At 42.5% G+C, this 144,179-nt stretch overlaps 1 protein-coding gene across 1 annotated transcript; it reads right to left on the bottom strand.

Moving 5' to 3' along the window:
- Nucleotides 1-55,309: 55,309 nt before the first annotated feature.
- On the bottom strand, nt 55,310-59,479 carry LOC119932859 (insulin-induced gene 1 protein-like). Its single transcript, XM_038751981.1, has 4 exons — nt 58,674-59,479; nt 58,445-58,454; nt 56,636-56,766; nt 55,310-55,415 (listed from the first exon to the last, which is right to left on the bottom strand). The coding sequence occupies exons 1-4, from the start codon at nt 59,477-59,479 to the stop codon at nt 55,310-55,312; spliced, it is 1,053 nt and encodes a 350-aa protein (XP_038607909.1).
- Nucleotides 59,480-144,179: the final 84,700 nt, after the last annotated feature.

The following is a 144,179-nucleotide window of genomic DNA, read 5'->3' as shown; positions in this document are numbered from 1 at the left end:
TAAGTTTGTCAATGGGCAGGGAACATAACTACCAACTCTGTTATATTTCACTTTCTCAAGCTCTTAGTACAGTGCTCTGCACTCAGTAAGTGTTCAATAAATACAATTGTTTGATTAATTGATTTTTGAGATGCTGTTGCTCCCTATCTTCAAACCAAAGGAGATTGTGAACAATCTATTCATTTCAGAAAGTAGTGACTAACCCAGTCACTATCAATAAAACTTAGGATACCTGTGTGGGCTATAAATCAAATACAGTGTTTTTATTCCCCATTAGACCATAAGTTTTTTATGGGCAGGGAACGTATCTATCAACTCTGTTGTACTGTACTCTCCCAAGAGATTAATTCAGTGATCTGCATAAGTCAGTGCTTAATAAATACCACTGACTGATCCACTGATTATTTTAGCATAAGGCACTGATCCCTAAATATTTCCTAGTTTAATTTCATCCTTGACAATTCCATACTAGTTAGGGAGGAGGCCCAGTTCATAGATGTGGAATCTAAACATCAAAGAGGTATAAGTAATTTACACAAGGTCAGTGACTGAAAAAGGACTAAGACCCAGATCTCTGAATCCAGATCCAATACTCTCTGTGTCTCCTTTGTTTTGGATATCGGTCCAGAGTATTCCCCTTAGAGAATCTGAAAGTAGAAAATGAATGTGGGTGGTAAAAGATGAACAAACACTCCAGAAATTGCAGATGGCATAATCCCAACCTGCCAACTCCAGTCACTTTGAGGATCCAAATACTCAACATTCTAATTGACAGACCTGTCACTGAATTGCCAAGAAGTGTGCATAAATCCCTACCATTATTTTCTGATTTATATTGGCTGTGCGAAAAATACCACCCGCATACAAATAGCCACAGCCAGTTTACAGCCCAAATTTACAAAACACTTGCTGCCAGAATTGGTTGATGAATTGGTTTATTATTGTGATTCCTGTCACAAAGTATTAAACTGAACAACCTTTCTCTCAACTCCGTCTAATTTCAAAGAGGCTAGGTATAGACACTGTGAGGCAAAAGGAGAAGGTTGAGGAGGAGGATGAAGATGAAGAGGATGAGAGGGGGAGGAGAAGAAGTAGGAGGAGAAAGAAGGAAAGGAAGAGAATAATTTCCCTTTTTCCCACTCTAGTAGGTGCTGCCCTAATTTGCTCTCTTAATTCACCACCTCCTCAGCCCTTATGAGCCCTCCTCAGCACTTATGTACATATCCGTAATTTATTTATTTATATTAATGCTTTCCTTCCCCTCTAGACTGTAGGTTCATTGTGGGCTGGTGATGTGTCTGTTATGTTGTTATGTTGTGCTGTCCTAAGCACTTAGTATAGTGCTCTGCACAGAGTAAGTGCTCAATAAATTCATTCATTCATTCAATCATATTTATTGAGCGCTTACTGTGTGCAGAGCACTGTACTAAGCGCTTGGGAAGTACAAGTTGGCAACATATAGAGACGGTCCATACCCAAAAGTGGGCTCACAGTCTAGAAGGGGGAGACAGAGAACAAAACAAAACATATTAACAGAATAAAATAAATAGAATAAATACATACAAGTAAAATAAATAAATTGAATAATAAATATGTATAAACATATGTACATATATACAGGTGCTGTGGGGAAGGGAAGGAGGTAAGGCGGGGAGATAGAGAGGGGCAGGAGGGGAAGAGGAAGGAGAGGGCTCAGTCTGGGAAGGCCTCCTGGAGGAGGTGAGCTCTCAGTAGGGCCTTGAAGGGAGGAAGAGAGCTAGCTTGGCGGATGTGCAGAGGGAGGGCATTCCAGGCCAGGGGGATGACATGGGCTGGGGGACGATGGCAGGACAGGTGAGAATGAGGCACGGTGAGGAGATTAGTGGCAGAGGAGCAGAGGCTGCGGGCTGGGCTTGTAGAAGGACAGAAGGGAGGTGAGGTAGGAGGGGGCGAGGTGATGGAGAGCCTTGAAGCCGAGGGTGAGGAGTTTCTGCCTGATGTGTAGGTTGATTGGTAGCCACTGGAGATTTTTGAGGAGGAGAATAACATGCCCAGAGTGTTTCTGGACAAAGACAATCCAGGCAGTGGCATGAAGTATGGATTGAAGTGGGGAGAGACAGGCGGATGGGAGATCAGAGAGGAGGCTGATACAGTAATCCAGACGGGATAGGATGAGAGTTTGAACGAGCAGGGTAGCAGTTTGGATGGAGAGGAAAGGGTGGATCTTGGCAAAGCTGTGGAGCTGAGACCGGCAGGTTTTGGTGATGGCTTGGGTGTGAGGGATGAACGAGAGAGCAGAGTTGAGGATGACAACAAGTTTGCAGGCTTGTGAGACGGGAAGGATGGTAGTGCCATCAACAGTGATAGGAAAGTCAGGGAGAGGGCAGGGTTTGGGAGGGAAGACAAGGAGTTCAGTCTTGGACATGTTGAGTTTTAGGTGGTGGGCGGAAATCCAGATGGAGATGTCCTGAAGGCAGGAGGAGATGCGAGCCTGGAGGGAGGGAGAGAGAGCAGGGGCAGAGATGTAGATTTGGGTGTCATCGGCATAGAGATGATAGTTGAAGCCGTGAGAGTGAATGAGGTCACCAAGGGAGTGAGTGTAGATCAAGAACAGAAGGGGACCAAGAACTGAACCTTGAGGAACCCCTACAGTAAGGGGATGGGAGGGGGAGGAGGAGCCTGCAAAAGAGACTGAGAATGAACAACCTGAGATATAAGAGGAGAACCAGGAGAGAACAGAGTCTGTGAAGCCAAGGTTGAATAGTGTGTTGAGGAGAAGGGGGTGGTCCACTTTGTCGAAGGCAGCTGAGAGGTCGAGGAGGATTAGAATAGAGTATGAGCTGTTGGATTTGGCAAGCAGGAGTTCATTGGTGACCTTTGAGAGGGCAGTTTCCATGGAATGTAGGGGACAGAAGCCAGATTGGAGGGGGTCGAGGAGAGAGTTGGTGTTGAGGAATTCAAGGCAGCGTGTGTAGATGACTCATTCAAGGAGTTTGGAAAGGAATGGTAGGGAGGAGCTGGGGCGATAACTAGAAGGTGAGGTGGGGTCAAGAGAGGGTTTTTTTAGGATGGGAGAGACTTGGGCATGTTTGAAGGCAGAGGGGAAGGAACCAGTGGAGAGTGAGAGGTTGAAGATGGAAGTTAAGGAGGGGAGAAGGGACGGAGCGAGAGATTTCATGAGATGAGAGGGAATGGGGTCAGAAGTACAAGTGGCCAGAGTAGCACTTGAGAGGAGGGAGGAGAGCTCCTCAGAGGATACTGCTGGGAAGGATGGGAGAGTAGCGGAGAGTGTTGAGAGCCGGGGGGTTGGAGAAGAGGGAGGAGTGACTTTGGGGAGGTCAGACCTGATGGATTTAATTTTATTAATGAAGTAGGAGGCCAGATCATTGTGGGTGAGGGAAGGAGGAGGGGGAGGAACCGGGGTCCTGAGAAGAGAGTTGAATGTAGGAAGAGCTGACAGGGATGATGGGCATGGGTGTCAATAAGGGAGGAGAAATAGTTTTGTCTGGCAGAGAAGAGGGCTGAGTTAAGGCAGGAAAGGATAAATGTGAAGTGAACGAGGTTGGCATGGTGTTTAGACTTTCACATAAATATGATATATAAATATATATATATATAAATCAATAAATATGATTGATTGATAGGAGGAGGAGAAGAAGGAGAAAGAGGAGGATAAGGTGGAGGAAACATGCTGACACATCAAGTGTTGGGTTTCTGAGACTTTGTGGCATCAAAAAGCAAACAATCTCCTAAGCAGGAATTATCACTGTTGAAGGCACCACAATCCTTTCTGTCTCACATGCCCGTATCCTTGGTATTATCCTTGACTCCTCTATCGTTCCACCCACATATTCAAATCATCACTAAATCCCATCAATTCTACCTTCACAACATCACCAAAATCTGTCTCTTCCTCTCCATTCAAACTGCTACCACACTAATGCAAGCACTTATCTTATCCCAACTTGATTATAGTATCAGCCTTCTTGCTGACCTCCCAGTCTCTTTCCACTCCAGTCCATACTCCATTCTGCTACCCAAATCATTTTCCTTCAAAAACATTCAGACCATGTTTCCCCACTCCTCAAGAAACTCCAGTGGTTGCCCATCCACTTTCACATCAAGCCAAAACCCCTCAAACTTGGCTTTAAAGCACTTAACAACCTTGCCCCCTCCTACCTCACCTCACTGCTCTCCTACTACAACCCAGCCCACACACTTCGTTCCTCTGGTGCTAACCTTCTCACTGTACCTCCATCTTGTCCCTCTTGCCACTGACCTCTCACCCACATCCTACCTCTGGCCTGGAGCACCCGCCCTCTTCATATCAAGCAGATAATTGCTCTCCCCCACTTAAAAGTCTTATTGAAGGCATATATCCTCCAGGAAGACTTTCCTGACTGAGCTCTCCTCTCCTCTTCTCCCACTCCCTTATACACTGCTCAAATTTGCTCTTTCATACATCCTCTCTCCCTTCCCCATGGCATATACATATATATAAATAAAGATATATATGTTTATATACCTGTAATGTATTTATTTGTCTATGTATTCATTTATATTAATGTCTGTTTACCTCTCTAGACTGTGAGTTCATTGTGGCCAGGCAGGGAATGTGTTTGATGTTAAACTGTACTCTCCTAAGGACTTAGTACAGTGCTTTGCACACAATTAATGCTCAAAAAACATGATTAATAATAATAATACCTTTGTGGCATCAAAAAGCAAAGAACCTCTTAAGCAGCTATTATCATTTGTGGCTTTACATAATAATACAGTTTGGAACCTGCTTCTATTTTCTAAAATCACCTAGAGATTACAAATTGCTCTTGCAATTATATGATTTTCTATCTAACTAGGACAATGTTTCTCAATCTATGAGGCTGCCACCCCCTGGAGAGACTTCAAACTTTTCACATGGAGGAGAAAGCTAACTGAGAGAGAAAAATTTTTTCCCCCTTCTGACTGAGGTGTTTCACTAAGAAATGCCCAAAAGTGTAAGTTTCCATCTATTTTATATGGAATATTCTGTGATAGTTTTATTTCTATTGATCAAGCCAGAAAATCAATTAGATTTGGTTCAGTATTTTTTACTCAGTAGGAGCCAAAGCACAATGCTGTTAGCTGGGGTAGATACAAGATAGTCAGATCAGACATAGTCTCTGCCCCAGACTGGCTCCACTTAACTCTTAAATTTTCTGACTTTCATCAATATCAGTCTTTAACTGAAAAAAAAATGGAGTTGACATTACTGTCTTTTAATAAAATTTTATTTAAGGATTCCTAGAAAATTAGATATCCTCCATTCAATAGGTGTCTTCAAGAATACTACTAAATGAATATAATACCTAATAATAATAGCATTATTTATTAAACACTTACTATGTGCCAAGCACTGTGTAGAGACAGTTCTCGTAAATATCATTTAATTTTTGATTGATTAGACACAAATGCAATCAAATCATACATGTCCCTGTCCTATATGGGACCTCATAGTCTAAGGGGGAGGGAGAACAGGTATTTAAGACAAATTTTACTGATGGGGATATTGAGGCACAAAGAAGTCAAATGACTTGCCCAAAGTCACACACAGCAGGCAAGTGGTGGAACCAGGATTAGAACCCAGTTCTTCTAATTACCAGTGTTTTTTCCTAAAGTCCACAATGCTTGTTCCCAAAAATATTTTCACCTCAGGAATGTCTATCATTTCTGGAGTGGTAATATGACTTTTTGCACTCCACAAAATGGATTAGTAAACCAACATAGCCTTCTTTTGGGATGTCCTATTTTCCTCAATAATAAGCAAGCTTTCTTTTATTTATAAAAGGCACCATATTGAGAAAGGAGCAAGGGATTAGTCATCCACAATCAGCACCGGTCTATCAATAAAGCTGTGTCTACACCCGTCAATGGATTAGAAACAGAAGGTAGCTGAAAACAATTCTATGACTTTCCTCCATGTGGAGACCAGCAAAAACTAGCTAGTAAATCCATGGGAGAAATGGACATAGGTTCATACAATCCACCAGTGACATTTATTGGGTTCTTACTGTGTGCACAGCACTGTACTAAGTGCTTGGGAGATCTATCAGAGTTGATAGATGTGATCCCTCCCCACAAGGAGCTTACTGTCTGCAGGTGTGCATTTGATGGTTTCTCAGAGCAAATGTATGAGATGTCAATGCCTCCTTTATCAGTGAGACTTAGAGTAGACATCATCAGCTTCCTGTGCCATGAGTAAGGGGCCCACAAATACCACAAATAATAATAATGTGGTATTTGTTAAGCACTTACTAGGTGCCAAGCATTGTACTAAGTACTGGAGTAGGTGCAAAATAATAGCTTCAGAAATAGTCCCTAGTAACATGCCTAAGGATGCACAGCAAAGAAGCTAGAATTAGAACCCAGGTCTTCTATCACCTCAGGCCATTCTCATTCCACTAGGTCATGCTCAATCCCCCTCTGAAGGTTCTCTGGAAGCAGCATTGCCTAGTGGACAGAGCCCAGGCTGGAAGTAATAAAAATTGTGGTATTTGTTAAGCACTTACTGTGTGCCAGTCACTGTACTAAGTGCTGGGGTGGATACAAGCAAATTGGGTTAGGCACAGTCCCTGTCTCACATGGGGTTAATAGTCTCAGTCCCCATTTTGCAAATGAGGGAACTGAGGCACAGAGAAGTGAAGTGACTTGCCTAAGATCACAGAGCAGACAAGCAGCAGCCCCGCGATAAGAACCCATGACCTTTTGACTTCCAGGTCTGTGCTCTATCCACTGAGCCATGCTAGTTCTCTGTCAGAAAGACTTGAATTTTAATCCTGCTCCTCCACTTGTCCACTGTGTGAGCTTGGGCAAATCATTTAACTTCTCTGTTCCTCAGTTACCTCATCTGTAAAATAGGAATGTAGTCTGTGAGCACCATGTAGGGCATATACTGTGTCCAATCAGAGTAACTTGTATCTACCCCATTGCTTAGTACGGTCCCTGGCACATAGTAAGAATTTAACAAATACCATTGAAAAAAAATTCCCTGCAGCTTGTCTGAACCAACTGAATACTAGTTTTCACCACTGATTTCTTTGCAATATCAGCCACAAACTACAATTAGTTACTTCAGCCTTAGATTTTCCTAAATCCTCTTTTTAGCTTTGTTTTTCTCCACCAGCATTCAATGGGATGAATTTTTATGAGGGAGAAACAGAAGAGACTAGAGCTGAAATAATGAAATAGATGCTGAGTCCTTCTCTTCTGCCAGAGGAGCCAACTCTTACCAATCTAATCTCCTGGCCATTTTCAAAGACTAAAGCCTATAGGATAATGGCCTTTGAATTTCATATAGACATTATCAAGTTCCCACCATTTACCAGCTCTTGCTCAAAACAATTCCCTCCCTTTTGTTATGCCTGAGTGTCCAGATACTGGAGGCATTGATTTCCTTCCCAGGGTTGGGATGAGCTGCTAAATTAGTTGGAATAATTTTCTTGGGATGATACCATGAATATCTTAAATTTGCATAGTGTTCATTTTTCCCAAAGCATTTCCATATTACTTTATCTCATTTGTTTCCTCTCAGTCCCAGATTTGTGCTCTTTCTACCAGGCACCACTTCTACCCTTCCTTCAGTGTCATTTCTAAACCTTATTTTTCTAATTTTGCCTGACCAGTAAATAGCTAAACATCCTTGTAAAAGATATTTGAAGGCCCTTATTTTAGGAAAACTCAGTCACAGACATGACAAAGCATTGGGCCCTAAAGTCAATCAATCAATCATATAATCCCAGGCTGAGCACCCCCTTTTTCCTCTCCTCCTCCTCCCCTCCCCATTGACCCCCTCTGCCCTACCCCCTTCCCCTCCTCACAGCACTTTTATATACTTGTACATATTTATTACTCTATTTATATTATTTGTACATATTTACTATTCTATTTATTTTTACATATTTATTACTCTATTTTATTAATGATGTATATATAGCTATCATTCTATTTATTCTGATGGTATTTGACACCTGTATACTTGTTTTGCTTTGTTGTCTGTCTCCCCCTTCTAGACTGTGAGCCCGTTGTTGGGTAAGGACCCTCTCTATATGTTGCCGATTTTTACTTCCCAAGCACTTAGTATAGTGCTCTGCACACAGTAAGCACTCAATAAATACTATTGAATGAATGAATGATATTTATTGAGCATTTATTTGGTGCAGAGAATTTTGTTAAGTGCTTGGGAGAGTACAGTACAATAGAGAAGGTAAACATGATCCCTGTCCTTAAAGACCTGATAATCTAATAATCAACTGATATTCACCCCACTCTCTAAGCCCTTGATATTTGCCCACTCTCAGGCCCATAGCATTTATGTACATATCTTTACACTATCAATTGATCAGTCAATCATATTTAGGAAAGAAGCATGGCTTGGTGGAAAGAACATGCACTTGGGAGTCAGAGGATGTGAGTTCAAATCCTGACTCTGCCACTTGTCTGCTGTGTGCTTACAGAGTGGGGTGAATATCAAGTGCTTACTACAGATAGGGGAAGCAGCAGAGTATAAGGATAAATATAAATCCAGGAGCATGGACTCTGATAGGCTAAAAAGAGAAGTCTCCTTTGCTGACAAGTGCCGCAGCAACGACTTCCTGGCATTTAAATTTGAACCCCAGTGGTGTGGGATCAGATGCTCAGATTTTCACAAAAAGACTCAGAAAGAAGGATGTGGAGGTAGGCCTCATCATTTTCTTGCAAATAAATAGAATACTGAGTAGCTAAAGTGTAACATATTGTATTTACCAAACAACTTAAAGCAAGGTAAGTGCTGCAGCCTGAGCTGAGTTGAAGAAGTGAATCTATCTGCAACCAAATTAACCACAGCTCAGTGCTGATGCTATGCTGTAATGCCATAAGCCCAAGGTTGCTTCCTAAGTCTAGGTAGCTGCTGCAGTCTGGGTCGTCCAAATTAAACAGCAATTTTGAGGATTCCTGTCCACCACACAAGATGCCCCAGGAGGTTCTGCAATCAGAAACCTTCACCACTGATGGCATAGCCCCAGTAATCATTCCCCAACATCTCTTTCTTGGTTCCCTGCCCACTGCAGTGAGGTGCAGTTTTAATTTTGAGCAGGTGGGGATCCCAATAAATAAGACACTGGAACTCTTCCCTTCACCAGTACTTATTCATCGCTTGTTCCTGTCCATTCATACCTCTCCTCAGAACCCACGAGCAAAGACTATGGAGAATGCATAGAAACAGAGACCAATAACTCAGTCAGTGGTATTTGCTGAGCTCTTACTGTGTGCACAGAACTGTACCAAGCACTTGGGAGAGTACAACAGAGTTAGTAGACATGTTTCCTGCCCATGGTGAGCTTACATTTTAGAGGATAGCAGCAAAGTACTACTAAACCCGCATCCCCTAAACACTTTGCTATTCACCCCCAAACTCAACCCCAAGCCAATTCTGTTATATTGCACTCACCCAAGCACTTAGTTTAGTGCTCTGCACACAATAAATACTCAATAAATATGACTGATTAATTGATATCCTTCTACTGTTGCTTCCTCTACCTGTAATTTTTTTTTTAATGTTTATCTCTCCTTCTAGTTTGTAAGCTCCTGGAGTGCAGGGGTCATGTCTACTGACTCAATTTTATTGCCCATTCCCAAACACTTAGCTCAGTGTTATGTAACCAATAAGAGTTCAACGAACATCATTTATTGATTTTAACCCAAATCTAACTTTTGCTTTTTTTGTGTCACTAAAGTGTGTAACTATGAAGTCCACGAGAAAGAAGGAAATGTTCACAAAATTGTTCAAATCCTTGATTCTCAGCATTGAGTGACTGAGAAAAATATTTTGGAATTTGTTGTGGTAAATAATGACCTACCAGCCATGATAAAGGAAATAAAAAATGTTTGATACCTCTTCTATCTCTAAATTACAGGGTCTTAAATCTAAGGCCTGCCATCAGCAGTGAGGAGATAGGAATAAATGTAGCTGCTCCTTCTTTGATTAGTTTTCATAATAGTCTGTCTTTTGGAGACATGTGAATTCTTTCTATTTCATTCTTACCATTATATGTGGATTAGTGAAATGGGTATAAAGCATTCAGATTGAGCTTGATCATCTCATGAAAAAAATTGAATGGAATAATCTTATTCATTTCTCCTCTTAGCAACACCCCTCAGGGCACAGGAGGGAAGCATTTCTGCTCATTTTATGGGCAAGAATTGAAGTCACTAGGCAAGTTACAAAAGCAGTCCCTCAAGTTATCAGCCAGAGCTGAATCCAAACAGGACCGATGGTTCGGGGATGATGGATTCTGACAAATTATGCCTCAGTCCTTTCATCACAAACTACTAAAGTGTCTAAGGCAGCCAGATACGTAGGGCTATACCTACTCCTCTGGAATAAGTTCAGTAGCAACTAGTAATAGTAGTAGTAGCAGTAATAGTAGTAATTGTATTTATTAAGCTATTACCTTTTTCAGGGCATTGTACTAGGTGCTGGGAAAGAAAACACAGGTGTGAATTAGACACAGTCCCTGGACCATAGAGGAGAGAGGGGACTGGTGACAGACCCACAACAAATGATGAAAAAAAACCCACTAGGACAACGCAAAAGACATGGATGAATACACAAAATAAAACCAAACTCATTAGGGCACTGTAGTTACAGAAGCAAACTTTCAAGCTCCTTGCAGGTTAGTCTGACTGTCAAAACTGCAGCACAGTGATTGCTACAGCAGCAATCACAGTCTTCCTGAGGTTTTATGGAAGAGATACCCAGCTGTGGCTCCTTTATTCTGTCCTGCCTTAGTGGTAGAAGGCAGGTCAGGACGGAGGTTGTTCAGTGACAATCAATCAATCGTATTTATTGAGCGCTTACTATGTGCAGAGCACTGTACTAAGCGCTTGGGAAGTACAAATTGGCATCACATAGAGACAGTCCCTACCCAACAGTGGGCTCACAGTCTAAAAGGGGGAGACAGAGAACAGAACCAAACATACCAACAAAATAAAATAAGTAGGATAGAAATGTACAGGTAAAATAAATAAATAAATAAATAAATAAATAAATAAATAAATAAATAAATAAATAAATAGAGTAATAAATATGTACAACCATATATACATATATACAGGTGCTGTGGGGAAGGGAAGGAGGTAAGACGGGGGGATGGAGAGGGGGACGAGGGGGAGAGGAAAGAAGGGGCTCAGTCTGGGAAGGCCTCCTGGAGGAGGTGAGCTCTCAGCAGGGCCTTGAAGGGAGGAAGAGAGCTAGCTTGGCGGATGGGCAGAGGGAGGGCATTCCAGGCCCGGGGGATGACGTGGGCCGGGGGTCGACGGCGGGACAGGCGAGAGCGAGGTACAGTGAGGAGATTAGCGGTGGAGGAGCGGAGGGTGCGGGCTGGGCAGTAGAAGGAGAGAAGGGAGGTGAGGTAGGAGGGGGCGAGGTGATGGAGAGCCTTGAAGCCCAGGGTGAGGAGTTTCTGCCTGATGCGCAGATTGATCGGTAGCCATTGGAGGTTTTTGAGGAGGGGAGTAATATGTCCAGAGCGTTTCTGGACAAAGATAATCCGGGCAGCAGCATGAAGTATGGATTGAAGTGGAGAGAGACACGAGGATGGGAGATCAGAGAGAAGGCTAGTGCAGTAGTCCAGACGGGATAGGATGAGAGCTTGAATGAGCAGGGTAGCGGTTTGGATGGAGAGGAAAGGGCGGATCTTGGCAATGTTGCGGAGCTGAGACCGGCAGGTTTTGGTGATGGCTTGAATGTGAGGGGTGACTGAGAGAGCGGAGTCAAGGATGACACCAAGGTTGCGGGCTTGTGAGACGGGAAGGATGGTAGTGCCGTCAACAGAGATGGGAAAGTCAGGGAGAGGACAAGGTTTGGGAGGGAAGACAAGGAGCTCAGTCTTCGACATGTTGAGCTTTAGGTGGCGGGCGGACATCCAGATGGAGATGTCCTGAAGGCAGGAGGAGATGCGAGCCTGGAGGGAGGGGGAGAGAGCAGGGGCAGAGATGTAGATCTGGGTGTCATCAGCGTAGAGATGATAGTTGAAGCCGTGGGAGCGAATGAGGTCGCCAAGGGAGTGAGTGTATATTGAGAACAGAAGGGGACCAAGCACTGAACCTTGGGGAACCCTCACAGTAAGAGGATGGGAAGGGGAGGAGGAGCCTGCAAAAGAGACTGAGAAAGAACGACCGGAGAGATAAGAGGAGAACCAGGAGAGGACGGAGTCTGTGAAGCCAAGGTCAGATAACATGTTGAGGAGAAGGGGGTGGTCCACAGTGTCAAAGGCAGCTGAGAGGTCGAGGAGGATTAGGACAGAGGAAAGCAGCTGGTGAGAACAATATCCTGGGGAGAAGGCATTGCTGTCCTGTAGGGGGGAAGCTTAGGACCCTGGATGCCTTGAAGGGAAGGCAACAGCTTCCCAATGTATTTGCTAGGCTTTGGTGAAGAGAGAGTCTGTGGGGAGGGATGCTGCAGCTTAAATCTCCACAGTCTCACAGCACAGGGGGAGTGTTGGGAGCAGGACCTCTGGGAGTCCTGTTGAGGGGGAGGCAACAGGGTTCCCTGTGGTTCTGCTCATCTGTGATGAGGAAGAGAAAGCATCTTTCACCTGCTCCCTCAGTTTTACCAAATTACATGCCTACTGTCATTCAAAGCCCTTCTAAAAAAGCCCTCCCAGATCCAGGAAATGTACCCAAAGCCTGAGTTATTTTAAGGCCTTTCCTGAGTCCTTAGGCTAAAAAATAATTTTACTGGTTGCTGTGCAACAGAAGCGCATATAGGATGGGCAGCTATTGGTGGTCAAATGGAACATTAGGCATTTTTGTAGGCTTTGTATTTCTGGCTTTTACTTTGTTGAGTGGCTTTTAGGTTTTAAACTTTATGAGGATGAGAATTCTACAGTACAGCTGCAATGCCTATAATGTGTGCCAGATGAAGCTCCAAAAATTAGAGGAATTTTCCTTTGGATGCTATCTCTTTCTACTTTGTGCAAATAGAAAATGTGGAGGGCTCTAATCAGCACATATTTACAGTTTTCAAATATTGCTTTTAATTATAGACTTCTGTTCAAACAATAGAGAGGGGTTTGAATGTACTTAGTTAGAAGCATTTGTGATAATGGGTTACTGCTATACAGACTAGCCAAACCTTTAAAGTGATGAGCACTAATGTTTCTGAATCAGGATGCTGGTGGTCTATCAGTTTAGCCTTAGGAGTTCAGAGACATATTTTAATTGCAAAACCTAAATTTTTAATCAGAATGCCCACTTTATTCATTAGTTTCCATGAATCATAACAGTGATCCATGAATATACATGGTCATCCTTTGTACGCCAAATAGATGGCACTTTAAGTGAAATTTCCCATAATCTTGACAACACTGGATGCACACAAAGACTGTCTCTCCATACACTATCCATGGATAAGGTGACCAGGAACAACTAAAATTTAGCTGGAACTTGAATCCTTCCTTTTCCTTTGTCCTTATGTTCACGTTAAACTTCATTTGGAAATAGGCTAGAGACCTTAAAATGGTCTATATATTGAGGTTTGTGAGCTTAGAAGGAAGGGCGTTCTAACGAGCAGTACCTCTCAGAAGAGGACACATAGATGGTGAATGAGTATCGTGTGTGTGTGTGTGTGTGTGTGTGTGTGTGTGTGTGTGTGTGTTTCTGCATGTGTGCATCTATGGGGAGGGCTGTTAATTGCACAGGTATGGACTGGTAAAGAATATCTTCTGGGGTCTTTTTTCAACAGCAAAGAACTCCAATGCCTTCCCACACTTCATTCTCCATGGTGAAATGAGACATATATCCTTCACACAACTTATGAGAAGCAGCATGGCCCAATGTAGGGCATGGGCCTGCCAGTCAGAAGGATCTGGATTCTTATCCCAGCTCTGCCATTTGTCTGCTGAGTGACCTCGGGCAAATCATTTAACTTCCCTTTGCCTCAGTTACCTCATCTGTAAAACGGGGATTAAGACTATGAGTCCCATGTGAGACATGGACTATGTTCAGCCTGATTAGCTTTTATCTACCCCATGATTGGTACAGTGCCTGACACATAATAAGTGCTTAACAAATACAAAAAAAAATTGAAAAAACAAATTATTGAGGTCTTTACAACTAATCCAGTAGTTTAGAAGCCAAATCTATTGACTTGAAAATGGGAGTGGAGGTAGAGTAAGATTTCTGAAGGAGGTTGTGAGGTCACAAATGCTACACATATATCTAACTGTCCTTCCAATTTCAAAATGACACCACTAAAGGTGAAATCCTACCCACGCATGCCAGTCTGGGTAAAAGCAATCCACCTCACTCATTAGGCTTGTAAAAACTGTTTTTTTCTAAATTGCTATTTTTAAATCTATCTCTTGGTCTTGTGTTGTTCCCAATTCATCTGTCCAAGAAGAGAAAACCCTCTTCATATTGTCAGACACCAGGCTGATCTGTCTGCTAGTGTAATTGTTCCCTAAGAGTTTATATCACATGGCATGAGACTGTGTTTCACTGTGTCTTGAAAATGTTTGCTCTGCCCACTTTTATTGAGTGTGTCCAACTTCAGCTCATTATTCAGCAGCCAGTTGGTTAGTAGCAGCAAGTAGTAGTAGCAGCAGCAGCAGTAGTAGGCTCAGCAATAATAGCAGTAGAAGTAGAAATGTTATTATTATTATTATGGTATTTGTTAAATGCTTACTATGTGCCAACCACTGTTCTAAGTGCATGGGTAGATATAAGCTAGTCATGTTGTGCCACCTGGGGCTCACAGCCTTAATCCCAATTTTACAGATGAGGTAACTGAGGCACAGAGAAGTTAAGTGACTTGCCAAAGGTCATACAGCAAAGTGGCAGAGCTGGGATTAGAATCCATGTCCTCTGACTGCCAAACCCATGCTCTTTCCACTAATCCAGGAATAGTATGAGTATTTAATAAGCACACATTTGATATAGTCTATTGCACTAGGCACTTGGCAAGTGTAGAATATAGGAGTAACACATTCCCTGCCCACAAGGAATATTCTTTTATCATCCATTATCCTCACAGGTCCCATCAAGTAAAGCTGTATTATGATGTGATGTGAGAAGCAGAATGGCTCAGTGGAAAGAGCCTGGGCTTTGGAGTCAGAGGCCATGGGTTCAAATCCCAGCTCTGCCAACTGTCAGCTGTGTGACTTCGGGCAAGTCACTTAACTTCTCTGGGCCTCAGTTACCTCATCTGCAAAATGGAGATTAAAACTGTGAGCCCCCCATCGGACAACCTGATCACCTTGTAACCTCCCCAGCACTTAGAACAGTGCTTTGCACATAGTAAGCACTTAACAAATACCATCATCATCATCATATTATTATTATTACTATTATTTGCATTTTCTCAGACCTGGTTGGCTGACTGCATCCTAAAACCTCACTGGCAATCCTGTCTTGCCATCTGACATTGAGAATGCCACTGAGGTACTGCCAATGAAAACTCTCAAGGAGCCAAATGTGCCTTCTGCTTTAGGGCCTGGTGACTACAGAAAGTGTGTCCTAAAGGAAAAAGCACAGATGGGGAGTCAGGAGGCTGTGTGACCCTAATCTGTGAAGATACCTGCTCTCCCTTCAGTTTAGAATATGAGTTCCAGATGGGGGCAGGAACTGGGTTCAATCAGACTATCTTGTATCTACCCCAGAGTTTACCACAATACTTGTCTAATTATAATTATAATAATAATTGTGGTATTTGTTAAGCGCTTACCATGATCCAGGCACTATATTAAGCACTGGGTTGAATACAAGCAATCGAGTTGGAAGCCGCTCATGTTCCACATGGGGCTCACAGTCTGAATCCCCATTTTACAGATGAGGTAATTAAGGCACAGAGAGATGAAGTGACATGCCCAAGGTCACCCAGCAGACAAGTGTCATGGCTGGGACTAGGATGCAAGCCTTCTGACTCCCAAGCCCATGCTCTATACACTAGACAATGCTGCTTCTCTGGGGCTTGATAAATACCATCATTATTATTACATAAATTTTCTCACAATATTGTTCTATTGTACTCTCCCAAGCACTTAGTATAGTGCTCCCTACACAGTAAGCACTTAATAAATACAATTGACTGTCTGATTGACTCAACAAAGTTGTATGTACTTTTAGTAATATCAATGACTGCTCAAATATTATTGTGTTAAAGAACATCCGTTTATGAGAGTAATGTTAAGAACTGATGTCAGTGCTTGCTAATTCTTTCTTCATTAAGCTGGGGATGTGGGTAAGTTTTCACTCGTACATTCAAAGGCAAAAATACATTGATATGCAGACATTTCTAACAAAACACAACTGAAGGACAGAGACATTATGACTTCCCTGACATCATGACTTGACTGACGTCACACAGCAATCAAGTGGTAAATCTGGGATTAAAGCCCAGGTCATCTGACTCCCAGGCCTGTGCTTTTTCCACTAGACCTTGCTGCTATCTTTTCTTCTGCCTACCTAGGCTGTGAACCCAGTGTGGGATATGGTCTGACCTGAATAGGTTTTATCTACCCCAGCACTTAGTGCAATGCTTAGCATAGACATAAACACTTAACAAATACCACATTTATAATTAATATTCTCCAGGTGGCATTCCTGATTAATATCTACCTTTCTGAGTCAGGTCACCACATTACCAGCCACTCTTTACCCTTAAGCCTGCCTGTGTTCCTCTTTCTACCAAACCACAGTGGAGAAGACTTATTTTAAAAAGGTTTTGGAGAGGAAGAGGGATGTGATTTCCCATTAAGATTTTGCCAATCCAGGAGAAGGGTGAGATGCCATGATAACTCTGTAGACAGCTGACTAGCTTTTCTTTTTTGAAGATAATGATACACTGGGGCCTTTGAAATCCTGTGTAATTCCCTCAGCACCCCTTGTGAATATAAGTCAATCAATTGTATTTAACAAGTTCTTATTGTGGGCAGAGCACTGTTGTAAGCACTTAGGAGAGTACAATATAACAGGTTTGGTAGACCTGTTGCCTGGTCAAACTAGTTCACAATCTAGAGGGGGAGACAGACATTAATATAAATAAATTATTAAATTATGAATATGTATGCAAATGCTATGGAGATAAGGGAGGGGTGTATAAAGCTGTGAATCCTAGGGCAAGGGTGAATGAAACATTTACTCAAGCTACAAGATGAAGAAAAGGAAAATCAAAAGATCAGTTTACCTCATTGACTCAATCTAGATAACTGAACACAGAGCAAGGAAAGTTCATTTTTTCCATGTCAAGTCTGCTGCTTTACACATCAATCAATCAATCAATCAATTGTATTTATTGAGCACTTACTGTGTGCAGAGCACTGTACTAAGCGCTTGGGAAGTACAAGTTGGCAACATATAGATACAGTCCCTACCCAACAGTGGGCTCACAGTCTAAAACGGGGAGACAGAGAACAAAACCAAACATATTAACAAAATAAAATAAATAGAATAGATATGTACAAGTAAAATAAATAAATAAATAAATAGAGTAATAAATATGTACAAACATATATACATATATACAGGTGGTATATACACATATATATACACATACATACACATGGTCACGGTTAGCAGTCTTCCCTCTAAATTATAAAAGTAAGATCTATTTGAAATATTCTCGGACAAGTAATGAAGCTATTAGCAAGCTGCTTAAATATATGGGAAAAAAATGAGATGTCTTTTTCATGGAAGAGCCATCTATTTTAAAGCAGAACATATTCGGTTGTAGAAAAAAGCCATAATTTTCTAAATTGGTATTATACAAATTATTTGAAATCGTCCTAGGGATCTAAGAGATAAAAGTTATGTATTTCTTTCCCATAATGTATTTTGTCATCTTTCTGGATTGCCTTAGAAAACAAACATATTTATGTTTTTTTTCTGAAAACACTAATATAAAGATATAAATATAAATTGACTTTAAAAAACCTTCATATTCTATTTTTGTTAGAAGTACTGGGCTGGGAAGGCCATCAAAACAACTACATTCCTTTTAGCAGACTCATATTTGGAGATATGAAACTGATGGTTATTTTTCCTGCTACTGAAGGATTGCTAGTAATTAACTGTGGCATTTGTTTAGCACTTAATGTGTGACAAGCAATGAACTAAGCACTGGGGAGGAAACAAGAGAATCAGTTGGGACACAGTTCCTGATCCAGACAGGGCTCATTGCCTAATGGGGAGGGAGAACAAGTAGAAAGATCCTTAGCTACCCCTATGTTTTAGTGGATTAACACATCTGAAATCCCCAAAGCACTTCCTTTTGTTTAGCTCAGGCCTCACTTGTGGCAGTATAAGCCAGTTTTCCTTCCCCAAGTGGAAGAATAATATAGCTATTTAGCTTCCCCTTCCAGAAACCATTCCCTAGCATGCTACTCTTCTGCCTTAAACTGGAAAACTCTTTGTAGGGCAGGTCCTGCCTCTCATCATAGCACCTAGGATAGGGCTGTGTCCCCAGAGGGTTCCTAGATATTGGTTGGTGAGTGAACCTTAGGTCAGGTGGACCATAAAGTTGATAACTGGCACATCGGGAAATATCAGGATGCAATAAACAGCCAATTGTTTGGGAAAATCAATACATTATTTATGATTGAAGCCATCCTTTCTCAAACTTGAAGAAAGATAATAAACTCAACAAATCTAAACTGTGAGTTATAAACTTTCACTGGGAAGAGCTCTATCCATGTATATAGAGAATTGCTACAACTGTGTTATATCATTTCATCATGATTTGCTTTCTACAGGGACAGCCTTAGACTGGCAATCTGATATTGATGAACTCTGTCATGGATCAGGCCCATATGTCTGGGGCGAATGAGTGAAAGTGGACTGTTTGCCTAGATTGCAGCTCTTGGTTTCCATCTCTTGTTGAGAATGTGAAACTACGAAGTGATTTGTCTGGGTGAGTCTCTTCTGGCAGTCCCCAACAGGAAGGTGTCCCTTACAGTCTTCTTCTAGACTGTTAGTTCATCGTCTAGACTGTAAGCTCATTGTGGGCAGGGAATGTGTCTGTTTATTGTTATATTGTACTGTCCCAGGCACTTAGTCCCCTCTCGAGGGGGACAGTCAAGCAGAGGCATACCCATTCCATTCCTAGCTTGGACAGTGGCTAGCAAGTAGAAGGCAAACTGCTACAAGTCAAAACTCACCCATGCTGGGCAGCAGTGGCATGGAAGAGTCAAGGGTGGAGACTCAAGTTTCCTGCATGTAAGGAGGCAAGGGTGAACCACTTCCATATTTGTACCAAGAAAACTCTAAGGATACACTACCAGAATGATTGCAGATGGAGAGTAGGACATTCTGGGAGAGATGTGTCTGTGGTGTCGCTATGGGTCAGAAACGACTCGACGGCATAAGACAAGATAAGACAAGCACTTAGTGCAGTGCTCTGCACACACTAAGAGCTCAATAAATACGATTGAAATTAATTGAATTTCCTCCCACTCATCTGGAGACCATCCTCCTGGTGTTTCTCTGCCTTCCTTTGAACATTTGAAATGACTGAAGGCTTCATGTTGCTTCCACTGAATTCATGGCAACTTAAGGTTGTTTTTCAGGTGGCAATATGGCAGTGCCATGGCCTGTGACCTTGGCGACACCTTCTGAAGGTGAGATGGAGGGGACCAGAACATTGTTTCTTCTATCCACTTGTTGAACAGTGCCATGCACCCCTCTTAATAATAATAATAATTAATAATAACAATTATGGTATTTGTTAAGTGCTTACTATGTGCCAGGCACTGTACTATGTGCTGGGGTGAATACAAGCAAATCAGGTTGGACGCAGTCTGTGTCCTGCGTGGGGCTCACAGTCTCCGATCCTATTTTACAGATGAGGTAACTGAGGCACAGAGAAGGGAAGTGACTTGCCTAAGGTCACACAGATGACAAGTGGCATAGTTGGGATTAGAACCCATGACCTTCTGATTCCCAGGCCCATGTTCTGTCCACTATGCCATGCTGCTTCCCCTCTTCAACTTTCACCACTCCAAGACTTGGAAACTGAAGTGAACAAGATCAACAATGAGTAATTCCTGTCAGGGAATGGCACTGGAGTAGATGGTAGAGTGAAATGGTAAAACATAGGAAATTTCAAAAAAAATGAAAAGACCAAAGGATTTCAAGGAGATGTCATTAACTGGCAGTTTGATGTCTTAGATCTCACATACCACTCTAAAACATCATTCTTACAGCCAAACTTGAGGCTTTTACACTGAAATATTAAAAATCATGAAAGCAAAATGAAGGGATAGAAAATGACTGTAAAAACCGATCAGGTCCCAGGTCTCAGTTCATTAGTAATAGTTTCCACAACGGCTTCTTATTTCGACTGAGATATATTATGGCTGCTTTATAGAACTTTAAAGAGACTGAACTTTTTAATGAAATGAGAGAATTTGGGTTCATTAGGTAAAAGCAGAAACTACCTGTTTATTCACTTCAAAATCATGTTTTTCTTGGCTTTGCGATTTAATTTAATGAAGTGCAATCCCACTGACTTGTCAATGAAATAGGGATATTTGGACCATAGGAGATTTGTCCTGCTGCTATAGCCAACATGTCAAAATCGTATGATGATATAAGGGAGCAAGCATTTTCTGCAATGTAATGGACATTTTATATCCTAAGAGAAATAGATTGGTGATTTCAGTTCAGTTTCAAGTAATATGTTTCTTCAGCACTATTTTAGTTAATTCTGGTCTGGGGATTTGGACCAATACAAGAAGTCCAAGATGGATGATTCCCCTAAATATCTATCCTTTTGGGCTGTATCAGCAGTCATTTTTCAATTAAATAAGTTAGTGAGTCCTAGACTCCTTTTGGGTTAGATGAGGAAGAGGGCAACTTAAAACCAAAGACTCTAAATCTAACCTTGATGGATTTAAACTGCAATGGGCTTCATAAGGAATGATTCAATCCTCCCACTTAGCCACATCCAGGAATGCATAAATGAAAATAATATTAATAATAATAATAATAATAATATCTGTTAAGTGCTTACTATGTTCCAAGTACTGTTCCAAATGCTGGGGTAAATACAAGTTAATCAGGACAGACACAGTCCTGTTCCACATAGGTCTCACAGTCTAATTTGGAAGGAGAACAGGTATTGAATCCCCATTTTGAAGATGAGGAACTGAGCACAGAGAAGTTAAGTGTCTTTCCCAAGGTCACACTCATACATACACATACATCACCCCTGCCAATATAAATTATAATAATGATAGGATTTATAAGCACCTACTCAGGGCTAAGTATTGGGACAGGTATAAGATCAGTAGTAGTAGTAGTAGTAGTAGTAGTAGTAGTAGTAGTAGTAGTAGTAGTAGTAGTAGTACTGTTGTTGTTTCTGTATCTACTATATGCCAAACACTGCACTAGATACTGGAGTGGATATAAGGTAATCAGATTGACCACAGTCCCTGTCTCACATGGGGTTTATAGTATAAATAAGAGGGAGTAGGATTTAATCCCCATTTTACAGATGAGGAAATGGAGGCACTGAGAAGTTAAGTGACTTGTCCAAGGTCACACAGCAGACAAATGGCAGACCTGGAATTAGAACTCTTAGTGCTCTTTTCACTAGGCCATACTGCTTAATAATAATTGTAGTATTTGTTAAGTGCTTGCTATGTGCCAGGCACTGTACTGAACACTGGGCTAGATACAAGATAATCAGGTTGGACACAGTTCCAATCCCATATGGGGCTCACAATCTTAATCCCCATTTTACAGATAAGGATAACTAAGGCACAGAGAAGTGAAGTGACTTGCCCAAGGTCACACAACAGGCAAGTGGCAGAGCTAGGATTATAACCCAGCTCCTTCTGACTCCCAGGCCCATGCTCTATCCACCAGGCCACACCCATATTACAGTTTGCCCAGCAGGTGATTCTGCATATAAAAAATTGGGTTCTTTGTCTGGGAGAAACTCATTTCAGAACACAATGGCCTTCCAAGCCCAAGCGGAGCTCTTCTCTAGCCAAGGGTGAGGTGATATCCATGGGATAGCAGGCACTCTTGCGAATTCCTGCCGGTCAGACGTTCTGCTAATAATAATAATAATAATTGTGGATTTGTTAAGCGCTTACTATGTGCCAGGCACTGTTCTGAGCCCTGGGATAGTTACAAGATAATCAGATCGGACACAGTCCCTATCCCACATAGGTCTCACAGTCTTAATCCCCATTTTACAGTTGAGGTAACTGAAGCAAAGATAAATTAAATGACTTGCCCAAGGTCACACAGCAGACAAATGGTGGAGGTGGGATTAGAACCCAGCACCTTCTGACTTCCAGGCCCATGCTCTATCCACTAGACCACACTGTGGAAGTCTGCTGAGATTGCCCCAAACTACAGCATCTCACCCGAGGGACCACCTGCCTCAACCCACTCCACCTTTGCCTCAGCATCACTATGTTCTCCTCAGAAATCCCTCTGCCGGCAGGCTCCAAGTCTGGGCCATGCAACTTGGCAGAAGGATCAGCGGTGGAGGGAGAGTAGGAGCTGAAAAGAAGAGTGGGTCCTGATATTATGAGGTGGCATATGGGGGCAGTGCCTCCCCAATCATTTGCGCTTAGTACAGTGCTCTGCATACAGTAAGCACTCAATAAATATGATTGATTGATTGATTGATTGATAGGAAGCCTATGAGCCTCTTCTCAAGAGTGGCTGTCACCACGAGACAGCCTTGAAACTGGCCTCACCCATCCGCCCCCAACGTCTATGGATCCCAAAAGAAATAACACATTTGCATCATCTCTCTGCAGGTGCAGAGAGCAATGAGCCAATGGCCCATTTCCCAGCTCTTCTCTGTGAGCGCTGATATTAGCCAAGCAGCCCGCAAATGTGGAAATCAGACTGCAGCCGTAACTACCAATGAGTTTCCTCTAAAGGAGATTCAGTGCTTCTAGGTGCTAGCTAATGCACTAAAAACAGTGAGAATTTATTTGGTTCATCTAAGCTCTGATTATGCCACAGTTCACAATGCTTTGCTTTGACTTTCTTCCCAGCCATTATTTCATTAGCAGCACCATGCCAGTGTTTATTTTAACCCCAAATAAATGTCTTAGCTGAACCAGAAGTTTCCCCGTGGATTAGAAAAAACATCTGGGGCTCAGGTTATTCATGGAGATGGATTGTCTATGAATAGTAATAATAATAATAATGGCATTTATTAAGTGCTTACTATGTGCAAAGCACTGTTCTAAGCGCTGGGGAGGTTACAAGGTGATCAGGTTGTCCCACGTGGGGCTCACAGTCTTAATCCCCATTTTACAGATGAGGTAACTGAGGCCCAGAGAAGTGAAGTGACTTGCCCAAAGTCACACAGCTGACAATTGGCAGAGCCGGGATTCGAACCCCTGACCTCTGACTCTAAAGCCCAGGCTCTTTCCACTGAGCCATGCTGCTTCTTAGTAGAGCCTTAAAGTAGAGTTCAGGATATCAGAGAGGCAGAAATCCAAAACAGGCTCCTCATTCATCCAATTGTATTTATTGAGAGTTTACTGTGTGCAGAGCACTGTACTAAGCGCTTGGAAAGTACAATTTGGCAAAAGATAGAGACAATCCCTACCAAGCAACAGGCTCACAATCTAGAAGGGGGACACAGACAACAAAACAAAACAAGTAGACAGGGTTGTGGAGGTTTGACGTTTGAATTTGTATTCTATATTTCATCCTAGGAAATGAATTTGGAGATTTATTTTGCCCCTATGGTGAAAGCAACAATTTACAGGACACACTTTCATGATTCCTGGGAGACAGCAGTGGTCAAGGTTTAAGGCACCAGTAGGAGGATGAAGAGAAAAAGGAGACTTATCCAAGTCCCAAGGGAAGGAGACTTTATGCTCCCCCTGACACGATTCCGGAAGTGAAATTTTAGTCCCGATTTTCTGCCAAGAAATGAAGTAAAGGACCATTTGTCTTTGAAATGAGAGCAGATTAATAAAACAATCCAGTTTAGATTTGCATTTAAAGTGCCTGTGATGCCTGCCTTAATCTTATATTCTTCAATTACCTTTGGAAGCAATGTTCTAAACAATACAATTCTGGAGCCTCTCCCACACAAAACATGCTGTAGAAGGGATTTTGTCTTAGCCTTCATTTGTTTTTCCTTTTAAGAGTATCTGCTTCATTGAGGAACACACACACAACTACACTCACATGCATTCTTACTCTATCTTGCTTAGTCTCTGTCTCTTCGTTGTGCGTGGCTCTCTGTGTCTCTGAATCTGTCATTCTGTGTCAAGTTTTCTGTGTGTCCAACTCTCTCTCTTACTCTATGTCTCTGCCACTCTGTTTCTGTCTCTCTATCTCTCTGTGCCTGTTTCAGGCTCTCTTTTACTCTCTCATTTATCCCTCTATTTCTTCATTTCTGTCTCTTTCTGTGTCTCTGTCTCTGTGTCTCTCTTTCCCTCTCTAGCTTTTCCTACATCGTCTTTGTCCTGTCTTCTTTCCTTAATTGAAATGGTTGATGGAAAAGGATTGAGGAGTCAGTGCTCTGCCTGGACTTCATGAACTTTGTCCTTGCCTAAATGTCTATCCCTGGCCAGAATACTGGGGAAATGTGTTCTCTCTCTCTCTCTCTCTCTCACTTTACCTCTCTCTTTCTGTGTCACTGTCTCTCTCCCTCTCCCACCTTCCAACTAGTTTTTCTCCCAAAGGGGGCTTCCCTAGGCTCGAGGTGCAGAACAAGTCTGCAGGAAGGCAGGAGTCAATTTTCTTCACTTCAGGTCCAAGCTCTAGGTGCTAAATTTGATCTGCTTCTAATGGGAAAAGGAGGGAAAGAAATCAGAAGAAACAGCAAATAAACAAGCTAATAAAAACAAATTTCTGTGACAGGAGTGCCCATTGCCAATGTGCAAACTGCCTTCTCATTACTCCCGGCAAAATAATAGTGTTAGGTGTGAATGTTAATAAATTCTTAATTATTGACTAAAGCTAAACAAAGACAAGCAAATCTTCCTGGACAAAATGAGCTCAAACTCCTCAAAATGTTGCGTCTTAAAATATTTTAGTGAATAATGTTTTCCTTATTGTTTTGGATGTCTAGTCTTTAAACAGCTAAAACCAATCAATGGGCTTAATTGATAATATGCATTCAAAGAGTAAAATCAATCACATACAAGTTACTAAATGCAACCTAGTTGATAATAAAGGCCAACTGAGTAATTTACAAATGAAAACGAAAAGCTATCCAGTAATTACAGACAAGCTTTAGTCCTGGCATGCAAACATAACATTAATTGCATTTCTAATCCAGGCTCTGCCACTTGTTTGGCAAGTCACTTGGGCAAGCCACTTATTTCTCTGTGAAGCAGCATTGCCTAGAGGATAAAGCATAGGCCTGGGAGTCAGAAAGACCTGGATTCTAATCACGGCTCTGTATCTTGTCTGCTATGCGACCTTGGGCAAATTGTTTCACTTCTCTGTGCCTCAGTTACTTCTTCTGTAAAATGGAAATTAAGACTGTGAGCCCAGTATGGGATAGAAACTGTGTCCAACAAAATCACTTGGTATCCACCCCAGTGCTTAGTACAGTGCCCGGCAAAAAAGTAAGCGCTTAACAAATACCACAATTATTATTATTATTATTATTATTATTATTATTATTATTATTATTATTATTACTATTATTACCACCTCTATTATTTTTACCTCATCTATAAAATGGAGATTGTGAACCCCATATGGGAGATGGACTGTGTCCAACCTGATTAGCCTGTATCTACCCCAGTGCTTATCACATTACCTGGTACATAGTAAGTACTCAACAAATACCACACAAAAATGTGTATCTTGAACATAAAATGCATACAGATATGCATACATGAAGACTTTAACATTCTTGCCAAACCCATAGATCTCTGCAAACTTATTTCTAATCATGGCCAGAAGAATGCTATCAAAGGGTAAAGACCACTGTCCACTCCATGCTTTCAAGAGTGGTTTACCATACCCTTTTAGTCCGTACGTGAGTCTGACAAGCTGTTTTCTCTATCTTAATTAGTGACTAAATCTGAACAAGGACAAGCAAATCTTCCTGGACACAATGAGCTCAAACTCCTCAAAATGTTGCGTCTTAAAATATTTTAGTGAATAATGTTTTCCTTATTGTTTTGGATGTCTGAGTCTTTAAACAGCTAAAACCAATCAATGGGCTTAATTGCAGAAGTATATAGAGCTGATCCCAAAGTGCCACTCTGCTGATAATAACCTCACTTGCTTAGCCAGAAAGTATCTCAGCTGTCTTAGACAACTAGAATGTCACCCATTAGAATTTTCTTCTTTTTTTGTGTGTTTTTTTTATTGGTGTTTTTTAAGCATTGGTTATGTACAAGGAACAGAACAGATGGAAGCTAATCAGGTTGGACACAGTCCATGTCCCAAATGGGGCCCACATTCTTAATCCCCATTTTACAGATGAGGTAACAGACACAGAGAAATTAAGTTTCTGTCCCAAGGTCCCACAGCAGACAAGGGCCAGAATGAGGATTAGAACCCAGGTCCTTTTGACTTCTAGGTCCATGTGCTATCCATTAGGCCACACCACTTCTCATGTTCAAATGTTAATAGGTTATAATAATGATAATTGTAAATGAAGCAATTGTTAAGACTTACTCTGTGCCAAACACTATGCTAAGCTCTGCAGAAGATACAAGATAATCTGGTGGGGCTTTGTCCTTGTTTTGTGCAGGGTCCATTCCAATCTTTCCCAGCAGGTCCATTCCAAATCTAGCACTGAGTTTCTGCAGGCCTCTCCCAGAGTCCAATGGAGTGACTTCCCAAAGCAGGAGGGACATTTGACCTTGGCAAGGCAATAGCATCACATATGCTGGCAGAATCTAAATGGAACCTGGACAGGGCACAAACTCTGGGCAACTCAAATTTCAGGAAATTTGAAATATGCCATTTCAATTTCAATCTTTTGCAGTATGAATTACTGATGCCTTCTTACTACAGAGATCTCCTTTGTTTGATTGTCTTTGTGAATATTCAGCAGAGCTAAGGGCCTCTCCCAGAATTCCAGGGAGTCCTCTGGTAGCAATGACAATGGCAACACTATAGAGTGGAATTTTCTCAGAGCCTTAGTTTACTCCCCAATATAAATTGGATTTCCCAGAAGGAACCATAAATCTCAAACTGCTAAGGGAAGATACTATTAGGTTCATGCTGCTGAGCCTCACGTGGGACAACCTGATTACCTTGTATCTACCCTGGTGCTTAGAACAGTGCTTGACATATTGTAAGCACTTAACAAATGCCATAATTATTATTTTTATTATTATTGTTATTATTATTATTCATTCACTGCTTCGATGCTATAAATGGCCCCTACACTGGGGTAGATACAAATTCATCAAGTTCGATACAGTCCCTGTTCCAGATGGGGCTCACAGTCTAAATAGGAGAGAGAACAGGTATTAAATCCCTGTTTTGCAGATAAAAATACTCTAATGCAAATACACTTAGTGTCCCACTCTTCTCTTTCCCCCAGCTTTGTGTGAGGGGTGTCCGAATGATTGGGGGGATGGACTGCTCTGGGTCCGAACCTCAACCCTGTCAAATTCTTGTCAAAGGAGAAGCAGGGTGGCCAGGAAAGAGCATGGAACTGGGAGTCCAGAGACCCAAGTTCTAAACCCAGAACTGTCAGAAGACCTCTATATGACCTTGGTGCTTAGTACAGTATTTTGCACACAGTAAGTGCTCAATAAATATGATTGAATGAATGAACAAATAACTAATTTCCTCATCTGTAAAGTAGGGATAAACTAGATTGTGAGCCCAGTGTGAGACAGGGCCTGTGTCCAGTCTACTAATTTTCTTTCTATTTTGGTAAAAGCATTTTATTATTTTCATTTGCAAATCTATGTATAGGAAACAGAGGGCCACCCAAAGGAAAGGATACAATGGTTTCACAATTTACCCCTGAGAATTCATTCTAGTCTGTTTCATCTAGGAAAACATCCCAACTTTGCAGCTCATTACTGCTACCTCCCTGGAAACAGAACCAAAAAGACTCCATCCTAAATTTTTACCATTTAATATTTTCTTAGGAAATGGGAGGGGAAAATCTTATTTGTCCCCTGTCTCTGGTAAAGAGAAGCTAAGCTTTGGCAAATGCAAAGATTAAAGTCAATCTCTAAGTATGAATGAAACATCATCCCTTATACAGAACGTAATTGCTAGTTGTAATGAAATTGGACATTGTCCTCATCAATCTAAACTTTCATATCATGTTTGCATAAAAGACAAAGTAAGTCATTTCACATTTAAATACACCACTGAAGTCACGGGCAAAAGTGGGGATTTACTTAGACTGGGAACCCCAAGTAGAGGCAGAGGATGTGTCTCTAACCTGATTATCTTGTCTCTACCCCAGGGCTTAACTCATTGCTTGTCACCTAGTAAGCACTTAACAAATACAACTATTATTAGAACACAGCCGCATTGACATACAGTTATGCTTTTCTCTGTCTGTGCTTTCAAGCACTGTAAGAGAAAACATTTTTGCTCTGAAACACCCTGGAAGGCAGGCTGGCAAATGAGCTAACCACACAGGGCTCATTAGCAACCTTGTGCCGTGGCCTGTGAAACTGATCTGAGTGTGGAGCTTCCAGGCAAGTGGATCTGGTTCAGGGCGTTTGGCACTAGAGAAGATATGAGCCCCAGGATCCAGGACAAGAACCCAGAACTGGAACATACTCCCACTCCCACATGGCTGGTGGAAGTGGCACCCGCTTAATTGGCCGAATCTGAGCTGGGTTTCCTAAATAGTCATTACTCAGCTGAATAATAAATAATAATAATCATAGTATTTGTTAACGATTGCTGTGTGCCAGGCACTGTATTAAGCTCTGAGGTGGATAGTAGCTAATCAGGTTGGACACAGTCCCTGTCCCACATGGGACTCACAGTCTCAATCCTCTTTTTACATGAGGTAGGTGAGGCACAGCAGACAAGTGGCAGAGCCAGAATTAGAACTCATGACCTTCTGACTCCCAGATCTTTGCTCTATCCACTATGGGTTGTTAGTTGGGCATTCTGGACATCTGTACCCTGGCGAGCACTAGACTCTTCATTAATTTAGGAAGAGAGAAAGAAAGAGAAAGCAGAAGATCAGATGAGGAGGGGCTATCTTTCATGTGTGAAGATGATGCTACTCTCGTGAGATTTCATTCATGTGTGACAATATGGCACAAGAGCCTGTTACACAGGGAAACAGCATGCGCAAGTGGAAAGAGCACCAGCCTGGGCGTCAGAGGACCTGGGTTTTAATCCTGGCCTTGCAACTTGCTTGCTCTGTGACCTTAGTCAAGTCACTGAACTTCTCTGTGCCACATTTTCCTCATTTGTAAAGCAAGGATTAAATATCCTACTTAGACTGTGAGGTCAATTAGGGAAAGGAACTGTGTCCCTGATTAACTTGAATCTGCCCCATAGTCAGTGCTTTACAAATACCATAAAAATTAACCAGTATCATTTTTAAGCACAACTATCAAACTCTTCTGTGCTATGCAGACATAAATGTTAGGCACAAGTCACAATGTTCTGAATTGATTGGATGAAGCAGGGAAACAGGTTTGCTTAGAGAAAAGGGAACAGGTACGGGAGTCAGAGGACCTGGATTCTAATCCCAGCTCCACCACTTTGCTGTGACCATGGCCAAGTCACTTAACTTCTTTGTGCCTCAGTTACCTCATCTGTAAAATGGGGATTAAGACTGTGAGCCCCATCTGGGACATAGACTGTGTCCAACCTGATTATCTTTTATCTACCCCAACTGCTTAGTACAGTGCTTTGAACAAAATAATACTTATCAAATCCAATAAATTGGGTGGGGCTCGGAGAAAAGGTCGTTTGGTTGGTATGTCAATCCCTCACTTGGTCACATCAGTGGAAGAACAACCCATTACGAAAAAAGAATTTGGCAAAGAGGGGAGGGCTAGGTATGTGGAAGCAAACCCCAGAAATATGAGCCAAATGTTGTTTTTGGCAACTGAAGGAAATAAACATGAGATGGAATTATTCTCCAGCAAGGCTGAGGATCAGCGGGGTGACCTACAAGGGAAGGATCTGTGGATAGTAAGTCCACAGAAGAGCTGCCAGAGGAAGTATAGCCATATTTTCAGGGGGATGGTTACCCCTCAGGGGAAATTAGGAATGAGTTGCACAACAGGGTGAGGTTCCTAGTTCTAGTTTAAAATTCTCTTGCAAAACTACTGTCGCTGTTGAAACCTTTAACAAAGTAAATCCCGGGGTCCCATTTGTAACCCACATGGGCCACAGCAAGCTGCATCTGTGATCTACCAACAGGGAGACCCATTAACACCAGAGGAGTGGGGAATTAGGCATTCTTCCCAACCTCTACAGCCAGCCCTCAGGGGACAGAACTCTTTAGTCCAACCCCAAATTCTTCATGTCCCTCACAGGGGTTCAAAATCTCAGAGTCACATGATCATGCCAGCAAACTACTGGGGCAATTTGGGGGCACACTAACATAGAACCCCTAGAGAATCCCTGATGTGATCACTGGAATAAATGTTTGGCTTCATTTGTGATTATTATCATTCCAAACTCTAAATGAAACACTGGTTAAATAGACAGTGGAGCAGTGTTTAAAAAGGACTTCAGATGTGGTAGAGGACGAAATACTTATCAGAAGGTGAAAACTAAATATAGTGTCATTGTTTGACTTCGCAGTCACAGGTCAAAATGGTTTGATTATTGTGTGACTGATCATAATGAAGACAGAGAGCTACTAAGCAACAGTATGGCAGGAAACTGTAGATGGGTCAGGTCTATCATTTTTAATTTGGGCTGAACGTTTTTGCCTTGTCAATGCTAGTCTGCCAGCATACCAAAAGTTGCACTGACTTTCATGATTAGGCTGTCTGGTTTGTTACCTAGCCACACATCATTAGACCCATGTGCTGCTGAAGAAGCAGAAATAAGCTTTATTTTTATCTTTATCATCTTTATTTTTGACCTTGAAGAAGGATTTACCTCTGGTGTATTGATATGTTAACCATAGTTTATGGATCTTTCCACCAACTAACCTGAAACTGTTCTCTTGGATGTATATTTTCAGGATTCTCAGACTATGAGCCCCATGTGGAACAGGGACTGCATCTGATCTGATGATATTATATCTATTAATCAATCACTCAAAGGTATTTACTGAGTGCTTACTTTATGCAGAACTCTGTACTAAGCTTTTAAGAGGCTACAATACAACACAGTTGGTAGACATGTGCTTTTCCCACAGTGAGCTAGAGTTATCTATCTACCCCAGAAACTTAGCCCACTGTTGACCCACCATAAGCACTTAATGAATGCCATCATTATTAAACTGACACTGACAAATATTGGTGAGTGAATGACTGTCCCTTGGACTTGAGAGAGAGTACCCTTTGAGAATTTGGTATTTTGGTATGTCCCATTAGGTCAGTATCCCATCCAAGAAGATCACTGAAGGTATTGTGTGGTGGTTTTCCTCCTGGACACCCATCCCCTTGCTAGGGATGGACCATCTAACATCTGTAATCTCTTTTCACTCCATCCCCAACTTTCCCTCTAGTCACCCATTATAAACCACTCATGCATTAATTTATCTAAACTCTTCTTGCTCCTACTGAGTGTGAGCTTGTAAAACCAGGGATACACAACTCTTCAGAACACACATGCACACACATGCAGGCAAGTACATATGCCTTCCATCCCATCAATCTCCTTTTGAGAGACATACCTTACTTTTGCGACCCACTCTCGAATCTGAGACAGTCTTGAAGCCACTTCTTTGGGAATACATTTCCCATCCTGGGTCATGCTTCCTTACAACCTCCCCATCTTGACGTACATCTCCCCTACTCAATACAGCTTCCATTACCCATTGTCCACCATGCACCCCACATTTCCAGAATAGAATCCGCTGAGACACCTGTTTTGATCTCCTCTATGCCTTGGAAAATAATAAACTCATTGGAAATAACCCTTCTAAGATCAGGCATAACCCACTTCTCTGAGGAATCTGCCACATGGAATGTCAAAGACCAAGAAAAGTCTTTCCTGGTACGGCTCTCTCTGTGCTCCTCTCAACTTCCCAACAAGAATCATTCATGAACACTCAGTAACAGCCTTACCTCTTTTTCTCAAGATCCTCATTTTTCTTTGCCTTGTGGCGATTGCCTCCAATGACACCAACTTTGAAAATCACCAGGTTATAATGTCAGCTCCCATTTTCAGAACAAAATGTGTTTCTGCTGAACAAACTAAAATGGGGATGATGAACAGAACAAGGTATTATCAGAAAGTACTTTTTGCACCAACAATTCAAAGCACTTGGCCTGTAGGTTAATATACCTGTATAAAATTCTATTAAAAGAACTATAAAACTCCACTCTTTGAAGATGACATTTTTTATAACTTCATTTATTACACTTATATACTTGTGAGTTTTTAAACATTAATACAAAATACCTAATATCCCACCATTTCTTACTATTACAGCATGCCTTTAATAATTTTAGCACTTTAAAAATGCTAGGCACAAAATTACACTAATATTTTCTGTTCTTAGATTTTTTGTTTTGTTTCTGAATGGAATAAACACCTAAGTATCATTTATTTATCTATTCAACTGCTTTAGATTTTGTCTTTTATATCTATGTTCTTATTTTCTTTGGCATTTAAAACTCATTTGTCTCCTCCATCGGACTGTGAACTCTTTCCTTCTCTACTACCCAAGTGTCTAGCCCAGTGCTCTGCAGACAGTAGGTGCTCAATAAATGCTGTTAATTTTGCACTTGATAGCTTAGAAATGTACATTCAACTCATATGTCCCAAAAATTCAGCATTGTTGATGAACTTGTGATTTCTGTTTTCAAAGAAACTATCATGCCTGGTACTTTCCTTAGTTCATTAGTTCAATAATATTTATTGAGTGCTTACTGTGTGTAGAGCACTGTACTAAGTGCTTAGTGTAACTAAAAAGGTGAAACCAAGCAATGACGTCATTATACCAGTCTTCAACTGTTATTCAGAAGAGGTTTGGCTCCAAGCCTCCTGGACCAACTGTGAACAAGTAATTGGTCTTGAAATGGAGGCAAGGGGTTGTTCCCATGTCCTCCAGGAGACATTTTCTAACTTATTTTTCTTCTCCTCACAGTATGTAGTCCCAACTATCACCTAAGCCCTTACAGGCACTCACAGAACTTGAGTACATATTTATTTGCATACTCCCCTATTTAAGCACTTATTTATTCACCTATCTATTTTTCCATTCTCCTCTTTCTCCCACCTATAAAGTATTTTACATTCTTGTGTCTTGTTAGATTTTTTGCTGCGTGACTCCTCACTGTTGGCTTTAAGCTACTCAAACACCTTGCTCACTTTTCTTTCACCTCACTACTCCCTTACTACAACCCAGCCTACACACTTCACTCAACTAATGCTAACCTTCTCACTGTACCTCTTTCTAATATATCTCGCCACCAGCCTCTAGCCCACATCCCGCCTCTGGCCTGTAACACCTCTCCTCAAAACCAAAAGACAGTTACTCTCCCCCACTTCAAAGCCTTATTGAAAGCACATAGCCTCCAAGAGAACTTACCTGAGTACTCCATCTTTTCCTTTTCTTCAACTCCCTTCTATGCCCTCCTGACTTGCTCCCTTTGTTCTCGCCTCCTCACATCCCTATAGCACTTACATACATATCTGTAATGTAATTATATTTCTGTCTGTCTCCCCCTCTAGATTGTAATCCTACTGCAGGCAGGGAATGTGTCTGTTCTATTGTTACAGGTACTCTCCCAAGCTCTTAGTACAGTGCTCTGCACACAGTAAGCACTCAATAAATTTGATTGACTGACTGACAAGGATTGTTACTTTCATCAGAATCATTCTCTCCCAAGTGCTCAGAATGGTAAACAGCATATGGAATGAGTTCAATTAGACTAAAAATGGTCTTCAACTTATCCAAGCTGAGACCCAGCCTGGCTTTGCACTAGCACCGTGCCCATAGAGTCCCTGGGCTATGTCATTTGGAAAGGGCATGGGCTCATGTTGCTGCCAGCTTTTCATCAGGGTAATAGATACATTGCTTAGAGCTGAGGTGGGGCAGGTGTTATCCATGCCCTAGAATTCTCTCAGGGTATTGATCTAGCAGGAGGGAAGACAGCAGGTGGAGCTTGGGCTGAGAACTAAGGATCAATCATCTTATTCATTCATTCATTCATTCATTCAATCATATTTATTGAGCGCTTACTGTGTGCAGAGCACTGTACTAAGCGCTTGGGAAGTACAAGTTGGCAACATATAGAGACGGTCCCTACCCAACAGCGGACTCACAGTCTAGAAGTGACCTCAGAGGAAAGAAAAGAGCCCCTGTACACTATTGGGAGAGAAGACGCTGGAATGATCTAAGCCCTAAAATCATTACTCAAAAACCTCCAATGATTGCCTATACATCTCTGCATCAAACAGAAACTCTTTACCCTACAACCAGTCTGCCTACTTCACTCCTCCAACACCAACCTACTCAGCGTGGCTTAGTGGAAGGAGCATGGGCTTTGGAGTCACAGTTCTTGGGTTCAAATCCCAGCTCCGCCAACTGTCAGCTGTGTGACTTTGGGCAAGTCAATTCACTTCTCTGTGCCTCAGTTACCTCACCTGTAAAATGGGGATTAAGACCGTGGGACTACCTGATCACCTTGTAACCTCCCCAGTGCTTAGAACAGTGCTTTGCACATAGTAAGCACTTAATAAATTCCATTATTATTATTATTATTGTTATTATTATTATCATTACTCTTCAATATAGGATAGACCCTGGGGTTGCTTAAAGTTGTGGCATTTTAAGGTGATATAACTTATTTCATCTATCTCACCACTGGCCTCTCTCCCACATCCTGCCTCTGGCCTGGAATGCCCTTCCTCTTCATATCTGACAGACAATCACTCTCCCCACTTCAGAGTCTTATTAAAAGCACGTCTCCTCCAAGAGACCTGGACTGACTCCCTTATTCCCTGACTGATCCCTTATTTTCTCTTCTCCCACTCCCTACTGTGTTGCCCTTGCACTTGGATTTGTACCCTTTATTCACCCCTCCATTAGCCCCACAGCACTTATGTACATAGCCATAATTTATTTCTTTATATTAATGTCTGTTTCCCCCTCTAGACTGTAAGCTCACTGTGGGCAGGCAATGTGCTACTAACTCTGTTTTGTTGTACTCTTCCAAGGGCTTAGTATAGTATTCTCCACACAGTAAGTGCTCAGTTAATAAGACTGATTGATTGATTAATTGATTGACTGCCCATAATAGCTCATGGGATTGTTTACCAGGCAACAATCAAGTACTATTATTCTTTGAGGACATAGCTATTCCATTTATTTGTTTATTCATTCATTCTTTACATCTTTCCAACTCATTAGATTAGTGAGGCAACATGGCCTAGTGGAAAGAATGTAGGACTGAAAGTCAGAAGATTTGGGTTAAAACCCAGTTTCTGCCACTGAAATGCTATGTGACCTCAGGGAAGTCTTTAAATCTCTCCAAGTACTGGTTTCCTTATCTGTGAAATGGAAATCTTCTTTTTCAACCTCTTAGATTGTGAACCTGTATGGGGTAGAGGTTCTTCTGATTATCTACCTCTATCCCAGGGCTTACTACATAGCAAAAACTTTACCAAGTTCATAACTAATAAACTAAGTGTGTCTAAACTTTACTTCTACTCTTACCATCCATAACATTTAATGATAAGATCCATGGAGACGCATCAACTGTAATACCTTGTCTTTTGGGTAGTGCTTTTATTTTTTCAAATCACTTTCATATTAATAATCTCATTTTAACATTCCTGTGAGGTTGGGATAGATGGATATTATCTTCATTTTATAGGTGATAAAACTGAGGACCAGAGTATTTAAATAATTTACCTGACACAGATGGCCATGGGCAGACTTCAGACCTCCTGACTCCCAAAAGAAAGAAAGGAAGAAAAAAAAGAAGGGAAGGAAGGAAGGAAAGGAAAGAAAGGAAGGAAAGGAAAGAAAGGAAGAAAAGGAAAGGAAAGAAAGGAAAGAAGGAAAGGAAAGGAAAGAAGGAAAGGAAAGGAAAGGAAAGGAAAGGAACTGAAAGGAAAGGAAAGGAAAGGAAAGGAAAGGAAAGGAAAGGAAAGGAAAGGAAGGAAGGAAGGAAGGAAGGAAGGAAGGAAGGAAGGAAGGAAGGAAGGAAAGAAGGAAGGAAGGAAGGAAAGGGAGGAAAGGAAGGAAAAGAGGAAGGGTACTGAATAAATAAATTTAGATCATCATAGCTATCAAATGTTTGTTTTTCCAGTCCAAAGGCAAGTATCTTAAGACATCTTTGACAATTGGTTTAATCACATAAATTCATTGCTGAGAGCCCTGAAGATTAATATTTCTAATCATTTTTCCAGAGGAATGAAAAAGACAGGAAACCTGTCCATCTGAAAACCATTTAAAAAATGCATTGTCAGAATCTAACCTTTGATCAAGGAGATAGGAAGATTTTTGAAAGTTCTTGAGGACCAGCACAATCCAATTAGGATGGAAGAAAGTTTTATACCAAGATGTGTGATCCATGGTGATTTTGTTCAACTATGAAAATCCATGAGAAATCATCTATCTCTTCTGAGATATTCTCTAGAGGACCTGAAATGACTGTGGTACAGTCCCTTTGTTTGGTCTTTCTAGCACATTTCACTCACCATAAAGCTCAGAGACCTTTGCTGACTGCAGTATAATTTTCTGATAAATCTCCAATCCTAACAATGCAGAAAACAATAGTCAATAGCTTGGTGACTACAATTAGACATATTATGACTACTGTAATACTTGCATTGATAACTTTTAGGTATGTTCTACTGGGATTGCAAGCTTTCAAAGAGTTCTACCACACGTTAAAATTTGATCAGAAACTATTTGAAACAGATTTATTCTAAAATTGGTTTATGGCTTTTAATTTATGATTGGCTCCCCAAAAATTGTTTGGTTTGTCCCAAAGGCCAGTCTGCACTATTACAACTTAAAAATGGCATTAATTCTTAAGATAAGATTTTACAGGCTATTAGTCCATAATGTGGATGTGGAGCTTTAGGGACTTGAGAAGATTAAAATGGTTGAGTTATTAATGTTTAAAAATTGGTTGGAATGTACGTGCAGTCATTTTTTCATAACATTTTTAATAGATACATAACATCATGACAGGTTCATTTTATTCATTTCATCTGTGAGTCATCTCCCTGTTAGTCATATCTCATCTCGTGATAATTATGAATTTTGGAAATTGCTTAAATATATTTTCATGATTAACTAACTACAGCATTTCACTTCCAATCTACTTAAACCAAAAAATCTACCCCAAAGGAATAGGTGCTTGTATGAATCTTTTTCCCAACCCCCAACTTCAGGATTTGGTGGTTTATTTTTCAAATAAATCAAATCAAGAAGATTTAAAGAGTGGTGTATAAAAGCACAGATAGGCCCATCCCTCTTGACTCCTGCATGTCAAGATAAGGCTCTGTTTAGTGTGTTTGATGTTCTTGAAACCATAGCTATCTTTGGACTTTAATATAGATGGGATATCATATTTTCCCAATATTGGTAGCTATCACAGTCTTGAGGCTTCTAGGTTTGGAAATAAATTTGAACTCTAGTGAACTTTAGTCCTCTATTCAACTAGGAGATCAAACATGACCATGGGCTTGGAGTTTGTTTCAGGATTGAAATGTCTTCCTAAAACTATATAAAATGTTTTGGCTATCACATAGTTCATGCTGGCTAGCATCTGGAACATACTGTTCTTAACGGCAACACTCTGAGCAGCAGTATTCATTAAGTGCAGAAGTGGGGGAATGGCTTGCTAGTACACACTCCTAAAGTGGTGAAATAGTGGAGTTGGGGGGAAGTGGAAAAGTGATGGATGGAGTGATAGGTACTCTTTTTAGCCATCATTTAGAATCTACTCTAACATTTCCCATAATAATAATAATAATAATAATAATAATAATAATAATGGCATTTGTTAAGCTCTTACTATGTGCCAAGCACTGTTCTAAGAACTGGGGTAGATACAAGGTTAACAGGCTGTACCAGGTGGAGCTCTCAGTCTTGGTCCCCATTTTACAGATGAGGTAACTGAGGCACAGAGAAGCTAAGTGACTTACCCTAAGTCACACAGCTGACAAGTGGCAGAGTCTGGATTCAAACCCATGACCTCTGTCTCCCAAACCTTTGCTCTTTCCACTAAGCCACGCTGCTTCTCATCTGTCAAGGGTAGGCTTCAAAGTCAGACAAAAGACAGGGGACGATTCTCTAATGGATAGTGCCCAGGCCCAGAAAGGGTAATCAGAAGACCAGTCTTCTAATCTCAGCTCTGCCATTTGCCTGCTGTGTGGCCTTGGACAAGTCACTTAACTTTTCTGTGCTCCAGAAAAGTTTCCTTTTCTGAGAAATGGAGATTAAAACACCTGCCCTTCCTCTCTCATAGACTGTGAGCCCCATGTGGACCAGGAACTCTGCCTGATCTGATTGCCTTGTTTCTACCCCAGTGCTCAGTGTAGTTCTTGACAATAATCAGCACTTAAGTATTATCATTAGGGGAAGGAGTGGGGTATGCTGATATGAGAAAAAAAGGTCTAATTTCCTGTGAAGTGATATATCTATTTTAGGGAAGAACTGAATATTCCCATAACTACACTAAATATGTAAACATTCTAATGCACTGCAGGAGCTAAATACATTGAAATCAAAAGAACAGTAATTAATATGGTTCTATGATTCCCATGTTTCTCCTATAAGCTCTGTTGTAGGATGTTGAGAACAATGTGTTTAAGTTTTGATTGCCGCATAATGGTGGTGAAGAATCAATGAGCTGTTAGTTCAAATCTCAGTGGTTGATTGTGGCCAGACTATCCATTTCAAGAGGTACATTGACTTAACTATTTAATAATAAAAGAATTGTGGTATTTGTTAAGCATTTAACTAGCTCCAGGATAACAGCGTGACTCAATGGAAAAAGCAGGGGCTGTGGAGTCAGAGGTCATGGGTTCAAATCCTGGCTCCGCCAATTGTCAACTGTGTGACTTTGGGCAAGTCACTTAACTTCTCTGTGCCTCAGTTACCTCATCTGTAAAATGGAGATTAAGACTGTGAGCCCCCTGGGGGGCCACCTCATCACCTTGTAACCGCCCCAGGGTTTAGAACAGGGCTTTGCACATAGTAAGCACTTAATAAATGCCATCATTATTATCATTATTATTATTATTATTATTAATCAGATTGGACACAATCGCTGGTGCACATAGGTCCCACAGTCTAACGGGGAGGAACAACAGGTATTTAATCACCCCTTTCCAGAAGAGGAAACAGGTTCCTCAGCAGGTAACTGACAGAGGTGGGATTAGAAACTAAATCCCTTGATTTATCCCATGCCCTTTCCACTAGGTGACACTGTTTTTACAATAGTAACCGTGGTATTAGCTAAGTACTATCTAGCTGTCAAACAGTGCTAAGCACTAAGGTAAATATAATCAGATCAGCCACAGTCCCTGTCCCACATGGGACTCACAATCTAAAGGTGGGGAGGGAGAACGAGTATTCAATCCCCATTTACAGATGAAGAAACTAAAACACAGAGATGACACGGCAGGGAAGTGACTGAACCAGGATTAGAACCTTGGTCTCCTGACTCCCAGTCCCAAGCTTACACCCCATTAACCTTCTAATCCATTAAGCAGCTCCCCTCAACTTTCGACTTTGTCTTCCACAACACTTGACTATAGTAGGTTGCCTTAATGCCAATCTTTGCTGCATATCTGCCATATCTGGTGGTCTCATCTTCTCCCTTAGGTCCAATTATTCTGTGCGTGAATGATGCCCCACTACACATTTCCACCCACAACCTCTCCCCTGCACTCCCATCTCAAATCTACTACTATCTATGAGACATTTTCAATTGGATGGCTCACTGTCTTCTCAAGTAGAAAATGATTAAGGTGAAATTTCTCATCTTTCCCCAGATGACCCTCCAAACTTCAGGAAGCATACTTCAGATTAATTTTTGTCTCTCTGCCTTGTCTTTTCTCCCTACAACCACCATACCATCAATTTTTTTATGCTCCTTTCTTTTGATGCATTTGAAGTTATTGTGCAGTCACCTATCAACTAACATCTATAATAATTAGAATAAGAAGAATTATCATATTTGTTAACCCTTACTATTTGCCAAGCAGAAAGGAGAACAAGTATTTTATTCCCATTTTACAGATGAGGAAACTGTGGCACAGAAAAGTTAAGTGAGTTGCCCATGATTATACAACAGGCAAATATCAGAGCCAGGGTTAGAACCCTGGTATCCAGACTCCTAGACTTGTGCCCTTTCCACCAATCCATACATAAAGTCTCATTCTTCAGGTCCTTAAGCTCAGGTCTATTTTATTTGTGGACAGAAAGGTGTTGAAAACTCAAATGTAGAAGGAATTTATGTTCCACAGATCTTTGCCCCAGACCAGGAGAGCTTACCTTATAAGTCCTCCAAATTTGGTAGAAAATAGATTTTTTATGATAGCCCCAGATGAAGTATTGCTTTTCTTAGGTAAACACAAGGTGATATGGGACAGGACCAAACACTTTGAAATCATATTTAAAATCTTATATAGGCACCACCCACATTGGCTTTAAAAATCTTCTGAGGCTGTACATAGCAGGTACCTTTTGGAAAAACATACAGGGACTCAGTATATTGATTTGTCTCATTTGCACACCAAGAAGCAGCATTAATAATTGAATTGATCAATAGTTGAAAGCAATGGAAATTGCCCCGTGCCCCATTCAGCTTGATTATTTGGATCACAGGGACACTTAGGAAGAAGAGTTCTTGGCAGGTTGAAATCCGGGGTTGTTTGAATTTCATTATGCTATCCATCTAAGGTTTTCAGGAAAATCTAAGAACTGAGATTTTATTATTACTTTATACTGGGAGAGATAGAAGAGACATAGAGTCAGGTTGTGACAAAGTGGATGTTCTAGATATATTCTGAAAATTGTAGTGATAGAAACTCAATAACTTCTTTTAACAAAGCTAGTTTTGAATGGCCTAAAAACTCTGGGAAAAGCGGGGAGATTGAAGTTTACTGGAGTATATGATCAGTCAAAGAGATTTGCCTGCAAAGAAGATCTGAGCTCAGACTAGTTTCTTGGGACATAAATACCACTGCTATATGAATTCACAGAACTCTTCAGTGCCCATGGAAAGCTGTTTTATGGAAGTGCTGCCAGAGAAGGAAGGCAACACTTAAATGTTAAACCCTTAAACCCTTATAACTCTTAAGGGTTATAATTGCTTCTACAGCCCCAAATGTCCAAGATGTCCCTGTCAAGATAGGGAAAGGAGAAAGATCAGGACAGAAGAAATAGGGCAGAACAGGAATGTAGACTGAATCATTTATTTAGAAAGGTGAAGGATGAGGAAACCTAGGACCTTCAAAGAAGGAAGGAAATCCCTGGTTAATAATAATTGTGGTAATTCTTATGTGCTTACTACCTGTGAAGTACTGTACTAAGCACTGGGGTAGTTACAAGATAATCAGGTCTGACACAGTCTCTGTCCCTCAAGGGGATCTCAGTCTAAGGGGGCTAGAAAACAGGTACTGAAACCCATTTTAAAAAGGGGAAGCTGAAGCACAAAGAAGTTAAGTGAGTTGCCCAAGGCCATAAAAAAGGCAAGTGGTAGAGCCTGGATTAGAACTCAGGTCCTCTGGCTATATTAACAAGATTATATGAACAATACAATAGGGAAGGGGGCAAGGAAGTACTGGAGAAGTCAAGGGGCAGAAAGGAGGTGAGCAGAGAGGGAGGGTAAGATAGCCCCCAGGGAAACTGTTTAAATCTGTTAAATCTGTTAAAACTGTTTAAATCTGTTGGGGCCCTCTTGGGTGGGAGCAAAATAAAGAATACATACCTCCAAGTGAGGCTGAGCAGAGAAGATTCATTCAAGGAATGGTTTTCTTAAGCAGAGACTTCAGGGAGATCAGAAGCCAAGAGATAGATTTAAAAACAGCAACACAAATTGCCAGTGATAAAGGGACCAGGGTGACAAAAGACAATCCTTACATCCTTCTAGATTGTAAGCTCGTTGTGCACAGGGATCATTTCTGCCAACTCTGTTGCATTATACTCACCCAAGCACTTAGCACAGTGCTCTGCACTTAGTAAGTGCTCAATAAATACCTCTGCATTTGGTTTGGTATCAGTCACACCCAGTGACACACTTAGGATTTTACTACCAGTAGCATCTTTCTTTAAAATATGTAGAACTAATCTTATGCATAGTATGTATTTATTTGTACATAAACATATAAACACATTTCCACAGATACATTTTGTTTAGAAGAAAATCCATATGAAGAAAAGTAAATAATAATCTACCTTGAAAAAGTATCTGACAAATTTGATTCAATTCTCTAAAAATATTCATCATAGTTATTTATTACAATTTATTCAATTTGCCAATTTTCCTTATCTTTTAGAGAGGCAGAAATCACAATTAAGACCTGACTCAGGTAGTTATTGCAAGTAGTTTTACATTCTTAGTCTGGGCCCAGAGGGAAATTTGTCCACAAAACAAAACCATTGTGTCAGTCAGCATGTTTAGCAGGGGCATAGGACTAGAATATGAATGAAGTTGCAAATCAGAGTTGCGGTATCTTAGGAAAACCTGAATCCCACTTCCTGCACAATCCTGTCTCCAGACAGCATTATCTGTCTTCTTTAGCAAGTAACTTCTCTCCCTCTTTGCTATTTACAGTAATAAGCATTAAATTCTCATTGCTCTTATTGGGTTTTCAAAGTTAGGTTGACTAACACAGTGTCAAAGTATTGTCTGTTGTGACTGAAATGAACAGAAAGGAAAATTGGAAATACGATGGAATTATAATTGTCTAACATTTCTTCTATATCACCCCACCATCTGACCACTGAGAGACATTGAATCTCATCTTCCTGCCATCTGAAGGGTGTCCCCCTACCCTGAAGAGCAGAGCAGAACAGAGGTTCAGAGACATAAAGCATGATGGGGAAGCAGTAGATGGCCCTGTCTGAGCAGTGAGGAGCCTGAAAATCCGTTCATTCAGTCACAGTGTTCTATTACTCTTCCTATACTTATTGTTCTTGCCTTTTTATGTTGTTCTTCTTCTTTCAGTATTTCTATTTTTCCTTATATGGCCATCACCAAACTTTCCCCAACTTCATTCTTTAATTTTGTGATCCACTGTGGCTCACCTAGAGCAAAGACTTCATGATAACCAGGACACAGGGAAAAAAATTGAAAACAGAGTCCTGCTGGTGTGGGGCAAACCCACCATGACTATAAGAATTTACAGTCTTATACTTGAAAATTGTACTTGAACTGTACTTAAAAACAATTCAGGCAGGTGCTTCCTTCTTGCATCAGAATTGTTAGCCATATTAACCCCTATAAACCAATCAATTTACTGAGTGCTTACTATGTGCCAGGCACTGTACTAAGTGGTTGGGAGAGTATATAACAGACGCATCCCTACCAACAACAAGTTGTAGTACCACCCTCTCAGTAGCATTCTGAAATAAAGGATGGGTAGACACACACAAGTCTCTTATATATATATATATATATATATATATATATATATATATATATATATATATACACATACATATACATATGCTTATATACATATATATATATTTAGACTTGAATTCAGTTATGCAGAGAGAGGCATTTCTACCTTTTCCTTTCACATTTAATTGACGTTAAAAGAGATGGGCAAATATTCCCAGTTGAAAGCCCAAAGACCCAGCAGCTGAGTCTGTGACCCACATCATTAACAGAATGATCTAGGTAACTTCTTAGCTTAGGGATGGGATGCTTTAGTCATTCATAGTTATCCCCTTACTAATTAGAGAATTAAGCAGCTTCTTCAGGCTCTTGCTGTGAACCAGAGTTCACTGGAATTGTTTACATGAAGGAAAACAATAAAAGAAGGGTCAGTAGGAGTTTGAGAGTTGCCAGCTTCTTGTTTCATTGAAATAGTTCTCTGACTTGACTTCAGATAAAAATAGTTTCACAGTGATGGATATTTTCTTAATTTCCTTTCATCATCAGTTGATCTAGACTGGGAGTTTTGAAGTGTTATTTAAGCGCTTCAGAACTTCCTAACTGACTTTAACATCCTGTTTCTCAATAAGGGCATTGGTATGTTCCTGGGCTATTTTTTGCATTAAATAATAATGATGGTATTTGTTAAGTGTTTACTATGTGCAAAGCACTGTTCTAAGCGATGGGAAGGTTACAAGGTGATCAGGTTGTCCCACGGGGGGCTCACAGTTTTAATCCCCATTTTACAGATGAGGTCACTGAGGCACAGAGAAGTGAAGTGACTTGCCCAAAGCCACGCAGCTGACAGTTGGCGGAGCTGGAATTTGAACCCATGACGTTTAAATCCAAAGCCCAGGCTCTTTCCACTGAGCCATGCTGCTTCTCTCATTACAATTTTATTCTACAATTTGAAAAATTGAAGTTATGATGCTGCCTTCCAAAGAATGCATTTAAGCCTTCTTTCTGAGTAATAGTGTCAACTAAAGCATAGGAAGAAGTTGCAAATTATTGAGGAAACTTTTATTTGAAATCCTCTTATTCTAGTTGGGTTCCCAATAATGGTACACAAACCTAACCAACTTCTTCTCCATCGTGGACACCCTTGACATTTGTGTTGGTAACTGTGTGAGATATTATTAATGATCTAATAACTGTCCTTGTTTTATATTATCTAGTTGGCTAAAGGCTGAAACTGCTTCTTGCATTGATCCTCACTTAATGTCTTGCTTGATGGTATAATTCTGACTGTATATTTAGGCTAACCATATGCCTCAGATGTTCATTGACTGGCCCAGGCAACTTAATGAAAAAAATCTGAATAAGAATAGGGGCTCGCCTATCTAGATTGATTTGAGAGGAAAATTTTTATTTATTTTTTCATATTAATGTCTGTCTCCCCCTCTAGACTGTAAGTTTGTTGTGGGTGGGGAATGCATCTGTTTATTGTTATAGTGTATTCTCCCAAGTGCTTAGTACAGTGCTGTGCACACAGTAAGCACTCAAATGCAATTGAATGAATAAATAAATGAAATATAGGTTTGTTCCATGTCTCATATATGAGTGACCTGAGGCCAGATTTTTCACAGACCTGCAGCCACTATACACATGGTGCACTCTGATCCAGTTCCTAATTCCTGGGGTTAGCCTGGCACCGATATGCTTTCACCATCTGGGAGTGGGGCACTGGCCATGCTGAATAACAATAATAATAATAATAATAATACAAATAATAAAAATGGTATTTATCAAGCTCTTAATATGTGTCAAACACTATGACAGATACAATATAATCAGCAGAGACACTGATGAATCCTTGTCTCATACAGAGTTCACCATCTAATGGGGAGGGATTACAGGTATTTAATCCTCATTTTATAGGTGAAGAAACTAAGCCACAGATAAATCAAGTGACTTGTTCTAGGTCACAGAAAAAACAAGTGGCAGAGCTAGTTTGAACCCCATGTCTCCTGACTCCTAGTTCTATGCTTTTTCCATGAGGCTGCAGTACTTCTCTGCATTCCTCCTCCCTGACAAGACTCCCATTCCCATCATTTTGGAATGCTATCTAGGATCCATTTCCAAACTCAACATCTGTAGTAACAATAAACAAGCAGCAAAGGATTACAATCTTCAGGACCAGAATCTACAGGAACTAAATGGATTGGAAAAGGCTAGTGAGATTTGGGAAAAAAGGAAAGAGACATTGGACTGAGTGTGTTTTTAAAACTCCTGCTTGGATTTGAAACCCTGCGTGGATGCACGTGGGATAAAAGTGATACTTCATTAAGTGAGCATTTATTAGTGTGTGCTTCTGTTTCACCCTCCTTCCAAGGCAATTTGAGAGTAATTTCTCTTCTATTTGGGATGATGTTCTTTGAATAGGCTATTTTATGATAGTGCAGGAGAAATACATTTTTGGATTAGAAATGGGCATTGTTGGTGCATGATGATTGGTAGATAACCACAGCTTTGACTTTGGTGTCCCTTCTGAATCTATATTGGGCATCATTCTAAGAGGCCACATGCAGTGCTTTGATTTGCCTTATTCTCAATATGCTGCTTGTAATTGTTAGAGAGTTCTGTCAAAATTCACTCTGCTCACTAAATCAGGCCTCACTGATGTTATTATTTGCAAAAATAATGTTATGCTATGGTTATTCCTCCATAAAACACAATGGTATATCATTCTAGAAGCCAAGAACAAATTAATTAGAGTGCTAACAGCTCACAAATATCAGAGCAGAGTCAGGGCCTGAATTTTGGGTAAGCGTAACAAGGAGGCTATTGAAAATTGTTAGCTATAATAGAGATTAAACCGTGTCTATATTCTTGGATAAAACAAAAGTAAAATGTTGGCACGTAGAGGATAAGTCTATGCATATTAATTTACTAATTTAAGCTATGTTGGCTAAAGTGTAAACAATTTGTTTTTTAACAGTGTTTCAGAAAGTTGGTTCCTTGATGACACTTACATTTTGCCTACCTGGCAGAAAATGATCTGTCACTTTCTACAACCAACTGAACATCCAGATATTTAATTTATTAAGCCCCTACCAATTTGGACTAAATATAAGAATAATTTTCGGGACACAGTAGGTGCTCAATAGATACTGCTTAATGAGTATTAGTTGATGAGAAATCTCTGATGCAGTGAAATCACATAAATTATGGAATATATTTTAAGAGTACATTCTTTCACGGGGGGGGGTGTATGTGTGTGTGTGTGTGTGTGTGTGTTTTCTGACTTTATTTAACTCCTTAAGCTCTTTGCAGGCAGGGAACATATCTACCAAATCTGTTGTATTGTACTTCCCCAAGAGATAAGTACAGCACTCCAGGCACAATAAGTGCTCAATAAATACAATTGATTGATCAGTTAATTGATTAACTCAAGGTTATGTCTACTGTTTTGAGAATTTCTGATTCTTTAAATCTGTCTGAGGGCAGCTGAGTTACCAGCTACTATGAATTCACTCCTGCTACCTACCTGAGCTATCATGAACTGAAAGAACAATTATTATTAAAAATAATGGTATTTATTAAGCAGTTGTTTGGCATTTGCCAAGCTCTGAACTAAACACTGGGGTAGATAGATACAAGTTAAACTGGTTAAACACCATCTGTGTTCCTCATGGGGCTCACATTCTATGAGGGAAGGAGAACAGACATTTATTCCCATTTTACAAATGAGGGAGGTGAGGTACTGAGAAGTTGAGTGACTTGCTCCAGGTCACACAACAGGCAAGTGTTAGAACCAGGATTAGAACCCATGTCCTCTGACTCCCAGGCCCACCCATGCTTTTTCCACTAGGCAATACTGTTTCTCAACCACATTATAGAGCAAACATTTATTTTACAAGACCAAAATTGGATTTAATTTGGCAGCAGTAGAGAGCATGTCCAAATTATTACAAACTCTGGATTAGTGGAATCTGATTTTATGAATTTTTATACTGAAAATGGAACTAAAAAGCATCTTATTTAACTTACAGCTGAATCAACAATAGCCGGAGCTGTATGTTAATCAGCCAGTCAGTAATGTTAATTGAGCACCTACTGTGGGCAGAGACCCTGCCCTGGGGGAATTCAATAGAAGAGCAATTCCAAACCCTGGGTTTAACGAATTTAAAGGGAGAGGAGAGGAGGCAGCACAAATACACAAAAACTCATGATAGAAGCACAGAAAGACACAGAAGAGCCCACCAAAAGAAATATCTGTACTGATAAAGAATTTAAACAAGTCTAAGTTTTGTTGCCAGGCATCAGTGTGGGATTTCTATCGAGATCAACTGTATTACAGGAATCATGATGGTGATGATGATGATGATTGTGGCATTTGTTAAGTGCTTACTATGTGCCAGGCACTGTTCTAAGCACTGGTGTGGATTTAATAATAATAATAATAATAATAATAATAATAATAGTATTTTTTAAGCACTTACTAGGTGCCAGGCACTGTACTAAACGCTGGGATGGTTACAAGAAAAATGAGTTGGAAACAGTCCCTGTCTCATGTTGGGCTCACAGTCTCAATCCCCATTTTACAGATGTGGGAACTGAGGCACAGAGAAGTAAAGTGACTTACCCAAGGTCATACAGCAGACAAGTACCACAATTATTATTATTATCATTAATATGAGCCCCAAGCAAACCAATTTGCTTGGGTCCTGGGTTCTAATCCTGCTCTTCCACTTGAGTGCAGAGCCATGTACTAAGCACTTGGGAGAGTGCAATATAACAATAAACTAACACATTCCCTGCCCACAATGAGCTTACAGTCCAGGGGGGGAAGCAGACATTAACATAAATAAATAAATAAATTACAGATTTGTATATAAGTTTTGTGGGGCTGTGCAGTTGGGTGAATAAAGGGAGCAAGTCAGGGTAATGTAAAAGGGAGTGGAAGAGGAAAGGAGTTAATAAAATGTTAAAGACTTTTCATTCCCTGCATATATCAGGAGGCCGAACAGATTGGGAATTCAGCCCTGGGATTGCTCAATTCTCCAAAACGCTGGGTGTACGGTCCTGATGAATCCCACAACTAGGGAAACTTTTCTTATAGAACTCACACCTTAACTGGTGCCTTGCACATGTACACAAGCATTTCTTCTATTATCACAATTACCATCTATCCAAACAGGTATGCAATGTCAACAGAACATTCCCTAATTCCCAATATCAATCAATCAATCAATCAATTGTATTTATTGAGTGCTTACTGTGTGCAGAGCACTGTACTAAGCGCTTGGGAAGTACAAGCTGGCAACATATAGGGACAGTCCCTACCCAACAGTGGGCTCACAGTCTAGAAGGGTCTATATGACAACTGTAAACACTTTGAGGGCCAGCATTGTGTCTGTTCACTCTCTTGAACTCTTCCAAGAGTTTAGTACAGTTCCCTGAACAAAGTAAGCACTTAATAAGGTCCACTGATTGATATCCAAAAGGTCCTCTCCAAATTGTGTAGTGAAAACATGGATTACAGAAAAAGTGAATATTCTCTATTAGCCAATAAAGACACTGCCTCAGAACACTGACTTCTGAACCCATCAGCAACGATGAGTCCATGGGAAGCTCTGTTAGGCCTCAAAGCTGAGTTCCATTTGATCCTTCATTCATTCATTCATTCAATCCTATTTATAGAGAGCTTACTGTGTGCAGAGCACTGTACTAAGTGTTTGGGAAGTACAAGTTGGCAGCATACAGAGACGGTCCATACCCAACAGTGGACTCACAGTCTAGAAGGGGGAGACAGACAACAAAACAAAACATATTAACAAAATAAAATAAATAGAACAGTAAATATGTACAAGTAAAATAAATAGAGTAATAGATATGTACAAACATATATACAGGTGCTGTGGGGAGTGGAAGGAGGTAGGGCAGGGGGGATGGGAAGGGGGAGGAGGGGGAGAGGAAGGAGGGGGCTCAGTCTGGGAAAGCCTCCTGGAGGAGGTGAGCTCTCAGTAGGGCTCTGAAGGGAGAAAGAGAGCTTGCTTGGTGGATGTGCAGAGGGAGGGCATTCCAGGCCAGGGGGAGGACGTGGGCCAGGAGTCAACAGTGGGACAAGCGAGAATGAGGCACAGTGAGGAGTTCAGCGGCAGAGGAGCGGAGGGTGCGGACTGCGCTGTAGAAGGAAAGAAGGGAGGTGAGGTAGGAGGGGGCCAGGTGATGGAGAGCCTTGAAGCTGAGAGTGAGAAGTTTTTGCCTGATGCATAAGTTGATTGGTAGCCACTGGAGATTTTTGAGGAGGGGAGTAACATGCCCAGAGCGTTTCTGCACAAAGATGATCCGAGCAGCAGCATGGAGTATAGATTGAAGTGGGGAGAAACAGGAGGATGGGAGATCAGAAAGGAGGCTGATGCAGTACTCTAGTTGGGATAGGATGAGAGATTGAACCATCAAGGTAGCAGTTTGGATGGAGAGGAAAGAGCGGAACTTGGCGATGTTGCGGAGGTGAGACCAGCAGGTTCCTTGTCAAGTGGTCTGGACAAATCAGAAAGCATGGCATCTGGCGGGAACCAAACTACAATATGTTTCTTACAAATGGGGTAGTGGTGAGCAAATTTCATTGGCTCCAAAACAAACTAGAAAAGACTGGAGACGACCCTAACAGAGGGAAACTAATTTTGAAGGCTCATTTGGTAAAAATTAATTTGTGCACATTTAGTTCTGCCACTCTTGTTCTCTCTGTGTGAACCTATGAATTTTACATGTGACTCTCTCTTCTTTACTGTGACTTTTGTTCTATAATAGTGCTTGACTTGGGCTTCTTTCAGGCCATCAGTGGGCCTCTCTTTCATTTCCTGCTAGAACACATCTAAAACTGGGATTTTCTTCCTCTTCTGGACCCCTAGTCATCTTGATCCCTCTGTAACAAATGTCTCTCTCAACAAATGTCAACTTCTGTTCCCCTTCAAAGTTAGGCAGTCTTCAGTTCCTCCCTGCCCATCTGCCTTTTCGGAACAAACCTTCCCTTCCAGACATTTCCCTCAGCTCAACCCCTAACTCCAATCTCTTCATCCATCAACCGCTTACAAATTAAACCAATTCCCACGATGACACTGGGCTTCAAACAGCCTCACCATCTGGCTATGTCAAGCTGCCTCCTCCCTCCTTCCAGATGAGAAAAATATTTGAAACTAATCTTACTCCAGAAAGGTTTTCAGCTCTGAGGCCTCAGTCTGCCTACTCTAGTTTGGGCTCACTGTTTCCTGGGCTTCCATGTTTCCCCACAGCACTTATGTACATATCCATAATTTAATTTATTTATATCAATGTCTGTCTCTCCCTCTAGACTGTAAGCTCATTGTGAGTAGGGAACATGACTACCAACTCATTATATTGTACTCTTCCAAGTGCTTATTACAGTGCTCTGCACACAGTAAGCGCTAAATAAATATGACATTGATTGATTGATAGTGTCTTGTAGGTGGTAGGGGCCATCAGGTACCAGGAGAGTTGGTCTTGTAGGAATGTCTCTGTATAATTACTTGAGATGAGAATGATTTAGCCCTCTCTCATACCCATGCATGGATTTTGCCAATCCAACTTCCAGATGAAGCCCTTTGAAGACAATGCCAGGAAAAGGTCAGCTGTTGTCAGCCTAAATGACCTCCTGGACATGCCCGTATACATCTGCACCAACCTTCCTCGAGATGAATGCATGCATGACTACACAGGTCTGGGCATAAGGTGGTTTGAGACATCCTATGACAATCTATGCTGAGAGACAATTTGGGAAACCCTGCTTACAGAAATGGTCAGATTCCCCTCCTCTCCCCACTAGAGAGTGAAGCAATTCTGGAAAACTGTATTATCTCTGTTGTAGACTCCCAAAGTAAGACCAGTCAAGAGATGCCTGGGATACTCCAAAACACAAGTCAAGGCTCCATGCTCTACTATGACTCAGTGGAAGGCCTGCTACAGTCACTGAGTTGGGGAGTGGGGAGAAGGAGGCTGTTCTCTAATTAGGTGAATGTGGCAGGAATAGTGCTGCTCTCTTGTAACAGTACAGGAAAGCTCCAAACCAAGAGCATCTCCTCCTGCCCTCATCCACATTTAATGCTCTGTTTTAGAAGGCCAAAATGCAGTAGGGCCTCTAAGCAAATCAGACTTGTAAAGTGTGTATGCATGTGGGAGAATCCCCCAGATCTTCCCTCCTAAGGGCTCTCCACAGCAGAACTCCAAAGGAGGCTTCAGAGTGAAACCAGTCCCTCCTCATTTCATACTTGGGCTAGCTCCAGCCTATACTTTTGAATAGATGCAGAAACCCTGGGAGACATTTTTTAATGGTATTTGTCAGGGGCTTATTATGTACCAGGCAATATAGTAAGCACTAGAGTAGGTGCAAGCTAATCTTAGACACAGTTCCTGTCCCACATGGAGCTCGCAGTCTTAATACCCATTTTACAGATGAGGTGACTTGAGGCACAAAGAAGTGAAGTGACTTGCTCAAGGTCACATAAGAGATATGTGGTGGTGACGGTTTTAGAACCCAGGTCCTGCTGATTTCTAAGCCCACGCTCTATGCACTAGGCAAACCTGCTTCTCCAGAATTTAGTCATGCAGACTGACCAGTGATAATATGGCAGTTGGTTATACCCAAGGACATCCCGTAGCCCCCAGGAGTGCAATATGGGTCAGATTAAAAAGAACACTGATACATTGGATTGGTTCCCCATGATGTTTTAGGCAAATCTGAGGACCCTCATTGGAAATATAAGGAGCAAAAACAAATGAGTTTCATGGGTGATTAGTTACCAAGGAAATCTCCTGTGAATAAGCCAGGAAAGCAGTGGAATAATTTCATTCCTCAGTGATTCCATCCAGTCCTTCCAGAGATTTTGTCGTCAGTCAGTCAGTTGATTGTATTTGTGGATCACTTACTATGTACAGAGCACTGTACTAAATACTTGGGAAAGTACAATATAACAGACACTTTCCCTGCCTACGGTAAGCGTACAGTCTAGAGGGGGAGACCATCATTAATATAAATAAATAAATTACAGATATGTACATCAATGCTTAAAACAGTGCTTGGCACATAGTAAGTGCTTAACAAATACCATCATTATTATAAGTGCTGTGGAACTGGGATGGGGGATGAATAAAGGGAGCAAGTCAAGGTGACACGGTGCTGTCCAGCTCTCTCTATGCACAGAAGGGTCAGGAGAAGGATGTGTGTTGATAACATTTACTATCACCACACCGACAAAAGTCAACAAATGTAAATCCAATTGAAAAATCAGAATTCACAATATCCCTTAGGTAGGTAAATCCCTTACAAAATGAAATCCATTGTCTTTCTTTTGCTTAGCTGATAATCGAAAACAATTTCAGGTTGAAGGATTGTATCAACTAAATGAGATTAAGCCATTCTGTTTTATTAAAATATCCACTTATGAGCTGAGAGAATTCCTTAGCTGGAGTTCACCAGGCAGATGAGTGAAAATTGAACAAATTCCCTAATCACAGGAATGGAAGATTACACACTCAACAGTGAAGGTTTCATGCTGAAGGCCCACTAGGTTACTGTTAAGATTGCCACTCCCCCACACCACATCTCTGTTTCTGCATCACTGAAAGAAGACCATCTTCCAAAAGATCTCTTTGTGCCTTCTGCCTACAGGAGAGGCTAATCCAGAGATGGAAGGTGTGGGTCCCTTCTCTGTTCAAAAGTCACATTTATCAGAGAGAGACAAATTGCTCTCTCAGTCAAGCCACAATTCCAGTGATGGAGGACTTCAACCATGAACACCTTTCATCTCCACAAGAATCACACACTCTCCCTCCAAAGTCAGGGGAAAAATGGTTTTCCAATTACATGAAAGGTCAGAGGCACCTAAGAGCTTGTAGTTTACAGGAGCATGGAACGTGGAAAAAAAAATTTCCACATAACATCAGAGTTTTGATAAATTGGCTGCTTGGATGACTCTAATAAAGAGAGTGAGCTTCATAGAAGTGATCTATGAGTGACTGCAGCTTTCCTTTCTTCAGGAGAAGTTTAGGGTTTCTAAATGCCAATGGTAACGCAGGCAAAAGGCTAGCAAAAAGAGTAACTTTCTCCAGCAGCAAATTCCATCAAAATTCATCAACCTGGAAATCGATTCATACCAAGTAATCTCCTCAAGGCAGAGCTTTCTCATTCAGGGTACAACCTGAGGCTTCCAATTGCTGGTTTGCTTAGTCACGTCTGAGAATCTGGTTTCTTATGTGGGTTTGTCTGGGTATATATCAGACAGTTTCCTGTTAAATGAATACTTTCTTCTGTTTGTAATTTGCTATCATGTTCAGTTCACTGTGAAATTGAAAAGTCAAAACAAAAAGAAGAAAGCTTTTAATACTTAATTTCATATTGCTGGTAAGGAATTTTGTATATCAGGTACTCTATTGACATTTTTGAGAACACTAGGCAAATAGTTTGCAAAATTCAATCGACCTGTAAAAACTCTAACTCAGCTGACAAAATATACCATCCTTCCCCTAAATTACTCACTGCCTATGTCTCTCCTTCTGGCCATCTTCACTGACTTCTGTTTACTACACCTACTGCCCTATGCTAAAAGAACATAAGCAGAAGAACATAAGAGAAAATATACATGGAGTTTTCCTCAAACACAGATTTTCATGAAAGGTTTTAAAACAGAGGAACTAGGAAGGAAGGGCCCTAAGCTTGATTTTCAATAGGCCCATCCTAGTTTGTTATTTTTTTTTTATCTTGGTTAACTGATCCAGTTAACTACAAGGCTTAATTATTTGTAATTTTAGGTCATTTAGACCAACTCCCAGAAAAAAATATCAGGTAGTGCTTACATAATAATTATGGTGTTTATTAAATGCTTACTATTTTGCAAAGCATTGTACTAAGCCCTGGGGTAGATATAGGATATTCAGCTCAGACACAGATCTAACACACATGGAGCTCTTGCAGGCTGAAAGGGAGGGAGATGATGTATCTTATCTCCACTTTATAGATGAGGAAACTAGACTCAGAGAGTGTAAGTGACTTGCCTAAGGTCACACAGAAGGTTGGCGGCAAAACTGGGAATAAAACGCAGGTTTTCTCATTCTGGTATTTCCCACCACTGACCTCTTGCTCTCCCTTCTGCCTGGAACTCTGCCAGACTACTGCCCTCCCCATCTTCAAGGCCCTTAAAAAATCACATCTCTTCCAGGAATCTTTCCTGATTAATCTCTCATACCCAGTGAATTTGTGATGTTGATTCTGTGTCATGGACAGAGATCTTCCTGTTTGGCAAATTCCCCAAGAGTGATCATTAAGCGTCATGGCCTAATAGAAAGAGTATAAGCCTGGGAGTCAGAGAACCTGGGTTATAATTCCAGTTCTGCCACTTGCCTGCTGTTGTGTGACCTTGGACAAGTCACTTAAATTATGTGTGCCTCAGTTTCCTCTTGTGTAAAGAGGGAATTCAAAGCCTGATCTCCCTCCTACTTAGACTATGAGCCCAACCTAGGACAGAGACTGTGCCCAACCTGGTTAATTTTTATCTTCCCCAGTGCTTAGAACAATGCTTGACACATAGTCAGTGCTTAACAAATGCCATTATTGTTATTATTATTATTATCAACTAATAAATTAATACTGACTCACATTCCTATGCTCTTTCTACTAGGCCACAATGCCTTCAGTATTTACTGTCACCTTTCTGCTGTAACAAGAGGCCCAGAAAGAACATTACATATGCCAAAATGTGTTCAAAAGCGAAATGGATGCAGTGTGCATTCTCATGTCTAAAGAGGTAAGAATGTGGTATAATGTTTGAACAACTTAAAATGAAACCTCAAACTCCATCCAACAGTACTTCATTATAAGAAAGCAGAACAATTCTTAATTTTACCTCTCCACAGAGGACAGAAAGAGTTCAGAATGATTCATTAATCATTGAAACCGGGACATAAAAACGTTATTTATTCTGTGACTGTAAAACTGCCTCAGTTTCTGTAGAAATTTTGGAGTGTGCCAATATTGCTTTTCTTAATGAATTATCCGAAGCTCATCTGGACTGTTTCTGTCCAGTAATATTTTAATTCTCAACCGTATTATCAAAAGTCCTTTGTAAAGGTCATCAAACAAACAAAGCCAATTGTCAGAAAAGGAGATTTCCAACACATGGACAAGAAGGAATAGTGACAGCTGTTGGGAAAGCCACACATGCACATTCATCTAAACATATTATGGATTGGAGCAATCATATCATTCTTTAAAAAAAAAGAGGTACACCAAAGTTTGTTTTCTGAGGAGAAAAAGGACTGAAAAAAATGACAAAAGGATTAAGAGCTACTTTTGATAGGAAAAAAAAATCAAGTTCTGATTTGTTTTTTATTCCTTCCTTATCCTTTTTGTGCAAATACCACTTAGAGGAAACTTGACTTAGAAAGAGCTGCTCAAATGACAGACAATACAATTACACAATGTTACATACAATAGAGCCAATTAGGGACAAAGAGGTTCGTGACTCAGCTTTACCGATGGAATAAACCTCGATATTCAGCATCACAGTAAGGAAACATTCAGTAGCATACAGAAAAAACATTAATAGTAAATGGCCTTGCTTCTGCTAAGTCCTCAACCCAGGGGCGTCGAGATCTCTGACACTGTTTAAGTCCCCAACCCAGGGACATTGAGAATTTCCTACCGCGGGATGATAAATTCTGTTCAGTATTCAAGGCTTTAATGGACTGGACAAGCACGGGGTTCTCTCTGCCAAGGGGTCTATCTGCCCTGGCTGTCTCGGTTGTCCTTTCTGGAAACAGCCAGCAGCAGCGGATGGGTGTTTCCCCACAGCCTTTATACTATGTTTGTTGACCACTACACTGAGCTGCTTCCACATTAATGGCTCTAATCTACCAATTATAGTCTCATTATCTTCTTCTCTTAGAAGAGATCTCCAGGCCCCCTGTGGGTGTGTCAACATTTAGGTCTTAGCTTGGAACCTCTCAGTCTGGCTCACCTGTGATCACAGGAAGCCATATACTTAAAGGCATTAAGTGATCGCCAGTGATTTCTGTCATCAGAGAAAGGTGGAATGATTCTTGCAAGGAGAAATCTTAGTTCGGTGAAAATTTTCCAATGTGGTTTGCACTGACAGACAAAAGACAAGGGATGTCTGAATACAGAACTCCCCCGGAAGGGTGAACCCTGTAACAATGAACAATTCATGACTGAAAGCCCAAATTCGATAGCTTAAGCCCCAACCAGCAGATAATAATAATGTTGGTATTTGTTAAGCGCTTACTGTGCACCAAGCACTGTTATAAGCATGCATTTAATTCTTGAGGATGATTCATAAACAGAAACACAAACAAGTATAATTTTGGAAAAACCCAATTCTTAGAGTTGGAAAAATAATAATAATAGCATTTATTAAGCGCTTACTATGTGCAAAGCACTGTTCTAAGCGCTGGGGAGGTTACAAGGTGATCAGGTTGTCCCACGGGGGGCTCACAGTCTTCATCCCCATTTTACAGATGAGGTAACTGAGACACAGAGAAGTTAAGTAACTTGCCCAAAGTCACATAGCTGACAAGTGGTGGAGCCAGGATTTGAACCCATGACCTCTGACTCCAAAGCCCATGTTCTTTCCAATGAGCCACGCTACTTCTTATCAATAGTATTTAGTGAGCACCTACTCCATGCAGAGCACTATACTAAACACTTGGGACAGTACAGTACAAAACAGTTGATAGACATGTTTTCTGCCCACAGGAAGTTTACAGTCTGGATGATATGGGGCCCACATTATTTTTGTTGAAAGTTGCATACCATTTCTCGCTTGTGCCTGTTCCCCTTTTTTTCTGGCAGTTGTGTGAGTGGCAAGAATAGGGCAGTTGTAGGGTTAAACTACCCTGGAATTCTGAGACATCCCAACTGCAAATTCCCAAATGCTCAGGGATTTCAACTGAGCAAGCTCCTTCCCTACAGTAGGAGTTCAAGCTTTCAAAATGAGCAAGAGCAGCTGGAGACTAGTGAAACGGAGCAGTCACAATTCTGGACATTACTTGTTGTTTTTTATATTAAGTGACCAAAATCAACCTGTAAAAATACAGGATTTAGGATTGGTCTGGTTACAAACAATGAAACAAACTACAGACTCATTCAGGTAAAGGATTTGAGTTGATGGTTGGTGTCAATTTACCCATCAAAAACACGTCCCCTCCCTCACAGAGCCATCAACCTGGCTGGGGGCTGAAGTAATGGAGAGTTAGTAAGAGACTGGACTTCCTATCCCACCTGATCCTGCATGCGCTGTCTGGAAAATTTCTGGGAAGCTGCTCAATGGCATATTCATTCATTCATTCAATCATATTTATTGAGCGATAACTGTGTGCAGAGCACTGTACTAAGCGCTTAGGAAGTATAAGTTGGCAACATATAGAGACGGTCCCTACCCAACAAGGGGCTCACAGTCTAGAAGGGGGAGACAGATAAAAAAACAAAACATATTAACAAAATAAAATAAATAGAATAGTAAATATGTACGAGTAAAATAAAGTTATAAATCTGTACAAACATATATGCAGGTGCTGTGGAGAGGGAAAGGAGGTAGGGCAGGGGGATGGGGAGGGGGAGAGGAAGGAGGGGGCTCAGTGTGGGAAGGCCTCCTGGAGGAGGTGAGCTCTCAGTAGGGCTTTGAAGGGAGGAAGAGAGCTAGCTTGGCGGATGTGCGGAGGGAGGGCATTCCGGCCAGGGGGAGGAATCCCAAATAAAGGTTTACAAGATTCAGAATTCTTTATATACAAAGGTCATGGGTCAGTTATACATTTTCTCTCCTAAGAGAAAATGCATTAGAGTTCAGACTTTCTTTGCATTATGGAATTTCACCAATCACAAGTTTGTTTCTATAAAAGTTATACAAGATCTGGAGTGCTTGGAATTAACCACTGTCAACTGTCAACCCCATCTGATGGAAGAGTTTTGCCTGCAATCACCACGATGTAGAGAACTAGTTAATGAAAAGATAATGCAGATTCCTTTTTTTATATATTTACCATAGCCAGTTGTCATCTATGTTTCCTACAGTCACACCTCCTGAGAAAAATATACAAGGTAACCAAGAACGGATATAGAGGATGTCTGGGGAGGTATACTGATAAACACCATCATATATGAGAAACTGAGTGATCAGAGTGGCTAGAAATGCTATTGTAATTCCAAGGCCAAGGCCACTTCTTGAGCGATCAAATGTCCACCAGAGGCCCAAAGATAGGGCTGCTAGAGTCAAAGAGAGCTGAATGTTATTAGCAAAGTCCAGTTTAGCTCTTGCGTGGTTAATACCAACAAAAACTGCAATACAGCGCATCACACTGGCCCATTCTCGTTTGAATTTGTGGGGTTCTCCAAGATGACTGTCAATGCAAAGATAGAGCAGGCCTACGACCGCTTCTGCTGTCCCGCAGCAAGGAGGAACCCACCAGGCGGAGGAAAAGATTGTGGCAATGACTTCTTCGGGGAACAGGGTGACATTCCTCTGTATCTGCAGCAGATTGAGGACCAGGGCTAGGAAAGCCCCTACAGCAAAAAGCACAACACTCCGCTGCACCAAGTGGTGGTGCCAACTGTTGGTTGTGATTCTGCTGCTACCAGTGCTCCCGCTGCTATTACTGATGGTCCTGTTTGACATGTCAGTGTTCAGAGCACCGTGACCCACCAGGACCAGCGAGGAACTGGTAACAGAGGAATTCAGCATTTTCCCCACTTTTGCAGCCAGCCCGGTGCCTCTGGATCCCAAGTGGCTCTTGTGTCTCTCTCTTGTGGTGCAAGAACAATTCCTAAAGTGTCTGTCTAATCTGGGCATCAGTCACCCCTGGGACACAGACAACCTGGCGGAGGGTGGGGGGCTGCCGTCCGTTTCCTGCCAAGGTGATGGAGGAGGAGGAAGAGGAGGAGCCGCCACCCCTGCTGCCTTCTCAAAAGAGATATGAATATATCTCTTCTCATCCTCATACTCCAGCAACCCAGCATCTGCCTACTTCATTCACCCATAGGCTGGCACCATGCTCAGTCCCATGCTTACCCAGAAGTAGCACCCTCTGAACAAGCAGAAGCAACTGTGATTGTGAAGGACAATAAGAAATATACTACGTTCATTGGGAGCTTTCAAATCAATTAACCAATCAATCAGTGGATATGGAGCACTGTGTGCAGAGCACTGCACTCAGCGCTTGGGAGAGTACAATACAACAGAATTTGCAGAAACATTTCCTGTCCATAACAAGCCTACAGTCTATCAATCAATAAATCCATAAATAATATTTATTGAGCACTAACTGTTTGCAAAGCATTGTACTAAGAGCTTGGAAGACTATAACAGAGTTGGTAATAACAATGTTGGTATTTGTTAAGCGCTTACTATGTGCCAAGCACTGTTCTAAGCACTGGGGTAGATACAAGGTAATCAGGTTGTCCCACGTGGGACTCACAGTCTTCATCCTCATTTTACAGATGAGGGAACTGAGGCCCAGAGAAGTTAAAAGACTTGCCCAAAGTCACACAGCTGAAAAGTGGCAGAGCTGGGATTTGAACCCATGACCTCTGACTCCAAAGCCCGTGCTCTTTCCACTGAGCCACGCTGCTTCCCCTAGGTAGGCACATTCCCTGCCCATAGTGAACTTACAGTCTAGAGGGAGTTTACAGTCTAGAAGGGGAGATAGACATTAATATAAATAAGTAATTTATAACATACAATTTAAAACTATGTACATAAATGTGGTGAGGTTTAGGGTGGGGTGAATATCAACTGCCTAAAGGCCACATATCCAAGTGAAGAGATGATGCAGAAAGGACAGCTAGCTGGGAAAAGAGGGATTAATTGGGGAGAGCAGGAGACTTGTCTCTTGATCCAGCCTGTCTGACGTTCAACAACTTCTGATTTTTCTCAGCCTTTGTTTTGTCACTGTAAAGAGGAGATAAAGATGCTTGTCAGCAGTGTTTGTAGAGTCTTGTGATCCACAGATTAAAGATTCTATGCAAATTTAAAGTGTCAATCATCCATAGGCCTCAGAGGACAGGCTCCACCTGGAAGAATTATCACCCAGATCAATGAAATGGGGGTGTGAATAAGCACTATAGAATTCAGCCCACTGTGATAAAGAAGTGGCTGAATGTGGGCCTATTTACACCCCTGATTCTCCATCTGAATCAAAAGAGATACTAGTTTTTGCAGTTGACCTTGTTGGGTGTGGTGAGCAGGGAAGAGTGAACACTGAAAAGCAGTGTTTCCTCCTCTGAGAGAGACAACATTAGACAAAAGTGAAGACTAGTCCCAAACAATGAGATAGCAAGCAATCTTCTTAAGTTGGTTTTTTTTTTCAACTCCTGAAATAGGCCATGCTGCCTGTTGTGAATCCAGGAATTCCTGGATTGGCTCACGTTTATCTGCAAGGTGAAATGTGACACTAAAGACCATAAGCAAAGTTAGTTTTCTGTAGTTCAGTGAGGCATATTGTGGGATTATAGCACCCTCCATCTTGCCCCTCTGCCAACTTGCAGTAGTCCCGCATGCCTAATTTTATTGTAAAGTTAAAGTGAAATTTGACTGCACTTTCTGCTCTGCTCTTTAAGTCCTTTTTTCGTAGCCGAGTAATCTAAATATAGCTTATAAAACATTAAAAGTTTATTATGTGGATTTTTCTGCTTGTTGTTTCCTTTCATATAGGCTTCTTTTGAGTAAATGGTATTTACTGAGCACTTAGTGTGTGGAGAGCACTCTACTTAGAATGCTTGGAAGTGTGCAATGCAACAGTTAGTAGATGTTCCCTGTACTGAAGAAACTTTCAATCCAGCAGAAACAGACATTAAAATAAATTACAGGTATATATCTAAGTGCAATGGGCCTGAGTGGGAGGTGAATATCAAGTGCCTCAAGGGTACAGATCCAACTTCATCGGTAATGCAGAAGGAGAGGGAGTAGGGGAAATGAGGGTTAGTCAGGAAAGGATTCTTGGAGGAGGTGTGATTTTAATAAGGCTTTGAAGGTGGGAAGGGGGTGGTTTGGTATATATAAAAGGGGAGGGAGTTCTGGACAGAGGATGCATGTGGAAAAGTGGTTGGCAAAAAGATAGATGAGACTGAGACAGAAAGCTAGTGCTGGAGGAGCAGAGTGTGCGCTGGGCTGTAGTAGGAGATCAGTGAGGTAAGGAAGGCTGCAGTGAGCTGATTGAGAGCTTTAGAGCCGATGGTATGGAGTTTCTGTTTAATGAAGAGGTGGATGGGCAACCAATGGAGGTTCTTGAGGAGTGGGGAAATGTGGACTGAATTTTTTTTAGAAAAATGATCCGGGCAACTTAGTGAAGTATGGACTGGAGGTAGGAGAGACAGGTGGAAAAGAGGTCAGCTAGAGGCTGATGTAGTAGTCTAGACATGACCTAATAGCTTGTATCAGCATAGTAGCAGTTTGGATCGAAAGTAAAGGGCAGATTTTAGCAATGCTGTGAAAGTAGAACCTACAAGATTTGGTGACTGATTGACTATGTGTAGTGAATGAGAAATGAATCGAGGATAATCCCAAGGTATTGGGCTTGTGAGACAGGGAGTATAGTGGTGTTGTCTACAATGATTGAAAAGATGGTGGAGGGCAGCGTTTGGGTGGGAAGATGAGGAGTTCTGTTTTGGACCTGTTGAGCTTGAGGTGTCAGCTGGTCATCCAAGTAGAGATGTCCTGAAGGCAGGAGGAAATGTGAGATTGCAGAGAAGGAGAGAAGTCACTGCTGGAGCTGTACATTTGGGAATCATCCACATAGAGGTAGCAATTGAAGGTATGGGAACAGAAGAGTTTTCCAAGGGAGTGAGTATAGATGGAAAATAGAAGGGGGCCCAGAACTTAGCCTTGATGGACTCCCACTGTTAGAGGGTGAGAGACAAAAGAGGAGCCTGTGAAAAAGATTGAGAAAGAGTGGTCAGAGTGCTAAGAGAACTAGAAGACAGTGTCAGTGAAGCATAATATTTCAAGTACTTTTCCTCTCTCTTTTTTCACTGGTTTCACTTCTCTTTTCTGATCTTGGTTTATCACTGTCTCTTTATTCTTAGCTTTTTTTCCCTTTAGGAATAGGGTTCTGGAATCTCTGTCAATGAGGGAGATAAAAAGATGAAAATCACACAATTGGTGCTCAGTAAATGTCAACAGTCCAGAGCAAACAAACACTTGGCTAAGGAGAAGGGAGTTAATGAAAAAATTTACCCACCCCAAGTATCAGCAAATAGCTGTTCAAAGCCTTGTCTTTTCCATCTTCTTCCAAGCAGCAGTCATTCTGATCTACATTATTGAGGGATTTTCCCCTTCCTCTCCCTGTTTTCTCCAGCCCCCTTCTGGTTTTCTTTCCCTAGGCTGTATTTCAGCATAGCTCAGTGGAAAGAGCACAGGCTTTGGAGTCAGAGGTTTCCAGTGGCTGCCAGTCAACCCATGAATCAAGCAAAAACTCCTAACTCTTGGCTTCAAGGCTCTCCATCACCTCACCCCCTCCTAACTCACCTCCCTTCTCTCCTTCTACAGCCCAGCCTGCACCCTCCGCTCCTCAGCCGCTAACCTCCTCACTGTACCTCGTTCTTGCCTGTCCTGCAATCGGCACCCGGCCCACATCCTCCCCCGGCCTGGAATGCCCTCCCTCCGCACATCTGCCAAGCTAGCTCTCTTCCTCCCTTCAAAGCCCTACTGAGAGCTCACCTCCTCCAGGAGGCCTTCCCAGACTGAGCCCCCTTTTTCCTCTCCTCCTCCCCATCCCCCCCGCCCTACATCCTTCCCCTTCCCACAGCACCTGTATATGTTTGTACAGATTTATTACTCTATTTTACTTGTACATTTTTACTATTCTATTTATTTTCTTAATGATGTGCATCTAGCTTTATTTCTATTTATTCTGATGACTTGACACCAGTCCACATGTTTTGTTTTGTCATCCGTCTCCCCGTTCTAGATTGTGAGCCCGTTGTTGGGTAGGGACCGTCTCTATATGTTGCCAACTTGTACTTCCCAAGTGCTTAGTACAGTGCTCTGCACACAGTAAGTGCTCAATAAATACAATTGAATGAATGACTGAATGAATGGGTTCAAATCCCGGCTCCACCAATTGTCAGCTGTGTGACTTTGGGCAAGTCACTTAACTTCTCTATGCCTCAGGTACCTCAACTGTAAAATGGGGATTAAGACTGTGAGGCACCGCGGGACAACCTGATCACCTTGTAACCTCCCCAGAGCTTAGAAAAGTGCTTTGCACATAGTAAGCGCTTAATAAATACCATCTTTATTATTATTATTCCTCTGACACTTCCTCTCCTTCCTCCTCTTAGCTATGGGGGGCCAGTAAGGTTGGATCCTCCTCTATTCTCATGCTATCCCCACAGCCTTAGACCTCAGATGGTCCTTCAGATACCCACTACCTACCCTCACTTTATTTTCAGACTCTGACCTGAACTGTCCACAGTTCCAAGATATTTTTTTTTCTGTAGAAATCACTCACATTCAAGCTTACTTTTCATTCCATCATTCTGCTATTTGACACTTTGTTTCTTGGTCAGAGGTAACACAAGGGTGGCCATTATACTAGTATTGCACAAATGTGGGACCATCAATCTATGGCATTTTTTGAATGCTAACAGTGTGCAGAGCCCTGTATTAAGCACGATTGAGTTGGTAGACATGATTCCTACCATCAGAGGTCTTACAAACTGGTGGGGGAAACAGACCTTAAAATAAACTACAGATAGAAGCATCACTATCATCATGGTGAGCAAAGCTGCTTGGTTTCTTTGCAGAGGCTGCCTCTGGGTATTCAAAGTACAGTTCTTTAAATCACAAGGCTAAGTCCCCATCCTGTTCTCCTTGAATCCTATCAACATTACAGAAAAGAAACTCATTCAGCATTTTGTCAGCCAAAAGGCTAGAAAAAAAATAATTTTATCGGTGTGATCTAAGAAAGCTCATATATTCAAGTGACAGAGATGATTAACATTGTTATGTACAGGAACTTACATAGGTGCTCAAAGCTTATCCCAGAAATTCTATTCATTTTCTCAACCCTCACCCTCTACCAGATGCATTTTAATCGTCCAATGTCACTCCAAGCCAGTTGCTGATTTGGAAGCAGAATTCGGCTTAATTCACGTGACAGTACTAAGGCTTGCCAATTTGTATACTGGCAGTTCCTCTTGTAAGCTCATCCTAGACAGTAAGATCCTTATGGGCAGGGAACATATTCAGAAGTTCTGTTATATTGTACTCTCCCAAGGACTAGCACAGTGCTCTGCACATAGTAAGTGTTAAATAAATACCACTGATTGACTGATTGATTGAATCCCAAGATTCAAAACTTCTTACTTCCTCCCTCCTTATTTTCCTTCCATCCTAGTGGAGTGGAATATTGGCACGTATTTTGCATGTTAAGATGATCCCTCCAAATAAGGTATTCCAGACTGATCTGTCTGTGTCTCATGAGATTAGTGCTCTAGGATTTTACAGGTATGACCTAATAAGAAGTCACACTTTCCTAAGAGAGCTTCACCTCCTCTTGCCTGGATTGCATAATATACCCCTTGCCCGCTCCACCTCTCACTAGCCATCTCTGCTCTGCATCCCTCTGTCTTAACAATTACAGTATTTCAATATTCCAGGCTAGTATTATTCTCAAATAGTTCCTGCTAGTTGCCTGAAGAAGTGTCACCAATTGACAAACTGCCATTAGTGGTCTATCTCCCCAGCTAGTGGATTTTGAAATGGCTATTTTCTTAAAATAAATATTCTGATAGTTTTTAACAGATTCTGAAACAAAAACTAAAGAAAATCAATCAATCAAACATTTATTGAGTGCTTACTGTATGCAGATTGCTGTCCTAGGTATTTGGGAGAGTACAGTATAACAGAGTTGGTAGACATGATCCCTGCCCACAATGAGCTTACAGTATAGAAGGGGAGATGCCACTCAGCATAAGAGAGGGAACTGTGGGTTCTTGGAAAGGCTATATTAGTATTTTTTCTACCCACCATATTTGAATTGTGAGCTGCTCTTTGAAGTATTTACAAATCTTTCACAGCCTTTTAATAAACTGCTGGGTAGGGAATGATCGCTTTCTACAGTTATCTGAGGGGTAATATGACTGGACAGCAGAGAAGTTAGGATTCTATTACAAACTTACCAAACCATTTTCATAATAAATGCTGTGAATTTGATCGACCCAGAAAGTGATCAAGCCAAGCAAGATTTTTCTCACTCTATGGATGTAAATATTGCTGCTCATTTTATTGGGTTCCTCAATCCTTCTTCTCCCTATTTTTTCTGTGGTTGCTAAGCAACCATTGCACTACTATGGCAAACACACTTAAAAAGACTGAGGCACCAAAATGTGTTTGTTGCTTTATCTATTTTAATGGAAATGATCCAAGACCAAAATAAACTATTTCCCCGTGACAGCCAGTGATGTAAAATAACATGGGAGGGACTGAATCACGTGACATAATGAATCCCATTCAGCTTTTAAATATTGCACAGATGGTACACTAGCTTTCTACTACTCTTGGGTATTCACATAACCACTATTGACATGATCACTGGAGAGAACCTGACCCCGGAGGGTCATGTGAAATAAAGGTGGAATCAGGTCTGGGATGAGAAGCCTTTGTAGCACAAGATGAAAAATAAATTACTATAACTCTATTCTTCAGTAAACAGAGCAATCAGTCAACCTACACAGGTTGTCACAAAATGTTCTGAGGTTTTCCAGTTCCACTCACGGGTGACTGAGGAAGGGAGACTGAAAAATTATAAGAACAATATCCTCTTCTCCTTGAGGTGATATCATTTACTTGGACCTTTTTAGACTATGGATGACTGAGTGAAAAGACCCACCTATTTGCGCATGGCCTCCTCATAGTGGAGAAAATATCAGATTATTATAATCATCAGCAACAAAAATATTAGAATAAATTCAGTGTAATATTAGTTAAATATTCATGGTATAATAATACTGATAATGATGATGGTATCTGTTAAGAGCTTACTATGTGCCAGGCACTGTACTAAGCACAGAAGTGTGTACAAGCAAATCAGGTTGGACACAGTTCTTGTGCATATGGGGATAACAGTCTCAATCCCCATTTTACAGATGAGGTATAACACTGAGGCACACAGAAGTAAAGTGACTTGCCCAAGGTCACCCAGCAGACAAGTGGTGGAGCCGAAATTCGAAGTCATGTCCTTCAGACTCCCTAGCCTGTGCTCTATCCTCTATGCCAAAGGGCATTATTCAAAACCATTGATGATGAAAATTAGGCTTTTCTCTTTCTGACTGGTTGTAGTGCTAGAGAATTTCAGGCTAATTTTCTACACATTCTTCAATGGTGATTTCTTCCCTTAAACTGGATTTGCATTGGAAAGCACTGTGGCAGAGACCATGCTGAAATATTCTGGTACTTTTATTGTATTTATCATTGTCTTTGACTTTTGTATGTGGTTCTTCTATTTTTATTATTATTTCCTACCCTATATGCCCATCATCCACTCCTTCCATCCTCTTATTCTTAAATTGTATGACTCTAGAAGACCAGGGGTCATGTCTAATTCTTATCTCAGTATTTTTTTTCCAGGATTTAGTACAGAGCTTGGCACACAGTAGGTGCTCAATAAAAACAATTGAATGAATGAAGAAAGAGAATTCACTTTAAGTCTTTTCTGCTCTGTTGCATTCTGAAATTGCCCACCCTTAACCTGCAGCTATTTTGAGAACTATGTTTCCAAATTATAAGTTCCTAGTTTTTCCCTTGACTTTAGACAATATAGAAATGGCTCATGAATCACAATTCCATCAGAAACCTTCATGGTTTCAGTGGAAAGAATGGGCCTTTTAAAGAATCAGGATTGGAAAGAGACTGGCCCAATGCCCACGCATTTCCCAAACAGAAAGTACTGCAGAGATGTGTTACAGTGCACAGCATTGTAGCTGTTCTGCACCTTCAACATAAATCACGGTGTCATTCATTCATTCTTTATTCTGCTAGAAATACTTTTCAGGGTTGCCCAGGGCTCAGGGAAGGATCAGCATACACTGAGTTTTCCCTAAAACATTTTCCCAGTGCTCCTTTCAAAACCTTAACAGGAAGCATTCTGGTAGTCTCTTGATCCAATTGATTTGATCATAATGATCCCTGGCACCTCTGTTTGAAATCATATTTAGTCACTATTGCTAAACATGTGCTAAACATGGTCACTCCCATCATGTGGGAACTATGATGTAGTTTAAGAATTTCAGAGTTTGGTTTCCCCGGGGTTTGAGTTTGAGTTTTATGGTATGTGAACTTGGAGCAAAATGTGTTTGTTGGTGGGATGGTTGATTTCCCTGTGTAATAGAATCCAGCCCTTCTGATATTTTGGATAGTGGGTGACACCGTCTTGTGGCCTTCATTAAAATCCAGGAGGGATTTTGTTCGCAGGTAGTTATAGACACACCACACTCTGTGGAACGCTCAAGAACTGAGACACTGCTGATTTCCCTGAATCTCACCCGCTCCAGAGGCCATTTCAGTTCCAGAATAAGGCAGAAAGTGGGTCTAGAAGAGCACAGGCCTGGGACTGGCTATCATTCCCAGCCAGACAGACCCGAGAGAGACTAAGTCAGCTCCAGGGCCAAGCCAGAACTTTGCTTTGAGGAAAGCCTAGGGTCGCCCAAAGTGTCCTGGGGTCAACCACCTTGTTTTAGGTTGTCGGGTTGTATATTCATTTATTTATCAGTCATGTTGTTGGTCCAGGGGAAAGGCCACTGCTCTGGGAATGAAGAGATCTGTGTTCCGATCCTGCTTCTGTGGGCTAACATAGGTAGAAACTACCCATGCATTTTTCTACACCCCTTCTTGCCTACTCTCTCATGCATCTTGTTGGATCCCATCCCTAGGAGCACCGCAAGAAACAGAAGATCACAACTCCAGCTGTTTATTTTGTGTGTGTGTGTATGTGTGTCTGTGTTGGGAGGAGGATAAGGCTGCAGGTGAAAGGTTGAGACTGCAGAGGTCTAGTTTCTTAGAAAGGTTGAAACCTCTTTTCATTTCCAGGTGGCATTGGCATGAGTCTTGTTCTAGCGAAGCAGTGTGGGAACTGGAAAGAGAACAGATCTGAGAGTCAGAGGAACTAGGTTCTAGTGCTGGCGCTGACATTTGACTGCTGGGTGACCTTGGGCACATCATTTCACTGCTCTGTGCCTCCATTTCCTTATCTGTAAAATGGCGATTCAATACTTGTCCTCCCTCCTACAGCGTGGCTCAGTGGAAAGAGCACGGGCTTTGGAGTCAGAGGTTGTGGGTTCGAATTCCAGCTCTGCCACATGTCTGCTGTATGACCTTGGGCAAGTCACCTAGATTCTCTGAGCCTCAGTTACCTCATTTGTAAAATGAGGATTAAGACTGTGAGCCACATGTGGGACAACCTGATCGCTTTGTATCGCCCCAGCGCTTAGAACAGTGCTTTGCACATAGTAAGCGCTTAACAAATGCCATCATTATTGTTATTACTAATACCCTAAACCACACGTGGGACAGGGACCATGTCTGACCAGATTAATTTGTATCTACCCCTGTGCTTAATATTCATTCATTCATTCCTTCATCAAATCACATTATTTATTGAGTGCTTACTGTATGCAGAGCACTGTACTAAGCACTTGGGAGAGTATAATGCAACAATAAACATATATGCTGCCTACAAACAGCTTACAGTATAAAGGCAGAGAGACAGACATCAATACAAATAAATGAATTCCAGGGTGGGTCTGGACAGGGGGTAAGAGTAAAGGGAGGAAGTCCGGGCGGTGCAGAAGGGAGTGGGAGATGAGCAAAGTGGGATCTTCATCTGGGAAGGCTACTTGGAGGAGATGTGCCTTCAATAAAGCTTTGAAGGCGGGGAGAATAATTGTCTGTCGGATTTGAAGAGGGAGGGCTCTCCAGGCCAGAGGCAGTGTTTGGCCCATAGTAAGTACTTAACAAATATCATCATCATCATCATCATAGGTTGTCTTGCTTGAGGTCAACACTCCGTGGAAGGGGTCCATCCCGGAAGCGTTAGTGTGACTGTGGAAACCAGTGAGAGGCTGAGACCTGCTGTCTGGGTCAAAGACCTGGCAACCAGGTATTTTGAAAACTGGTAGGGAGGAAATAGCAACGACTGAGGTAATGAGAGTTGAAGTACAAAGAACACGGTTCAGTGTGCCTGCAGTCGGTGGCTTGGGCCCAGCGCCAAGGAGTCAGAGGACGGGCTGGCCTCTCAAACATTTCACATGTCTGCTCAGAGGGCTGGCTCAGGGGTTCAGGTCCACATGTTTTGCAGAGCTCACCTTCAGTCACACCACCTCGGGCCCTCGGAAAACCCTGCCACTCAAACAGCAGAGATCCCATCCACAAACAAGGCTTGCAACTGAAGTTAATACATTTCTAATCATTATTCTCCGGGAATCTGTGTGTGTCTGGAGGATGGACGGAGAAGGGGGGGGGGCACAGGGGACGCTGGAGATGGTTAGAGACAGCTGGAGGCTCCGAGGAACACCCTTGGGGAGAGGCTGGAGAGGTCTTCACTGAGGTGCCGCGGAATGATGAATCAGGCGTGTCCGGGGATGGCTGTCGGCAAGCAGGCGATGAATTCCAGAGCAGACCGGTGGCGGGGGGGGGCCTGTAGTGTAGGATGGAAAAAAAGGTGCGGCAAAGAGGGGAAGGCAAAGTAGGCAGGTGAGGAAACCCAGGAGGAAGCCAGTAGTATCCCTTTTCCATCCCTCACTGCACTACCGAGAAATGATGGATCAGGCGTGTCCTGGGATGGCTGTCAGCAAGCAGGTGATGAATTCCAGAGTGGACCGGTGAGGGGGCCCCCGTAGTCCAGGATGAAAAAAAGGGGCGGCAAAGAGGGGAAGGCAAAATAGGCCGGTGGTTGAGACCCGGGAGGAAACCAGTAGTATTGCTTTTCCCTTCTTCACTGCAGTGCCGAGGAACGATGAATCAGGCGTGTGCTGGGATGGCTGTTGGCAAGCGGGCGATGAATTCCAGAGCAGACCGGAGAGTGGGGCCCTGAAGTCCAGGATGGAAAAAAAGGGGCAGCAAAGAGAGGAAGGCAAAATAGGCAGGTGGGGAGACCCGGGAGGAAACCAGTATTATACCTTTTTCCCTCCTTCACCATACTGCCGAGGAACGATGAATCAGGTGTGTCCTGGGATGGCTGTCGGCAAGCGGGCGATGAATTCCAGAGCTGACCGGTGAGGGGGGCCCTGTAGTCCAGGATGGAAAAAAAGGAGCAACAAAGAGGGGAAGGCAAAATAGGCAGGTGGTTGAGACCCGGGAGGAAACCAGTAGTAGCCCTTTGCCCTACTTCACCATACTGCTGAAGAACGATGAATCAGGCATGTCCTGGGATGGCTGTCGGCAAGCGGGCGATGAATTCCAGAGCAGACTGGTGAGGGGGGCCCTGTAGTCCAGTATGGAAAAAAAGGGGCGACAAAGAGGGGAAGGCAAAATAGGCCAGTGGTTGAGACCCGGGAGGAAACCCGTAGTAACCCTTTGACCTCCTTCACCACACTGCCGAGGAACGATGAATCAGGTGTGTCCTGGGATGGCTGTCGGCAAGCGGGCGATGAATTCCAGAGCAGACCGGTGCCGGGGCCCCTGTAGTCTAGGATGGAAAAAAAAAGGGTGGCAAAGAGAGGAAGGCAAAATAGGCAGGTGGGGAGACCCAGGAGGAAACCAGTAGTATCCCTTTTCCCTCCTTCACCGTACTGCCAAGGAACGATGAATCAGGCATGTCCTGGGATGGCTGTCAGTAAGCTGGCGATGAATTCCAGAGCCGACCGGTGAGGGGGGGGCCCTGTAGTCCAGGATGGAAAAAAAGGGGCGACAAAGAGGGGAAGGCAAAATAGGCCAGTGGTTGAGACCCGGGAGGAAACCCGTAGTAGCCCTTTGCCCTCCTTCACCATGCTGCTGAGGAACGATGAATCAGGCGTGTCCTGGGATGGCTGTCGGCAAGCGGGCGATGAATTCTAGAGCAGACCGGTGAGGGGGGGGCCTGCAGTCTAGGATGGAAAAAAAGGGGTGGCAAAGAGGGGAAGGCAAAATAGGCAGGTGGGGAGACCCTGGGGGAAACCAGTAGTATCCCTTTTCCCTCCTTCCCCGCACTGCCACTGTCCCCCCTGCAAGGGTGTTACCATTGAGAATCAGGGGGCACCTAGTGGCAGTGCTGCTTAGGTGTTCAGACCTCCAGCCCCACCTCCTCGAACCCACTTTCCCTGCTCCCTCTCACCGGGCTGTCCCTACTTCCCCCCTGCAATATGGAGCTGCAGGGACAGCTGGCAGGCCAGCGATGCAGACACAATCACACGCCTCGTCCTTCACAAGCCGGGGACACACTCTTCTTCCACCTGCAAATTCATATCCTTCTTCCTGGACCCAGGAAGGCTGATGATACCCTCCTGGTGAAGGGAACAAATAGCCTCCCCGCAAAGTCTGAAGTCGAAAAGCCTCATCAGGTGACTGTACCTGGTTAACGCTCCCCCGTCCCCAGGTCCATCCCGAGGAGAATGTGGGAGTGTGGCATTCGAGATGATCTTCTTTCCCACTCCCTCCTCGTACCTCCGTTCTAGACACCGCCAGCGACCTACTCTACTGTCCCCAGGGGAGATTGCTTACCGCTGCTCCACGTCGGGGCCTGGGGCTCGCTGACCAGGGTGGGGAAGACCAAGCTCAATATGATAATCTCCACCTGTCCTGCGGATTGAATCTCTAGACACAATACTACATGGGCAATGTTAAAGAAAGAGAAGTCATGGTTTTCTCAACAAAGAACAAGTGGTTTCAAATAAAGGAAATGCAGGGCTCTCACTGTGATGACATTAGGTGCCAGCTTTTCCCATGGAATAAATAGATAGGACTGTTGGGTCATATTCATCTTGCTCACTCAAAGCCATTAGGCTAAAAATGGCCAAAAAACAGAGAGAAACCTTCCCAACTTTTTTCTTCCAAATGCAGGATCTAGAGAGAATGATTTTTACCACAAAATTCCCACATATCTATATTCAATGGTAAGGAGAATTATATGTGATGATTATATGTCAATGTTACCTTTTTTATATGTCAACTTTTAATAATTTTAATTTTAAACTATTTCATTGAGTTTGGGGTTTCCTAGGGGATTTTTACATTTTATTTATTAGTTACCTGTTTATTTTAACTATTTTATTTGATTTTGTAAGAATATGGATTTAATGGCTGCAGGTGATTGAGCATGATTGGAAATGAAGCAGATGAAAGTCTTCTTCCATTGAACATGGAATGGGGGAGGAAAAATTCAGTTTGTAAAGATGATTAGGAAAGAAGGCAAAAGATTTCCCTCTGGTTTGTGCGTGAGCCATTTAAAGAGTGAGCGGAAAAGTGCTATGATGCTATGCAATTTTGCAGTCCCCTTAATCTCTATACGTTTGCTCTTCTGTCCCCCTCCCAGCCATAAAGAAGGGGGCCCTCCAGCACCTGGGCCTTGAAGACTCAGAGTGGAGATCTTCTTAAGAGGTTGCAGGGGATTACACTAGGCTTTTGCATGAAACAAAGCCCTCTTTTCCCTCTCCCACAGTTTGGGCCATAAAGACCGGGGGCAGAAGGGTGTGACTGGGACCGCAGACAGTTGCCTGATTTCCATGTGTCCTCTCTTCTTCTGCAGCTGATGAACATGCATTCCACAGAGCCTTCCTACACCAAAGCTGGTGCTGCAGAGGGGTTAGGATATATTGTCAAATTCTGTATTGTGTGTATACACAAGGAGCTAGCTTTTAGAATCATGAGTTACAAACAGCACATATTTTTTGTAATTTTTTCTCCTGCACAAAAACTCAGTTAACTTGAATTGCCCTGACCAGAGGAGTTGGATCTTGGTCACGGGCCTAACCTTTCCCTGTAAGGTACAATTGGAGAGAAGAGAGAAAAATAACGGAACTGACAGAATTACAACGGTTTTTCTAAGTTATTTCTGTTTCACAGTATCTATAATCAAGTGTCTTCTACTGAAAACAACAGCCCTGTGTGTGCCCAGATACATTTTGGAGAGTCCGACCTATCCGTTTCTTTCTCCTTGTGCTGTTGAGAGGTCAGAGGTTTACCATCGACGGTTCCTGCATCAGTGGAATAGGCTGGCTAGTCTTTAAGAGACAAGCTAGTATCAGAGCGGGGCCCCATGTCATAAAGACCCACCCGATCCAGAGGATTGGAGGGAGAAGTCAATTGTGCATTAGCACACAATGCACACACACTGAACTATACATTTTATCTTAACTAAAAATCAACTCCCTTGGCTCTTCAGCAAGCTGAGAGGCAAGGGCCTAGATCTGGGCTTCCCTAGTCTTCTAGATTCCTTAGCCATTATAGAGGCAGGCCAAGCCAGGGAATTGCAAAAAAAACACGATGGAATTAGAAAAAGACCATCCTTCTCTCTGTTTTTATGGGGGATCAGAGGTTACAAGTATTGCCCAGAATTTGTTCAGCAAAATTCACTGTTTCTGCAGGCCTGGATTTCATTAAGCAAAACCTTAGAGCACATACTGTTTTTCTGAGTTAGAAAAAAATCTTCATCATGTCAGTAGTTCAAACATTATCATGCCCTTCAGGGACAGCTGGGATGTGCAATGCTTCCGTGAATCATTAGTATCTATTGAGTGCCTACTCTGTGCCGAACACTCGACTGTGCATCTGGAAGAGTATAATGCATTAGAGTTGGGAGACATGCTCCCTGCCCCAAAAGAGCCCACAGTCTAGAGAGGGAAACAGACGTTGAAAGACATAACTCTACTATAATTCCAAACATTCCCCATGACCCATCCTCTCGCACCCTCCTCTCATACCTGTTTTGCGGTCCCAGGGGCCCTGGGCCTTGACGCAGTTTGTCCCCCGCAGGCAGTGTGAGAGGATAAAGGTGGAAACTCTTTCAGAGGTTTTTAGGGGAATTAGCATGGAGACCTTTGTCTGTTGTACCTCAAATTGGCTCAGGTAGCCAGGCCTTGAAGACCACAGAGAGAATTACAAATATTTTCCCCCTCAAATATTTTCTTTGTCCTCCCAAGGAGTTAGGCCTTAAAGACCTAGAGGACAGTTATGAAGTGCATATTGCAGGAAGCCAATCTCTCCTTTTCCACCTCAGATATTCTTTAGGCTCTCTCGAGGAATTAGGCCTTAAAGACCCAGAAAACAATTATGAAGAAGTTATGGCCAAATTTCTCCTTTAACTCTTTAATCATTTTTTCTGCTCTCTTGAGGGATTGGATAGTAAAAACCCAGAAGAGGACAAAGAGGAAGTATTGTCTGAAGCAAAGATCTCCTTTTCCCCTTAAAATATTCTCTCTGTTCACGTGGGGCATTAGGTTGTGAAGCGCTAGATGAAAAGTAAATGGAAGATACTGCATGAAGCACATCTCTCATCTTTCATCTCATACACTCTCTCTATTATCTCGAGGATTTAGGCCATAAAGACCCGAGAGAGAATTAAGTAGACATTGCATGAATCAAGTTTCTCCTTTTCTGCCCAAAATATTCTCTACATACTTGAGGCAATAGGTTGGGAAGACCTAGGTGACATTTCAAAGGAAGATTCTGCATGAAGCAAAACTCCTCTTTTTCACCTTAGGCATTCTCCCTGCTCTCTGAAGGAGTTAGATCTTACTAACTCAAAAGAGACTTAATAAGGAGACATTGCATGGAGCAAGTCTCTCCTTCTCATCTTCAAACATCTATTCCCTCACTCAAGGTTTTTGTCAGAGACCCATGAGGAAATTAAGAAGGTGATACTGAATGAAGCAAAATTCTCCTTTTTAACCTCAAACATTCTCTCTGATCTCCCGAGGAGTCAGGCCTTAAAGACCCAAGAGACGATTAAGAAAGAGATAGTGCATGAGGCAACGCTCTACTTTTCATTCTCGAATATTCTCTTTGCTCACTCAAGTAGTTAGGCCTTCTAGGCCCAAGAGAGGATTAAGAAGGAGATATACTGTATGAAGCACATCTCTCCTTTTTCATGTCAAACATTCTTCCTGCTCTCAAGGAGTCAGGCCTTAAAGACCCGAGAGAGAATTAAGAAGATATTGCATGAAGCAAATCTCTACTTTCCCTCCTCAAAAATTCTCAGTGCTCACTCAAGGAGTTAGGCCTTAGAGGCCCAAGAGACAGTTAAGGAGAAGAAATTGCATGAAGCAGGTTTCTACTTCCATTTTCAAACATTCGTTCTGCTGTCTCAGGGAGTTTGGCCTTGAAGCCCCAGGAGATAATTAAGAAGGAGAGATATTGCATTAAGCAAATCTCTCCTTTTTCACTTCAAACATTCTCTCTGCTCTCTCAAGGAGTTAGGCCTTAAAAGCCCAAGAGAGAATTAAGAAGGAGATAATGCATGAAGCAAATCTCTCTTTTTTCTCTTCCAACATACTCTCTGCTTGGTCAGAGAGTTAGATCTGAGTAGACCCAAGAGAGAATTTAGGAGGAGATATTGCATGAAGCCAGTCTTTCCTCATCTTCAAACATTTACTCTGCTCTCTTGTCCTTAGGAGTGAATTAACAAGGTGATATTGCACGAAGCAAAATTCTCCTTTTTAACCTCAATCATTCTCTCTGATCTCTCAAGGAGTTAGGCCTTAAAGACCCAACAGGAAATGAAGAAGGAGATACTGCATGAAGTAAATCTCTACTTTTCATCCTCAATTATTCTCTCTGCTCGTTCAAGGAGTTAGGCGTTAAAGACCCAGGAGACAATTATGGAGGAGAGATATTGCATGAAGCAAATCTTTCCTTCTTCACCTCAAACATTCTCTCTACTTGCTCAAGGAGTTAGTACTTCGAGGCCCAAGAGAGAACTAAAAAGGGGATACCACATGAGACAAATTTCTGCTTGTTCCCAAGAGGGAACTAAGGAGATAATGCATGAAGCAGGTTTCTCCTTTTCATTTTAAAATATTCCCCTGTTCTGAGAGAGTTTGGCATTTAAAGACTCAGAAGACAAATTAAAGGAGATATGGCATGAAGCACATCTACCCTTCCTCTCTTAAATCATTTTCTATGCAAACTTGAGGCATTGTATCATAAAGACCCAGAAGAGAATGAAGGGGAAACATTACCTGAAGCAAAGCTCCTCTTATTCCCCTACAGCAGTCTCTCTGCTTACTTGAGGCATTATGTCACCAGTACCAGAGGGAAATATTGCATGAAGCAAATCTCCCCTTTTCAGCTCAGACATTCTCTTTGCTCTGTCATGGAGTTGGGCCTTAAAGACCCAAGAGAGAATTAGGTAGATAGTGCATGAAGTAAGTATCTCCTTTTCCACTTACAATATCATCTCTGCTCATTTGAGGCATTAGGTCATGAAGACCTGGGTGAGATATTGCCTGAAGCAAATCTCTCCTTTTTCACCTCAAACATTCTCTCTGATCTCTCAAGGAGTTGGGACTTTAATATTCAAGAGAGAATTAAATAGCTATTGAATGAAGCAAACATCCCTGGGTGAGATATTGCCTGAAGCAAATCTCTCCATTTTCACCTCAAACATTCTCCCTGCTCTCTCAAGGAGTTGGGCCTTAAAGACCCAAGAGAGAATTAAGTAGATATTGCATGAAGCAATTTTCACGTGTAATATTGTCTCTGCTCACTTGAGAGATTAGGTCGTGAAGTCTTGGGTGAGACACTGCATGAAGCAAATCTCCCCTTTCCACCTTCAACACTCTCTCTGCTCTCTCAAGGAATTGGGCCTTAAAGACCCAAGAGAGAATTAAGTAGATATTGCATGAAGCAAGTATCTCCTTTTCCACCTACATTATCATCTTTGCTCATTTGGGGCACTAGGTCATGAAGACCTGGGTGAGATATTGCCTGAAGCAAATCTCTCCTTTTTCACCTCAAACATTCTCTCTGATCTCTCAAGGAGTTAGGCCTTAAAGGCCCAAGAGAGAATTAAGTAGATATTGCATGAAGCAAGTATCTTCTTTTCCACCTATAATATTGTCTCTGCTCTCTTGAGGCATTTGATCGTGAAGACTAGGGTGAGATACTGCATTAAGCAAATCTCTCCTTTTTCACCTCAAACATTCTCCCTGCTCTCTCAGGAAACTGGGCCTTAAAGACCCAAGAGAGAATTAAATAGATATTGCATGTAGCAAGAATCTCTTTTTCCACCTACAACATCATCTCTGCTCATTTGAGGCATTAGATCGTGAAGACCTGGGTGAGATACTGCATGAAGCAAATCTCCCCTTTCCACCTTCAACACTCTCTCTGCTCTCTCAAGGAATTGGGCCTTAAAGACCCAAGAGAGAATTAAGTAGATATTGCATGAAGCAAGTATCTCCTTTTCCACCTACATTATCATCTCTGCTCATTTGGGGCACTAGGTCATGAAGACCTGGGTGAGATATTGCCTGAAGCAAATCTCTCCTTTTTCACCTCAAACATTCTCTCTGATCTCTCAAGGAGTTAGGCCTTAAAGGCCCAAGAGAGAATTAAGTAGATATTGCATGAAGCAAGTATCTTCTTTTCCACCTATAATATTGTCTCTGCTCTCTTGAGGCATTCGATCGTGAAGACTAGGGTGAGATACTGCATTAAGCAAATCTCTCCTTTTTCACCTCAAACATTCTCCCTGCTCTCTCAGGAAACTGGGCCTTAAAGACCCAAGAGAGAATTAAATAGATATTGCATGTAGCAAGAATCTCTTTTTCCACCTACAACATCATCTCTGCTCATTTGAGGCATTAGATCGTGAAGACCTGGGTGAGATACTGCATGAAGCAAATCTCTCCTTTTTGGCCTCCAACATTCTCTCATCTCTCAATGAGTTGGGACTTTAAGAATTAAGAGAGAATTAACAAGGATATGTTGTGTGAAGCCAATTCCTCCCATTTATCCTCAAGTGTTCTCTCAGCTCGGTCAAGGAATTAGATCTTAATGGCCCAGGGGAGAATTATCAGGGAGATACTTTGTGAAGCAAGTCACTACTTTTCATTTTCAAACATTCTCTGTGCTCTGTTTGGGATTTTGGCCTTTAAGACCCCAGAGAGAATTAAGAAGGAGATACTGCATGAATCAATCCCTACTTTTATACTCAGACATTCTCTCTGCTCCATCAAGGAGTTGGGCCTTAAAGACCCAAGAGAGAATTAAGCAGATATTGCATGAAGCAAGTATCTCCTTTTCCACCTTTAATTTTCTCTGATCATTTGAGGCACTAGGTCGTGAAGACCTGGGTGAGATACTGCATGAAGGAGAAGGAGACATAATGCATGAAGCAAATCTCTCCTTTTTCACCTCAAATATTATCTTTGCACTCTCAAGGAGTTAGGCCTTAAAGACCCAACACAGGGCTATGAAGTAAACACTGCATGAATCAAGTCTCTCCTATTCCCATCAAACCTTCTCAGCGCTCCCTTAAGGGGTTTGGCCCTAAAGACAAAGGAAAGAATAAAGAAGGAGATAAGAACAATGAAGCAAATATCTCCTTTTTTTACACTTCAAATATTTTGGCAGGAAAATGTACTTGATTTATATGAAATTTGAAGATTAGTTTCTTTCTCTCTTGCCTCAAGTCTTAAAAGCTTGTGAAGGCCTTCACAATTGGCTGTGGTGGAAATTTTAGGAAATCTCTCTTTTTAAACCTCAGATATGAAATTTTTGTTTCTCCTTGTTGCTGGTCATGAAGATCAGGCGTGGAACTCTTACAGGCTTTTGGGAAATTGTGTGTACCCTGAAAGAGTTTCTCTTTATCCATCTCTTGCAGTTTTCCTCAACTTGATCTTCGTTGTCATTTTCTTCATTGTTTCAGTTTTCTTTCCAATGAAGATCTGAGCCATTTGCATTCTTTTCATTTTTGGTCCAGTCCTTTTCTGGAAAGAGAAAAATGCTTCATCATTATCTCCAAATCATGGTGATCCAGACTTAGCCTGCCACTCTTTGCCCATTTTACCCTATTCATGTTCAGGTACGGTAACAAAATCCTGATTTGGCATGGATGGCCTGATTCATTTTGGCATTGTATGATTACTGGCAAACATCCCCGGAAAGGTAAAGGAACTTGGAGATAAAACATCATGACATTACGCTAATTCCCACAAGGAGCGTGTTACGGTAAAGTTCCAGGCATAAATAGCTCATTTTGCCTTCAACCAAGACTTCTATTATAGAAAGTTATTTTATAAAAAGCCTTTCAAACGGTGAGTTGACTAAATTTAACTTACAGTGGACTTAGTTAGGGGGCAGGTATTTCAGTAGCAAATGAAACTTGAAAAAAAATCCCCATTCCATGCCCTTAACAGTTACGTTTCAGAATCTTTCCCAGAGCCTTCATTTTAATTGGTCACTAGCTCCAGGGCAGGAAACGTATCTTTAACTTCCATTGTGCTCTCCTTATTGTGCACGCTACACAACAAGGGTGCTCAATCAATACGCCTGCATTGAAGATAAAAGTGAAACCTGAACATTACCCCAATTTCCCTTCCAATTTAGAGGACGTGAATCCAGCTATCCCTCATGTCACCTTCTTCACTACCTCTCCCCTCTTTCTTACCTTGGGTGCACCTGGCATCTCTCCACCTGGCCCACCTCGCCCACCCATGGCTGACATCTCCACTTTCCTTGGCACCGGCAGATGATGTGGGCAGTTCAGGTTTCTGAAAAGAACCACACTGGGTTTGAGAGAAAAGCCACACCTTCACTTTCCTAGACTACAGTAGGAGGGGAGCTCCACTCCAAAGCCATTCCAAGTTAGCATTATTACACCATTGCCATTGTGTAAAAATTTATTTTCTTTCTCTTATGTTTATCAAAATCCTCACACCAGTTACCCAAACCAATAGTCAGGGGAGAGAACTCTTGAAAATCACAGCGGTTTATGCTACGAATCTCTATTGGAGGTTTACGGGGACATAAAGTATATTTCCTGTGGAAATTTATACTAAAGCTCCTTTTGACCTCATTTAAATGTCCTATTTATTTGTTTTCTACCAAACTCCATCCTGCCTGTCCTCTATTAAATTACTGGCCAAGATATTCAGGTTGATTACATCTCCTTTCTTTCCCTAACTAAAATTTTAAAGTACAAAACCAATATTAACTGAAGTTTTTTCCTCTGAAAATGCATTGGGTAAATATTCTGGGAGGAAAATGTTCATTCATTTTTTTCTCCAATGTCTTAGATTAGTAAGTTTGAGAGAAAGACATTCCAGGTAAAGCATGCTAACGGCTAGGAACAAGGCTTTTTCAAAGGTTCATTTGGGTAGAATAATATAAGAATTTCCTCCCACACCAGAAAGAATTTGAGATACTTATATTTTTTGCTTTGGTCAGTCTGCCAGCTCCTTGACTCCTCTCCATATGTTTTGGTGTCCACAGTTATCCTGGAGTTCCCCTCAGATCTCCTTCCTCCTGTGGATGCTGCTGTCTACCCTGATTCCCCTCAGGGTACTTCCTCAGGCACCTGAGTGGTATAACTGGGTGAAACAAAGTCATAGTATAATTTCCCAACTTTTCTTTTGCCTTGACAAGAATTTCAAATCCTTCGCTAGGTTCTCCAGATAATACCCAAAAAGCTGTTGCAAAAAGAAACCCAATTTTGTCTCTCTTATTGTCACTACGCTTATACTATAAATTCTCTCTCCTACCTTCAAAAGCATGCGTCTTCCTTACATTCATTTACTCCTTGAAACAGGGTTTCTTTTGCCATATCCTCTACTGACCTGCAGAGACAAGACTTTCAGCTCCTTCACAAAGTTTTCCAGATAAAACCCAAGTAGCTGGTGTAAAAATAAACCAAATCTGGTCTCTCTCATTGTCACTAGGCTTATACTGTGAATTCTCTCTCCTACCTTCAAGAGCATATATCTACCCTCTTCCAGATTCATTCCTCTTTCGTCCATTTTTTCACTGAAACGGAGTTTCTCTTGCCATACCCTCCACTGGCCTGGGGAGATCACAACTGTGGTGTCAAGGAATGGGTCAAACATGTCCGAAGATGTCTGTCTGCAGGCTGATGAATTCCAGAGGAAGCTGGACCATATGGCTAGGTCTGGGGATCATGGCCTGGAACGTGGAGTGCCATTTAACTCAGAGCACTGTGGTGGACATTGTCAGGAGGGAGAAGGAAGGGGATGGATAAAAACAGAGAAAGAGTTACAGGGGTGAAAAGAAACTGGGGTGAACAGAAAGAGGAAAACAGGGGAGAAACAGAAGACCCTCCATTAATCCCCTCCTCCCCTCCCTCCACTGCCACTGTCCCCCCAGCATTGTTGCTCTCACTGAGAACTAGGGGGAACCTAGTGGCAGTGCTGCTAACAGGGGTAACCATCTACATTTCCACCTCCTAGCCCCCAGTTTCCCCGGGTCCCTCTCACCAAGCTGTCCCTGCTTCCCCCCTGCAAAATGGGGCTGCAGGGACAGCTGCCAGGCCAGAGACACAGACACAATCACAGGACTCCTTCCTGAGCCAGGGATGTTCTCCTGCACAACCTGTAACTTCAACGCAGTTCTCCAACAGATAATTTCTATAAAGACCTACCCAAGAGGTTGATCCAAAATTAAAGTTATATGACTCCCAAATTTAGTCCCCTCCTTTTCACCAGCATTCTATAAATTAAACTCTCCCTCCATCCTTTCCACAAATGGGTGTATCTTCCCTCCTCCCCTGAGTCCTCACCACTAACCTGAAAATCGTCCTAGAAAGCAGGTTTTCTCTTACCATTTTCTCCACCCTTCTGGAAAAGTCTCAGTTGGGGTGCAAACAAATAGTGAGTCAGGAATATCCCAGGATGGCTGGTGGCAAACACATTCCAGGGGAAGCTGGACAGTCCTGGGGACTGCAGGGTGTCAAAGAATGTTGAGAAGCTGTTAGACTAAGTGGGGGGGGGGGGAAGGAAGAGGGTAAAAGAGGGGAGAGAGAGAGAGAGAGAGAGAGACAAAAAAGGAAGGGGGAGGGAGAAGGGGAAACCACTCCCTTCCACACTGCCACTATTTCCCCTGAAATGGGACTCCAACTGAGGAGCAAGGGAAACCTAATGGCAATGCTGCTGGGGGTTCAGACCCTCAGGCCTGCTTCCTCCCAACCAGTCTCCCCGTTCCCTCTCACCATGCTGCTCCTGCTTCCCCCTTGCAAAATGGGGCTGCAGGGACAGCTGCCAGGCCAGAGACACAGACACAATCACAGGGATAACAATCTTCATGAGCCAGGGATGTTCTCCTGCACCACCTGTAACTTCAACTCAGGTCTCCAACACATAATTTCTTTCAAGACCTACCCAGGAGGTTGATTCAAAAATAAAGTTATATGACTCCCCAATTTAGTCCCCCTCCTTTTCACCTGCATACTATACATCAAACTCTCCCTCCATCCTTCCCACAAATGGGTGTATCTTCCCTCCTCCCCAGAGTCCTCACCACTAACCTGAAAATCTTCCTAGAAAGCGGGTTTTCTCTTACCATTTTGTGCACCCTTCTGGAGTAGTCTCAGTTGGGGGGCAAACGAATAGTGAGTCAGGAATATCCCAGGGTGGCTGGTGGCAAATGAATTCCAGAGGAAGCTGGACAGGCTGGCTAGTCCTGGGGACTGCAGGGAGTCCAAGAATGTTGAGAAGCTGTTTGACTAAGCGGGGGGAAAAGGAAGAGGGTAAGAAAGGAGAGAGAGAGAGGGAGGGAGGGGAAGAGGGTGGGCAAAAAAAGGAACAGGGAGGAAGGGAGAAGAGGAAACCACTCCCCTCCACACTGCCACTATTCCCTCTGAAATGGGGCTCCAACTGAGGAGCAAGGGACACCTAATGGCAATGCTGCTGGGGGTTCAGACCCTCAGGCCTACTTCCTCCCACCCAGTCTCCCCGTTCCCTCTCACCATGCTGCCCCTGCTTCCCCCCTGCAAATGGGGCTGCAGGGACAGCTGCCAGGCCAGAGACACAGACACAATCACAGGACTCCTTCATGAGCCAGGGATGTTCTCCTGCACCACCTGTAACTTCAACTCAGTTCTCCAACACACAATTTCTTTCAAGACCTACCCAGGAGGTTGATCCAAAAATAAAGTTATATGACTCCCAAATTTAGTCCCCCTCCTTCTCACCAGCATACTTTACATTAAACTCTCCCTCCATCCTTCCCACAAATGGCTGTATCTTCCCTCCACCCCTGAGCCCTCACCACTAACCTGAAAATCCTCCTAGAAAGCAGGTTTTCTCTTACCATTTTGTCCACCCTTCTGGAGTAGTCTCAGTTGGGGTGCAAACGAATAGTGAGTCAGGAATATCCCAGGATGGCTGGTGGCAAACACATTCCAAAGGAAGCTGGACAAGCTGGCTAGTCCTGGGGACTGCAGGGAGTCCAAGAATGTTGAGAAGCTGTTTGACTAAGTGGGGGGGAAAGAAAGAGGGTAGGAAAGGAGAGAGAGAGAGGGAGGGAGGGAGGGGAGGCGGGAGGCCAAAAAAAGGAAGGGGGAGGAAGGGAGACAGGGAAACCATTCCCTTCCGCACTGCCACTATTCCCCCTGAAATGGGCTCCAACTGAGGAGCAAGGGAAACCTAATGGCAATGCTGCTGGGGGTTCAGACCCTCAGGCCTACTTCCTCCCAACCAGTCTCCCCATTCCCTCTCACCATGCTGCCCCTGCTTCCCCCCTGCAAAATGGGGCTGCAGGGACAGCTGCCAGGCCAGAGACACAGACACAATCACAGCACTCCTTCATGAACCAGGGATGTTCTCCTGCACCACCTGTAACTTCAACTCAATTTCTTTGAAGACCTACCCTGGAGGTTGATCCAAAAATAAAGTTATGACTCCCAAATTTAGTCCCCCTCCTTTTCACCAGCATACTATACATTAAACTCCCCCTCCATCCTTCCCACAAATGGGTCTATCTTCCCTCCTCCCCTGAGTCCTCACTACTAACCTGAAAATCATCCTAGAAAGCGGCTTTTCTCTTACCATTTTGTCCACCCGTCTGGAATAGTCTCAGTTGGGGTGCAAACGAATAGTGAGTCAGGAATATCCCAGGATGGCTGGTGGCAAACACATTCCAAAGGAAGCTGGACAAGCTGGACATTGATGCAGAAGCCATCACACAACGTCTTCACAATGCCTCGAAAGGGCTCTTGCTCTGCCTGTAACAAACTCATTTTTCCAGCAAATCACTTTTTCAAAATCACCCAAGAAGTCGGCCCAAAAATTGAAGTTTACCTGACACACAGATTTTGTCCCTCTCCTGATAATAAGTTTCTGGTCTATCCCATTGTCCCTCCTTCCCTCAATGATATTAGGCTAAAAATGTCCAAGAAAACAGGGATAAATTTTCCCATCTTTTTTCTTCCAAATGAAGACTCTAGAGAAAGAATGATTTCTACTACAAAATTTCCACATAAGTATATTCAATGGAAAGGAAAATTATATATGATTATTATATGTCAGTGATGCATTTTTTATATGTCAAATTTTGTTAATTCATTTTAATTTTAAACTATTTCATTGAGGTTTGGGTTTCCTAAGGCTTTTTTACATTTCAGCATTATTTATTTATTTATTTATTTATTTATTTATTTATTTATTTGTTTGTTTGTTTATTTATTTATTTATTTATTAGCTGTTTAATTGGCTTTTCAAGGGACATGGATTTAATGAATGCAGGTGTATGAGCTTGACTGTAAATGAATCAGATGAAAGTACTCTTCCATTGAACATTGAATGAGGAAAAAATGTCGTTTGTAATGGTTAAAGATGATTAGGGAAGAAGGGAAAAGATTTACCTCTGGGTTATGCCTGAGCCATTTTAATAGTGAGGTAAAATTGCTAAAATACTATAGAATTTGCAGGACCCTAAATCTCTACACATTTTCTCAACCATCCTCTGCTAATGAGTTTTCAAGCGCTTAGTACAGTGCTCTGCACATAGTAAGCGCTCAATAAATACGATTGATGATGATGATCTCTCTCCCTTCCAGCCAAAGAGAAGGAGGCATCCCTGATCTCACCCTCCAGCACATGGGCCTTGAAGACCCGGGGTGGAGATCATTCCAAAGAGGCTGCAGGAGATTACACTAGGCTTTTACATGAAACAAAGCCCTTTCTTCCCTCCCACAGTTTGGACCATAAAAACCGGAAGTAGAGACTGGCACCGCAGACAGTCGCTTAATTTCCATGTGTCCTCTCTTCTTCTGCAGCTGATGATCATGCACTCCACAGAGCCTTTCTCCAGCAAGGCTGATACTGCAGAGGGATAGGATATATTGTCAAATTTTCTATCATGTGCATATACAAGAGGCTATGAGAGTCATGAGTTACAATCAGCAAACATTTTTTGAAATTTTCTCTCCTCTAGAAAAACTTAGTTAACATTTATCGCCCTGGCTAGAGGAGTTGGATCTTAATCATGGGCCCATCCTTTCCCTGCAAGTACAACTGGACAGAAGAGAGAAAAACAACAGAATTGACAGAATTACAATGGTTTTTCTAAGCTATTTCTGTTTCACAGTATTTATAACCAAGTATCTTCTAAGGACCACAATGGTCCTGTGTGTGCCCAGCGTATATTTTGGAGAGTCCGACCTGCCCGTTTCTTTCTCCTTGGACTGTTGAGATATCAGAGCTGAACCATCATCAGTTCCTGCATCAGCAGAACAGGCAGGAGAGTCTTTAAGAGACAAACTGGTAATAGAGCAGGTCCCAAGTCGACTGAACCACCCAATCCAGGGGATTCTGAGGGAGAAGTCAATTGTCCCAATGCAAACAAACTGACCTATACATTTGATCTTCATAAAAACCAATTCCATTGGGCTCTTCAGCAAAATGAGAGGACTGGACTTCCTTACTCTTCTAGATTCCCTAGCCATTACAGAAAGGCAGGCCAAGCCAGGGAATCAGATGGAAAAAGACCATCTTTCACTCAGCTTTCATGGGGGATGAGAGCTGACAGGTACTGTCCAGAAATTAATGGGTAAAATTCAGATTTTGTGCACATCTGGATTATATTAAGCAAATCCTTAGAGCTTGTTATGTTTTTGGGAGTTAAAATGAAACCTTTATAATAAGGATAGTAGTTCAAACATTATCATGCCCTCCTTGCACAGCTGGAATGTGCAATATTCAGTGAATCAATCAATGGTATTTCTTGAGTGCTTACTCTGTGCAGAGCATGCCACAATGCATTAGGAAGAGTATAATACAATAAAGGTGGGAGACATGCTCCCTGCCCAGAAAGAGCTTACAGTCTAGAGAGGGAAACAGACATTGAAATACATAACTCTACTACAATTCCAAACATTCCACCTGATCCAACCTCTCACACCCTCCTCTCATACCTGTTCTGTTGTCCCAGAGTCTCTGGGCATTGATGCCGATTGTCCCTCGCAGGTAGTGTGAGAGGATATAGGTGAAAACTCTTTCAGAGTTTTTCAGGGGTATTTAGCATGGAGACCTTTGTGTGTTGTACCTCAAATTTGCTCAAGTAGCCAGGTCTTGAAGACCAAGGAGAGAATTACGAAGGAGAGATAACGCAGGAAGAAAATCTCTCCTTTTCTTCCTCAAATATTCCTTTGTTCTCCCAAGGAGTTAGGCCTTAAAGACCCAGGAGATGATTATGAAGTGCATATTGCATGAAGCTATGTGCTCCTTTCCCTCTCAAATAATACCTCTGATCAGTCATGGAGCCAGGCCATGAAGTCCCAAAAGAGAACTAAGTGTGAGAAGCTGCAAGAAGGAAATTTTGCTTTTTCCAACTCAAACATTCTTTATGTTCTCTCAAGATATTAGGCCTTAAAGACCCAGGAGACATTTATGAAGAACGTATGACATGAAGCAAATTTCTTTTACCTCTTCAATCATTTTCTCTGATCTCTTTGGGAGTTTGGCCTTAAAGACCCAGAAGAGAATTACAAAGCAGAGATAGTCCATGAACCAAACCTTTAATTCTTCACCTCAAAAATTCTCTCCGCTCCCTCAAGGAGTTAGGCCTTAAAGACCCACGAGAGAAGTAAGGAGGAGAAAGTGCATGAAGCATCTTTCTCCTTTTCATTTTCAAACATTCATTTGGCTCTCTCAGGGACTTTGGCCTTAAAGCCCCATGAGATCATTAAGAAGGAGAGAACTTGCCTGAACCAAATCTCTCCCTTTTCACTGCAAATATTCTCCCTGCTCTCTCAAGGAGTTAGGCCTTTAAGATCCAAGAGAGAATTAAGAAGAAGATATTGCATGAAGCAAATCTCTCCTTTTTCACCGCAAAAGAAGTTATTGCATGAAGAAGATTTTTCCTCTTCACGTTCAAACATTCACTCATCTCTCTCAGGGAGTTTGGCCTAAAGACCATTTCCCCTCATTCTCTCTGCTTTCCCAAAGAGCTAGGCTTTAAGGACCAAAGAGAGAATTAAGGGGGAGATATTGCATGAAGCAAGTTTCTCCTTTTCATTTTCCACTATTCACCCTGTTCTCTCAGGTAGTTTGGCCCTAAAGACACAGGAGAAACAATGATGGTCCAAGAAGACAATTTCATTGAAGACATGGCATGAAACATATTTTTCTACACTTCTTCAATCATTTTCTCTACTCACTTGAGGCACTGGGTCATAAAGACCCAAAAGACAACCAAGGGGAGATACTGAATGAAGCAAATCTCTCCTTTCTCACTCCAAACATTCTCTCTGCTCTCTCAAGGAGATGGGCCTTAAAGACCCAAGAGAGTATTAAGTAAATATTGCTTGAAGGAAGTGTCTCCGTTCCCACCTATAATATTCTGTCCACTCACATGAGGCATTAAGTCGTGAAAGCCTAATGAGATTGAAATGAGAGATATTACATGAAGGAAATCTCTGCTTTTTCACCTCAAACATTCTTTCGTCTCTCTCAAGGACTTTGGCATAAAGACCCAAGACAGAATTATGAAATAGACATTGCATGAAGCAAGTCTCTCCTATTCCCCTCAAACATTCTTAGAATTCCCTCAAGGGATTTGGCTGTAAAGACCCAGGAGAGAACTAAGACAATAATACATGAAGGATGTATCAGCCTTTTTTGACACTTCCAGTATTTTGGCAGCAAAGTGTAGTTGATCTTATATGAAATTTGAAGATAGGTTTTTTCTCTCCTGCCCCATGTCTTAAACGCTTGTGAAGGGATTCACAATTGGCTGTGGTGGACATTTTAGGAAATCTCTCCTTTTTAACCTCAGATAGTATTTTTTTGTCTCTCCTTAGTGCTGGTCATAAAGATCGGGGTGGAACTCTTACAAGTTTTGGAAAACTGATTGTACTCTGAAAGAGTTTCTCTTTATCCATCTCTTGCAGTTTTCCTCAACTTGATCCATTGATTCATTCCTTTCTTCAGGTTTCCAATTTCTTTTCCAAGGCATATCTGAGACATTTGCAATCATTTCATTTTTGTTCCAGTCGTTTCCTGGGAAGAGGAAAATGCTTCATCAAAATCTCCAGACCATGGTGATCCAGACTTAGCCTGGCACTCATTGTCTATTATGCCCTATTCATGTTCAGGCAGTGTATCAAAATCCTGAGTTGGTGTGGAAGGCCTGATTCATGTTGACATTCTATGATTCCTGGCCATCTTCCTCAGAAATGTAAAGGGACTAGGAGATAAAATATCATGACACTGGGCTAATTCCCACAGGTAGCGTGTTACAGTAACGCTGCAGGAAGAAATAGTCCAGTTTGCCTTCAACCAAGACTTCTATTATAGAGAGTCATTTTATAAAAAGCCTTTCAAACAGTGAGTTGACTACATTTAACCTACAATGGACTTAGTTAGGGGACAGGCATTTCAGTATCAAATGACAATTGAAAAAAAATCCCATTCCATGCCTTTAAGAGTTGCGTTTCAGAATCTTTCCCAGAGCTGTCATTTTAATTGGTCACCAGCTCCTCGAGGCCAGGAAATGTATATTTAACTTCCACTGTGCTCTCCCTACCGCTTAGTACAGCACGCTACACCACATGGGTGCTCAATCAATACAACTGCATTGAAGATAAAATGAAACCTGAGCATTTCCCCAATTTCCCTTCCAATTAAAGAAAGTGAATCCAGCTATCCCACATGTCACCTTCTCCACTACCTCTCCCCTCTCTCTTACCTTGGGTTTACCTGGTATCTCTCCACCTGGCCCACCTCGCCCACCCATGGCTGACATCACCACTTTCCTTGTCACCAGCGGGCTATGTGGGCAGTTCAGGTTTCTGAAAAGAACCAAACTGGGTTTGAGAGAAAAGCCACACCTTCACTTAAGTGGACTAGAACAGGTGGGGAGCCCTACCCCAAATCCACTCCAAATTAGCATTATTACACGATTGCTATTGGGTAAAACTTTCTTTTCTCTTACTTATGCTTATCAAAATCCTCACAACAGTTACCCAAACCACTAGTCAGGGGAGAGAACTCTTGAAAATCACACCGGTTTATACTACGAAACTCTATGGGGTGTTTATGGGGACATAAAGTAAATTTCCTTTGGAAATTTACACTTAAGCTCCTTTTGACCTAATTTAAATGTCCTATTTAATTATTTTCTACAAAACTCCATTCTGTCTGACCTCTATTCAATTATTGGCCAATATATTTAGGCTGATTACATCTCCTTTCTTTCCCTGACTAAAAATTTAAGGTACAAAAGCAATACTAGCTCGTTTTTTCCCCCCTGAAAATGGATTGGGCAAATATTCTGTGAGGAAAACGTTAACTCATTTATTTCTCCAATGTACTTTTGGTAAGTTTGAGAGAAAGATAATGGAGGTAAAACATGCTAATGGCTCGGAACACGGCTTTTTTAAAGGTTAAATTGGTTAGAATGATATAAGAATTTCCTCCCACCCCAGAAATAATTGGAGATACTTATTTTTTTCTTTTATCAGGCATAGGTCTTGAGATCAAGACGCGATATATGTCTTGGCGTCCACATATGTCTCGGCGTCCACATATGTCTTGGCATCCACAAGTCTGCTGGATTTCCCCTCAGATCTCCTTCATCCTGTGGGCCCTGTTCTGTCCACTCTGATTCCCCTCACGGTACTTCCTCAGGCACCTGAGTGATATAACTCGGTAAAACAACCTCCTAGTATAATTTCCCATCTTTTGTTTTGCCTTGACAAGAATTTCAACTCTTTCACAAGATGTTCCACACTAACCCCAAAAAGCTGATGCAAAAACAAAACAAAATTGGTCCCCCTCATGGTCACTAAGTTTATACTATAAACTCTCTCTCCTACCTTCAAAAACATGTGTCTTCCCTCTTCCCGAGTCCTTCCACTTGGATCCACTTTTTCCTTGAAACAGGGATTCTCCTGCCATATCCTCCACTGGCCTGGGGAGAGCACAGCTGTGGTGCTAAGGAATGAGTCAATCATGTGCGAAATGTCTGTCTGCAGGGTGGTGACATCCAGAGGAAGCTGGACCATAGGGCTAGGTCTGGGGATCATGGCCTGAAATCTGGGGTGCTGTCTGACTAAGAGCATTGTTGTGGAGGTGATGGGGAGGGAGATGGATAAAAACAGAGGAAAACTTAGAGAGATGAGGCAATGAAACTGGGGTGAACAGAAAGAGCAAAAGAGGGGAGAAACAGAATACCCCAATTAATCCCCTCCTCCCTTCCCTCCCTGCACTGCCACTGTCCCCTACCCCCCACCCCCCGGCATTGTTGCTTTCACTGAGAACTAGGGGGCACCTAGTGGCAGTGCTAACAGGGGTAAACACCTAAATTTGCACCTCCTAGTACCACTCACCCAACTGTCCTTGCTTCCCCCCTGCAAAATGGGGCTGCAGGAACAGCTGCCAGGCCAGCGATGCAGATACAATCACAGGATTCCTTCATGAGCCAGGGATGTTCTCCTGTACCACCTGTAACTTCAACACATTTCTCCAACAAATAATTTTTTGAAAAAACCTACTCAGGAAGTTGATCCAAAAAGAAAGTCAAATGACTCCCAAATTTAGTCACCCTCCTTTTCACCAGCATACTATAAATTAAACTCTCCCAAAGCCTTCTCTCCAAAGTGTTTGTCTTCCCTCCCTTCCCCTTACATGAATTTTTTCCTAGAAAGAGGGTTTCTCTTACCACTTTGTCCACTTGCCTGGGATTGGCTCAGTTCAGATGTGAAGGAATAGTGAGTGAGGAATATCCCAAGATGGCTGGTGGCAAGCAATTTCCAGAAGAAGTTGGACAAGCGGGCTAGCCCTGGGGACTGGTCCAGGAATGTTGAGGACCTGTTTGATTAAGGAGGGGAAAAGGAAGAGGACAGAAAAGGAGAGAGAGGGAGAGAGGGGAGGCCAAAAAAGGAAGGAGGAGGAAGGAGGAAGGGGAAATCCCTCCCCTCTGCACTGTCACCATCCCCCTGAAATGGGAATCAACTGAGGATCAAGGAGAACCTAATGGCAATGTTGCCGGGGGTTCAGACCCTCAGGCCTACTTCCTCCCAACCAGTTTCCCAGCTCCCTCTCACCATGCTGCCCCTGCTTCCCTCTGCAATATGGAGCTGCAGGGACAGCTAAATTTGCCAGCTGCCAGGCCATTGATGCAGAAGCCATCACACAACTTCTTCACTAGCCAGGGATGGGCTCTTGCTTTGCCTGTAACAAACTCATTTTTCCAATAAATCACTTTTTCAAAATCACCCAAGAAGTCACCCCAGATATGAAGTTTCCTTGACACAAAGATTTTGGCCCTCGCATTGTCATAAGTTTATTGTCCCTCTCATTGTCCCTCCTTCCCTCAAAAATGTGCAACTTCCTCCTTTTCCTGTGTCTGTACCTACCGTATCCATTCCTAACGGAGGCAGGTTTTTTTCATACCATTTTCTTCTCTGGCCAGGGGTGCTCTCAGCTGGGGTGATGAAACCTGTCCTGGGATGGCAGGCAGCAGGCTGATGAATTCCAGAGGAAGACCGACCATGTCCCACTGGACAAGGGTACTGTGCTCCAAGAATGACGGGGAGCCATCTGCATGTGAAATTTGTTGGAGGGGGAGATTGGGGAAAAGAGGGAAGAAAGGGGTTGGAACAAAGAGGGAGACTGAAAGAGCTGAGGTAAAGAGGGAAGGCTAAACAGAAAGAGGAAAGGAGGGACCTGCCAGGAGCCCTCCCATAATCCCCTCCTCCCCCGCCACTGTCCCCCATGCAATGCTACTCCCCGTGAGGATCTGGAGCAGTGCTGCAAGTGGGGTCAGACCTTCTGTTCAACTTCTTCGCAACCAGTTTTCCTGCTCCCACCTCACCACATTGTCCCTGTTTCCCCCTTGCAATATGGGGCTGCAGGGACAGCTGCCAGGCCAGCAAGGACTCATTCACTGGCCAGGTTTGCAATTTTCCTCTGCCTGTAACTTCACGTCATTCTTCCAGGAAGGTTGATGATACCTTCCTGCTGGAGAAAACAAAAAATTGTTTCACAGGATTTGAAGGGAAAAAGCTCTAGGAGGTGTGAATGCAATGACACTGTATCAGGCTGACTTGCCACAGTGCCCAAAGCCCACCCACTAGGATAACCACTCCCGACATTCTTCTTTCCCACCACCTCTTACCTCCAGTCAGTTGCCACCTGCAGCCTTTTCTGACCTGCCCAGTGGAGACTACTTACTGCTGTTCCATGGTGGGACTGGTGCTCTCTTCCCAAGCCCAGACTACCGATCTCCACCTGTCGATTAGACTAAATCTCTAGACATTTCTGCAATGTCAAAAAAAGAACATGTTCTTAAGTAGAAATGTAGAGTTTTAATGATTACAAGTGTGGACTGGAGAGACTCTTTTTTACCCTAAAAAAATTCCACAGGTCAATGGAATTGAGTATTATGTGGGGTAGTATGTTAATGATGCTTTAATTAGTTATTGTAAACTTATTCTACTGAGTTTTGGTTTCCCCAGTGCATTTATTTGTTAAACTGATAATTGCCCCTATTTTTCCTCCCCTTAGTGACACTCGATCCAGTTATCCCTTATATCACCTTCCCCAATAACTCTTACCCCCTTCTTACTTACCTTTGGTGCTTTCAGCATCCAGCCACCTGAACCTTCTCACCCTCTCCATGGACTGTACTGCTGTTCTTGGGCTGCAGGACTGGATCTGGATAACTCCTTGGAACTTCCTGTGCCCAAGGGTATTGCAGGCATCCCGGCTCCTTGGAATAAATCTTTCAACTGTCAGTGCACTTGGGCTTCCATAGCCGGATAGGACCTTGGATATCCCAGCACCAGTTTCACTTGGAAGATACAGCAATAGTAAGAAATTTGATTTGGTGTTTTAAGGAGTATTAAAATGAATTTCCCATGGAAATGTTCAGTGTTCCCTATTTTTCAAAATTTCCCATCATTCCTCCAGGAAAGTTTTTTTTTTTTAAATTTTTGATAATCATCTATCCCAGGGTGGAATTTTCAGGTATAAATAAAAAGTGACTACAGTTTCTTCAACTGAAAGTGGATTAAGGACCTATTTTATCCGGAAAATATGAATACATTTTCTTTACTTCTCATATATGAATTTTGTGATAATTATTTCTGAGAGAAAATACACTTCAATAGAATTTTCCAACTTGACTGACTCCAGGGTTAGAATTTCCTTCAACCCCTGAAACAATTTGAGATACTTGTCCCCTTCCCAGCCCGCCTACCCTGGCCCTTTGGCAGTCAGTTCCTTATCTCCTCTCTATATGGCCTGAGCTCCACAGGTCTGCTGGAGCCCCCTTTGCTCTCCCTGATTTATTTATTTATTTTATTTTAATGGCATTTATGAAGCACTTACTATGTGCAAAGCACTGTTCCTTCTCCTGAGGGCCCAGCTCTGTCCACAACATATCCTTTCAGGACATTTCCACAGGGACCTGAGTGACACAGAGGGGCACTGGTAAACTTCCAATGTCCCACCTTTCGTTTGCCTTGACAAGAATTTCAATTCCTTCTCAAAAAAAAACTCCAGTTTATACACATATAAAATCCTCCTCACACCCAAGTTCAGGGGGAAAATATACACAGATGGAAAAATGTGAGTTTCAAGAAGGGCTCCAGATTGGCATGAAAAATATGCTTTACTTATTCAACAAATGCATAACATTTTCAGGAGAGACAATACTGAAACCAAATGTTCACACTAGTCTCCTTAAATTTAACCGAAGAAGGAAGTGGATTCTAGGGCAAACTCCACAAATGAATTTTACAACTGACTTTCTGATTTTAGTTGTATTGTACTCTCCCAAATGCTTAGAACAGTCCTCTGCACAAAGTAAAGCATCTGCAGGGAACGTGCCTATCAACTCTGTGGCATTGTACACGGTAAACGCTCAATATATACCATTGGTGATGATGATAAATACCACCGACTGTCTCTATCAAGTAAAACCCTAGACCTCAAAATGTATAATTTATTTGCCATTCTTGCTTTGCTTGCCTTGGATATCCCAGCAGTTTCACTTGGAAGACACAGCAATAGTAAGAAATTTGATTTGGTGTTTTAAGGAGTATCAAAATGAATTTAGCATGGAAATGTTCAGTGCTACCTATATTTCAAAATTTCCCCTCATTCCTCTAGGAAAGATTTTATTTTTATTTTTAATTTTTGATAATCTATCTCAGGGTGGAACATTCATGTATAAATAAAAATAAGGGGAACTGGAAAGATGATTGGAAGAGAAACTCAAGCAAAATATATCCTGAGTTGTCTTCAAATCAGACTTTATGGTAGTCCAGCTTTCCATTTCCCCTTTCATTCAATCGTATTTATTGAGTGCTGTGTACAGAGCACTGTACTAAGCGCTTGGGAAGTACAAGTTGGCAACATATAGAGACGGTCCCTACCCAACAGCGGGCTCACAGTCTAGCCCTTCTGAGGGACAAATTGCTGACACCTACCAATTAAAATCCTGAAGTAATTCAGAGAGCACTTTCAATGTAAACTTCAGCCTGGCTTCAAAGAGTTTCAAAATCTTCTTGAATTAGTACTTTTGAAGATTTCCCCTTTAAAGTCTAATCAGGTTTATTGAAAAGTACAGGAAAGAATTTCTGACAGTTTGTCTTTGCATAAGTATTTAGGTCTGCTTCCAAAAATGAGACAAAAATCTCCCATTAGTGTGGTTTAGAGAACAATTTCATGTGGATAAATTGAAATCTGTTCACCTGTTTGATGGGGCTTGTGTGTCTACTGTGTGCAGAGCACTGGACAAAGCAGGAAGGAGTTGGTGGTGAGGCAAATGTTAAATAATTTAGTTAGGAGAAGGTTAGAGACAGTAAATTCTAAGGGGAGATAGAGGGTGTGTGAGAACCCAAGTGCTTAGGTGGCCTACAAGTGTTGAAGTGGAAAATGGGGGAACCTCCTTCAATCAATCAATCAGTGGTATACAGTGAGAAATCAAACTAGGCTTTTATAAGAAATAGCACAATTTTTCTCACTAACCGTGGAAGGCTCAGTTCATCTTCCTTGGGAATCAGGAACTGCTTTTCCTGAAAATTTGGGAAATAAAAGAATTTTTTTACTTCACATTAAATTTTCAGACTACTATTACAACTTCATCTCTTATCATTCATTTTTTTCCCTCTCAGTAGAAATCCTGAGGGCAAATGTTACTGTACTTGGAATTTCTCTCCCAGAAAGTCTACCCAATAATCGGTTCCCAAGAAGAAATGTCAAAATGATTACATATATACTTGTGGGAAAAGGTAGATTTTCCCTGTTCTGAGATGTTCTAAAGTACACCTTCTTAAGGACATCGTGGCTTTGAAATTTATTTCCACACTTAATTTACCTCAATTTTCTCCCATTTCTAGGAGTTAACCCCATTTTGTTTTTTACCTTATCTACTGCAACATAAGGGTGACTTTTAAAGACTGAACTCTTAAAAGTTTGGTGTTCTTGTCACTAAAGTTGAGTCGGGCAATATGCTGTGAAGAAAATAATTTAGAGAATGAACAATCCAACTATCAGAGTGAGAAAAAAATAATTGACATTGTTCTGAGGGGATGGTATAGACTAAAGTAGAGGTTCTGAAAGGCCCCAATAAAATTTCTCTAGAGTTTGTACGGACATAGTTTTTTTTTTTACTGTAAGAGTATTTTTCCTTTAGTCTGCCTTTACTGCTTCCCACTGGCTTGCTGGATAATCCCCCTTGCTCTCTTTCTCCCCTGATTCTCCCTACCAAATCCTCAGTGTCCATACCTGTTTTCCTCATGTAATTTGAATTAATCCCATTTTGCTTTGACTTTACCTTTCCCCACCACCTACAGGAAGGGTGACTTCAAAGATAGTCACAGAAGTCCAGTTTCCTTCCTTCCCACTGAACCCGAGTCAAGGGATAGTCTGTGAGGAAAATCTTTTGGGGACTGATTTATCTTGACCTAAAAGGACGGTGGCTGAACAAAATAGTGCTGCTTCAACATTTTCTGAGCATCTTCTTCCGTTTTAGTAAAGTTACACGGCACTCTTTTTCTCGTGTCATTTTTTTTTTACCTTCCTGGTTTTCTTATAGTCATGCTAGCAAAAAACCTCAGGTAACGCTGCTCCTCAAGACCCCTTCTCCTCAGAAAATCACCTCAAGGCGTTTGCATCAGTTCTGAGGTAAACCCATTTTACTTTTAAAAATTTATCACTAACTCCCCTAAGGGTGACTTCCGTAGACTGATAACTCTCTCCCTCTCTCGAGTTCGGAGTCCCTTCTTCCCCCCTGAACACGAGTAGGGGATAGTCTGTGAGGAGAATCTTTGAGAATTTGATTTTTTCCTGAGCGCAAAATGAGAAATGAACAAAATTAAGGCTGCTCTGAAAAGAATGTATGGAAACATTCGCAGGTTTGTTGAAAAGAAGGAAGGCCTCTTCAAGCCTACCCCAGGAAAGTTTCCCTACAATCCTACTGGCTTCAAAGTCCCTTACTTAGTAACCTTTCTCTTTGGGGGACATTTTTTTAAAATTACGGTTCATCTGCCTTGGTGGTTTCCCCTCAGTCGCCTCAGAAACGGCTCCCTCCCGGGCCGCCCGCCACCCCGCTCCCTCCTCAGTGATTCTCCTCAGAGAGCGGAGGGGCGGAGCCAGTGGGCAGCGCCGGGGGCGGAGCCTGCCCTTTCCCGCCCTTTCCCTCCCCTCCATTGGCTCCCTCAAGAACCCACCGCCCTCCCCACCGCGCACTCTCCCAAGTAAAAAAAAAAAAAGAGCATAGAGTTATTTTGCGACAATAAATCACTCACTTATATTCCATGAAGTATCTTCTCCTAGATCCTTAAATTTGGCATTAAAGAGCCTGGGAAGCAGCGTGGCTTAGTGGAAAGTGCACGGGCCACAGGTCGTGGGTTCTAATCCCTGCTCTGCCACTTCTCTGCTGTGTGACGTTGGGCAAGTCACTTAACTTCTCTGTGCCTCAGTTCCCTCATCCGTAAAATGGGGATTAGGACTGTGAGCCCCACATGCGAAAATCTGATTACCTTGTAGCTACCCAAGTGCTTAGAAAAGTGTTTGGCACATAGTAAGCGCTTAACAAATACCAGTATTATTATTCATTCAGTCATTCAATCGTATTTATTGAGTGCTTACTGTGTGCAGAGCACTGTACTAAGCGCTTGGGAAGAACAAGTTGGCAACATATTATTATTATTACTATCATGACCCCCCAATAGAACTCCACAACCTCGATTTACTGAGAGATGTATTTCTCAGAAATATCTTTCTCAGAATATCTTTCTTCACCTCGTTTGTCCTCATTTAGTTTGGTGTCAAAAGTGTTGGGGATGATTCTGAGGCTTAAGTATGATTTTGAGGGAAATAAAACTTCCTTAGTTTCAGTGCAATTCTTTATGGAAAATTGTAATTTAATCCACGGCCATTTAAAAAAAATGAAAAATACTTTCATTTAGGAGGGTTTTTTTTTCTCTGAGTAAACACAGTATTGCCCCAAGAATCATTGTCAAAAAAACCTGGTATTTGGGTTGTTTCGACAATGCTTGTAAGGACTGTACAGAAGCAGCGTGGCTCAATGGATAGAGCACGGGCTTTGGAGTCAGAGGTCATGAGTTCAAATCCCGGATCTGCCAATTGTCAGCTGTGTGACTTTGGGCAAGTCACTTAACTTCTCTGTGCCTCAGTTCCCTCATCTGTAAAATGGGGATTAAGACTTTGAGCCCCACATGGGACAACCTGATCACCTTGTATCCCCCCAGCGCTTAGAACAGTGCTTTGCACATAGTAAGCGCTTAACAAGTACCATTATTATTCAGTCCTTTTTTTAGTCCACACACTTCACTCTCAGGCCAACCTTTAAGAATGGTAATGAAGCCAAGGAAAAGAAGCTTTATTTGTCTCAAAGTCATAATTAAGCTTCAAAATAATCCCCAACATTTTTACACAGAAACAAATGAAGGCAAACGAAGCGAAGAAAGTAAAGAACATTGACAAGATATCTCTGAGAAATATATCTCTCTAAGTCTAGGTTGTGGAGTTCTAGTTGAAGGTGGGGGGGGTCATTGGCTCTATGAGAAGGATCTAGGATCTGGATCTAGGAGAAGATATTTGCTCAAATAAAAATATATAGTAATAAAAATTATCCGTGCTTTTTTTTATTACTTGGAACAGGGTGTGGTGCGGGGGGTTGCGCGTTCTTGGGAGCAAAGAGAGGGGAGGGAAAGGGCGGGAAAGGGCAGGCTCCGCCCCGCTGCTCTTTGAGGGGACTCACTGAGGAGGGAGCGGGGCGGCGAGTGGCCCGGGAGGGAGCCGTTTCTGAGGCGACTGAGGGGAAACCACCAAGGCACATACACCGTAAGAAAAAAAAATGCCTCCAAAAGAGAAAGGTTACTAAGTAAGGGACTCTGAAGCCTGGAGGAATCTAGGGAAACTTTCCTGGGATAGGACATTGCTTAGAACAGTGCTTTGCACACAGTAAGAGCTTAACAAATGCCATTAGGAAAAAAAAAAGACGCCTTCCTTCTTTTCAACAAACCTGCAAATGTTTCCATATGGTCTTTTCAGAGCGGCATTAATTTTGTTCATTTCTCATTTTTCTCTCAGGATAAATCCAGTTCTCAAAGATTCTCCTCAAAGACTATCCCCTACTCGTGTTCAGGGGGGGAAGAAGGGAAAGAGAGAAAGAGAGAGAGAGAGAGAGAGAGAGAGAGAGAGAGAGAGAGTTTAGTCTACCAAAGTCACACTTAATGGGAGTTAATACTTTTTTTTAAAAAAGTAGAATGTGTTTACCTCAAAACCGATGTAAACTCCTTGAGGTGATTTTCTGAGGAGCAAGGGTCTTCAGGAGCATGAGTACCTGAGGTTTTTTTGCAAACGAGAGTGTAAGAAAACCAGGGAGGTTAAAAAAAATGACGAGAAAAAGAGAACCATGTATCTTTACTAAAACGGAAGAAGATGCTCAGATATTTTACTGTTGGTGTTTAGGTAATCAAGGCTATATTTTTTTCCTATAATTTTCATGATAGAAGGCGAATCAACATAGCGATTTTTTTTTCCACAGAAAATTCCCTAAACCGTGCTTAGTGCCAGACTGTTGAAAAGACCGGTGAATGTTTTAAGTTTTCCATACAATACTGTTGGAGCAGCACTATTTTGTTCACCTACCATTCTTTTAGGTCAAGATAAATCAGTCCCCAAAAGATTTTCCTCACAGACTATCCCTTGACTTTTTTTGACTTTAATAGTATTTTTTAAGCGCTTACTATGTGCCAAGCACTGTTCTAAGCTCTGGGGTAGATATAAGGTAATCAGGTTGTCCCACATGGGGCTCACAGTGTTAATCCCCATTTTACAGATGAGGTAATTGAGACCCAGAGAAGTTTTGCACAAAAGTCACATAGCTGACAAGTGGCAAAGTAAGGATTAGAACTCAAGACGTCTGACTACCAACCCCATGCTCTTTCCAAGCACAGCAAGGTGAGAGAGGATGAGGCAAGGTCATTGAGTGCCTTAAAGCCAATGGAAAGGCGTTTGATGCAGAGATGGATGGGCAACCACCACAGGGAAGTCAGCAAAGAGGTACTGATAGAGTAATCAAGACAAGATAGGATAAATGCTTGGATTCACCTTCGAAGCAATTCAGGGGTCCCTAGTGTTCATTTTTCATTTTTTGCCAATAAAACATTTTAAAAAATAATTTCCTATATGAAAGGCAAATCAGTTGAATAACCATTCCTTCGAAGACATTTCCTAAACCATATTTAGTGCAAAAATATTTTAAATAATAATGATGATGGCATTTGTTAAGCGCCTACTATGTGCAAAGCACTATTCCAAGCACTGGGGAGGTTACAAGGTGATCAGGTTGTCCCACGGGGGGCTCACAGTCTTAATCTCCATTTTACAAATGAGGTAATTGAGGGCCAGAGAAGTTAAGTGACTTGCCCAAAGTCACACAGCTGACAATTGGTGGAGGAGGGATTTGAACCCATGACCCCTGACTCCAAAGCCCATGCTCTTTCCACTGAGCCACGCTGTTTCTCTATAGGCTAACAACCTTTAACAACATCCATTAATAGAAAGTACTACATCTCAAAATAATTGCCAACAATTGAGGTGAAGTTACAATGTCAACAGAGTAGATTGTGAAGTTAGTTCTGAAAAAGTAACCACTGGAAAGGTCTTAAAGGATTCCTTTTTGAGGATGGGTGTTTTGGAGCGGTTTCTATTCACTTTGTTTCACTGGACTTAGGAAACTGACTAAAAAATGGACTGAATCGCTTTAAGCATTACAGAAACAACCCAAATACTAGTTTTTTTTAACACTGATTTTTGGCGGCTATAGTGTGATTACTCAGAGAAAAAAACCCCTCCTAAATGAAAGTATTCTTCATTTTTTTAGATGGCCATGGATTACATTACAATTTTCCATAAAGAATTGTAATGAGACTAAGGAAAAGAAGTATTATTTGCCTCAAAATCATATTTAAGCCTCAGCATCATCCCCAACACTTTTTACACCAAACTAAATAAGGGCAAACAAAGTGAAGAAAGCAAAGATAATTGGCAAGATACCTCTGAGAAATATACCTCTCAGGAAATCTATGTTGTGGAGTTCTAGTTGTGGGGGGTCATTAATAATAATGGTATTTGTTAAGCACTTACTATGTGCTTACTTACACCTTCTTGGAGGAGATGTAATTTTAATAATAATGATAATTGTGATATTTGTTAAGTGCTTACTATGTGCCAAACACTTTTCTAAGCTCTGGGCTAGATACAGAGTAATTAGGTTGTCCCATGTGGGGCTCACAGTCTTAATCCCCATTTTACAGATGAGGGAACTGAGGCACAGAGAAGTTAAGTGACTTGTACAAGGTCACACAGCAGAGAAGTGGCAGAGCAGGGATTAGAACCCACGACCGGGACTCCCAAGCCCGTGCACTTTCCACTAAGGCACGCTGCTTCCCAGGCTCCTTAATGCCAAATTTAAGGATCTAGGAGAAGGTACTTCATGGAATATGTGAGTGATTTATTGTAGCAAAAAAAAAAATCTCTATGCTTTTTTTTTTTTTACTTGGGAGAGTGCGCGGTGGGGGAGGGTGGTGGGTTCTTGAGGGAGCAAAGGGAGGGGAGGGAAAGGGCGGGAAAGGGCAGGCTCCGCCCCTCCGCTCTCTGAGGAGAATCAGTGAGGAGGGAGCGGGGCGGCGAGCGGCCCGGGAGGGAGCCGTTTGTGAGGCGACTGAGGGGAAACCACCAAGGCAGATACACCGTAAGAAAAAAAAAATGCCCCCCAAAGAGAAAGGTTACTGTCAGGGAATCTGAAGCCAGGAGGATTCTAGGAAAACTTTCCTAGGGTAGGCTTTGAAGACGCCTTCATTCTTTTCCACAAACCTGTGAATGTTAACATACGGGCTTTTCAGAGCAGCATTATTTTTGTTCATTTCACATTTTTCGCTCAGGATAAATTCAGTTCTTAAAGATTCTCCTCACAGACTATCCCCTATTCGTGTCCGGGGGCGGGGGGGAGAACTTTCATGAGAGAGAGAGAGAGACATCAGTCTACTAAAGTCACCCTTACGAGAATTAGTGATTAATTAAAAAAAAACTAAAATGGGTTTACTCAAAACTGATGTAAATGCCTTGAGGTGATTCACTGAGGAGAAAGGGTCTTCAGGGGAAGGATTACCTGAGGTTTTTTGCTAACGGGAGTATAAGAAAACCATGGAGGTAAAAAAAAAATGACTTACGAGAAAAAGAGTACCATGTAACTTTACTGAAACAGAAGAAGATGCTCAGAAGATGTTGGAGCAGCACTATTTTGTTCACCTACCGTTCTTTTAGGTCAAGGTAAATCAGTCCCCAAAAGATTTTCCTCACAGACTATCCCTTGACTCAGGTTCAGTGGGAAGGAAGGAAACCGGACTTCTATGACTCACAGAGAACCCCACTTGTAGGTGGTGGGGAAAGGTAAAGTCAAAGCAAAAGGGGATTAACTCAGGTCACATGAGGAAAACATATGGACACTGAGGATTTGGTAGGGAGAAGCAGGCAAGAAAGAGAGCAAGGGGGATTATCCAGCAAGCCAGTGGAAAATGGAAAAGGCATATGGACTGAAGAAAAAATACTTACAGGAAAAAAAAACTATGTCCGTACAAACTCTAGAGGAATTTTAGTGAGGTTAGCCTTTCAGGACCTCTACTTTATTCTCCAAAACCCCCTCAGAACAACGTCAATTATTTTTTTCTCACACTGATAGTTGGATTGTTCATTCTTTCAATTTTCAAAACTTTTTTGATATTGATTCTTGGGGTCAATAGGGTGATTTCTCAGAGGAAAAGCCCTCCTAAATGAAAGTATTTTTCATTTTTTAAGATGGCTGGTGATTAAATTACAATTTTCCATAAATTTTTACAATTTTCCATAAAGAATTGTAATGAAACTAAGGAAAAGAAGTTTTATTTCCCTCAAAATCATATTTAAGCCTCAGCATCATCCCTAACACTTTTTACACCGAACTAAATAAGGGCAAACAAAGTGAAGAAAGCAAAGATAATTGACAAGATATCTCTGAGAAATATACCTCTAAGGAAATCTATGTTGTGGAGTTCTAGTTGTGGGGGGTCATTAATAATAATGGTATTTGTTAAGCACTTACTATGTGCTTACTTACACCTTATTGGAGGAGATGTAATTTTAATAATAATGTTAATTGTGATATTTGTTAAGTGCTTACTATGTGCCAAACACTTTTCTAAGCGCTGGGCTAGATACAGAGTAATTAGGTTGTCCCATGTGGGGCTCACAGTCTTAATCCCCATTTTACAGATGAGGGAAGTGAGGCACAGAGAAGTTAAGTGACTTGCCCAAGGTCACACAGCAGAGAAGTGGCAGAGCAGGGATTAGAACCCACGACCGGGACTCCCAAGCCCGTGCACTTTCCACTAAGCCACTCTGCCTCCCAGGCTCCTTAATGCCAAATTTAAGGATCTAGGAGAAGGTACTTCATGGAATATGTGAGTGATTTATTGTAGCAAAAAAAAAAATCTATGCTTTTTTTTTTTTTTTTACTTGGGAGAGTGCGCGGTGGGGGAGGGTGGTGGGTTCTTGAGGGAGCAAAGGGAGGGGAGGGAAAGGGCGGGAAAGGGCAGGCTCCGCCCCCGACTCTGCCCACTGGCCCCGCCCCTCCGCTCTCTGAGGAGAATCAATGAGGAGGGAGCCGTTTCTGAGGCGACTGAGGGGAAACCACCAAGGCAGATACACCGTAAGAAAAAAAAAATGCACCCAAAAGAGAAAGGTTACTAAGTCAGGGAATCTGAAGCCAGTAGGATTCTAGGAAAACTTTCCTAGGGTAGGCTTTGAAGACGCCTTCATTCTTTTCAACAAGCCTGTGAATGTTAACATACGGTCTTTTCAGAGCAGCATTAATTTTGTTCATTTCACATTTTTCGCTCAGGATAAACTCAGTTCTTAAAGATTCTCCTCACAGACTATCCCTTATTCGTGTTCGGGGTGGGGGGGGGGGCGGGAAAGAACTTTCATGAGAGAGAGATCAGTCTATTGAAGTCACTCTTATGGGAGTTGGTGATTAATTAAAAAAAAGTAAAATGGATTTACCTCAAAACTGATGCAAATGCCTTGAGGTGATTCACTGAGGAGAAAGGGTCTTCAAGGGAAGGATTACCTGCGGTTTTTTGCTAACGGGAGTATAAGAAAACCAGGGAGGTAAAAAAATGACTTACGAGAAAAAGAGTACCATGTAGCTTTACTGAAACAGAAGAAGATGCTCAGAAGATGTTTCAGCAGCACTATTTTGTTCACCTACCGTTCTTTTAGGTCAAGATAAATCAGTTCCCAAAAGATTTTCCTCACAGACTATCCCTTGACTCAGGTTCAGTGGTAAGGAAGGAAACCGGACTTCTATGACTCACAGAGAACCCCACTTGTAGGTGGTGGGGAAAGGTAAAGTCAAAGCAAAAGGGGATTAACTCAGGTCACATGAGGAAAACATATGGACACTGAGGATTTGGTAGGGAGAAGCAGGCAAGAAAGAGAGCAAGGGGGATTATCCAGCAAGCCAGTGGGAAATGGAAAAGGCATATGGACTGAAGAAAAAATACTTACAGGAAAAAAAAAACTATGTCCGTACAAACTCTAGAGAAATTTTAGTGAGGTTAGCCTTTCAGGACCTCTACTTTATTCTCCAAAACCCCCTCAGAACAACGTCAATTATTTTTTTCTCACACTGATAGTTGGATTGTTCATTCTTTCAATTTTCAAAACTTTTTTGATATTGATTCTTGGGGTCAATAGGGTGATTTCTCAGAGGAAAAGCCCTCCTAAATGAAAGTATTTTTCATTTTTTAAGATGGCTGGTGATTAAATTACAATTTTCCATAAATTTTTACAATTTTCCATAAAGAATTGTAATGAAACTAAGGAAAAGAAGTTTTATTTGCCTCAAAATCATATTTAAGCCTCTGCATCATCCCCAACACTTTTTACACCGAACTAAATAAGGGCAAACAAAGTGAAGAAAGCAAAGATAATTGACAAGATATCTCTGAGAAATATACCTCTCAGGAAATCTATGTTGTGGAGTTCTACTTGTGGGGGGTCATTAATAATAATGGTATTTGTTAAGCACTTACTATGTGCTTACTTACACCTTCTTGGAGGAGATGTAATTTTAATAATAATGTTAATTGTGATATTTGTTAAGTGCTTACTATGTGCCAAACACTTTTCTAAGTGCTGGGCTAGATACAGAGTAATTAGGTTGTCCCATGTGGGGCTCACAGTCTTAATCCCCATTTTACAGATGAGGGAAGTGAGGCACAGAGAAGTTAAGTGACTTGTACAAGGTCATACAGCAGAGAAGTGGCAGAGCAGGGATTAGAACCCACGACCGGGACTCCCAAGCCCGTGCACTTTCCACTAAGCCACTCTGCCTCCCAGGCTCCTTAATGCCAAATTTAAGGATCTAGGAGAAGGTACTTCATGGAATATGTGAGTGATTTATTGTAGCAAAAAAAAACTATGCTTTTTTTTTTTTTTACTTGGGAGAGTGCGCGGTGGGGGAGGGTGGTGGGTTCTTGAGGGAGCAAAGGGAGGGAAGGGAAAGGGCGGGAAAGGGCAGGCTCCGCCCCCGGCTCTGCCCACTGGCCCCGCCCCTCCGCTCTCTGAGGAGAATCAGTGAGGAGGGAGCGGGGCGGCGAGCGGCCCGGGAGGGAGCCGTTTCTGAGGCGACTGAGGGGAAACCACCAAGGCAGATACACCGTAAGAAAAAAAAAATGCACCCAAAAGAGAAAGGTTACTAAGTCAGGGAATCTGAAGCCAGTAGGATTCTAGGAAAACTTTCCTAGGGTAGGCTTTGAAGACGCCTTCATTCTTTTCCACAAACCTGTGAATGTTAACATACGGTCTTTTCAGAGCAGCATTAATTTTGTTCATTTCACATTTTTCGCTCAGGATAAACTCAGTTCTTAAAGATTCTCCTCACAGACTATCCCTTATTCGTGTTCGGGGTGGGGGGGGGGGCGGGAAAGAACTTTCATGAGAGAGAGATCAGTCTATTGAAGGCACTCTTATGGGAATTAGTGATTAATTAAAAAAAAGTAAAATGGATTTACCTCAAAACTGATGCAAATGCCTTGAGGTGATTCACTGAGGAGAAAGGGTCTTCAAGGGAAGGATTACCTGAGGTTTTTTGCTAACGGGAGTATAAGAAAACCAGGGAGGTAAAAAAAAATGACTTACGAGAAAAAGAGTACCATGTAACTTTACTGAAACAGAAGAAGATGCTCAGAAGATGTTTCAGCAGCACTATTTTGTTCACCTACCGTTCTTTTAGGTCAAGATAAATCAGTCCCCAAAAGATTTTCCTCACAGACTATCCCTTGACTCAGGTTCAGTGGGAAGGAAGGTAACCGGACTTCTATGACTCTCTTTGAAGTCACCCTTAATAATAATAATAATAATAATAATGGTAATTGTTAAGCTCTTACTATGTGCAAAGCACTGTTCTAAGCGCTGGGGAGGTAACAAGGTGATCAGGTTGCCCCCCGGGGGGCTCAGTTTTAATCCCCATTTTGCAGATGAGGTAACTGAGGCACAGAGAACCCCTCTTGTAGGTGGTGGGGAAAGATGAAGTCAAAGCAAAAGGGGATTAACTCAGGTCACATGAAGAAAACAGATATGGACACTGAGGATTTGGTAGGGAGAAGCAGGCGAGAAAGAGCAAGGGGGATTATCCAGCAAGCCAGTGGGAAATGGAAAAAGCATATAGACTGAAGAAAAAATACTCTTACAGGAAAAAAAAACTATGTCCGTACAAACTCTAGAGGAATTTTAGTGAGGTTAGCCTTTCAGGACCTCTACTTTATTCTCCACAACCCCCTCATAACAAGGTCAATTATTTTTTTCTCACACTGATAGTTAGATTGTTCATTCTTTAAAATTTCAAAACTTTTTTGATATTGATTCTTGGGGCCAATCGGGTGATTTGTCAGAGGAAAAACCCTCCTAAATGAAAGAATTTTTCATTTTTTAAGATGGCTGTTGATTAAATTACAATTTTCCATAAAGAATTGTAATGAAACTACGGAAAAGAAGTTTTATTTGCCTCAAAATCATATTTAAACCTCAGAATCATCCCCAACACTTTTTACACCGAACAAAATGGTGGCAAACGAAGTTAAGAAAGCAAAGACAATTGACAAGATATCTCTGAGAAATATATCTCTCAGTAAATCTAGGTTGTGGACTTCTAGGTGTGTGTGTGGGGGGAGTCATAATAATGATAATAATGATGGCATTTTTTAAGCACTTACTATGTGCTGAGCACTGTTCTCTGCACTGGGGTAGATACAAGGTAATCAGGTTGTCCCATGTGGGGCTCACAGTCCTAGTCCCCATTTTACAGATGAGGGAACTGAGGCACAGGGAAGTTAAGTGTCTTGCCCACGGTCACCCAGCAGAGAAATGGCGGAGCGGGGATTAGAACCCACGACCTCTGGCTCCCGAGCCCGTGCTATTTCCACTAAGCCACGCTGCTTCCCAGGCTCCTTAAATGCCAAATTTAAGGAACTAGGAGAATAAACTTAATGGACTATTTAAGTGAGTGATTTATTTTCTCAAAAAAAATATCTGTGCTTTTTTTTTTCTACTTGGGGGAGTGCGCGGTGGGGGAGAGTGGCGGATTCTTGAGGGAGCAAATGGAGGGGAGGGAAAGGGCGGGAAAGGAAAGGCTCCACCCACTGGCTCCGCCCCCTCCGCTCTCTGAGGAGAATCGGTGAGGAGGGAGCGGGGCGGCGAGTGGCCCGGGAGGGAGGGAGCCGTTTCTGAGGCGACTGAGGGGAAACCACCAAGGCAGATACACCGAAAGAAAAAAAAATGCCCCCAAAAGAGAAAGGTTACCAAGTAAGGGACCCTGAAGCCAGTAGGATTCTAGGGAAACTTTTCTGGGGTAGGCTTTGTAGAAGCCTTCCTTCTTTTCAACAAACCTGCGAATGTTTCCGTACGCTCTTTTCAGAGCAGCATTAATTTTGTTCATTTCTCGTTTTTCGCTCAGGAAAGATCCAGTTCTCAAAGGTTCACCTCACAGACCATCCCTTACTCGTGTTCTGGGGGGTAAGAAGAGACTCCTAACTTTAATGATGTATGTATATGTATATATATATAAGTTCAGTCTTCCTAAGTCACCCCTAAGGGAGTTAGTGATAAATTAAAAAAAAATTAAAATGGCTTTACCTTAAAACTGATTTAAACACCTTGAGGTGAATTGCTGAGGAGAAAGGGTCTTCAGGAGTAGTTATGGGTTTTCTGCAAACCAGAAACCAGGGACGTTCTGCAAAAGTAAACCAGGGAGGTAAAAAAAAAATGACAGGAAAAAAAGAGTACCACGTAGCTTAACTAAAAAGGAACAAGATTCTCAGCTATTTTACTTTAGGTTTTTAGATAAGCAAGGCTGTGATATTTTCCCATAATTTTCATGATGGAAAGCGAATCAATGTAACAAAATTTTTTTTTTCTCCACAGAAAATTCCATAAACCGTGCTTAGTGCCAGACTGTTGAAAACACCGGTGAATGTTTTATGTTTTCCATACAATCCTGTTGGAGCGGCACTATTTCATTCGCCTACCATTCTTTTAGGTCAAGATAAATCGGTCCCCAAAAGATTCTCCCCATAGACTATCCCACTTGTGAAGCAGCATGGCTCAGTAGAAAGAGCACGGGCTTGGGAGTCAGTCATGGGTTCTAATTCGGGCTCCACCACCTGTCAGCTGGGTCACTTCAGGGAAGTCACTGAAGTTCTCTGTGCCTCAGTTACCTCATCTGTAAAATGGGGGTTAAGACTGTGAGCCCCACATGGGACAACCTGTTCACCTTGAATCCCACTCAGCGCTTAATAAATGCCATCATTAATTAATTATCCCTTGACTCATGTTCAGTGGGAAGGAAGGAAACCGGACTTCCATGACTTTCTCTGAAGTCACCCTTCCTGTAGGGAAAGATAAAAGTCAAAGCAAAATGGGATAAACTCAGGTTACATGAGAAAAACACATATGCAAACTTGAGGATTTGGTAGGGAGATTCAGGAGAGAAAAAGAGCAAGGAGGACTATCTAGGAAGCCTGTGGGAACAGAAATGGCAAATAGGCTGAAGAAAAAATACTCTTACAGAAAAAAAATATGTCCTTACTAACAATTAATGTCCGTATCAATTATTTTTTTTCCTCACTCTGATAGCTGGATTGGTCATCCTGTAAACTATTTTCTTTACACACTATTGCCTCACTTATCTTTAGTGACAAGAACCCCAAACTTCTAAGAGTTCAGTCTATAAAAGTCACCCTTAAATTGCAGTAGATAAGGTAAAGAGCAAAATGGGATTAACTCCTAAAAATGGTAGAAAACAGAGGTAAATTAAGTGTGAAATGAATTTCAAAGCCAGTGTCCTTAAGAATGTGTACTTAAGACCACCTCCTCAGAACAGGGAAAATCTTCCTTTTCCCAAAAGTGTATATTTAATCATTTATCACAGTTCTTCTCAGGAACCAATTATTGGGTAGACTTTCTGGGAGAGAAATTCCAAGTACAGTAACATTTGCCCTCAGGATTTCTCCTGAGAGGGAAACAAATGAATGATGAGACAAAGTTGTAATAATAGTCTGAAAATTTAATGTGAAGTAAAAAATTCTTCTATTTCCCAAATTTTCAGGAAAAGCTGTTCCTGATTCCCAAGGGAGATGAACTGAGCCTTCCATGGTTAGTAAGAAAATTGTGCAATTTCCTATAAAACCTGGTCTGACTTCTCACTGAATACCACTGACTGATTGATTGAGGTTCACCCAATTGCCACTTCACCACTTGTAGGCCACCTAAGCACTTGGGTTCTCACACATCCCGTGTCTCCCCCTAGAATTTACTGTCCCTAACCTTCTCCTAACTGTAAATTATTTAAAGCTTGTCCCACCAACCAACTCCTTCCTGCTTAGTCCAGTGCTCTGCACACAGTAGGCACACAAGCCCCATCATACAGGAGAACAGAGTTCAATTTATCCAGAAGAAATTGTTCTCTAAACCACACTAATGGGAGAGTTTAGTCTCATTTTTGGAAGCAGACCTAAAATGTTTCTGCAAAAACAAACTGTCAGAAATTATTTCCTGTACTTTTCAATTAACCTGCTTAGACTTTAAAGGGGAAATCTTCAAAAGTACTATTTCAAGAAGATTTTGAAACTTCTTGAAGCCAGGCTGAAGTTTACATTGACAGGGCTCTCTGAATTACTTCAGGATTTTAATTGGTAAGTGTCAGTAATTTGTCCCTCAGAAGGGGAAATGGGAAGCCGGTTATTGTATGGACTACCATAAAGTCTGATTTGAAGACAACTCAGGATATATTTTGCTTGAGTTCCTCTTCCAGTCATCTTTCCAGTTCTCCTTCTTCCCAATCCATTCTACCTAATCCCTGCCCAGTCAATTTCCAGGAAGTAGAATAAACAATTCCTTCCCAGTAGGTCTTCTCAGACATCAAGAATGGCAAATCAATTATACATTTTGAGGTCCAGGGTTTTACTTGATGGACACAGTCGGTGGTATTTATCATCATCACCAATGGTATATATTCATTTCATTCATTTAATCGTATTTATTGGGTGCTTACTATGTGCAGAGTTCTGTACTAAGCGCTTAATGCTTACCGTGTACAATCAACAGAGTTGATAGGCACGTCACCTGCAGATGCTTAACTTTGTGCAGAGGACTGTACTAAGCACGTGGGAGAGTACAATATAACCAAAAGCAGAAAGTCAGTTGTAAAATTCATTCATGGAGTTTGCCCTAGAATCAACTTCCTTCTTTGGTTAAATTTAAAGAGATTAATGTGAACGTTTGGTTTCAGTATTGTCTCTCCTGAAAATGCTGTGCATTTCTTGAACAAGTAAAGCATATTTTAATGCCAATCTGGAGCCCTTCCTCAAACTCACATTTTTTTATGGAAGCCCAAGTGCACTGACAGTTGAAAGATTTATTCCAAGGAGCCGGGATGCCTGCATTACCTTTGGGCACAGGAAGTTCCAAGGAGTTATCCAGATCCAGTCCTGCAGCCCGAGAACAGCAGTACAGTCCATGGGAGGGTGAGAAGGTTCAGGTGACTGGACGCTGAAAGCACCCAAGGTAAGTAAGAAGGGGATAAGAGTAATTGGGGAAGGTGACATAAAGGATAACTGGATCTAGTTTCATCAAGGGGAGGGAAAATAGGGGCAGTTATCAGGTTTTCAAATAAATTTAACTGGGGAAACCAAAACTCAGTAGAATAAGTTTAAAATAATTAAAGCATCATTAACATATAGCCCCACAAAATACTCATTTCCATTGACCTGTGGAATATTTTTAGGGTGAGAAAGAGACTCTCCAGGCCACGTTTGTAATCATTAAAACTCTATGTTTCTATTTAAGAACATCTTGGGGTTTTTTTTGACATTACAGAGTCTGTATTTGGTTTTAAATGTCTAGAGATTTAGTCCATTCGACAGGTGGAGATCGGCAGTCTGGGGTGAGAAGGGAGCACCAGTCCCACCATGGAACAGCAATAAGTGGTCTTCACTTACCAGGTCAGAAAAGGCTGCAGGTGGCAACTGACCGGAGGTACGAGGTGGTGGGAAAGAAGAATGTCGGGAGTGGTTATCCTAGTGGGTGGGCTTTGGGCACTGTGGCAAGTCAACCTGATACAGGGTCATTGCATTCTCACCTCCTGGAGCTTTTTCCCTTCAAAACCTGTGAAACAAACTCTGTTTTCTCCAGCAGAAAAGTATCTTCAACCTTCCTGGAAGAATGAGGTGGATTTACAAGCAGAGGAAAAGTACAAACCTGGCCAGGGAAGGAGTCCTTGCTGGCCTGGGAGCTGTCCCTGCAGCCCCATATTGCAAGGGGGAAACAGGGACAGTGTGGTGAGGGGGGAGCGGGAAAACTGGTTGCGAAGAAGTTGAGCAGAAGCTCTGACCCCACCTGCAGCACTGCCCCAGAACCTCACTGAGAGCAGCATTGCATGGGGGACAGTGGCAAGGGAGGAGGGGATTATGGGAGGGGCCCCTGGCAGGTCCCTCCTTTCCTCTATCGGTTTAGCCTTCCCTCTTTACCTCAGCTCTTTCAGTCTCCCTCTTTGTTCCTACCCCTTTCTTCCCTCTTTTCCCCGACCTCCTCCTCCAACAAATTTCACATGCAGACGGCTCCCCGTCATTCTTGGAGCACAGTACCCTAGCCCGGTGACATGGTCCGGCTTCCTCTGGAGTTCATCAGCCTGCTGCCTGCCGTTCCAGGACAGGTTTCATCACCCCAGCTGAGAGCACCCCTGGCCAGAGAAGAAAATGGTAAGAAAAAAACCTGCCTCAAGGAAGACTGGATATGGTAGGTACAGACACAGGGGAAGGAGGAAGACACACACTTTTGAGGGAAGGAGGGACGATGAGAGGGACTACAAACTTATGACAATGAGAGGGACAAAATCTTTGTGTCAAGGAAACTTCATATCTGGGGCGACTTCTTGGGTGATTTTGAAAAAGTGATTTATTGGAAAAATGAGTTTGTTACAGGCAAAGCAAGAGCCCATCCCTGGCTAGTGAAGAAGTTGTGTGATGGCTTCTGCATCAATGGCCTGGCAGCTGTCCCTGCAGCCTCATATTGCAGAGGGAAGCAGAGGCAGCATGGTGAGAGGGAGCTGGGAAACTGGTTGGGAGGAAGTAGGCCTGAGGGTCTGAACCCCCAGCAACATTGCCATTAGGTTCTCCTTGATCCTCAGTTGGAGCCCCATTTCAGGGGGATCGTGACAGTGTGGAGGGGAGGGATTTCCCCTTCTCCCTTCCTCCCCCTTCAGCTTTTGGCCTCCCCTCTCTCCTTCTTTCTCCTTCTCTGTCCTCTTCCTTTTCCCCTCCTTAATCAAAGAGCTTCTCAACATTCCTGGACTCCAGTCCCCAGGGCTAGCCCGCTTGTCCAGCTTCTTCTGGAAATTGCTTGTGCCACCAGCCATCATGGGATATTCCTCACTCACCATTCCTTTACATCTGAACTGAGCCAATCCCAGGCAAGAGGACAAAGTGGTAAGAGAAACCATCTGTCTAGGAAAATTTCATGTAAGAGGTAAGGACATGGAAGGGAAGGGCGGGAAGACAAACACCGTGAAGCGAAGGCTTTGGGAGAGTTTAATTCATAGTGTGCTGGTGAAAAGGAGGGTGACTAAATTTGGGAGTCATATAACTTTCTTTTTGGGTCAACTTCCTGAGTAGGTTTTTTAAAGAAATTATTGGTTGGAGAAATGAGTTGATGTTACAGGTGGTGCAGGAGAACATCCCTGGCTCATGAAGGAATCCTGTGATTGTATCTGCATCGCTGGCCTGGTCGCTGTTCCTGCAGCCCCATTTTGCAGGGAGGAAGCAGGGACAGTTGGGTGAGAGGGGCTAGGAGGTGGAAATTTAGGTGTTTACCCCTGTTAGCACTACCACTGGTTGCTCCCTAGATCTCGGTGAGAGCAACAATGCTTGGGGGTGGGGTACTGGGTGGAGATAGTGGCAGTGGAGGGAGGGAAGGGAGGAGGGGATTTATGGGGGTCTTCTATTTCTCCCCTCTTTCCCTCTTTCTGTTCATCCCAGTTTTATTGCCTTGCCTCTCTTCCTCTGATTTTATCCATCCCCTTCCTTCACCCTCCCCATCACCTCCACAACAATGCTCTTAGACAGCACCCCAGATTCTAGGCCATGATCCCCTGACCTAGCCCTATGGTTCAGCTTCCTCTGGATTTCATCAGCATGCCGACAGACATCTCGGACACGATTGACTGATTCCTTAGCATCACAGCTGTGATCTCAGCAGGCAAGTGGAGGATATGGCAGGAGAATCCCTGAACTACTAAACTTATGAGAAAGGTTTCATTGTAACTCACAGAAACATTACGAGCTCTAAGGATTGGCTTGATATAATCCAGATGTGCACAAAGTCTGAATTTTGCCCATTAATTTCTGGGCAATACCTGTCAGCTCTCATCCCCCATGAAAGCGCAGAGAAAGATGGTCTTTTTCCATCTGATTCCCTGGCTTGGCCTGCCTCTCTGTAACATCTAGGGACGCTGGAAGAGTAAGGAAGTTCAGATCTAGGTTCTTGCCTCTCATCTTGCTGAAGAGCCCAGTGGAGTTGGTTTTTATGAAGATCAAATGTATAGGTCAGTTTGCATTGGTGCAATTGACTTCTCCCTCAGAATCCCCTGAATTGGGTGTGTCAGTAAACTTGGGACCCAATCTATTACCAGTTTGTCTCTTAAAGACTCTCCTGCCTGTTCTGCTGATGCAGGAACTGACGATGGTTCGGCTCTGATATCTTAACAGTCCAAGGAGAAAGAAATGGGCAGGTCGGACTCTCCAAAATATATGCTGGGCACACATAGGACCATTGTGGTCCTTAGAAGATACTTGGTTATATATACTATGAAACAGAAATAACTTAGAAAAACCATGTAATTCTGTCAATTCTATTGTTTTTCTCTCTTCTGTCCAATTGTACTTGCAGGGAAAGGATGGGCCCATGATTAAGATCCAGCTCCTCTAGCCAGGGTGATAAATGTTAACTAAGTTTTTCTGGAGGAGAGAAAATTACAAAAAATGTTTGGTGATTGTAACTCATGATTCTCATAGCTTCTTGTATATACACATGATAGAGAATTTGACAATATGTCCTATCCCTCTGCAGTATCAGCCTTGGTGGAGAAAGGCTCTGTGGAGTGCATGATCATCAGCTGCAGAAGAAGAGAGGACACATGGAAATAAGGCAACTGTCTGCGGTGCCGGTCTCTACCCCCGGTCTTTATGGTCCAAACTGCGGGAGAGGGACAAAGGGGCTTTGTTTCATGTAAAAGCCTAGTGTAATCTCCTGCAGCCCCTTTGGAATGATCTCCACCCCGGATCTTCAAGGCCCATATGCTGGAGGGTGAGAGCAGGGACGCCTCCTTCTCTTTGGCTGGAAGGGAGAGATATGAGAAAATGTGTAGAGATTTAGGGTCCTGCAAATTCTATAGTTTTGTAGCAATTTTAGCTCACTATTAAAATGGCTCAGGCATAACCCAGAGGTAAATCTTTTCCCTTCTTCCCTAATCATGTTTAACCATTACAAACAAAGATTTTTCCCCATTCAATGTTCAGTGGAAGACTACTTTCATCTGGTTCATTTACAGTCAAGCTCATACCCCTGTATTCATTAAATCCATGTCCCTTGAAAAGCCAATTAAGCAGTTAAAATTAATGAATAAATAAATAAATAAATACTACTGAAATGTAAAAGGCCTTAGGAAACCCAAACCTCAATGAAATAGTTTAAAATTAAAATAAATTAATAAAAGCTGACATAAAAAAGAGCATCACTGACATATAATAATCACATACAATTTTCCTTTCCATTGAATATAGTTATGTGGAAATTTTGTGATAAAAATCATTCTCTCTCTAGAGTCTTCATTTGGAAGAGAAGAGATAGGAAAATTTTTCTCTGTTTTCTTGGACATTTTTAGCCTAATAACTTTGAGGGAAGGAGGGACAATGGGAGAGACTAGAAACTTATTATCACGAGAGGGACAAAATATGTGTGTCAGGTAAACCTCAATTTTTGGGCCAACTTTTTGGGTGATTTTGAAAAAGTGATTTTTTGGAAAAATTAGTTTGTTACAGGCTGAGTAAGAGCCCTTTCCAGGCATTGTGAAGACGTTGTGTGATGGCTTCTGCATCAATGTCCAGCTTGTCCAGCTTCCTCTGCAATTTGTTTGCCACCAGCCATCCTGGAATATTCGTGACTCACTATTCGTTTGCACCCCAACTGAGACAATTCCAGGAGGGTGGACCAAATGGTAAGAGAAAACCCACTTTCTAGGAAGATTTTCAGGTTAGTGGTGAGGATACAGGGGAGGAGGGAAGATAGACCCATTTGTGGGAAGGATGGAGGGAGAGTTTAATTTGCAGTATGCTGGTGAAAAGGAGGGGGACTAAATTTGGGAGTCATATAACTTTATTTTTGGATCAACCTCCTTTCAAGAAATTCTGTGTTGGAGAACTGAGTTGAAGTTACAGGTGGTGCAGGAGAACATCCCTGGCTCATGAAGGAGTCCTGTGATTGTGTCTGCGTCTCTGGCCTGGCAGCTGTCACTGCAGCCCCATTTTGCAGGGGGGAAGCAGGGGCAGCATGGTGAGAGGGAACCCGGAGTCTGGTTGGGAGGAAGTAGTTCTGAGGGTTTGAACCCCCAGCAGCATTGCCATTAGGTTTCCCTTGCTCCTCAGTTGGAGCCCCATTTCTGGGGGAATAGTGGCAGTGTGGAAGGGAGTGGTTTCCCCTTCTCTCTTCAGCCCCCTTCCTGTTTTGGCCCTCCTTCCCTCCCTTCCTCTCTCTCCTTTTCTATCCTCTTCCTTTTCCCCTGCTTAGTCAAACAGCTTCTCAACCTTCTTGGACTCCTTGCAGTCCCCAGGACTAGCCAGCTTGTCCATCTTCCTCTGGAATGTGTTTGCCACCAGCCATCCTGGGATATTCCTGACTCACTATTCGTTTGCACCCCAACCGAGACTATTCCTGAAGGGTGGACAAAATGGTAAGAGAAAACCCTGTTTCTAGGAAGATTTTTCAGGTAAGAGGTGAAGATTCAGGGGATGAGGGAAGGTACATCCATTTGAGGGAAGGATGGAGGGAGAGTTTACTTTATAGTATGCAGGTGAAAAGGAGGGGGACTAAATTTGGGAGTCTTATATCTCTATATTTGGATCAACCTCCTGGGTAGGTCTTTTAAGCAATTATCTGTTGGAGAACTGCGTTGAAGTTACAGGTGGTGCAGGAGAGCATCCCTGGCTCATGAAGGAGTCCTGTGATTGTGCCTGCATCTCTGGACCGGCAGCTGTCCCTGCAGCCCCATTTTGCAGGGGGAAGCAGGGACAGCTTGGTGAGAGGGACCTGGGGATACTGGGGGCTAGGAGGTGGAAACGTAGATGTTTACCCCTGTTGGCAGTACTGCCACTAGGTTCCCCCTAGTTCTCAGTGAGAGCACCAATGCAGGGGGGACAGTGGCAGTGGAGGGAGGGGAGGAGGGGGGTCATCTATTTCTCCCCTGTTTTCCTCTTTCTGTTCACCCCAGTTGCTTTTCCCCTCTGTAACTCTTTCTCTGTTTTTATCCATCCCCTTCCTTCTCGCTCCCCACAACATCCACAACAATGCTCTTAGTTAAATAGCACCCCAGGGTCCAGGCCATGAAGGATGAAGGAGATCTGAGGGGAAATCCAGCAGACTTGTGGATGCCAAGACATATGTGGACGCCGAGACATATGTAGATGCCAAGACATATATCGTGTCTTGATGCCAAGACCTATGCCTGATAAAAGAAAAAAATAAGTGTCTCAAATTGTTTCTGGGGTGGGAGGAAATTCTTATATCATTCTAACCAAATTAACCTTTAAAAAAGTCTTGTTCCCGAGCCATTAGCATGTTTTACCTCCATTATCTTTCTCTCAAACTTACCAAAAGGACATTGGAGAAATAAATGAGTTAATATTTTCCTCACCGAATATTTGCCCATTCCATTTTCAGAGGGAAAGAACTTGAGCTAGTATTGCTTTTGTACCTTAAATTTTTAGTCAGGGAAAGAAAGGAGATGTAATCAGCCTAAATATCTTGGCCAATAATTTAATAGAGGTCAGACAGAATGGAGTTTTGTAGAAAATAATTAAATAGGACATTTAAATTAGGTCAAAAAGAGCTTAAGTGTAAATTTCCAATGGAAATTTACTTTATATCCCCATAAACACCCCATAGAGTTACGTAGTATAAACCGCTGTGATTTTCAAGAGTTCTCTCCCCTGACTAGTGGTTTGGGTAACTGTTGTGAGGATTTTGATAAACATAAGTAAGAGAAAAGAAAATTTTACCCAATAGCAATCATGTAATAATGCTAATTTGGAGTGGATTTGGGGTAGGGCTCCCCACCTGCTCTAGTCCACTTAAGTGAAGGTGTGGCTTTGCTCTCAAACCCAGTTTGGTTCTTTTCAGAAACCTGAACTGCCCATATCACCCGCCGGTGACAAGGAAAGTGGAGATGTCAGCCATGGGTGGGCGAGGTGGGCCAGGTGGAGAGATACCAGGTGCACCCAAGGTAAGAGAGAGGGGAGAGGTAGTGGAGAAGGTGACATGTGGGATAGCTGGATTCACTTCCTCTAATTGGAAGGGAAATTGGGGAAATGCTTAGGTTTCATTTTATCATCAATGCAGTTGTATTGATTGAGCATCCATGTGGTGTAGCGCACTGTACTAAGCGGTAGGGAGAGCACAGTGGAAGTTAAAGATACGTTTTCTGGCCTCGAGGAGCTGGTGACCAACTAAAACGACAGCTCTGGGAAAGATTCTGAAACGCAACTCTTAAAGGCATGGAATGGGATTTTTTTTCAATTGTCATTTGATACTGAAATGCCTGTCCCCTAACTAAGTCCATTGTAGGTTAAATGTAGTCAACTCACTGTTTGAAAGGCTTTTTATAAAATGACTTTCTATAATAGAAGTCTTGGTTGAAGGCAAACTGGGCTATTTCTTCCTGCAGCATTACTGTAACACGCTACCTGTGGGAATTAGCCCAATATCATGATATTTTATCTCCTAGTCCCTTTACATTTCTGAGGAAGTTGGCCAGGAATCATAGAATGCCAACATGAATCAGGCCTTCCACACCAACTCAGGATTTTGATACACTACCTGAACATGAATAGGGCATAATAGACAATGAGTGCCAGGCTAAGTCTGGATCACCATGGTCTGGAGATAATGATGAAGCATTTTCCTCTTCCCAGGAAAGGACTGGAACAAAAATGAGAAGATTGCAAATGTCTCAGATATGCCTTGGAATGTAAATTGGAAACCTGAAGAAAGGAATGAAGAAAATGAGGATCAAGTTGAGGAAAACTGCTAGAGATGGATAAAGAGAAACTCTTTCAGAGTACACTCAGTTTCCCCAAACTTGTAAGAGTTCCACCCCGATCTTTATGACCAGCACTGAGAGACTAAAAAATACTATCTGAGGTTAAAAAGGAGAGATTTCCTAAAATGTCCACCACATCCAATCGTGAATCCCTTCACAAGCGTTTAATACTTGGGGCAGGAAAGAAAAAACTTATCTTCAAATTTCATATACGATCAACTACATTTTGCTGCCAAAATACTGGAAGTGTCAAAAAAGGCTGATACATGCTTCATGTATTACTGTCTTCTTAGTTCTCTCCTGGGTCTTTTCAGCCAAATCCCTTGAGTGAATTCTAAGAGTGCTTGAGGGTAATAGGAGAGACTTGCTTCATGCAATGTCTATTTCATAATTCTCTCTTGGGTCTTTGTGCCAAAGTCCTTGAGAGTGCCCAGAGAATGCTTGAGGTGCAAAAGTAGAGATTTGCTTCATGCAATGTCTCTTCTTCTTACTTCCCTCCTTGGTCTTCAAGGCCTGAAGCCAAGAGTGATCAAAGATAAAATCTGAGCATGAAAAGGAGAAGTTTGCTTCATGACATACGCATTTTATAATTGTCTCCTGGGTCTTTAAGGCCTAACTCCTTGAGCAAGCACAGAGGATATTTGAGGATTGAAAGTAGAGATTTGCTTCATGTATTATCTCCTTAATTCTCTCCTGGGTCTTTAAGGCCAAACTCCCAGAAAGAGCACAGAGAATGTTTGCAAATGAGAAGGAGTGACTTGGTTCATGCAATATCTCCATGTTAATTCTCTCCAGAGTGTGTAAGTCCTAACTCCTTGGCTGAGATGAGTGAATTTTTGAGGATAAATGGAAAAGATTTGCTTCCTGCAATATCTCCTTTTTAAACCTCTCTTTGGTCTTAAAGACCATACTCCTTGAGAGAGCCGAAAGAACGTTTGAGGTGAAAAAGCAGAAATTTCCTTCATGTAATAGCTCTCATTTCAATTTCATTAGGCTTTCACAACCTAATGCCTCATGTGAGCGGAGAGAATATTATAGGTGGGAAAGGAGACACTTGCTTCATGCAATATCTACGTAATACTCTCTTGGGTCTTTAAAGCCTGTCTCCTTGAGAGAGCAGAGAAACTGTTTGGAGTGAGAAAGGAGAGATTTGCTTCACGCAGTATCTCCCCTTCGTTGTCTTCTGGGTCTTTATGACCCAGTGCCTCAAGTGAGTAGAGAAAATGATTGAAGAAGTGTAGAAAACATATGTTTCATGCCATTTCTTCAATGGAATTGTGTCCTTGGTCCATCATTGTTTCTCCTGTGTCTTCAAGGCCAAACTCCCTGAGAGAGATGAGTGAATGTTTGAATGTGAAAAGGAAAACTCTTCTTCATGCAATATCTTCTTTTGCGGTGAAAAAGGAGGGATTTGCTTCATGCATTATCTTCTTCTTAATTCTCTCTTGGATCTTAAAGGCCTAACTCCTTGAGAGAGCAGGGAGAATATTTGCGGTGAAAAGGGAGAGTTGGTTCAGGCAAGTTGTCTCCTTCTTAATAATCTCATGGGGCTTTAATGCCAAAGTCCCTGAGAGAGCAGAATGAATGTTTGAAAATGAAAAGGAGAAAGATGCTTCATGCACTTTCTCCTCAATTCTCTCGTGGGTCTTTAAGGCCTAACTCCTTGAGGGAGCGGAGAGAATGTTTAAGGTGAAGAAGGAAAGATTTGCTTCATGGACTATCTCTGTTTTGTAATTCTCTTCTGGGTCTTTAAGGCCAAACTCCCAAAGAGATCAGAGAAAACGATTGAAGAGGTAAAAGAGAAATTGGCTTCATGTCATACGTTCTTCATAAATGTCTCCTGGGCCTTTAAGGCCTAATATCTTGAGAGAACATAAAGAATGTTTGAGTTGGAAAAAGCGAGATTTCCTTCTTGCAGCTTCTCACACTTAATTCTCTTCTGGGTCTTCATGGCCTGGCTCCATGACTGATCAGAGGTATTATTTGAGAGGGAAAGGAGCGCATAGCTTCATGCAATATGCACTTCATAATCATCTCCTGGGTCTTTAAGGCCTAACTCCTTGGGAGAACAAAGAGAATATTTGAGGAGGAAAAGGAGAGATTTGCTTCCTGCGTTAGCTCTCCTTCGTAATTCTCTCCTTGGTCTTCAAGACCTGGCTACTTGAGCCAATTTGAGGTACAACACACAAAGGTCTCCGTGCTAATTCCCCTGAAAATCTCTGAAAGAGTTTTCACCTATATCCTCTCACACTACCTGCGAGGGACAATCGGCATCCATGCCCAGGGACTCTGGGACAACAGAACAGGTATGAGAGGAGGGTGTGAGAGGTTGGGTCAGGCGGAATGTTTGGAATTGTAGTAGAGTTATGTATTTCAATGTCTGTTTCCCTCTCTAGACTGTAAGCTCTTTCTGGGCAGGGAGCATGTCTCCCACCTTCATTGTATTATACTCTTCCAAAGGAGTTGTGGCATGCTCTGCACAGAGTAAGCACTCAAGAAATACCATTGATTGATTCACTGAATATTGCACATTCCAGCTGTGCAAGGAGGGCATGATAATGTTTGAACTACTAACCTTATGTTAAAGGTTTCATTGTAACTCACAAAAACATTACAAGCTCTAAGGATTTGCTTAATATAATCCAGATGTGCCCAAAATCTGAATTTTGCCCATTAATTTCTGGGCAGTACCTGTCAGCTCTCATCCCCCATGAAAGCGGAGAGAAAGATGGTCTTTTTCCATCTGATTCCCTGGCTTGGCCTGCCTGTCTATAACGGCTAGGGAATCTAGAAGAGTAAGCAAGTCCAGATCTAGGTTCTTGCCTCTCATCTTGCTGAAGAGCCCAGTGGAGTTGGTTTTTATGAAGATCAAATGTATAGGTCAGTTTGTTTGCATTGGCGCAATTGACTTCTCCCTCAGAATCCCCTGGATTGGGTGGTTCAGTCGACTTGGGACCCCCTCTATTACCAGTTTGTCTCTTAAAGACTCTCCTGCCTGTTCTGCTGATGCAGGAACTGACGATGGTTTGGCTCTGATATCTCAACAGTCCAAGGAGAAAGAAACGGGCAGGTCGGACTCTCCAAAATATATGCTGGGCACACACATGACCATTGTGGTCCTTAGAAGATACTTGGTTATAAATGCTGTGAAACAGAAATAACTTAGAAAAACCATTGTAATTCTGTCAATTCTATTGTTTTTCTCTCTTCTGTCCAATTGTACTTGCAGGGAAAGGATGGGCCCATGATTAAGATCCAGCTCCTCTAGACAGGGAGATAAATGTTAACTAAGTTTTTCTAGAGGAGAGAAAATTACAAAAAATGTTTGGTGACTGTAACTCATGATTCTCATAGCCTCTTGTATATACACATGATAGATAATTTGACAATATGTCCTATCCCTCTGCAGTATCAGCTTTGGTGGAGAAAGGCTCTGTGGAGTGCATGATCATCAGCTGCAGAAGAAGAGAGGACACATGGAAATGAGGCAACTGTCTGCGGTGCCAGTCTCTACCTCCGGTCTTTATGGTCCAAACTGTGGGAAGAGGCAAAAAAGGGCTTTGTTTCATGTAAAAGCCTAGTGTAATCTCCTGCAGCCTCTTTGGAATGATCTCCACCCCGGGTCTTCAAGGCCCATGTGCTGGAGGGTGAGATCAGGGATGCCTCCTTCTCTTTGGCTGGAAGAGAGAGAGATGAGAAAATGTGTAGAGATTTAGGGTCCTACAAATTCTATAGTATTGTAGCAAATTTAGCTCACTATTAAAATGGCTTAGGCATAACCCAGAGGTAAATCTTTTCCCTTCTTCCCTAATCATCTTTAACCATTACAAATGGCATTTTCCCCATTCAATGTTCAATGGAAGAGTACTTTCATCTGATTCATTCACAGTCAAGCTCATACACCTGCATTCATTAAATCCATGTCCCTTGAAAAGCCAATTAAGCAGTTAAAATTCATGAATGAATAAATAAAATAAATAAATAAATAAATAAATAAAGAAGTAAATAATACTGAAATATAAAAAAAGCCTTAGGAAACCCAAAACTCAATGAAATAGTTTAAAATTAAAATGAATTTACAAAAGTTGACATATAAAAAAAGCATCACTGACATATAATAATCATATATAATTTTCTTTTCCATTGAATATAGTTATGTGGAAATTTTGTAGTAGAAATAACTCTCTTTAGAGTCTTCATTTGGAAGAAAAAAGATGGGAAAATTTATCCCTGTTTTCTTGGACATTTTTAGCCTAATATCATTGAGGGAAGGAGGGACAATGGAAGAGACCAGAAACTTATTATCAGGAGAGGGACAAAATCTGTGTGTCAGGTAAACTTCAATTTTTGGGCCGACCTCTAGGGTGATTTTGAAAAAGTGATTTGCTGGAAAAATGAGTTTGTTGCAGGCAGAGCAAGAGCCCTTTCCAGGCATTGTGAAGACGTTGTGTGATGGCTTCTGCATCAATGTCCAACTTGTCCAGCTTCCTTTGGAATGTGTTTGCCACCAGCCATCCTGGGATATTCCTGACTCAGTATTGGTTTGCACCCCAACTGAGACTATTCCAGAAGGGTGGACAAAATGGTAAGAGAAAAGCCGCTTTCTAGGAAGATTTTCAGGTTAGTAGTGAGGACTCAGGGGAGGAGGGAAGATTGACCCATTTGTGGGAAGGATGGAGGGAGAGTTTAATGTATAGTATGCTGGTGAAAAGGAGGGGGACTACATTTGGGAGTCATATAACTTTATTTTTGAATCAACATCCTGGGTAGGTCTTGAAATAAATTATGTGTTGGAGAACTGAGTTGAAGTTACAGGTGGTGCAGGAGAACATCCCTGGCTCATGAAGGAGTCCTGTGATTGTGTCTGTGTCTCTGGCCTGGCAGCTTTCCCTGCAGCCCCATTTTGCAGGGGGGAAGCAGGGGCAGCATGGTGAGAGGGAACGGGGAGACTGGTTGGGAGGAAGTAGGCCTGAGGGTCTGAACCCCCAGCAGCATTGCCATTAGGTTTCCCCTGCTCCTCAGTTGGAGTCCCATTTCAGGGGGGAATAGTGGCAGTGTGAAAGGGAGTGGTTTCCCCTTCTCCCTTCTTCCCGCTTCCATTTTTTGGCCCTCCCTCTCTATCTCTCTCTCTCTCTGTCTCTCTCTCTCTCTCTCTCTCTCTCTCTCTCACCTCTTTTACCCTCTTCCTTTTCCCCCCGCTTAGTCAAACAGCTTCTCAACATTCCTGGACTCCCTGCAGTCCCCAGGACTAGCCAGCTTGTCCAGCTTCCTCTGGAATTCGTTTGCCACCAGCCATCCTGGGATGTTCCTGACTCACTCTTCGTTTGCACCTCAACTGAGACTGTTCCAGAAGAGTGGACAGAAATGGTAAGAGAAAACCTGCTTTCTAGGAAGATTTTCAGGTTAGTGGTGAGGACCCAGGGGAGGAGGGAAGATACACCCATTTGTGGGATGGATGGAGGGCGAGCTAAATTTATATTATGCTGGTGAAAAGGAAGGGGACTAAATTCGGGAGTCATATAACTTTATTTTTGGATCAACCTCCTGAGTAGGTCTTTATAGAAATTATCTGTTGGAGAACTGTGTTGAAGTTACAGGTGGTGCAGGAGAACATCCCTGGCTCATGAAGGAGTCCTGTGATTGTGTCTGTGTCTCTGGCCTGGCAGCTGTCCCTGCAGCCCCATTTTGCAGGGGGGAAGCAGGGACAGCTTGGTGAGAGGGAACGGGGAGACTGGTTGGGAGGAAGTAGGCCTGAGGGTCTGAACCCCCAGCACCATTGCCATTAGGTTTCCCTTGCTCCTCAGTTGGAGCCCCATTTCAGGGGGAATAATGGCAGTGCGGAGGGGAGTGGTTTCCCCTTTTCCCTTCCTCCCCCTTCCTTTTTTGGCCCTCCTCCCTCCCCTCCCTCCCTCTCTCTCTCTCTCCTTTCCTACCCTCTTCCTTTTCCCCCACTTAGTCAAACAGCTTCTCAACATTCCTGGACTCCCTGCAGTCCCCAGGACTAGCCAGCTTGTCCAGCTTCCTCTGGAATTCGTTTGCCACCAGCCATCCTGGGATGTTCCTGACTCACTATTCGTTTGCACCTCAACTGAGACTGTTCCAGAAGAGTGGACAAAATGGTAAGAGAAAACCTGCTTTCTAGGAAGATTTTCAGGTTAGTGGTGAAGACCCAGGGGAGCAGGGAAGATACACCCATTTGTGGGATGGTTGGAGGGCGAGCTAAATTTATATTATGCTGGTGAAAAGGAAGGGGACTACATTTGGGAGTCATATAACTTTATTTTTGGATCAACCTTCTGAGTAGGTCTTTATAGAAATTATCTGTTGGAGAACTGTGTTGAAGTTACAGGTGGTGCAGGAGAACATCCCTGGCTCAGGAAGGAGTCCTGTGATTGTGTCTGTGTCTCTGGCCTGGCAGCTGTTCCTGCAGCCCCATTTTGCAGGGGGGAAGCAGGGACAGCTTGGTGAGAGGGACCCGGGGATACTGGAGTCTAGGAGGTGGAAATGTAGATGTTCACCCCTGTTAGCAACACTGCCATTAGGTTCCCCCCCAGTTCTCAGTGAGAGCAACAATGCAGCGGGGACAGTGGCAGTGGAGGGAGGGAAGGAGGGGATTAATGGGGGGTCTTCTGTTTCTCCCCTGTTTTCCTCTTTCTGTTCACCCCAGTTTCTTTTCACCCCTGTAACTCTTTCTCTGTTTTTATCTGTCCCCTTCCTTCTCCCTCCCCACAATGTCCACAACAGTGCTCTTAGTTAAATAGCACCCCGCATTCCAGGCCGTGATCCCCAGACCTAGCCCTATGGTCCAGCTTCCTCTGGAATTCATCAGCTTGCAGACAGACATCTCAGACATGTTTGACCCATTCCTCGACACGGATGAAAGAGGAATGACTCTGGAAGAGGGTTGATAACTGCTCTTGAAGGTAGGAGAGAGAATTTATAGTATAAGCTTAGTGACAATGAGAGAGACCAAATTTGGTTTATTTTTACACCAGCTACTTGGGTTTTATCTGGAAAACCTTGTGAAGGAGTTGAAATTCTTGTCTCCACAGGCCAGTGGAGGATATTGCAAAAGAAACCCTGTTTCAAGGAATAAATGAATCTAAGGAAGATGCATGCTTTTGAAGGTAGGAGAGAGAATTTAATTTATAGTATAAGTGTAGTGACAATGAGAGTGACAAAATTGGGTTTCTTTCTGCAACAGCTTTTTGGGTATTATCTGGAGAACCTAGTGAAGGAGTTGAAATTCTTGTCAAGGCAATAGAATAGGTGGGAAATTATACTATGACTTTGTTTCACCCAGTTATATCACTCAGGTGCTTGAAGAAGTACCCTGAGGGGAATCAGGGTAGACCGTGGGATCCACCGGAGGAAGGAGATCTGAGGGGAACTCCAGGATAACTGTGGACACCAAAACATATGGAGAGGAGTCAAGGAGCTGGCAGACTGACCAAAGCAAAAAATATAAGTATCTCAAATTCTTTCTGGTGTGGGAGGAAATTCTTATATTATTCTACTCAAATGAACCTTTGAAAAAGCCTTGTTCCTAGCCGTTAGCATGCTTTACCTGGAATGTCTTTCTCTCAAACTTACTAATCTAAGACATTGGAGAAACAAATGAATGAACATTTTCCTCCCAGAATATTTACCCAATGCATTTTCAGAGGAAAAAACTTGAGTTAGTATTGGTTTTGTACTTTAAAATTTTAGTTAGGGAAAGAAAGGAGATGTAATCAACCTAAATATCTTGGCCAGTAATTTAATAGAGGACAGGCAGGATGGAGTTTGGTAGAAAAGAAATAAATAGGACATTTAAATGAGGTCAAAAGGAGCTTTAGTGTAAATTTCCACAGGAAATATACTTTATGTCCCCGTAAACCTCCAATAGAGATTTGTAGCATAAACCGCTGTGATTTTCAAGAGTTCTCTCCCCTGACTATTGTTTTGGGTAACTGGTGTGAGGATTTTGATAAACATAAGAGAAAGAAAATAAATTTTTACACAATGGCCATGGTGTAATAATGCTAACTTGGAATGGCTTTGGAGTGGAGCTCCCCTCCTACTGTAGTCTAGGAAAGTGAAGGTGTGGCCTTTCTCTCAAACCCAGTGTTGTTCTTTTCAGAAACCTGAACTGCCCACGTTGTGTGCCGGTGCCAAGGAAAGTGGAGATGTCAGCCATGGGTGGGCGAGGTGGGCCAGGTGGAGAGATGCCAGGTGCACCCAAGGTAAGAGAGAGGGGAGAGGTAGTGGAGAAGGTGACATGAGGGATAGCTGGATTCACTTCCTCTAATTGGAAGGGAAACTGGGGGAATGCTTAGGTTTCCCTTTTAACTTCAATGCAGTCATATTGATTGAGCACCCTTGTTGTGTAGCGTGCTGCACTAAGTGGTAGGAAGAGCACAATGGAAGCTAAAGATACGTTTCCTGCCTTTGAGCTGGTGACCAATTAAAATGACGACTCTGGGAAAGATTCTGAAACATAACTGTTAAGGGCATGGAATAGGGATATTTTTTCAATTTTCATTTGATAGTGAAATACCTGTCCCCTAACTAAGTCCACTGTAAGTTAAATTTAGTCAACTCACCATTTGAAAGGCCTTTTATAAAATGACTTTCTATAATGGAAGTCTTGGTTGAAGGCAAAATGAGCTATTTCTGCCTGGAACTTTACCATAACACACTCCTTGTGGGAATTGGCCTAATGGCATGATATTTTATCTCCAAGTTCCTTTACCTTTCCGGGGATGATTGCCAGTAATCGTACAATGCCAAAATGAATTAGGCCATCCACACCAAACCAGGATTTTGATACTGTACCTGAACATAAATAGAGTAAAATGGACAAAGAGTGCCAGGCTAAGTCTGGATCACCCTGGTGTGGAGATAATAATGAAGCATTTTTCTCTTTCCAGAAAAGGACTGGGCCAAAAATGAAAAGAATGCAAATGGCTGAAATCTTCATTGGAAAGAAAACTGAAATGATGAAGGAAATGACAATGAAGATCAAGTTGAGGAAAACTGCAAGAGATGGATAAAGCGAAACTCTTTCAGGGTGCACACAATTTCCCAAAAGCCTTGCTTCACTAAGTATCTCCCTGATAATTCTCTCCGGGGCCATTAAGATCTAATTCCTTGACCGAGCTGAGAGAACACTTGAGGATAAATGGGAGGAATTTGCTTCAAGCGACATCTCCTTTGGTTCTTCAAGGCCCCAACTTCTTGGGAAAGCAGGGAGAATATTTGAGGTAAAAAAGGAGAGATTTGCTTTATGCAGTATCTCACCCAGGTCTTCACGACCTAATGCCTCAAATGATCAGAGAAAATTAAAGGTGGAAAAGGAGATATTTGCTTCATGCAATATCTAAATAATTCTCTCTTGGGTCTTTAAGGCCCAACTCCTTGAGAGAGCAGAGAGAATGACTGAGTATAAAAAGTAGAGATTGATTCATGTAGTATCTCCTTCTTAATTCTCTCTGGGGCCTTAAAGGCCAAAATCCCAGACAGAGCACAGAAAATGTTTGAAAATGAAAAGTAGTGACTTACTTCACGAGGTATCTCCCTGATAATTCCCCCCTGGGCCAATAAGACCTAATTCCTTGACCGGGCTGAGAGAACACTAGAGGATAAATGGGAGGAATTTGCTTCACACAACGTATCCTTGTTAATTCTCTCAAGTCCCAACTCATTGAGAGATGAGAGAATATTGGAGGCAAAAAGGAGAGATTTGCTTCATGCAGTTATCTCACCCAGGTCTTCATGACCTAATGCCTTAGATGAGCAGAGATGATATTGTTGGTGGAAAAGGAGATACTTGCTTCGTGCAATATCTACTTAATTCTCTCTTGGGTCTTTAAGGCCGAATTCCTTGAGAGAGCCGAGAGAATGTTTGAGGTGAAAAGGGGAGATTTGCTTTATGCAATGTCTCACCCAGGTCTTCACGACCTAATCGCTCAAGTGAGCAGAGACAGTATTACACGTGAAAATTGCTTCATGCAATATCTACTTAATTCTCTCTTGGGTCTTTAAGGCCCAACTCCTTGAGAGAGCAGGGAGAATGTTTGAGGTGAAAATGGAGAGATTTGCTTCATGCAGTGTCTCATCCAGGTTTTCACAACCTAATGCCTCAAGTGAGCAGAGACAATATTACAGGTGGAAAAGGAGACGCTTGCTCCATGCAATAGCTATTTAATTCTCTCTTGAATATTAAAGTCCCAACTCCTTGAGAGGTCAGAGAGAATGTTTGAGGCGAAAAAGGAGAGATTGGCTTCAGGCAGTATCTCACCCAGGTCTTCATGACCTAATGCCTCAGATGAGCAGAGATGATATTATAGGTGGAAAAGGAGATACTTGCTTTATGCAGTATCTACTTAATTTTCTCTTGGGTCTTTATGGCCCAACTCCTTGAGAGAGCAGAGAGAATGTTTGAGGTGAAAAGGGGAGATTTGCTTCATGCAATGTCTCACCCAGGTCTTCACGACCTAATCTCTCAAGTAGGCAGAGACAATATTATACGTGGAAATTGCTTCATGCAATATCTACTTAATTCTCTCTTGGGTCTTTAAGGCCCAACTCCTTGAGAGATCAGAGAGAATGTTTGAGGTGAAAAAGGAGAGATTTGCTTCATGCAGTGTCTCATCCAGGTTTTCACAACCTAATGCCTCAAGTGAGCAGAGACAATATTACAGGTGGAAAAGGAGACGCTTGCTCCATGCAATAGCTATTTAATTCTCTCTTGAATATTAAAGTCCCAACTCCTTGAGAGGTCAGAGAGAATGTTTGAGGCGAAAAAGGAGAGATTGGCTTCAGGCAGTATCTCACCCAGGTCTTCATGACCTAATGCCTCAGATGAGCAGAGATGATATTATAGGTGGAAAAGGAGATACTTGCTTTATGCAGTATCTACTTAATTTTCTCTTGGGTCTTTATGGCCCAATTCCTTGAGAGAGCAGAGAGAATGTTTGAGGTGAAAAGGGGAGATTTGCTTCATGCAATGTCTCACCCAGGTCTTCACGACCTAATCGCTCAAGTGAGCAGAGACAGTATTACACGTGAAAATTGCTTCATGCAATATCTACTTAATTCTCTCTTGGGTCTTTAAGGCCCAACTCCTTGAGAGAGCAGGGAGAATGTTTGAGGTGAAAATGGAGAGATTTGCTTCATGCAGTGTCTCATCCAGGTTTTCACAACCTAATGCCTCAAGTGAGCAGAGACAATATTACAGGTGGAAAAGGAGACGCTTGCTCCATGCAATAGCTATTTAATTCTCTCTTGAATATTAAAGTCCCAACTCCTTGAGAGGTCAGAGAGAATGTTTGAGGCGAAAAAGGAGAGATTGGCTTCAGGCAGTATCTCACCCAGGTCTTCATGACCTAATGCCTCAGATGAGCAGAGATGATATTATAGGTGGAAAAGGAGATACTTGCTTTATGCAGTATCTACTTAATTTTCTCTTGGGTCTTTATGGCCCAATTCCTTGAGAGAGCAGAGAGAATGTTTGAGGTGAAAAGGGGAGATTTGCTTCATGCAATGTCTCACCCAGGTCTTCACGACCTAATCTCTCAAGTAGGCAGAGACAATATTATACGTGGAAATTGCTTCATGCAATATCTACTTAATTCTCTCTTGGGTCTTTAAGGCCCAACTCCTTGAGAGATCAGAGAGAATGTTTGAGGTGAAAAAGGAGAGATTTGCTTCATGCAGTGTCTCATCCAGGTTTTCACAACCTAATGCCTCAAGTGAGCAGAGACAATATTACAGGTGGAAAAGGAGACGCTTGCTCCATGCAATAGCTATTTAATTCTCTCTTGAATATTAAAGTCCCAACTCCTTGAGAGGTCAGAGAGAATGTTTGAGGCGAAAAAGGAGAGATTGGCTTCAGGCAGTATCTCACCCAGGTCTTTATGACCTAATGCCTCAGATGAGCAGAGATGATATTATAGGTGGAAAAGGAGATACTTGCTTTATGCAGTATCTACTTAATTTTCTCTTGGGTCTTTATGGCCCAATTCCTTGAGAGAGCAGAGAGAATGTTTGAGGTGAAAAGGGGAGATTTGCTTCATGCAATGTCTCACCCAGGTCTTCACGACCTAATCGCTCAAGTGAGCAGAGACAGTATTACACGTGAAAATTGCTTCATGCCATATCTACTTAATTCTCTCTTGGGTCTTTAAGGCCCAACTCCTTGAGAGAGCAGGGAGAATGTTTGAGGTGAAAATGGAGAGATTTGCTTCATGCAGTGTCTCATCCAGGTTTTCACAACCTAATGCCTCAAGTGAGCAGAGACAATATTACAGGTGGAAAAGGAGACGCTTGCTCCATGCAATAGCTATTTAATTCTCTCTTGAATATTAAAGTCCCAACTCCTTGAGAGGTCAGAGAGAATGTTTGAGGTGAAAAGGGGAGATTTGCTTCATGCAATGTCTCACCCAGGTCTTCACGACCTAATCTCTCAAGTAGGCAGAGACAATATTATATGTGGAAATTGCTTCATGCAATATCTACTTAATTCTCTCTTGGGTCTTTAAGGCCCAACTCCTTGAGAGATCAGAGAGAATGTTTGAGGTGAAAAAGGAGAGATTTGCTTCATGCAGTGTCTCATCCAGGTTTTCACAACCTAATGCCTCAAGTGAGCAGAGACAATATTACAGGTGGAAAAGGAGACGCTTGCTCCATGCAATAGCTATTTAATTCTCTCTTGAATATTAAAGTCCCAACTCCTTGAGAGGTCAGAGAGAATGTTTGAGGCGAAAAAGGAGAGATTGGCTTCAGGCAGTATCTCACCCAGGTCTTCATGACCTAATGCCTCAGATGAGCAGAGATGATATTATAGGTGGAAAAGGAGATACTTGCTTTATGCAGTATCTACTTAATTTTCTCTTGGGTCTTTATGGCCCAACTCCTTGAGAGAGCAGAGAGAATGTTTGAGGTGAAAAGGGGAGATTTGCTTCATGCAATGTCTCACCCAGGTCTTCACGACCTAATCTCTCAAGTAGGCAGAGACAATATTATACGTAGAAATTGCTTCATGCAATATCTACTTAATTCTCTCTTGGGTCTTTAAGGCCGAATTCCTTGAGAGAGCCGAGAGAATGTTTGAGGTGAAAAGGGGAGATTTGCTTTATGCAATGTCTCACCCAGGTCTTCACGACCTAATCGCTCAAGTGAGCAGAGACAGTATTACACGTGAAAATTGCTTCATGCAATATCTACTTAATTCTCTCTTGGGTCTTTAAGGCCCAACTCCTTGAGAGAGCAGGGAGAATGTTTGAGGTGAAAATGGAGAGATTTGCTTCATGCAGTGTCTCATCCAGGTTTTCACAACCTAATGCCTCAAGTGAGCAGAGACAATATTACAGGTGGAAAAGGAGACGCTTGCTCCATGCAATAGCTATTTAATTCTCTCTTGAATATTAAAGTCCCAACTCCTTGAGAGGTCAGAGAGAATGTTTGAGGTGAAAAAGGAGAGATTGGCTTCAGGCAGTATCTCACCCAGGTCTTCATGACCTAATGCCTCAGATGAGCAGAGATGATATTATAGGTGGAAAAGGAGATACTTGCTTTATGCAGTATCTACTTAATTTTCTCTTGGGTCTTTATGGCCCAACTCCTTGAGAGAGCAGAGAGAATGTTTGAGGTGAAAAGGGGAGATTTGCTTCATGCAATGTCTCACCCAGGTCTTCACGACCTAATCTCTCAAGTAGGCAGAGACAATATTATACGTGGAAATTGCTTCATGCAATATCTACTTAATTCTCTCTTGGGTCTTTAAGGCCCAACTCCTTGAGAGATCAGAGAGAATGTTTGAGGTGAAAAAGGAGAGATTTGCTTCATGCAGCATTTCACCCAGGTCTTTACGAACTAATACCTCAAGTGCTCAGAGACAATATTTTATTGCCACATGCAATATCTACTTAATTCTCTCTTGGGTCTTTAAGGCCTACCTCCTGGAGAGATCCGAGAGAATGTTTGAGGGGAAAACGGAGAGATTTGCTTCTTTCACTGTCTCACCCAGGTCTTCACGATCTAACGCTTCACATGGGCAGAGACGATATTGTAGTTGGAAAAGGAGATACAAGCTCCATGCAATATCTACTTAACTCTCTCTTGGGCCTTTAAGGCCAAACACCTTGACAGAGCAGAGAAAATATGTGAGGTGAAAAGGAGAGATTTGCTTCATGCAGTGTCTCACCCTGGCCTTCACGATCTAATGCCTCAAGTGAACAGAGACCATATTATAGGTAGAAAAGGAGATTACTAGCTACGTGCAATGTCTACTTAATTCTCTGTTGGGCCTTTAAGGCCCAACTCCTTGAGAGAGCAGAGAGAATGTTTGATGTGAAAAAGGAGAGATTTGCTTCAGGCAATATCTCCCCCAGGTCTTCATGACCTAGAGCCCCAGATGAGCAGAGATGATATTGTAGGTGGAAAAGGAGATACTTGCTTCATGCACTATCTACTTAATACTCTGTTGAGTCTTTAAGGCCCAACTCCTTGACAGAGCAGAGAGAATGCTTAAGGTGAAAAAGGAGAGATTTGCTTCATGCAGTATCTCACCCAGGTCTTCATGACCTATTGCTTTGGAGTGAGCAGAGACAATATTACAGGTGAAAAAGAGATACTTGCTTCATGCAATATCTACTTAATTCTCTCTTGGATCTTAAAGTCCCAGCTCCTTGAAAGAGCAGAGAGAATGTTTGAGGTGAAATGGAGAGATTTGCTTCATGCAGTGTCTCTCACCCAGGTCTTCAAGATCTAATGCCTCAAGTGAGCAGAGACAGTGTTATAGGTGGAAAAGGAGATACCTGCTTCATGCAGTATCTACTTAATTCTCTCTTGGGTTTTTAAGGCCCAGCTCCTTGAGAGATGAGAGAGAATATTTGAGGTGAAAAAGGAGAGATTTGTTTCAGGCGATATCTCACCCAGGTCTTCATGACCTAATGCCTCAAATGAGCAGAGATGATATTGTAGGTGGAAAAGAAGATACTTGCTTCGTGCAATATCTACTTAATTCTCTCTTGGGCCTTTAAGGCCCAACTCCTTGAGAGAGCAGAGAGAATGTTTGATGTGAAAAAGGAGAGATTTGCTTCAGGCAATATATAACCCAGGTCTTCACAACCTAAGTGCCTCAAATGAGCAGAGATTACATTGTAGGTGGAAAAGGAGATACTTGCTTCGTGCAATATCTACTTCATTCTCGCTTGGGTCTTTAAGGCCCAACTCCTTGACAGAGCAGAGGGAATGCTTAAGGTGAAAAAGGAGAGATTTGCTTCATGCAGTGTCTCACAAAGGTCTTTGCTTCATGCAATAACTACCTAAGTCTCTCTTGGGCCTTTAAGGCCCAGCTCCTTGAGAGGTCGGAGAGATTGTTTGAGGTGAAAAGGGAGATATTTGCTTCAGGCAGTATCTCATCAAGGTCTTCATGACCTAATGCCTCAAATGAGCAGAGATGATATTGGAGGTGGAAAAGAAGATACTTGCTTCATGCAATATCTACTTAATTCTCTCTTGGGTCTTTAAAGCCCAACTCCTTAATAGAGCAGAGAGAATGCTTAAGGTGAAAAAGGAGAGATTTGCTTCATGCAATATCTCACCCAGGTCTTCCCAACCTAGTGCCTCAAATGAGTGGAGAATATAGTGTAGGTGGAAAATGAGCTTCCTGCACCATGCAATATCTACTTAATTCTCTCTTGGGACTTTAAGGCCCAGTTCCCTGAGAGAGCAGAGAGAATGTTTGAGGAGAGATTTGCTTCATGCAGTGTCTCACCCCGGTCTTCAGGACCTAATGCCTAAAGTGAGCAGAGACAATATTCTACGTGAAAAAGGAGATACTAGCTTCATGTAATATCATGTAATATCTGAAGCAAAGGAGATCTTTGCTTCAGACAATTATTCCCCTTTGTTCTCTTCTGGATTTTTACTATCCAGTGCTTCAAGAGAGCAGAGAAAATGATTAAAGATGTAAAGGAGAAATTTGCTTCATGCCATAATTTCTTCATAATTGTTTTCTGGGTCTTTAACGCCTAATTCTTCGAGAGAGCCTAAAGAATATCTGAGGTGGAAAAGGAGAGATTGGCTTCATGCAATATGCACTTCAAAACTGTCCTCTAGGTCTTTAAGGCCTAACTCCTTGTTAGGACAAAGAAAATATTTGAGGAGGAAAATATTTGGAATTTAAGGCCTGGCTACTTGAGCCAATTTGAGGTACAACACACAAAGATCTCCATGCTAATTCCCCTAAAAACCTCTGAAAGAGTTTCCAGCTTTATCCTCTCACACTGCCTGCGGGGGACAAACTGCGTCAAAGCCCAGGGCCCCTGGACCGCAAAACAGGTATGAGAGGAGTATGCGAGAGTTTGGGTCATGGGGAATGTTTGGAATTATAGTAGAGTTGTGTCTTTCAACGTCTGTTTCACTCTCTAGACTGTAGGCTCTTTTGAGGCAGGGAGCATGTCTCCCAACTCTATTGTATTATACTCTCCCAGATGTACAGTCGCGTGTTCTGCATAGAGTAGGCACTCAATAGCTACTAATGATTCAATGAAGCACTGCACATCCCAGCTGTCCCTGAAGGGCATGATAATGTTTGAACTAATAACATGATGAAGATTTTATTCTAACTCAGAAAAATAGTTTGTGCTCTAAGGTTTTGCTTAATGAAATCCAGGCCTGCAGAAACAGTGAATTTTGCTGAACAAATTCTGGGCAATACTTGTAACGTCTGATCCCCCATGAAAACAGAGAGATGGATGGTCTTTTTCGGTCTATTTCCATCGTGTATTTTTGTGTTTCCCTGTCTTGGCCTGCCTCTATGTAATGGCTAAGGAATCTAGAAGACTAAGGAAGCCCAGATCTCGGCTCCTGCCTCTCAGCTTGCTGAAGAGCCAAGGGAGTTGGTTTTTACTGAAGATAAAATGTATAGTTCAGTTTGTGTGCATTGTGTGCTAATGCCCAATTGACTTCTCCCTCCAATCCCCTGGATCGGATGGGTCAGTAGACATGGGGCCCCCCTCTGATACTAGCTTGCCTCTTAAAGACTCTCCTGCCTATTCCACTGATGCAGGAACCGTCGCTGTTAAAGCACTGACCTCTCAACAGCCCAAGGTGAAAGAAACGGATAGGTCGGACTCTCCAAAATGTATGTGGGCACATACAGGGCTGTTGTTTTTGGTAGAAGACACTTGGTTACAGATACTTTGAAACAGAAATATCTTAGAAAAACCGTTGTAATTCTGTCAATTCCGTTATTTTTCTCTCTTCTCTCCAATTGTACCTTACAGGGAAAGGTTGGGCCCGTGACCAAGATCCAACTCCACTGGTCAGGGCAATTCATGTTAACTGAGTTTTTGTGCAGGAGAAAAAATTACAAAAAATGTGTGCTGTTTGTAACTCATGATTCTTAAAGCTAGCTCCTTGTGTATACACACAATACTGAGTTTGACAAATATTTCCTATCCCCTCTGCAGCACCAGCTTTGGTGTAGGAAGGCTCTGTGTAATGCACCTTCATCAGCTGCAGAAGAAGAAAGGACACATGGAAATCAGGCAACTGTTGGCGGTCCCAGTCACACCCTTCTGCCCCCGGTCTTTATGGCCCAAACTGTGGGAGAGGGAAAAGAGGGCTTTGTTTCATGTAAAAGCCTAGTGTAATCCCCTGCAACCTCTTAAGAAGATCTCCACTCTGAGTCTTCAAGGCCCAGGTGCTGGAGGGCCCCCTTCTTTATGGCTGGGAGGGGGACAGAAGAGCAAAGGTATAGAGATTAAGGGGACTGCAAAATCGCATAGCATCGTAGCACTTTTCGGCTCACTCTTTAAATGGTTCATGTTCATAACAGAGGTAAATCTTTTGCCTTCTTTCCTTATCATCTTTAACCGTTACAAACTGAATTGTTCCTCCCCCATTCCATGTTCAATGGAAGAAGACTTTCATCTGATTCATTTCCAATCATTCTCAATCACCTGCACTCATTAAATCCATATTCTTAAAAAAGCAAATAAAATAGTTAAAATAAACAAATAAATAATAAATAAAATGTAAAAATCCCCTAGGAAACCCCAAACTCAATGAAATAGTTTAAAATTAAAATGATTAAAAGTTTACATATAAAGAAGGTAACATTGACATATAATCATCACATATAATTCTCCTTACCATTGAATATAGATATGTGGGAATTTTGTGGTAAAAACCATTGTCTCTAGATCCTGCATTTGAAAGAAAAAAGATGGGAAGGTTTCTCTCTGTTTTTTGGCCATTTCTAGCCTAATGGCTTTGAGTGAGCAAGATGAATATGACCCAACAGTCCTATCTATTCATTCCACGGGAAAAGCTGGCACCTAATGTCATCACAGTGAGAGCGCTGCATTTCCTTTATTTGAAACCACTGTTCTTGTTGAGAAAACCATGACTTCTCTTTCTTTAACATTGCCCATGTAGTATTGTGTCTAGAGATTCGATCCACAGGACAGGTGGAGATTATCATATTGGGCTTGGTCTTCCCCACCCTGGTCAGCGAGCCCCAGGCCCCAACGTGGAGCAGCGGTAAGCGATCTCCCCCTGGGGACAGTAGAGTAGGTCGCTGGCGGTGTCTAGAACGGAGGTACGAGGAGGGAGTGGGAAAGAAGATCATCTCGAATGCCACACCCCCACATTCTCCTCGGGAAGGACCTGGGGACGGGGGAGCGTTAACCAAGTACAATCACCTGCTGAGACTTTTCGACTTCAGACTTCGCGGGGAGGCTATTTATTCCCTTTACCAGGAGAGTATCATCAGGCTTCCTGGGTCCAGGAAGAAGGATATGAATTTGCAGGTGGAAGAAGAGCGCGTCCCCAGCTTGTGAAGGACGAGGCGTGTGATTGTGTCTGCATCGCTGGCCTGCCAGCTGTCCCTGCAGCTCCATATTGCAGGGGGGAAGTAGGGACAGCCCGGTGAGAGGGAGCAGGGAAAGTGGGTTCGAGGAGGTGGGGCTGGAGGTCTGAACACCTAAGCAGCACTGCCACTAGGTGCCCCCTGATTCTCAATGGTAACACCCTTGCAGGGGGGACAGTGGCAGTGCGGGGAAGGAGGGACAAGGGATACTACTGGTTTCCCCCAGGGTCTCCCCACCTGCCTATTTTGCCTTCCCCTCTTTGCCACCCCTTTTTTTCCATCCTAGACTGCAGGGTCCCCCTCACCGGTCTGCTCTGGCACTCATCGCCCGCTTGCCGACAGCCATCCCAGGACACGCCTGATTCATCATTCTTCTGCAGTACGGTGAAGGAGGAAAAAAGGATACTACTGACTTCCTCCTGGGTCTCCCACCTGCCTATTTTGCCTTCCCCTCTTTGTCGCCCCTTTTTTCCATCCAAGACTACAGGGCCCCCCTCACCGGTCTGCTCTGGAATTCATCGCCCGCTTGCCGACAGCCATCCCGCGGCACGCCTGATATATCGTTCCTCGGCAGTATGGTGAAGTAGGGCAAAGGGTTACTACCGGTTTCCTCCCGGGTCTCAACCACCGGCCTATTTTGCCTTCCCCTGTTTGTCGCCCCTTTTATTTCATCCTGGACTACCGGGCCCCCCTCACCGGTCTGATCAGGAATTCATCGCCCGCTTGTGGACAGCCATCCCGGGACATGCCTGATTCATCGTTCCTTGGCAGTACGGTGAAGAAGGGAAAAGCGATACTACCGGTTTCCCCCAGGGTCTCAACCACTGGCCTATTTTGCCTTGCCCTTTTTGCCACCCCTTTTTTTCCATCCTAAACTACAGGCCCCCCCACTCACCGGTCTTCTCTGGAATTCATCACCCGCTTGCTGACAGCCATCCCAGGACATGCCTGATTCATCATTTCTCGGTAATGCTGTGAAGGAGGGAAAAGGGATGCTACTGGTTTTCTCCTGGATTTCCCCACCTGTCTATTTTGCCTTCCCCTCTTTGTCACCCCTTTCTTTCCATCCTGGACTGCAGGACCCCCCTCACCGGTCCACTCTGGAATTCATTGCCCGCTTGCCGACAGCCATCCCACGGCACGCCTGATACATCGTTCCTCGGCAGTATGGTGAAGTAGGGCAAAGGGTTACTACCGGTTTCCTCCCGGGTCTCAACCACCGGCCTATTTTGCCTTCCCCTGTTTGTCGCCCCTTTTTTTCCATCCTGGACTACAGGGCCCCCCTTATCGGTCTGCTCAGGAATTCATTGCCCGCTTGTGGACAGCCATCCCGGGACGTGCCTGATTCATCGTTCCTTGGCAGTACGGTGAAGAAGGGAAAAGCGATACTACCGGTTTCCCCCAGGGTCTCAGCCACTGGCCTATTTTGCCTTGCCCTTTTTGCCACCCCTTTTTTTCCATCCTAAACTACAGGCCCCCCCCCCCCCCTCACCGGTCTGCTCTGGAATTCATCACCCGCTTGCTGACAGCCATCCCAGGACATGCCTGATTCATCATTTCTCGGTAATGCTGTGAAGGAGGGAAAAGGGATGCTACTGGTTTCCTCCTGGGTTTCCCCACCTGCCTATTTTGCCTTCCCCTCTTTGTCACCCCTTTCATTCCATCCTGGACTGCAGGGCCCCCCTCACCGGTCCACTCTGGAATTCATCGCCCGCTTGCCGACAGCCATCCCAGGACATCCCTGATTCATCGTTTCTCGGTAGTGCGGTGCAGGAGGGAAAAGGGACACTACTGGTTTCCTCCTGGGTTTCCCCACCTGCCTATTTTGCCTTCCCCTGTTTGCCGCACATTTTGTTCCATCCTAAACTACAGGCCCCCCGGCTCACCGGTCTGCTGTGGAATTCATCGCCTGCTTGCCGACAGCCATCCCCGGACACGCCTGATTCATCATTCCTCGGCACCTCAACGAAGACCTCTCCAGCCTCTCCCCCAGGGTGTTCCTTGGAGCCTCCAGCTGTCTCTAACCATCTCCAGCGTCCCCTGTGCCCCCCCTTCTCCGTCCTACCTCCAAACACACACACACATTCCCGGAGAATAATGAATAGAAATGTATTAACTTCAGTTGCAAACCTTGTTTGTGGATGGGATCTCTGCTGTTTGAGTGGCGGGGTTTTCCGAGGGCCCGAGGTGGTGTGACTGAAAGTGAGCTCTGCAAAACATGTGGACTTGAACCCCAGAGCCAGCCCTCTGAGCGGACGTGTGAAATGTTTGAGAGACCAGCCCATCCTCTGACTCCTTGGCACTGGGACCAAGCCACCGAATGCAGGCAAACTGAACCGTGTTCTTTGTACTTCAACTCTCATTACCTCAGTGGTTGCCATTTCCTCCCTACGAGTTTTCAAAATACCTGGTTGCCAGATCTTTGACCTAGACAGCAGGTCCCAGCCTCTCACTGGTTTCCACAGTCACACTTACCCTTCTGCGATGGACCCCTTCCACGGAGTGTTGACCTCAAGCAAGACAACCTATGATGATGATGATGATGATGCTGATGATGATGATATTTGTTACGTACTTACTTTGGGCCAAGCACTGCCTCTGGCCTGGAGAGCCCTCCCTCTTCAAATCTGACAGACAATTATTCTCCCCACCTTCAAAGCTTTATTGAAGGCACATCTCCTCCAAGAAGCTTTCCCAGACGAAGCTCCCACTTTGCTCATCTCCCACTCCCTTCTGCGCTGCCTGGATTGCTCCCTTTACTCTTGCCCCCTTTCCACACCCACAACACTTATGTACATACCTGGAATTCATTTATTTGTATTGATGTCTGTTTCTCTGCCTTTATACTGTAAGCTGTTTGTAGGCAGCATATATGTTTATTGTTGCATTATACTCTGCATACAGTAAGCACTCAATAAATAATGTGACTTAATGAAGGAATGAATGAATGAATGAATATTAAGCGCAGGGGTAGATACAAATTAACCGGATCAGACATGGTCCCTGTCCCACATGTGGTTCAGGGTATTAGTAATAATAATAATGATGGCATTTGTTAAGCGCTTACTATGTGCAAAGCACTGTTCTAAGCGCTGGGGCCATACAAAGCGATCAGGTTGTCCCACGTGTGGCTCACAGTCTTAATCCTCATTTTACAGATGAGGTAACTGAGGCTCAGAGAAGTTAAGTGACTTGCCCAAGGTCACACAGCAGACGTGTGGCAGAGCTGGGATTCAAACCCACGACCTCTGACTCCAAAGCCCGGGCTCTTTCCACTGAGCCATGCTGTAGGAGAGAGGACAGGTATTGAATTGCCATTTTGCAGATGAGGAAGAGGAGGCACAGAGCAGTGAAATGATGTGCCCAAGGTCACCCAGCAGACAAATGTCAGCGCCAGGACTAGAACCTAGTTCCTCTGACTCTCAGATCTGTTCTCTTTCCAGTTCCCACTCTGCTTCGTTAGAACTAAGACTCATGCCAATGCCACCTGGAAATGAAAAGAGGGTTCACCCTTTCTTAGAAACTAGACCTCTGCAGTCTCAACCTTTCACCTGCAGCCCTAGCCTCCTCCCAACACAGACACACATACACACACAAAAAAAATAAACAGCTGGAGTTGTGATCTGTTTCTTGCGGTGCTCCTAGGGATGGGATCCAACAAGATGCATGAGAGAGTAGGCAGGAAGGGGTGTAGAAAAATGCATAGGTAGTTTCTGCCTATGTTAGCCCGCAGAAGCAGGATCGGAACACAGATCTCTTCATTCCCAGACCAGTGGCCTTTCCCCTGGACCTACAACGTGACTGATAAATAAATGAATATGCAACCCGACCGACAACCTAGAACAAGGTGGTTGACCCCAAGACACTTTGGGCGGCCCTAGGCTTACCTCAAAGCAAAGTTCTGGGTTGGCCCTGGAGCTGACCTAGTCTCTCTGGGGTCTGTCTGTCTGGGAATGATAGCCAGTCTATTTCCCAGGCCTGTGCACGTCTAGACCCACTTTCTGCCTTTTTCTGGAACTGAAATGGCCTCTGGAGGGGATGAGATTCAAGGAAATCAGCAATCTCTCCGTTCTTGAGTGTTCCACAGAGCGTGGTGTGTCTATAACTACCTGCAAACAAAATATCTCCTGGCTTTTAATGAAGGCCACACGACAGTGTCACCCACTATCCAAAATATCAGAAGGGCTGGATTCTATTACACAGGGAAATCAACCATCCCACCAACAAACACATTTTGCTCTAAGTTCACGTACCATAAAACTCAAACTCAAACTCTGGGGAACCAAACTCTGAAATTCTTAAACTACATCATATTTCCCACATGATGGGAGTGACCATGTTTAGCACATGTTTAGCAATAGTGACTAAATATGATTTCAAACAGAGGTGCCAGGGATCATTATGATCAAATAAATTGGATCAAGAGACTACCAGAATTCCTCCTGTTAAGTATTTGAAAGGGACACTGGGCAAATGTTTTAGGGAAAATTCAGTGTATGCTGATCCTTCCCTGAGCCCGGGGCAACCCTGAAAAGTATTTCTAGCAGAATAAAGGATAAATGAATGACATCGTGATTTATGTTGAAGGTGCAGAACAGCTACCATGCTGTGCACTGAATCACATCTCTGCACTACTCTCTGTTTGGGAAATGCTTGGGGTTTGGGCCAGGCTCTTTCTAATCCCGATTCTTTAAAAGCCCCATTCTTTCCACTGAAACCAAGAAGCTTTCTGATGGAAATGTGATTCATGAGCCATTTCTATATTGTCTAAAGGGAAAAACTAGCAACTCAGAATTTGGAAACATTTTTCTCAAAATAGCTGCCGGTTAAGGGTGGGCAATTTCAGAGTGCAACAGAGCAGAAAAGATTTAAAGTAAATTCTCTTTCTTCATTCATTCAATTGTTTTTCTTGAGCACCTACTATGTGCCAAGCTCTGTACTAAATCCTGGAAAACAAAATACTGAGGTAAGAATTAGACATGGCCCCTGGTCTTTAAGATTCACACAATTTAAGAATAAGAGTATGGAAGGAGTGGATGATGGGCATATAGGCTAGGAAGAAATACTAAATATAGAAGACCCACATACAAAAGTCAAAGGCAATGATACATACAATAAAAGCACCAGAATATGTCAGCATAGTCTCTGCCACAGTGCTTTCCAATTCAAATCCAGTTTACAGGAAGAAATCACCCCTGAAGAACGTGTGGAAAATTAACTGAAATTCTCTAGCACTACAGCCAGTCAGAAAGAGAAAAGCCTAACTTTCATCATCAGTGGTTTTGAATAATACCCTTTGGCATAGAGGATAGAGCACAGGCTTGGGAGTCAGAAGGATGTGACTTCTAATCTCGGCTCCACCACTTGTCTGCTGGGTGATCTTGGGCAAGTCACTTTACTTCTGTGTGCCTCAGTGTTATACCTCATCTGTAAAATGGGGATCGAGACTGTTATCCCCATGTGGACAAGAACTGTGTCCAACCTGATTTGCTTTTATCCACTTCAGTACTTAGTACAGTGCCTGGCACATAGTAAGCTCTTAACAGAGACCATCATCATTATTAGTATTATTACACCATGAGTATTTGACTAATATTACACTGAATTTATACAAATATTTTTGTTGCTGATGAGTATAATAATCTGATATTTTCTCCATTATGAGGAGGAGTGAAGTGAATAACCCAAAGCTAACTGACAAGATATCTCTCAGAAATATATCTCTCAGTAAATCTAGGTTATGGAGTTCTAGTTGTGGGGGGTGACAATAATAATAATAATAATAATTAATAATAATAATGGTATTTATTAAGCACTTAT

Source organism: Tachyglossus aculeatus, chromosome 10 (genome assembly GCF_015852505.1).
Source record: "Tachyglossus aculeatus isolate mTacAcu1 chromosome 10, mTacAcu1.pri, whole genome shotgun sequence".
Taxonomy (NCBI): Eukaryota; Metazoa; Chordata; class Mammalia; order Monotremata; family Tachyglossidae; genus Tachyglossus; species Tachyglossus aculeatus.
The sequence above is the reverse complement of the archived record's forward strand: the minus strand, read 5'-3'. Positions and strand labels throughout refer to the sequence as shown.

What these genes read in the sequence shown, in the direction of transcription:
- LOC119932859 (XM_038751981.1), bottom strand. Translation starts at nt 59,479, where the DNA reads ATGCCCAGATTAGACAGACACTTTAGGAATTGTTCTTGCACCACAAGA. An exon ending in ATGGCTTCCTGTGATCACAG is followed by an intron (nt 55,416 to 56,635) that starts GTGAGCCAGACT and finishes TTACCTCTTTAG; the next exon opens with ACATGAGAATGCACACTGCA.